The following is a 144,179-nucleotide window of genomic DNA, read 5'->3' as shown; positions in this document are numbered from 1 at the left end:
GAGTAAACAAGGCACAAACAAGTACAGGAGGAGAGAGGACCCACAGTCTACAGGGGATGGGTGAGGATACACTAGGTGAGGGTAGAGCTGGTCATGTGGTGGTTCAGTATACTGGGGATCACTGCAGGTTGTAGGCTTGTCAGTATAATGCAGTCCCCATATAGAATATAATTCTGACCTCATATAGTATAACACAAACCACCATAGCATATAATGCAGCCACCCATAGAATATAATGCAGTCCCCAACAGAATATAATACTGTGTGTTTGTAATAAACATATATATATGCATTACACCGTACATACATAGATACACATACATATACTGTGCATGCAAACACACACATACTGTACATACATACCCTCAGATACACATACATATACTGTACATGCAAACACACACATACTGTACATACATACACACAGATACACATACATATACTGTACATGCAAACACACACATACTGTAAATACATACACACATACATATACCATACATGCATACACACACTTACTGTACATATATACACACAGATATACATACATATACCGTACATACTGTAATACACACAGATACGCATACATTTACCGTACATCCAAACACACACATATACCATACATACACACAAATACACATACCGTCATACATACACATACTGTACATACACACATGCATATACTGAACATACACACACATATACCGTATATACAAACACACACATATACCATACATACACACAGATACACATACATATACCATCATACATACATATACTGTGCACACATATACCGTACATACACAGAGATACACATACATATACCGTACATGCCTACACACATATACCATACAAACATACAGATACACATACTCGTACCGTACATACATATACACACATACCATACATACACACAAATATACCGTATATACATGCACATATACTGTACATACACACACACAGTTATATACACATATAGTATACACATACCTTATATACATATGCATACACATATACTGTACATACATGCACATAAACATACATATATAAATACAAATATATCGCATATACACAGATACACACATATTATACACTCAGACATACACATATACTGTACATGCATACACATAGATACGCGCACACACACTGTACATACACAGATGCACATACATACATCTACAAGCATATACATACACACATACTAATCTTGTATATCAGGTGATCAGATGAGCCCTTTGATGAGGTCAGTTCAGTTGGAGAGGGCTGCAGAACTCACTGTGGGGGATGGGGCACAGAGCAGACAGGACTGATATCAGCCCCCTGGTGCTGCCGTGTTGTCCCGTGTGGTGAGCTCCTCCCCCATCTTTTCACAGTGAGGGAATGCCGCAGCCTGCTGGGAACAGAGCAGTGGAGGGAGCAGAAAGCACACTGTAAGTCCAGCTCTTCCTCCCCTGCTGTCCCTGACTCCCTGTGTGCTGTGCGGCGGGGCCCCTAACTGTAGGTGAGTACTCACCAGTCATCATTGGGACACACCATGCAGGAGAACAATGAGCCAGCAGTCAATGAGCGCTCTCCTCAGTCTGGTGAGGAAAGTATTCATTGGCCAGCATCTCTCCCTGCATGACATGCCCCCTTTTGAACTCCTGCACTCCGTGCGCCGCTCTCTCCCTGGCACTGGGTGTTAGCATGATTACAGAAGGGAGTGAGAGGGGCCCAATGCTACATGATACGGGGCCTGCCTGCAGAGACCACCCTCCACCTCTTGGCCCCAGAGCAGTGGCACCAGCGGTATGTCCACCCCTGGCTGGGAGCCCCTAGGGCAGTGGGGACCCTAGGCAGCTGCCAAGTCTACCTGCCCCTAACGCCAGTCCTGGCTGTGATGAAAGCATAACAATTCTAGCTTTTCTTTATTTTACGAATTATGATTTTATTTCATTTCTTTACATTTTAATTAAGAAAAGGGGCTAATTTAAAGTTTACATTTTGTAATTTCTTCTATTTTTTAAAACATTTTGCATTAACTTCTACTTTATTTTCACGTCCCATTAGAGGACTTGAACCTATGATTTTGATTACTCATACTATATACTGTGATAATTATGTATTTCAGTACACTACAAAGTTAGTAGTCACCTATAAGCTGCAAAATGGCAGCAACAGGAGCTTTCCATAGATCAATTGTAATTTAACTGTCATTGTCAGAAATTCACATTGATTTTTTCCCCTTCTATAACCTTTGACATATATTTATGTCAATGGCCTTGTTTTCTCATACATGATGACTGATCTAATTCTCCATTATGTGCCTTTACCAGCCATGGATGTAGCTGTTAACCTATTAAATCCCGATGTCAAACACTGGCAGCAGGATTTAACATGCACGGAGTGACGTGTGTCATTCATCCTACCTATCGGTGCCCATGTCACATGATCATGTGGCACCAATGGGTTGTCATGACAGCTAGGGTTCTACTGATCACCCCCATGCCTGTCATTATGATCCTCCTTTAAACTTTGGCCCGTGGCCGACATTCATAGGAGATTGTAATTCCTGCTATAAGAAGACAATTAAACACAGAAAAAAAGTTTTTAAAAATATGTAAAAAATAGAAAACACCAAAGTTCAAATCTCCCACCTTTTGCCCTATTAGAAATAAAACAATAAAAAACATATTTGTTATTGCTGCTCTCATAAAAGTCTGATCTATCAACACATAAAATAAATTGCTCCAATCGGCAGACAGTATAGCAAGAAAAAAAATTAAAATGCCAGAATTGAAATAAAAATGCCAGAATTAGATTTTTTTGGCTACCACAACATTGCAATCCAATCCAATAAGAGTTTATCAAAACACTGTATCTACCCTAAAATGGAATCAATAAAAATGTCCACTCAAGGAGCGAAAAATAAGCCTAAACACAACCCCATATCCTGAAAAATGAAAACGCGACAAGTCTCTGAAAATGGCGACATACGCAAAAAAAATGTTCTTGCAAACGTAAGAATTTGTTTTCACCACTTAAATTAAAAAAGTATGCTTGTTTGCTATCTGTATACTTGTACAGATGTGGATAACCATATTGACAGGTCAGTTTTATCCTATGGTGATTATGGTGAAATTTACAACCTCAAAAACTGTTGTGGAATTGCACTTTGTTTGCAATTAAATCGCACTTGAATTCTTTTCTTGCTTTCCAGTGCATCACATGATAAAATGAATAGTGTCATTCTACAGTATATCCTGCAAAAACCAAGCCAACCAAGAAAAATAAAAGATATGGCTCTTGGAATAAGGGGAGGAAAAAAGTAAGGTGCAAAAATGAAAAATCGCAATGTTATAAAGGGCTTAAGCAGTGCTGTTGGAGGCAGGCATTGCTTGCATAATACAGTACCTGCCCTGATTAGAGCAGGCTCAGGTCTGAGTGACATACAGTATGTCAGAGAAAGCCAGAATTGACACCCCGGTCTCTTCACAGATGAGAGCATGTTTGAACTAAGCACATGGAACAGACATGAAGTAGCCTGGAGATGTCATTTTCAATCACAATAAATGACATGATATTCTCCCCTGTATCACAAGTCTGCTGCTTGGGTGTAATATTTGACTTTGCTCTGGCATTCAAGCCACAGATCTAAGAGCTTTCCACCTACTGCCACATCCAGCTCAAAAATATTTCCAGAATCCGCCCTTTCCTCAATCCCCAATTAACAAAAATGTTAGTACATGCCTTAATTATCTCTTGCCTCTTTCACGTCTACCTTCACGATTCCCCTTCATCTGCCCTCTGCCAATCATTTCTCTGGCTTCCAATTGCCTTGTGAATACATTTTAATCTCTATATTGTAATCTCTGACCTTCATGAGCTCTTCTTCTTTCTTTTGCCCTCATATGTTCCCATAACCATCTGTAAGACTTTTAACCAGTGTCCCCTATTCTAGGGAACTCACTTCTTAAGCATAACAGGTTGTCTTTAACAATCAAAGCCTTAAGACCTACCCTGAAAACCCATCTCTCTAAGAAATCCTACAACTTGCAATAACACTATTCCACCTTATTACCAATAGAGCTGTTCCAAACTCCTTATCCTACTGTCTCCATTTGTCTCCATCAAGCATTATAGACTAGTCTGTGAGGTCAGGGTTTTCTCTCCCACTGTATCAGTTATGTCACTGTTTGCTTATGGTAACATAGTAACATAGTAACATAGTTAGTAAGGCCGAAAAAAGACATTTGTCCATCCAGTTCAGCCTATATTCCATCATAATAAATCACCAGATCTACGTCCTTCTACAGAACCTAATAATTGTATGATACAATATTGTTCTGCTCCAGGAAGACATCCAGGCCTCTCTTGAACCCCTCGACTGAGTTCGCCATCACCACCTCCTCAGGCAAGCAATTCCAGATTCTCACTGCCCTAACAGTAAAGAATCCTCTTCTATGTTGGTGGAAAAACCTTCTCTCCTCCAGACGCAAAGAATGCCCCCTTTTGCCCATCACCTTCCTTGGTATAAACAGATCCTCAGCGAGATATTTGTATTGTCCCCTTATAAACTTATACATGGTTATTAGATCGCCCCTCAGTCGTCTTTTTTCTAGACTAAATAATCCTAATTTCGCTAATCTATCTGGGTATTGTAGTTCTCCCATCCCCTTTATTAATTTTGTTGCCCTCCTTTGTACTCTCTCTAGTTCCATTATATCCTTCCTGAGCACCGGTGCCCAAAACTGGACACAGTACTCCATGTGCGGTCTAACTAGGGATTTGTACAGAGGCAGTATAATGCTCTCATCATGTGTATCCAGACCTCTTTTAATGCACCCCATGATCCTGTTTGCCTTGGCAGCTGCTGCCTGGCACTGGCTGCTCCATGTAAGTTTATCATTAACTAGGATCCCCAAGTCCTTCTCCCTGTCAGATTTACCCAGTGGTTTCCCATTCAGTGTGTAATGGTGATATTGGTTCCTTCTTCCCATGTGTATAACCTTACATTTATCATTGTTAAACCTCATCTGCCACCTTTCAGCCCAAGTTTCCAACTTATCCAGATCCATCTGTAGCAGAATACTATCTTCTCTTGTATTAACTGCTTTACATAGTTTTGTATCATCTGCAAACATCGATATTTTACTGTGTAAACCTTCTACCAGATCATTAATGAATATGTTGAAGAGAACAGGTCCCAATACTGACCCCTGCGGTACCCCACTGGTCACAGCGACCCAGTTAGAGACTATACCATTTATAACCACCCTCTGCTTTCTATCACTAAGCCAGTTACTAACCCATTTACACACATTTTCCCCCAGAACAAGCATTCTCATTTTGTGTACCAACCTCTTGTGCGGCACGGTATCAAACGCTTTGGAAAAATCGAGATATACCACGTCCAATGACTCACCGTGGTCCAGCCTATAGCTTACCTCTTCATAAAAACTGATTAGATTGGTTTGACAGGAGCGATTTCTCATAAACCCATGCTGATATGGAGTTAAACAGTTATTCTCATTGAGATAATCCAGAATAACATCCCTCAGAAACCCTTCAAATATTTTACCAACAATAGAGGTTAGACTTACTGGCCTATAATTTCCAGGTTCACTTTTCGAGCCCTTTTTGAATATTGGCACCACATTTGCTATGCGCCAGTCCTGCGGAACAGACCCCGTCGCTATAGAGTCCCTAAAAATAAGAAATAATGGTTTATCTATTACATTACTTAGTTCTCTTAGTACTCGTGGGTGTATGACATCCGGACCCGGAGATTTATCTATTTTAATCTTATTTAGCCGGTTCCGCACCTCTTCTTGGGTTAGATTGGTGACCCTTAATATAGGGTTTTCATTGTTTCTTGGGATTTCACCTAGCATTTCATTTTCCACCGTGAATACCGTGGAGAAGAAGGTGTTTAATATGTTAGCTTTTTCCTCGTCATCTACAACCATTCTTTCCTCACTATTTTTTAAGGGGCCTACATTTTCAGTTTTTATTCTTTTACTATTGATATAGTTGAAGAACAGTTTGGGATTAGTTTTACTCTCCTTAGCAATGTGCTTCTCTGTTTCCTTTTTGGCAGCTTTAATTAGTTTTTTAGATAAAGTATTTTTCTCCCTATAGTTTTTTAGAGCTTCAATGGTGCCATCCTGCTTTAGTAGTGCAAATGCTTTCTTTTTACTGTTAATTGCCTGTCTTACTTCTTTGTTTAGCCACATTGGGTTTTTCCTATTTCTAGTCCTTTTATTCCCACAAGGTATAAACCGCTTACAGTGCCTATTTAGGATGTTTTTAAACATTTCCCATTTATTATCTGTATTCTTATTTCTGAGGATATTGTCCCAGTCTACCAGATTAAGGGCATCTCTAAGCTGGTCAAACTTTGCCTTCCTAAAGTTCAGTGTTTTTGTGACTCCCTGACAAGTCCCCCTAGTGAAAGACAGGTGAAACTCTACAATATTGTGGTCGCTATTTCCTAGATGCCCGACCACCTGCAGATTTGTTTTTCTGTCAGGTCTATTAGATAGTATTAGGTCTAAAAGTGCTGCTCCTCTGGTTGGATTCTGCACCAATTGTGAAAGATAATTTTTCTTGGTTATTAGCAGAAACCTGTTGCCTTTATGGGTTTCACAGGTTTCTGTTTCCCAGTTAATATCCGGGTAGTTAAAGTCCCCCATAACCAGGACCTCATTATGGGTTGCAGCTTCATCTATCTGCTTTAGAAGTAGACTTTCCATGGTTTCTGTTATATTTGGGGGTTTGTAACAGACCCCAATGAGAATTTTGTTACCATTTTCCCTCCATGAATTTCGACCCATATGGACTCGACATCCTCATTTCCTTCGCTAATATCCTCCCTTAAAGTGGACTTTAGACAAGACTTTACATAGAGACAAACCCCTCCTCCTCTCCGATTTTTACGATCCTTTCTAAACAGACTGTAACCCTGTAAGTTAACTGCCCAGTCATAGCTTTCATCTAACCATGTCTCGGTTATTCCCACTATGTCAAAGTTACCTGTAGATATTTCTGCTTCTAGCTCTTCCATCTTGTTTGTCAGGCTTCTGGCGTTTGCGAGCATGCAGTTTAGAGGATTTTGTTTTGTTCCAATCGCCTCGCTGTGGATTGTTTTAGAAATGTTCTTACCTCCCTTCTGAGTATGTTTTCCTGGGTCTTCTTTGTTCAAGTCTAATGTTTTTCTTCCCGTCCCCTCTGGTACTTGTATTTTTTTATGTGTATTATGTATGTAAACTCTCTTCACAAGTACAGCACCCTGGAATAATGTTGATCGTAATGCATTATAAAACTCACTAGCTATTGAACCCGTTCTACGCCCGGGTGGCGAGCATTTATATTGGTATATTGTCTCCATCCTGGTATGTGCTACTCCATCCTGCGTCCCCATCCTGTCATGCGCTGCTCCATCCTGCGTCCCCATCCTGTCATGTGCTGCTCCATCCTGCGTCCCCATCCTGTCATGCGCTGCTCCATCCTGCGTCCCCATCCTGTCATGCGCTGCTCCCATCCTGCATCCCCATCCTGTCATGCGCTGCTCCCATCCTGCATCCCCATCCCGTGATGCGCTGCTCCCATCCTGTGATGCGCTGCTCCCATCCTGCGTCCCCATCCTGTCATGTGCTGCTCCATCCTGCGTCCCCATCCTGTCATGTGCTGCTCCATCATGCGTCCCCATCCTGTCATGCGCTGCTCCATCCTGCGTCCCCATCCTGTCATGCGCTGCTCCATCCTGCGTCCCCATCCTGTCATGCGCTGCTCCCATCCTGCGTCCCCATCCTGTCATGCGCTGCTCCCATCCTGCATCCCCATCCTGTGATGCGCTGCTCCCATCCTGTGATGCGCTGCTCCCATCCTGCGTCCCCATCCTGTCATGTGCTGCTCCATCCTGCGTCCCCATCCTGTCATGTGCTGCTCCATCATGCGTCCCCATCCTGTCATGTGCTGCTCCATCCTGCGTCCCCATCCTTATGTGCTGCTGCATCCTGCATCCCCATCCTTATGTGCTGCTCCATCCTGCGTCCCCATCCTTATGTGCTGCTGCATCCTGCGTCCCCATCCTTATGTGCTGCTCCATCCTGCGTCCCCATCCTTATGTGCTGCTCCATCCTGCGTCCCCATCCTTATGTGCTGCTCCCATCCTGCGTCCCCATCCTTATGTGCTGCTCCATCCTGCGTTCCCATCCTTATGTGCTGCTGCATCCTGCGTCCCCATCCTTATGTGCTGCTGCATCCTGCGTCCCCATCCTTATGTGCTGCTCCATCCTGCGTCCCCATCCTTATGTGCTGCTCCATCCTGCGTCCCCATCCTTATGTGCTGCTCCCATCCTGCGTCCCCATCCTTATGTGCTGCTGCATCCTGCGTCCCCATCCTTATGTGCTGCTCCATCCTGCGTCCCCATCCTTATGTGCTGCTCCATCCTGTGTCCCCATCCTTATGTGCTGCTCCATCCTGCGTCCCCATCCTTATGTGCTGCTGCATCCTGCGTCCCCATCCTTATGTGCTGCTCCCCTCCTGCATCCCCATCCTTATGTGCTGCTGCATCCTGTGTCCCCATCCTTATGGGCTGCTCCATCCTGCGTCCCCATCCTTATGTGCTGCTCCATCCTGCGTCCCCATCCTTATGTGCTGCTCCATCCTGCGTCCCCATCCTTATGTGCTGCTGCATCCTGCGTCCCCATCCTTATGTGCTGCTGCATCCTGCGTCCCCATCCTTATGTGCTGCTGCATCCTGCGTCCCCATCCTTATGTGCTGCTCCATCCTGCGTCCCCATCCTTATGTGCTGCTCCCATCCTGCGTCCCCATCCTTATGTGCTGCTACATCCTGGGTCCCCATCCTTATGTACTGCTCCCATCCTGCGTCCCCATCCTTATGTGCTGCTCCATCCTGCGTCCCCATCCTTATGTGCTGCTCCATCCTGCGTTCCCATCCTTATGTGCTGCTGCATCCTGCGTCCCCATCCTTATGTGCTGCTGCATCCTGCGTCCCCATCCTTATGTGCTGCTCCATCCTGCGTCCCCATCCTTATGTGCTGCTCCATCCTGCGTCCCCATCCTTATGTGCTGCTCCCATCCTGCGTCCCCATCCTTATGTGCTGCTGCATCCTGCGTCCCCATCCTTATGTGCTGCTCCATCCTGCGTCCCCATCCTTATGTGCTGCTCCATCCTGTGTCCCCATCCTTATGTGCTGCTCCATCCTGCGTCCCCATCCTTATGTGCTGCTGCATCCTGCGTCCCCATCCTTATGTGCTGCTCCCCTTCTGCATCCCCATCCTTATGTGCTGCTGCATCCTGTGTCCCCATCCTTATGGGCTGCTCCATCCTGCGTCCCCATCCTTATGTGCTGCTCCATCCTGCGTCCCCATCCTTATGTGCTGCTCCATCCTGCGTCCCCATCCTTATGTGCTGCTGCATCCTGCGTCCCCATCCTTATGTGCTGCTGCATCCTGCGTCCCCATCCTTATGTGCTGCTGCATCCTGCGTCCCCATCCTTATGTGCTGCTCCATCCTGCGTCCCCATCCTTATGTGCTGCTCCCATCCTGCGTCCCCATCCTTATGTGCTGCTACATCCTGGGTCCCCATCCTTATGTACTGCTCCCATCCTGCGTCCCCATCCTTATGTGCTGCTCCATCCTGCGTCCCCATCCTTATGTGCTGCTCCATCCTGCATCCCCATACTGCCTCTGACCCCCTCGGCGCCGAGTGCTGGGGGGCCTGAGCAGGCGGGGACACCGGCGCGCTGTGGGGGTCAGGTGCCGGTATCGCCGCCAGCTCAGGCCCCCCAGCACTTACTATATTTACCTGTCCTGCGTTCCATCGCTGAGCGCCGCCATCTTCCCGGTCTCCTGGCCGTGACTGTTCAGTCAGAGGGCGGCGCCGGCACGCATTAAGCACGTCATCGCGCCCTCTGAACTGAAGGTCACAGGCCGAAGACCGGGAAGATGGCGGCGCTCAGCGATGGAACGGAGGACAGGTGAATATAGGCGATATTCACCCTCCTGGCGGTCCCTGCTTCTCTGTTGGAGATCGGGGTGTGCGTTCAGTGTGAACGCACACCGCGATCTCCCGGGAGCGTCACTCTGTGAGGCCCAGACTGCGCCGGCGCTTGCAGATGAGTGGAAGCATGTGACCAAAAGAAGCAAGAAGACCATGGAGAAATCACCAACCACACAACTGAAGAACCGATATCAAATCTTTGTAGAGGATGAAGATGGCACACCTAAGAATGAAGCAATACCAGCAAGCAAAAAAGAAAAGGGCACACAGCAACAAGTGACAGCAAAAAGTACAGCCAAGAAGCAACGAAGAGTGGTGGTGGTGGGAGACTCACTACTGAGAGGCACCGAAGCAGCCATCTGCAGACCGGACATAACTGCAAGAGAAGTATGCTGCCTTCCAGGTGCGATGATCAAGGATGTGACCGATAGGATACCAAAGCTCTTCAGCTCCAAGGACGTCCACCCATTTCTTCTGATACATGTTGGCACCAATGACACGGCAAGGAAGGACCTACCGACAATCTGCAAGGACTTTGAAGAGTTGGGGAAGAAAGTAAAGGAACTGGATGCACAGGTAGTTTTTTCTTCTATCCTTCCAGTAGACGGGCATGGCACCAGGAGATGGAACAGGATCCTTGATGCAAACAACTGGCTAAGACGATGGTGCAGACAACAAGGATTTGGATTCCTGGACCACGGTGTGAATAACTGGTATGATGGACTCCTCGCCAGAGACGGACTACACCTCAACAAACCTGGGAAACACACATTCGCCAGAAGACTCGCTACACTCATCAGGAGGGCGTTAAACTAGAAGAAGAGGGGACGGGAAGAAAAACATTAGACTCGAACAAAGACGACCCAGGAAAACATACTCAGAAGGGAGGTAAGAACATTTCTAAAACAATCCACAGTGAGGAGATTGGAACAAAACAAAATCCTCTAAACTGCATGCTCGCAAACGCCAGAAGCCTGACAAACAAGATGGAAGAACTAGAAGCAGAAATATCTACAGGTAACTTTGACATAGTGGGAATAACCGAGACATGGTTAGATGAAAGCTATGACTGGGCAGTTAACTTACAGGGTTACAGTCTGTTTAGAAAGGATCGTAAAAATCGGAGAGGAGGAGGGGTTTGTCTCTATGTAAAGTCTTGTCTAAAGTCCACTTTAAGGGAGGATATTAGCGAAGGGAATGAGGATGTCGAGTCCATATGGGTCGAAATTCATGGAGGGAAAAATGGTAACAAAATTCTCATTGGGGTCTGTTACAAACCCCCAAATATAACAGAAACCATGGAAAGTCTACTTCTAAAGCAGATAGATGAAGCTGCAACCCATAATGAGGTCCTGGTTATGGGGGACTTTAACTACCCGGATATTAACTGGGAAACAGAAACCTGTGAAACCCATAAAGGCAACAGGTTTCTGCTAATAACCAAGAAAAATTATCTTTCACAATTGGTGCAGAATCCAACCAGAGGAGCAGCACTTTTAGACCTAATACTATCTAATAGACCTGACAGAATAACAAATCTGCAGGTGGTTGGGCATTTAGGAAATAGCGACCACAACATTGTGCAGTTTCACCTGTCTTTCACTAGGGGGACTTGTCAGGGAGTCACAAAAACATTGAACTTTAGGAAGGCAAAGTTTGAACAGCTTAGAGATGCCCTTAATCTGGTAGACTGGGACAATATCCTCAGAAATGAGAATACAGATAATAAATGGGAAATGTTTAAGAACATCATAAATAGGCAGTGTAAGCGGTTTATACCTTGTGGGAATAAAAGGACTAGAAATAGGAAAAACCCAATGTGGCTAAACAAAGAAGTAAGACAGGCAATTAACAGTAAAAAGAAAGCATTTGCACTACTAAAGCAGGATGGCACCATTGAAGCTCTAAAAAACTATAGGGAGAAAAATACTTTATCTAAAAAACTAATTAAAGCTGCCAAAAAGGAAACAGAGAAGCACATTGCTAAGGAGAGTAAAACTAATCCCAAACTGTTCTTCAACTATATCAATAGTAAAAGAATAAAAACTGAAAATGTAGGCCCCTTAAAAAATAGTGAGGAAAGAATGGTTGTAGATGACGAGGAAAAAGCTAACATATTAAACACCTTCTTCTCCACGGTATTCACGGTGGAAAATGAAATGCTAGGTGAAATCCCAAGAAACAATGAAAACCCTATATTAAGGGTCACCAATCTAACCCAAGAAGAGGTGCGAAACCGGCTAAGTAAGATTAAAATAGATAAATCTCCGGGTCCGGATGGCATACACCCACGAGTACTAAGAGAACTAAGTAATGTAATAGATAAACCATTATTTCTTATTTTTAGTGACTCTATAGCGACAGGGTCTGTTCCGCAGGACTGGCGCATAGCAAATGTGGTGCCAATATTCAAAAAGGGCTCTAAAAGTGAACCTGGAAATTATAGGCCAGTAAGTCTAACCTCTATTGTTGGTAAAATATTTGAAGGGTTTCTGAGGGATGTTATTCTGGATTATCTCAATGAGAATAACTGTTTAACTCCATATCAGCATGGGTTTATGAGAAATCGCTCCTGTCAAACCAATCTAATCAGTTTTTATGAAGAGGTAAGCTATAGACTGGACCACGGTGAGTCATTGGACGTGGTATATCTCGATTTTTCCAAAGCGTTTGATACCGTGCCGCACAAGAGGTTGGTACACAAAATGAGAATGCTTGGTCTGGGGGAAAATGTGTGTAAATGGGTTAGTAACTGGCTTAGTGATAGAAAGCAGAGGGTGGTTATAAATGGTATAGTCTCTAACTGGGTCGCTGTGACCAGTGGGGTACCGCAGGGGTCAGTATTGGGACCTGTTCTCTTCAACATATTCATTAATGATCTGGTAGAAGGTTTACACAGTAAAATATCGATATTTGCAGATGATACAAAACTATGTAAAGCAGTTAATACAAGAGAAGATAGTATTCTGCTACAGATGGATCTGGATAAGTTGGAAACTTGGGCTGAAAGGTGGCAGATGAGGTTTAACAATGATAAATGTAAGGTTATACACATGGGAAGAGGGAATCAATATCACCATTACACACTGAACGGGAAACCACTGGGTAAATCTGACAGGGAGAAGGACTTGGGGATCCTAGTTAATGATAAACTTACCTGGAGCAGCCAGTGCCAGGCAGCAGCTGCCAAGGCAAACAGGATCATGGGGTGCATTAAAAGAGGTCTGGATACACATGATGAGAGCATTATACTGCCTCTGTACAAATCCCTAGTTAGACCGCACATGGAGTACTGTGTCCAGTTTTGGGCACCGGTGCTCAGGAAGGATATAATGGAACTAGAGAGAGTACAAAGGAGGGCAACAAAATTAATAAAGGGGATGGGAGAACTACAATACCCAGATAGATTAGCGAAATTAGGATTATTTAGTCTAGAAAAAAGACGACTGAGGGGCGATCTAATAACCATGTATAAGTATATAAGGGGACAATACAAATATCTCGCTGAGGATCTGTTTATACCAAGGAAGGTGACGGGCACAAGGGGGCATTCTTTGCGTCTGGAGGAGAGAAGGTTTTTCCACCAACATAGAAGAGGATTCTTTACTGTTAGGGCAGTGAGAATCTGGAATTGCTTGCCTGAGGAGGTGGTGATGGTGAACTCAGTCGAGGGGTTCAAGAGAGGCCTGGATGTCTTCCTGGAGCAGAACAATATTGTATCATACAATTATTAGGTTCTGTAGAAGGACGTAGATCTGGGTATTTATTATGATGGAATATAGGCTGAACTGGATGGACAAATGTCTTTTTTCGGCCTTACTAACTATGTATGTTACTATGTATGTATGTTACTATGTATATTATACATATTAGAAAAGATTTTTCAACGTAAGTCTTTCCTTCCTTGAGCTTCATTGATACAAATTCCTGATAAAGAAAATGGTCAGCTTTTTTCATAACTGATAATACAAAGCATGATAAAAGCCATAGCAATACCAGGGTCAGATACAATCTATTAGGGATAAAAAAAGAAGAAGAAACAAATAATGGTTTAAACGCACCCGGGTTTGGAATGCAGCACTAGTCCTTAATTATTCCTGAAACTCTGGTCACAAGTCATTTTTATACATGCATAAAGCCTTTAACATAGAAATGTCCCGCATATGCCCCATGCACATGGCATATGCCAAAAGAATGTCCTAGTATCTATTGGCATATTTTTCACTCTAAAGTAAACTGTAGTCTACTGTGGTTTCGCATACTGACGTACATATATTGTAAATCTTTAAAAGAGGTGTTTTGCATTGCAGAGCCACAAACCTTAGGCTACAGCAAACAATTATTGTACTTGGTGGTTTATTCCATAATTACTTTACCATATTGTATTTCTTAAACTTTGTAGAACTCTCTGAACTTCTACAAATTTTCCTGTTTACATCAAACATCCTCTTCCCGCATTGTAGCCATTGTGTAACCCAGAACATCCTGTGTGGACACTCCAGCATCCAAATCCATGGCTTTGTTCTGAGAACTGTCGGGAGAAGTCTCTCACAAGATTGTTAACGCACTGATCAGCATCATCTTTTATTTCCATGGATGCGTCTGACTCTGACACATCACCATATTGATTCAATGTCCCTTCCTAAAATATCTTTTAGCACTTTCCCTGCTTGAGAACCGTAATAGCAGCTTTTAACACCCCAAGGAGTTTTTATCAGATTAATAAAACACTGTAGGATACATATTTAAAAGTTAAATTCTATATGTGAGTCAGTTCATGAACCATAAAAATACAGCGTGGGGAAAAAAAGTAAAAAGGATGCAACGTTACATCAGAACTGTGTCCACCAATCATAGAATACTAATAAATCCTAATTATACATTACTTATGATATGAGAAGTTACACTAGACTCTTACTGATGGAGCCAATGTTCATACATGTGCTGTAGTGGCATGAGGTTTTTATTCATAGATGATGGGATATAACTTTTTTAGATTCATATTCAGGAAAAAAATACATAGCATATGTTTGGTATCTGTTTTTTTGTAAAATCCATAAAAACACAAAATTCATGGTTCCATTTTGTTTTCCGTCATGTAATGAATTTTCAAAAAATGCATTTTCATTATTTTCCTTTGATCAATCTTGCTACAATTTTGGAAAATTGGAAAAATGTAAGAAATAGGGTAATTGAGCGCTATTGCAGCGATAACTGAAGTAAAATTAGTTAACTAAGCTCCAGATATCTAGCAAGCAAAGCTAGAAATCCAGTAGAGCACATTGATGGCTGTTCTGGGTGTCAGCGACTTTTACAAGCCTATTTTTCATTTTGGGATATTTTTTAACAGTTATGCTTTGTCGGGCTTTACTCAATTATTTTAACAGTGGCCTGATTTTATCATCTGATAAATACAGTGTATCATACATTAAATTCCTTTGGGACAAATTTTACACCAGGATAACAATTGTTGCAATGAGTGACCTGCGGAATGGGTGTCCATTTAATAAGTAAACCATTTTTAATTTATCACCTGCCACTATCCCATATGTACAGTATGTATGTAGTCTTTTACTATGCTTTGATAATATAGAGTTCCCTGCCAATACAACCTTACACAGTCATGAGTTTTATTCAACGACTCGCCATTATATGTTTCTTAGTTGTCAATTTCTGTCTACCTTGTTACTCTAATAAAATGATATCTGGTTCTTCTTGGTGACTACGCTTTATAGTAGTGTTCCTTACAAGATTATGGTATTTGATTCCACCTACTGCCCAACTAGAGAGAAGCGGATGGATTGTGTTATGCTGCAAACTTAAAAATATTTTATCAAAAATTATATAATTGTAGTATTGCTGTAATCGTACAGACTTGAAGAATACTTATTATTTTTACTATAATGCGAATGGCATAAAAAACCTCAAAAAACAATTCCTGAACTGATGTTTTTTGTTCATTCTGCCTCCTAAAAATTGGAATAGAAAGTAATCAAAAAATATTATGCTCAATAATGGTACTAATAAAAATGTCAACTCATCCGCAAGAAAACAAGCCATCACATGACTCTGTCGGCAGAGGTATATAAAAATTATAGCTCTCAAAGTATGGCAATGCAAAAACTTTTTTGGAATTGTAAGAAGTAAGTTTTGGATCTTTTAGAGTGTGACAGCAGCCAAACATAAAAGTACAACATAAAACTTTTATGACTGTAATGGCACCAACTCAAAGAATAAATTACACTAATCACTTATACCGCATACAAAATAAATAGAAGCAATTTTTGACCTGCAGTTGATTTGTTTATTCTGCCGCTCAAAGATTCTAATAAGGTTTATCTGACATTTATCCTGCACTCTACACTGAGTGTTTACACTGGGGTTTCCTTGCAAATCTCTGCAATACAGCAATGTCTGTTTTTTTAAGCTTGCATAAAAGCGGGGTCGGCCACAGTTTTGTTCACCTCTTAAAAGATGGACACCCCTGAACAGAGATCAAATGGAGTCCAGAGTAACTGGATGGGGGTTTCATCTGAATCACAACATTGGGAGATTTACCATATATACTCGAGTATAAGCCGACCCGAGTATAAGCCGACCCCCCTAATTTTGCCACAAAAAACTGGGAAAACTTATTGACTTGAGTATAAGCCTAGGGTGGAAATGCAGCATTTACCGGTGAATTTCAAAAATAAAAATAGATCATTATTTCCACATAGCTGTGCCATATAGTGCTCTGCACCGTTCATATTTCCCCATAGCTGTGCCCCATATAGTGCTCTGCACCGTTCATTTTGTCCCATAGCTGTGCCCCATACTGTGCTCTGCACCGTTCATTTTGTCCCATAGCTGTGCCCCATACAATGCTCTGCACCGTTCATTTTGTCCCATAGCTGTGCCCCATACAGTGCTCTGCACCGTTCATTTTGTCCCATAGATGCTCCACATAATCTGTGCCGCCGCTGCTGCTGCAATAAAAAAAAACAAAAAAACATACTCACCTCTCGTCTCGTCCCGGCGTCTCTGCACTGACTGATCAGGCAGAGGGCGCTGCGCACACTATATGCGTCATCTCGCCCTCTGACCTGAACAGTCAGAGTGCAGACGCTGGGAGGATGGAGGCGCCGGGAAGATGGAGCGGCACCCGGCGGCTGGAACGCGGACAGGTGAATATTACATACTTACCTAGTCCCAGCGATCCTGACGCTCACTCTGCCTGTCACAGCTGATCTTCGGTGCCGCAGGTTCTTTCTCTATCAGCGGTCACCGTTACCGCTGATTAGAGAAATGAATACGCGGCTCCACCCCTATGGGAGGTGGAGCCGCCTATTCATTTCTCTAATGAGCGGTCCCACGTGACCGCTGAAGAGGGGAAGAAGCTGCAGCACAGAAGACCGTGGGACGGCAGGGGGAGCGCCAGGATCGCTGGGACTAGGTAAGTATGCCTCAGCGCCCTCTCCCCCTCACCCGCCGACCCTGCCACCCACCTTGACTCGAGTATAAGCCGAGAGGGGCACTTTCAGCCCAAAAATTTGGGCTGAAAATCTCAGCTTATACTCGAGTATATACGGTAAATGGAAAACCTCATATTAGTATTTATTCAGCGTAGAGTATAAGAAGAAAAGAAGAATATTTAAATTTCTCTGAGACACATATGGTGTCATCATGCTCATTGCACCCTGAGATGAATTCATTAGGGGATGTAGTTTGCAATATTTGGTTGCTCATGTAGGGGTTCTGCTGTTCTGGCATCTGTCAGTGTGCCATGGCATCCTCAATATATTCCAGCAAAATCTGAAAACAAATGTGGTGCTTCTTCACTTCTGAGCTTTGCAATAGGCTCAAAAGTAGTTTTTTACCATATATGGAGTATTGGGACACTCAGGAGAAAATGAGTAACATATTTTACTGTTAATTTTGCCCTACTATTCCTTTTGAAATGTAAAAACTTGGAGTCAAAGCAACATTTTAGTGGAAAAAATTGTATCTTGCCATTGTAAGGGCGTTCGCAACCCGGGGTCCACCGTGCAGGAGACCAACCTGCTGCTAGCAAATGGCGGCACAATATGGCGCTATAAGTGAACTCTGTTACTTCTCAGAGTCGCACAGAAGGGAAAACGCTGTGACCTGTTAGCATCACAGGGGAACACAGCTGCCTAACAGAGCAAAAGCAATCAGTGGTCAGGGAGTAGCAAGCACACAAACACCTCCTCTCCGGTGGAGCTGAAATTCTAATGGCTTTATGTCAGCCCTGAATTCACCATACAAACTCCTCACTGGAGGTGCCGGTATTCTAGTGGCTTATTTCAGCCGGACCCTGACCCTAAGCCGGTATTCTAGTGGCTTATTTCAGCCGGACCCTGACCCCAAGCAGACAAGACCACTGAATAGCAAAAGCTCATGACATAAGCTGATCCTAGCGCATGGCTGTGCATGGCAAACCTTTTATAGCTGCAGCAACTTCAGGACCTTCCTAAAGGACCAATGGGAGCTGCCACAGTACCTGAGCAACTTCAGGACCTTCCTAGAGGACCAATGGGAGTTGCTGCAGTACCGGAGCATGTGACCCCTGACGTCCAATGAGAGGTCTTACCTTAGGCATGCTCAGAAGGGGAAAAGCAGGACCTAGTCCCAGAGATGTCTGCTCGCCGCTGACCAGTACTGGCTACAATGGCTGAGTCTGGAAAGGCAGCAGTAACCATCCGCACTGTGTCAGGCTGAGCCAGATGCTGAGACCGACATCTCCGCTGAGCAGGCTCCACTGTGGCTGGAGAAGAATGGGAGACCGCAGCGGAGATGGTTCGAGATTCCCCCTGTGCAGAGGCGGGAACTCGACCCCTAACAGCCATTTACTCAGCTTAATGTTATATAATTCTGTGAAACACCTGAAAAATAAATATGCTCACCATGCCCTAAAATTAATTCGTTGAAAGCTATAGTTTCCAAAATGGGGTCACTTTTGGGGGTTTGTGCTGTATTATAATGTCAGGGGCTCTTCAAATGTGACATGACATCTGCAATCTATTCCAGCCAAAATTGAGCTCCAGAATTCAGTTGGCGCTCCTTCCCTTCTGTGCTCTGTCATGTGCCCAACCAGTAGTTTTCCACCACATGTGGGGAATTGGTGTACTCAAGAGAAATTACACTATAAATTATATGGTCCATTTTCTCCTGTTACCCTTGTGAACATTTAAAATTAGGGGCAAAACCATCATTTTTTATGGGTTTTTTTTTCTTTCATTTTAATGGCTCAATGTTATAAAATTCTGTGAATCACCTGTAAGATTAACTTGCTCATCACAACTTTAGATAAATTGCTTGAGGAGGAGTAGTTTTTAAAAGGGTGTCACTTGTGCGGCTTTCCACAGTTTAGGCACATCAGAGGCTCAGCAAATGCTACATGGCAACCACTACCTATGCAATCTAATTTTGCATTCCAAAAGTCAAATGATGCTCGTTCCCTTCCAAGCCCTGACGTACCCCAAAACAGTAGTTTTACATGACATATGGGGTATTTGCATCCTCAGGAGAGATTGAACAAAAACTATATGGTTCATTTCCTTCTGTCACCCTTGTAAAAATGCAAAATTTTAGACTAAATTAACATTTTTGTGGGAAAAAGTAACATTTTCATTTTTTCCTTCCACAATGCATTAATTCCTGTGAAGCACATGATGGGTTAATAAACTTCTTGAATGGGATTTTGAGCACCTTGAGGGGTGCACTTTTTAACCACTTTACCCCCAAGGGTGGTTTGCACATTAATGACCGGGCCAATTTTTACAATTCTGACCAGTTTCCTTTTATGAGGTTATAACTCTGGAACGCTTCAACGGATCCCGGTGACCGGTGATTCTGACAATGTTTTCTCGTGACATATTATACTTCATGCTAGTGGCAAAATTTCCTTAATATCACTTGTGTTTATTTGTGAAAAAAATGGAAATTTGGAGAAAATTTAGAAAATTTTGCAATTTTCCAACTTTGAATTTTCATGCCCATAAATCACAGAGATATGTCACACAAAATACTTAATAAATAACATTTATCACATGTTTTCTTTACATCAGCACAATTTTGGAACCATAATTTATTCTTGTTAGAAAGTTATAAAGGTTAAAAATGACCAGCAATTTCTCATTTTTACAACACCATTTTTTTTAGGGACCACATCACATTTGAAGTCATTTTGAGGGGTCTATATGATAGAAAATGCCCAAAAGTGACACCGTTCTAAAAACTGCACCCCTCAAGGTGCTCAAAACCACATTCAAGAAGTTTATTAACCATTCAGGTGCTTCACAGGAATTTTTGGAATGTTTTAAAAAAAAATGAACATTTAACTTTTTTTCACAAAAAATTTACTTCAGATCCAATTTGTTTTATTTTACCAAGGGTAACAGGAGAAATTGGACCACAAAAGTTGTTGCTATTTTTATTACGGTCTTCACTGAGCTCCCTCCCTGCGTGATGCTTCCCTATGCATCTTGTTTGATCGCAGTGTTCAGGGTGTTAATGTGTCGGGAGCGGTCCGTGACCGCTCCTGGCACATAGTGCCAGATCTCAGCTGTGAGTGCGGCTGATCGCGTATGATGTACTATTCCCTCCGTGGGAATTAGGGCCTGGGTCACATGGACGGAAATGTCTGATGGCAGAAAGGGGTTAAAATGGTGTAACATTTTGGTATTTTCTGTTACTTTAAATGTGATTTGGTTCTTTAAAAATTGGTTTTGAAAAAGTTGTTGGAAACATTACTGTATAGCAAACAAGTATCATCCTGAAGAGTTGTAGTTAATCACAGAAATGCAGTATGGTATTTTCCATCAGGGCAATGGTTAATCACAGGTATACCAGAGATGTAAATGCAATCCAGCATCTTCCAGCAGGGAAAATGGTTAACAGCATCAATGTCTACAAACTAGGACAAGTGGCAAGGAAATGGTTGATCACAGGACAACATGATGGGCAACCTGGATATTTACTTGAACAGATGTGTATGCAGATACTATGTATAAACTTGGAAATTTGCTGAGAGATTGGAGTGCATAACACCAAGAAACATGGATTGAACTGGGGATTGCCTGTGTCTTGGAAGCCAGGAGAAGTTGACAAGATGACAGTTACACAGATGATGATGTCAGAAGATGTTGTTTGGCTACCTGATGAACTACTGCACAGGGAGGTGAATCAGGGTATGTGCACACGTTTAGGTTTTTCGCATTTTTTCACGATAAAAATGCGATAAAACTGCATTAGAAACCGCAGACATATGCATCCTATCATTTAGAATGCATTCTGCAATTTTTGTTCACATGATGCGTTTTTTCCTCAAAAAAAAACGCATCACGGTAAAAAAAGCAGCACGTTCATTAAATTTGCGGATTTTCTGCGTTTTTCCCGCTATTCTATGCATCTGGGAAAAAACGCACAAAAAACGCATAAAAAACGCATGGAAAAACGCGGGAAAAAACGCATGCGGATTTCTGGCAGAAATGTGCGGTTTTTGTCAGGAAAATTTCTGCAAGAAATCCTGACGTGTGCACATACCCTCGGGGAGCTAGGCCTGGTGCTTATGTCGTAACAAGTGAGCATACGTTCTTCTAACAGAGGTTTTGCCCTTTACAAATATACTGAGCCACTGAATTCATAGTAAAATCTTTGAAGAATGTATGTAAACTGAAAGGAGTTGAATTACATTGATAAAAATGGTCTTCTTGTATTTTCAGAAACACATCTATTCATCGCATTTGGTTACATGTAGCATGTGAATACTTTTCTGCCCAATGATGACAGAAGTATTCTAGGAGTGACACCTTTATTGGCTACATGTAGCAGAAATTCTGACAATTTCCCAAATAAATTTGCACATGAAAAACTGCAGCAGAATGCAGATGCCATAAGGACATTCAATTTTAATAAAACTTGTCCTCATGCTGTAGAAACGTTTGCAAATAATTAGAGTAGTCACATGTACAGAAAATCAAATCTTTTGAAATTCGAATTCGCTAGCTTTACAAAAAATGTATTTTCGGTGAATCGATTCACTGTGAATCACACACTGCAAAACCTCCACTTTCTCTAAAAAGATGAGTGATTTGAGGTCTCTTAGGACAGTATCCAACCTCTTTCTTTTTCTTTCATTCAGACACAGCCTTAGTAAAGTCAAAGTGATCTCCTCATAGAAATGGATGTTAACCGGTAGTACCCAAAAGCCCATTTAGTTTCACATCTCTTTTGTGTACCAGAGGCTTAAGAATTTCATATGCATCACACCACAATAATAATATTGTGTCAAGCATTCAAATCAGAAGCTAAGCCGCGGATGTCGGGAGATAGGAGAAGGTCCTCAGGGCTCTTGTCCAGCAACCACAGACTGACATAGCTTGTGGACCTGTAAGTCAATTTGCACCAACTCTATCCTGTTTGTGATCAGACTGCTTTTTGCAGAAGTGCATCCTCAAACTGACAGTGCTGCTGTAGAGATAACATCATCCTGTGTGTCTGTGATGAATGATGTTCCATATATTTAATAGCGCTCTTTGCTTGTTCCCCACTAAATATGTTTGCTGGAGGACAAAGAGGGCAATTATGGCTTGTATTTGGTTACACTACTGCCTGGATGACTGGTGTCAGTGGTGGTGGGATGCTTCCACTGGCTGGCACATTGTTATTGCTATTGACACTTTTTCTATAAATTTTCAACAACACTATAATTCACTTTTGAAAATCTTTCCAACACTAATTATTCAACTCTTACAAAAATTGATAGAACAAGAAATACTAGGTAGGAAGGTACACCTATAGAAAGAAAGATGTGGCACCGAGCTGTAGTATAGGGCGGTGAGATGTATTATTGACAAAGTGGACTATCAAAGCAGATGTGCAAAAACAGACTTGCACTGTTAAATGTTTACATTTTTTTTAAATTGTTCTACTGTTTTAAGAAAATTTTACAATTCTAAGAAATGACATGATAATAAATGATAGGTATTGCATGTCCAAAAAGCCAGGGTGTTGTATTAGTAAGGTGAAGTGAGATTATTATTATTATTTATTGTTATAGCGCCATTTATTCCATGGCGCTTTACATGTGAGGAGGGGTATACATAATAAAAACAAGTACAATAATCTTAAACGATACAAGTCATAACTGGTACAGGAGGAATGAGGACCCTGCCCGCGAAGGCTCACAATCTACAAGGGATGGGTGAGAATACAGTAGGGGAGGGTACAGCTGGTCATGCAGCGGTTTGGTCGATCGGTGGTTACTGCAGGTTGTAGGCTTGTCTGTAGAGGTGGGTCTTCAGGTTCTTTTCGAAGGTTTCGATGGTAGGCGAGAGTCTGATGTGTTGTGGTAGGGGGTTCCAGAGTAGGGGTGATACGCGAGAGAAATCTTGTATACGATTGTGAGAAGAGGAGATAAGAGGGGAGTAGAGAAGGAGATCTTGTGAGGATCGGAGGCTGCGGGTAGGTAAGTACCGGGAGACGAGGTCACAGATGTATGGAGGACACAGGTTGTGGATGGCTTTGTACGTCATGGTAAGGGTTTTGTAGTGGAGTCTCTAGGCAATGGGGAGCCAGTGAAGGGATTGACAGAGGGGAGAGGCCGGGGAATAGTGGGGGGACAGGTGGATAGTCGGGCAGCAGAGTTTAGAATAGATTGGAGGGGTGTGAGAGTGTTAGAGGGGAGGCCACAGAGCAGGAGGTTGCAGTAGTCAAGGCGAGAGATGATGAGGGCATGGACTAGGGTTTTTGCAGATTCATGGTTGAGGAGTGAACGGATTCGTGGAATATTTTTGAGTTGAAAGCGGCAGGAAGTGGAAAGGGCTTGGATATGTGGTTTGAAGGAGAGATCAGCATCAAGGATTACCCCGAGGCAGCGAGCTTGTGGGACTGGGGAGAGTGGGCAGCCATTTACTGTAATGGATAGGTTCGTTGGGGGGGTCGCGTGAGATGGGGGAAAGATGATGAATTCTGTTTTGTCCATGTTAAGTTTTAGAAATCTAGTGGAGAAGAAGGATGAAATAGCAGACAGACATTGAGGGATTCTGGTTAGAAGGGAGGTGATATCTGGTCCAGAGATGTAGATCTGTGTGTCGTCAGCGTAGAGGTGATACTGAAAGCCATGAGATTCTATGAGCTGTCCCAGGCCAAAGGTGTAAATGGAGAAGAGCAAGGGCCCAAGAACTGAACCTTGTGGGACTCCGACAGATAAGGGGTGAGGTGAGGAGGTGGTGTGTGAGTGGGAGACGCTGAATGTCCTGTCTGTTAGGTATGATGAGATCCAGGATAGGGCCAAGTCTGCGATGCCAAGGGATGAGAGGGCTTGTAATAAGAGGGAATGGTCCACTGTGTCAAAGGCAGCCGACAGGTCGAGGAGGAGGAGGATAGAGTAGTGTCGCTTGCTCTTGGTGGTTAAGAGGTCATTGGTGACTTTAGTTAGGGCACTTTCGGTGGAATGGTGTGACCGGAAGCCAAATTGTAGGCGGTCAAAGAGGGAGCAAGAAGAGAGATGGGAGGACAGTTCAAGGTAAATGTGTTGTTCCAGTAGTTTGGAGGCATAGGGGAGAAGTGATATAGGGCGATAGCTAGATACAGAGGATGGGTCAAGAGAGGGCTTTTTGAGGATAGGTGTGATGGAGGCATGTTTAAAGCTTGAGGGGAAAACACCAGTTGTTAGTGATAGGTTGAAGAGATGGGTTAGGGTTGGGATGAAGACTGTGGTGAGGTTTGGGATGAGGTGGGATGGGAGTGGCTCAAGTGCACAGGTGGTGAGATGCGATCTTGAGAGTAGAGTGGAGAGTCGATCTTCTGTAATGGTGGAGAAGTTGGTTTTGGAGGTGGAGGGCTGGGAAATCGGGGGGAAGGGCTCTGGTGGTTGTTGACCAAAACTGTCTCTAATGCTATCAATCTTCTGCTTGAAAAATGAGGCAAAGTCTTCAGCGGAGATAAGTGGGGAGGGAGGAGGTGCTGGGGGATGGAGGAGAGAATTGAAGGTGTTGAATAACTGTTTAGGGTTGTGAGAGAGAGAGGATATGAGAGATGAGAAGTACGTTTGTTTAGTTGTGGCGAGTATGGTCTTGAAAGTAGTGAGGGACTGATTGAATGCGATAAAGTGCTCGTTGGAGTGGGATCTTTTCCATCTGCGCTCAGCAGCCCTGGAAGCTCACCTCAGTTCTTTGGTCAGGCTGGTGTGCCAGGGCTGTTGATTTTGCGAGCTTTGGTATGTGTAAGTGGGGCAGCAGATTCCAAAGCTGCAGCTATTGTGGTGTTATATAGAGCAGCAGCGTCATCCGCATTGTGTAAGGAACTTATGCCTGTGAGGGGGAGGAGGGATTCAGAGAATGAATGTAGGTCAAGATGTTTAAGATTTCTGCGAGGGTGTGAAAGTTTGTGGGGTGGGGATTGTAGACATGGAGTGGAGAGAGATGAGAATGTGAGAAAGTTGTGGTCAGAGAGTGGAAGAGGTGAGTTAGAGAGGTTAGATAGAGAGCAGAGGCGGGTGAAGATTAGGTCGAGTGTGTGACCGTCTTTGTGAGTGGCTGCAGAGGACCATTGAGTGAGGCCGAAGGAGGAAGTGAGAGTTAGAAGTTTAGTGGCAGCTGAGAGGGAAGTGTCAATGGGGATGTTGAAGTCGCCCATGATGATAGTGGGAATATCCGCAGAAAGGAAATGAAGTAGCCAGGTGGTGAAGTGGTCAAAGAAGGTGGTGGCTGGCCCTGGGGAAGGACGTAGATCTGGGGATTTATTATGATGGAATATAGGCTGAACTGGATGGACAAATGTCTTTTTTCGGCCTTACTAACTATGTTACTATGTTACTATGTTACTATGTTAAATGACAGCCAGTTGGAGGTTGGTGGGGGAGTAGATGCGCATAGAGTGCACCTCAAAGGAAGGGTGGGTAACAGAGGGTGGCAGTGGGATTGGGGTGAAGGAGCAGTTATCTGACAGGAGAAAACCAACTCCTCCGCCATGCTTGCTGCTGGGGCAGGGTGTGTGGGAAAGGTGGAAGCCACCGTAAGAGAGTGCAGCAGGGGAGACTGTGTCAGAAGGGGTGAGCCAGGTTTTGGTGATGGCGAGGAAGGAAAGTTTGGTAGTAACAAAGAGATCATGGATGTAGGAGAGCTTGTTGCAGACAGAGCGAGCGTTCCACAGAGCTCCTGTTAGTGTGACTGGGGAGGCGGGGGCTGGGCGAATGGGTATAAGGTTAGAGAGGTTACGGAAGTTTGTGATAGAGCGTGGATGGGAGGTAGAAATGATTGTGGGAATATGGTGAGGAGGACCAGGATTTGGAGAGATATCACCAGCAGTAAGAAGGAGCAGAGAAAGTGTTAGCAAGTGGGAGCAGGAGAGGGCATGAGGTGGCTGTCTGTGCTTGGAGACAGAAGATTGTATGTTAAGGAACAGTTCTGTGGAGGAGGTGAGGTGGATGGGGAGGATTGAAGAGGAGATGAACAGTTCCTTACTAGGAGTAGGGGTTAGGGGAGGTAGCAGAAAGTGAAGGATTATAGGGGTGAATGTGAAACCAAACAGAAACATTGTTTACAATGACTGGCCAGTTACCTTAAGTTCTCTTCAGGTTCAATTCAGGTTTTATTTCTACTGTAATCCACACTTTTAAGGATAGACTTCTAAGGGATCACACTGCAGACTGAAGTCCTTGCAGACTTATATATGTACAACTAAGTGCGTTCAGGTGTGAAGCAGAGAGGAGTGGTCTCTGCTCATCTTGGTCAGAGAATTAAAGGTGGACCAGATGCATACAATCAGGCCTGAGTAAACAAGGTCATAAATAACACTGGGGTAAGCTGGGGTTAGCTGAAAAGCATACCATGAGAATGCTAGGAGCAGAGGAAAGTCTGTGTGGAAAGTTGGGTGATGTATTATGTGCACTTCATAGACAGACAAAGCAGGGGAGCAGGCTGGAAAAACATACCATGAGAATGCTAGGAGCAGAGGAAAGTCTGTGTGGAAAGTTGGGTGATGTATTATGTGCACTTCATAGACAGACAAAGCAGGGGAGCAGGCTGGATAAACATACCTGTTGGAAGAATAGAGATGCTTGTCAGAGTGCGATGGTGGCAGGTAGAAGGGCACAGTCTGTATACATCTTTCAGGTTTTAATTCTACTGTAATCCACACTTTTAAGGACACACTTCTAAGGGATCACACTGCAGACTGAAGTCCTTGCAGACTTTTGCTATGCAATATATGTACAACTAAGTGCGTTCAGGTGTGAAGCAGAGAGGAGTGGTCTCTGCTCATCTTGGTCAGAGAATTAAGGGTGGACCAGATGCATACAATCAGGCCTGAGTAAACAAGGTCATAAATAACACTGGGGTAAGCTGGGGTTAGCTGAAAAGCATACCATGAGAATGCTAGGAGCAGAGGAAAGTCTGTGTGGAAAGTTGGGTGATGTATTATGTGCACTTCATAGACAGAAAAAGCAGGGGAGCAGGCTGGATAAACATACCATGAGAATGCTAGGAGCAGAGGAAAGTCTGTGTGGAAAGTTGGGTGATGTATTATGTGCACTTCATAGACAGACAAAGCAGGGGAGCAGGCTGGATAAACATAATCGACCACTAAAATGCTTGAGTGCTCGGTACTCGAGTCAAGCAGGTCAGACTCTCAGACAGGCTAGACTGGAGCAACAAATATAATGGAAGTCAATGGGAAACTTGAGCATTTTTCTAGAAGACCCTACCCAGAGGGCTGGGGGGCAGGAAAATCACTGAAATGGATGCTTAAATTGAATGGCAACAGGATGGTGAAGACACCTATACACATCATTGATTTCCAGGTCGCTGCTGGAAATAATGTTGTCAGAGTAATATGTAACTTTTATGGACACGGTGGCTCAGTGGTTAGCACTGCAGCCTTGCAGCACTGGCGTCCTGGGTTCAAATCCCAACAAGTACAACATCTGCAAGGAGTTTGTATGTTCTCCCTGTGTTTGCATGGGTTTCTTTCGGGCACTCCGGTTTCCTCCCACATAGCAAAGACATACTGATAGGGAATTTAGATTGTGAGCCCCATCAGGGACAGCGATGATAATGTGTGCAAACTATAAAGCGCTGCGGAATATGTTAGAGCTATATAAAAATAAAGATTATTTATTTATCATTTATAAAGACTGACCATAAAACATACAAAACCGAAGATAAAATACATTTTACTGGAAAAAGTGTTGGAAAGCATTCTTTGTACAATGACTTGTATAGAAGGCAAAACTAAAGAGAGAAAAAGAAAACCTGCCTCCTCCACCCCTTAATAGGCAGGCAATCTCTCACTGTATTTGTCCATCGCTTATGTCTATAGCAGATGACCCAGTTGAGGGGGAAATAAAGCTACATCTATCAGTAGTCACCGGTAAAAGTTATTTTGACATTTTACTACCTTAACTGTGCACGTGTTGTGTGTGACATGATCACACACATCCTATTTACATTTATGAAAGAGGAACTCTTAAACTCGCAAAGCCTATGCGGACAAAGCAAGAATCATAGTAACATAGTAACATAGTTATTAAGGTTGAAGGAAGACTTTAAGTCAATCTAGTTCAACCCATAGTAGACCTCTCTCTTGCTAAGGATACCTTGCGGTAGTTCAGGTTTGTTTTTTCTTATAGTACCTAGCATGGTAAGTTGTCTTTTTTGCAAGATCTGGCCTAGTTGATAGGATGTAAAAAAGTTGTCACATGTGACATTTTGTCCTTTTAGTCCATGAGTAAAATCGAGACCAACACGCATACCCTGATTTTTTTCTGGTCTTTCACCAGGGGTTTTTCCTGTATACACTTAAACATTTAGAGCATATGAACTTGCTGTCGCTAAGTGTCCAGATCTTGATGCCGTATTTTGCTGGCTTACTTGGTATATATTGTCTGAATTGGCACCTACCTCGGAATGCCACCAGTTGCTCATCAACAGTTACATTTTCACCACTAATTTTGGTAGAATCTCTACCCATTGATTAGAAACATTTCTAATAGGTGCTAGTTTATCTTTAGCTCTTCTTTCCATTCTATCTGTTTTAGAATCAAACCGGAGTACTGTAGAAATTTCATGAAACCTTTCAAGACACATTGTAGCTCTAAATATGTGGCGACCGGTTTCGCAATTCCACAAACTTCTAGTTGATTCACCATAAGATTTGTATACTCCCGCTAAAAAAAGTAAACCAATATAAGCATTTAGAGCGGTCACATCTAATTTTTTCCATTTATCACCATAAACTACTTGTCACACACATAAAAAAACATAACTTTTGCAGTCAGAAATAATCAGAGACCTGTAGAACAGTATAAAATGCTATTGGGTTATATTGATCCAAACAGTACAAGTGTAAGAATCAGCGTGTAGCAAAAAGTAAACAGAAACAAAAAAAAATATAGAGCTCCACAAATGAGGAGAAGTCAAGAAACCACTAGTTTCAAATCCTCATATAAAAAAATCTACAGGGTCTCAAAAATCATTTCGGGTCATATTGACCCGAACAGTACAGCAGGGTTAATTTGCTTTTTACAGAATTTATTTAATTTTCTGTATTTATTTAATGCCTCATCACTACCTACTTCCTTTAATTCTCTAATTGCTTTATTTTTGTCAGCTCTATTTAGCCATACTGGTTTCCTCCTATTTCTAGTATGTTTATTCCCATACGGTATATACTGTGCACAGGTCCTATCCAGGATGCTAATAATTGTCTCCCATTTTCTTTGTGTATTTTTATGTCTCAGGATATCGTCCCAGTTAATAGCACCAAGTTCATCTCTCATCTGTTGGAAATTTGCCCTCCTAAAGTTTAGTGTCCTTGCAACCCCTCTACTACACATCTTATTAAAGGATACATGAAAACTGATTATTTTGTGATCACTATTCCCCAAGTGACCTCAAGCCTTTATATTTGCTATGCTGTCTGGCCTGTTGGTTAATATTAGGTCTAGCAGTGGCCTCCTTCTTGTTGGGTCCTGATCCAATTGTGAAAGGTAATTGTCACTCATAGTTGTCAAAAACCAATTACCTTTGCTGGAACTACAGGTTTCTTTTCTCCAATCTATTTCAGGGTAGTTGAAGTCCCCCATAATAATGACTTCTCCTTGAGTCGCAGCTTCATCTATTTGCTTTATTTGCTCCGTTGCTTCCATTATTTTTGGAGACTTATAACTAACCCCTATCAGTAATTTATTATTTTTTTCCCCTCCCCTTATCTCCACCCACAGGGACTCTACATTTTCAGTAGATTCACCTACATTATCACGCAGGATAGGTTTGAAGGATGATTTTACATATAGACACACCCCTCCCCCTCGCCTATCCATTCGATCATTTCTAAACAGACTATAGCCCTGCAAGTTAATAGCCCAGTCATGGCTCTCATCCAGCCATGTTTCAGATATCCCCACCATGTCATATTTATGCTACAACACCATTAATTCTAATTTGTCCATTTTGTTGGCGAGGCTTCAGGCATTAGTATACATGCACGTTATGTATATCTCTGTACCGCTATTCTTTCTTAAATTATTAACTGTTCTAACCCCACCCCCATGCCACCGCCACCCCCAACTTCCTAATTTCCTGAAATCGTTTTTAAGGACTTTCCACCTACCTCTAACTTTGTCATTTGTGCCAATGTGCACCATGACCGCTGGGTCCTCACCAGTCACTCCCAGTAATCTGTCAACCCGATTAGTGATGTGTCAGACTCGAGTGCCAGGTAGGCAGCACACCGTTTGACGATCCCTGTCTTTGTGACAGATGTCCCTATCTGTTCCCCTAATAATTGAATCCCCCACTATTAGCACCTGTCACCTGTCTGGCCTGCCCTGCTCTCCTTTTTCCCTCCTTACTATAACAGTCACTCCTCCGGCTTTCAGAGGACATGCCTGGCTGCAGCAGTGATACCCCTGTACTGGCACCCCCCTCATCTGCCAACTTAGCAAACTTATTGGGGTGTTCCAGATCAGGACTAGCCTCCCTGGCACTCTTCCCTCTACTCGGCCTTCTAACTGTCACCCAGCTTGCTGCTCCACTGTCCTGCAGCTCCATCCTACCATCCCCCCTCATCTATCCCATTGAGCGTCTGCTCAGTGAGCAGAAGACTCCTTTCCATATTGTCAATGGATCTCAGTGTTGCCAGCTGCACATTTAGATTCAGAATCTGGGCTTCCAAATGCACAATGTGGTCACATCTCGCACAGCAGTATGCAGCCTCGACTGGCTGATCAAGGCCTGCATACATGTGGCAAGATGTGCACTGGATGGCATTAACAATAGTGGAGCACATTTCCAAATGGGAATTGCACCAGACAGAAAAGTTACCGCCGTTCACACTTACGCTCAGGTCACACTCAGCTTGTTCACACTCACTAAGCTGCAGATTTAAAGAGATTTTTTTTTCTTTTCTCTTTCCCCTCAGCAGCAATCTACCTTGCTGTTCAATGGACTTCCAAAAAGGACTTGAGCCCCAAACAGCTGCCACTTATAAACCTTTGATTATGAGCCCCCACCCTAAATTAACCCCTTGTGAATATAGCTATTTCCAATTCAGCAACTCACACCACTTCACACAGGTATTTGTTAAAGATTTTCCAAATACCTCTTCACTGAATCTCAAGTCACACTTAACACCGTTCACACTTACGCTCAGGTCACGCTCAGCTCGTTCACACTCAGTAAGCTGAAGATTTAGGTTGCGTGCACATGTCCCAGATTTTTTGCATTTTTTCACTATAAAAACGCGATAAAACCGCAAAAAAACCCTCACATTAACCCCTTCAAGTCACGGCCCTTTTTCATTTTTGCGTTTTCGTTTTTCACTTCCCTCTTTCCCTGAGCCATAACTTTTTTATTTTTCTGTCAATATGGTCATGTGAGGGCTTTTTTTTTGCGGGACAAGTTGTACTTTTGAACGACTTCATTAGTTTTACCATGTCTTTTACTAGAAAACGGGAAAAAAATTCCAAGTGCAGTGAAATTGCAAAAAAAGTGCAATCCCACACTTGTTTTTGTTTGGCTTTTTTGCTAGGTTCACTAAATGCTAAAACTAACCTGCCATTATGATTCTCTAGGTCATTACGAGTTCATAGACTCCTAACATGACTAGGTTATTTTTTATCTAAGTGGTGAAAAAAAATTCCAAACTTTGCTAAAAAAAAAAAAAAAAAAAAATAGTGCCATTTTCCGATACCCGTAGCGTCTCCATTTTTCGTGATCTGGGGTCGGGTGAGGGCTTATTTTTTGCGTGCCGAGCTGATGTTTTTAATGATACCATTTTTGCGCAGATACGTTCTTTTGATCGCCCGTTATTGCATTTTAATGCAATGTCGCGGCGACAAAAAAACGTAATTCTGGCATTTCGGATTTTTTTCTCGCTACGCCGTTTAGTGATCAGGTTAATGCTTTTATTTATTTGATAGATCGGGCGATTCTGAACACGGTGATACCAAATACGTGTAGGTTTGTTTTTTTTTATTGTTTTATTTAGGATGGGGTGAAAGAGGGGTGATTTAAACTTTTATATTTTTTATATTTTTTTCATATTTTTAAAAACATTTTTTTTTTACTTGTGCCATGCTTCAATAGCCTCCATGGGAGGCTAGAAGCTGGCATAGCCTGATCGGCTCTGCTACATAGCAGCGATCATCAGATCGCTGCTATGTAGCAGAAATGCAGGTGTGCTGTGAGCGCCGACCACAGGGGGGCGTGTTGTGAATTCTGTGGCAGAGCTCCCTCCTGTGGTCACAAGTGGTACTTCTGCTGATTCTCTCTATGAGCTTCCGTTGGTGGAGGAGAGTGGTACTGCGGCTTCTGAGTTTCCTTCCTCAGGTGATGTGGTGAAGTCGTTAGGTGCTGCTCTATTTAACTCCACCTAGTGCTTTGATCCTGGCCTCCAGTCAATGTTCTAGTATAGGACTTGCTTCCTCCTGGATTGTTCCTGTGGCCTGCTGCTCTGCATAGCTAAGTCCCGCTTTTGTTATTTTTGTTTGCTGTTTTTTCTGTCCAGCTTGCTTGTTTGGTTTTTTCTTGCTTGCTGGTAGCTCTGGGATGCAGAGGGTGTACCTCCATGCCGTTAGTCGGTACGGAGGGTCTTTTTGCCCCCTTTGCGTGGTTATTTGTAGGGTTTTGTGTTGACCGCAAAGTTACCTTTCCTATCCTCGCTCTGTTCAGAAAGTCGGGCCTCACTTTGCTAAATCTATTTCATCTCTACGTTTTTCTTTTCATCTTATCTCACAGTCATTATATGTGGGGGCTGCCTTTTCCTTTGGGGTATTTCTCTGAGGCAAGGTAGGCTTATTTTCTATCTTCAGGCTAGCTAGTTTCTCAGGCTGTGCCGAGTTGCATAGGGAGCGTTAGGCGCAATCCACGGCTGCTTCTAGTGTGGTTGGAGAGGATTAGGGTTTGCGGTCAGCAGAGTTCCCACGTCTCAGAGCTCGTTCTATGTTTTTGGGTTACTGTCAGGTCACTGTATGTGCTCTGACTTCTATGTCCATTGTGGTACTGAATTACCTTATCATAACAGTACTGGAGGCCGAAAGTACTAATGATTCTCAATAGAGGGAAAAAAGAAGTTCTGAGACCATTTTTTTTTCTCTGCACTGTGTTTTGCCTTTTTTTCCTCTAGACATTTGGGTGGTTCAGGACACAGGTGTAGCGATGGACATTAAAGGTCTGTCTTCATGTGTGGATCAGCTCACGGCAAGAGTACAAAATATTCAAGACTTTGTGGTTCAGAATTCTATGTTAGAACCAAGAATTCCTATTCCTGATTTGTTTTTTGGAGATAGAACTAAATGTCTGAGTTTCAAAAATAATTGTAAACTATTTCTGGCTTTGAAACTTCGCTCCTCTGGTGACCCAGTTCAACAAGTTAGGATCGTTATTTCTTTTTTACGTGGTGACCCTCAGGACTGGGCATTTTCTCTTGCGCCAGGAGATCCTGCATTAAGTAATATTGATGCGTTTTTCCTGGCGCTCGGATTGCTGTACGATGAACCTAATTCAGTGGATCAGGCAGAGAAAAATTTGCTGGCTCTGTGTCAGGGTCAGGATGAGATAGAGGTATATTGTCAGAAATTTAGAAAGTGGTCCGTACTCACTCAATGGAATGAAGGTGCGCTCGCAGCTATTTTCAGAAAGGGTCTCTCTGAAGCCCTTAAGGATGTCATGGTGGGATTTCCTATGCCTGCTGGTCTGAATGAGTCTATGTCTTTGGCCATTCAGATCGGTCGACGCTTGCGTGAGCGTAAATCTGTGCACCATTTGGCGGTATTATCTGAGCATAAACTTGAGCCTATGCAGTGCGATAGGACTTTGACCAGAGTTGAACGGCAAGAACACAGACGTCAGAATGGGCTGTGTTTCTACTGTGGTGATTCCACTCATGCTATCTCTGATTGTCCTAAGCGCACTAAGCGGTTCGCTAGGTCTGCCACCATTGGTACGGTACAGTCAAAATTTCTTTTGTCCGTAACCTTGATCTGCTCTTTGTCATCTTATTCTGTCATGGCATTTGTCGATTCAGGCGCTGCCCTGAATTTGATGGACTTGGAGTATGCTAGGCGTTGTGGGTTTTTCTTGGAGCCCTTGCAGTGTCCTATTCCATTGAGAGGAATTGATGCTACGCCTTTGGCCAAGAATAAGCCTCAGTACTGGACCCAGCTGACCATGTGCATGGCTCCTGCACATCAGGAGGTTATTCGCTTTCTGGTGTTGCATTATCTGCATGATGTGGTCGTGTTGGGGTTGCCATGGCTACAAGTCCATAATCCAGTATTAGATTGGAAATCCATGTCTGTGTCCAGCTGGGGTTGTCAGGGGGTACATGGTGATGTCCCATTTCTGTCTATTTCGTCATCCACCCATTCTGAGGTCCCAGAGTTCTTGTCTGATTACCGGGATGTATTTGATGAGCCCAAATCCGATACCCTACCTCCGCCTAGGGATTGTGATTGTGCTATCGATTTGATTCCTGGTAGTAAATTCCCAAAAGGTCGACTGTTTAATTTATCTGTGCCTGAGCACGCCGCTATGCGGAGTTACGTGAAGGAGTCTTGGAGAAGGGGCATATTCGCCCGTCATCGTCGCCATTAAGAGCGGGGTTCTTTTTTGTGGCCAAGAAAGATGGTTCGCTGAGACCTTGTATAGATTACCGCCTTTTAAATAAGATCACGGCTAAATTTCAGTACCCTTTGCCGCTGTTATCTGATTTGTTTGCTCGGATTAAGGGGGCTAGTTGGTTCACCAAGATAGATCTTCGTGGTGCGTATAATCTAGTGCATATTAAGCGAGGCGATGAATGGAAAACTGCATTTAATACGCCCGAGGGCCATTTTGAGTACCTAGTAATGCCATTCGGACTTGCCAATGCTCCATCAGTGTTTCAGTCCTTTATGCATGACATCTTCCGAGAGTACCTGGATAAATTCCTGATTGTATACTTGGATGATATTTTGTCTTCTCGGATGATTGGGAGTCGCATGTGAAGCAGGTCAGAACGGTGTTTCAGGTCCTGCGTGCTAATTCTTTGTTTGTGAAGGGATCAAAGTGTCTCTTTGGTGTTCAGAAGGTTTCATTTTTGGGGTTCATTTTTTCCCCTTCTACTTTCGAAATGGACCCTGTTTAGGTCCAAGCCATCCATGATTGGACTCAGCCGACATCTCTGAAAAGTCTGCAAAAGTTCTTGGGCTTTGCTAATTTTTATCGTCGCTTCATCTGCAATTTTTCTAGTATTGCTAAACCATTGACCGATTTGACCAAGAAGGGTGCTGATGTGGTCAATTGGTCTTCTGCTGCTGTGGAAGCTTTTCAAGAGTTGAAGCGTCGTTTTACTTCTGCCCCTGTGTTGTGTCAACCAGATGTTTCGCTTCCATTCCAGGTCGAGGTTGATGCTTCTGAGATTGGAGCAGGGGCTGTTTTGTCGCAGAGAAGTTCTGGTTGCTCGGTGATGAAACCATGCGCCTTCTTTTCCAGGAAGTTTTCGCCTGCTGAGCGAAATTATGATGTTGGCAATCGAGAGTTGCTGGCCATGAAGTGGGCATTCGAGGAGTGGCGTCATTGGCTTGAAGGAGCTAAGCATCGCATGGTGGTCTTTACTGATCATAAGAACTTGACTTATCTCGAGTCTGCCAAGCGGTTGAATCCTAGACAGGCTCGTTGGTCGCTGTTTTTTGCCCGTTTTGACTTTGTGGTTTCTTACCTTCCGGGCTCTAAAAATGTGAAGGCGGATGCCCTGTCTAGGAGTTTTGTGCCCGACTCTCCGGGTTTATCTGAGCCGGCGGGTATTCTCAAAGAGGGAGTAATTGTGTCTGCCATCTCCCCTGATTTGCGGCAGGTGCTGCAAAAATTTCAGGCTAATAAACCTGATCGTTGCCCAGCGGAGAAACTGTTTGTCCCTGATAGGTGGACGAATAAAGTTATCTCTGAGGTTCATTGTTCGGTGTTGGCTGGTCATCCTGGAATCTTTGGTACCAGAGAGTTAGTGGCTAGATCCTTTTGGTGGCCATCTCTGTCGCGGGATGTGCATTCTTTTGTGCAGTCCTGTGGGATTTGTGCTCGGGCTAAGCCCTGCTGTTCTCGTGCCAGTGGGTTGCTTTTGCCCTTGCTGGTCCCGAAGAGGCCTTGGACACATATCTCTATGGATTTTATTTCTGATCTTCCCGTCTCTCAAAAGATGTCAGTCATTTGGGTGGTTTGTGATCGGTTCTCTAAGATGGTCCATTTGGTACCCTTGTCTAAATTACCTTCCTCCTCTGATTTGGTGCCATTGTTCTTCCAGCATGTGGTTCATTTACATGGCATTCCAGAGAATATCGTTTCTGACAGAGGTTCCCAGTTTGTTTCGAGGTTTTGGCGAGCCTTTTGTGCAAGGATGGGCATTGACTTGTCTTTTTCCTCGGCTTTCCATCCTCAGACTAATGGCCAGACCGAACGAACCAATCAGACCTTGGAAACATATCTGAGATGCTTTGTTTCTGCTGATCAGGATGACTGGGTGTCCTTTTTGCCTTTGGCTGAGTTCGCTCTTAATAATCGGGCCAGCTCGGCTACCTTGGTTTCGCCGTTTTTCTGCAACTCTGGGTTCCATCCTCGTTTCTCTTCAGGGCAGGTTGAGTCTTCGGACTGTCCTGGTGTGGATACTGTGGTGGACAGGTTGCAGCAGATTTGGACTCATGTAGTGGACAATTTGACCTTGTCCCAGGAGAAGGCTCAACGTTTCGCTAATCGCAGACGCTGTGTGGGTCCCCGACTTCGTGTTGGGGATTTGGTTTGGTTGTCTTCTCGTCATATTCCTATGAAGGTTTCCTCTCCTAAGTTTAAACCTTGTTTCATTGGTCCATATAGGATTTCTGAGGTTCTTAATCTTGTGTCTTTTCGTTTGACCCTTCCAGACTCTTTCTCCATCCATAACGTACTCCATAGGTCATTGTTGCTGAGATACGTGGCACCTATGGTTCCATCTGTTGATCCTCCTGCCCCGGTTTTGGTGGAGGGGGAGTTGGAGTATATTGTGGAGAAGATTTTGGATTCTCGTGTTTCAAGACGGAAACTCCAGTATCTGGTTAAGTGGAAGGGTTATGCTCAGGAAGATAATTCCTGGGTCTTTGCCTCTGATGTCCATGCTCCCGATCTTGTTCGTGCCTTTCATATGGCTCATCCTGGTCGTCCTGGGGGCTCTAGTGAGGGTTCGGTGACCCCTCCTCAAGGGGGGGTACTGTTGTGAATTCTGTGGCAGAGCTCCCTCCTGTGGTCACAAGTGGTACTTCTGCTGATTCTCTCTATGAGCTTCCGTTGGTGGAGGAGAGTGGTACTGCGGCTTCTGAGTTTCCTTCCTCAGGTGATGTGGTGAAGTCGTTAGGTGCTGCTCTATTTAACTCCACCTAGTGCTTTGATCCTGGCCTCCAGTCAATGTTCTAGTATAGGACTTGCTTCCTCCTGGATTATTCCTGTGGCCTGCTGCTCTGCATAGCTAAGTCCCGCTTTTGTTATTTTTGTTTGCTGTTTTTTCTGTCCAGATTGCTTGTTTTGTTTTTTCTTGCTTGCTGGTAGCTCTGGGACCCAGAGGGTGTACCTCCGTGCCGTTAGTCGGTACGGAGGGTCTTTTTGCCCCCTTTGCGTGGTTATTTGTAGGGTTTTGTGTTGACCGCAAAGTTACCTTTCCTATCCTCGCTCTGTTCAGAAAGTCGGGCCTCACTTTGCTAAATCTATTTCATCTCTACGTTTGTCTTTTCATCTTATCTCACAGTCATTATATGTGGGGGCTGCCTTTTCCTTTGGGGTATTTCTCTGAGGCAAGGTAGGCTTATTTTCTGTCTTCAAGCTAGCTAGTTTCTCAGGCTGTGCCGAGTTGCATAGGGAGCGTTAGGCGCAATCCACGGCTGCTTCTAGTGTGGTTGGAGAGGATTAGGGATTGCGGTCAGCAGAGTTCCCATGTCTCAGAGCTCGTTCTATGTTTTTGGGTTACTGTCAGGTCACTGTATGTGCTCTGACTTCTATGTCCATTGTGGTACTGAATTACCTTATCATAACAGGGGCGCTCACAGCAGGCCTGCATCAGTAACCATAGAGGTCTCAAGGACCTCTATGGTTACCTTCCTGATGCATCGCCGACCCCCGATCATGTGACGGGGGTCGGCAATGACGTCATATCCGGCCGCCCGGCCAGATGCGGTAGTTAAATGCCGCTGTCTGTGTTTGACAGCGGCATTTAACAGGTTAATAGCGGCGGGTGAATAGCGATTTCACCCGCTGCTATTGCGCGCACATGTCAGCTGTACAAAACAGCTGACATGTCGCGACTTTGATGTGGGCTCACCGCCGGAGCCCACATCAAAGGGGGATTCACGGCATGCACAGTACTAGTACGGCGCATGTCGTGAAGGGGTTAAGCATCCTATTTAAAAGAATGCAATCCGCATTTTGTATGCACATGCTGCGTTTTTTTCCTGAGCGGAATCTCATTCCGGAAAAAAACGCAGCATGTTCATTAATTTGCGGAATTGCGGGGATTCTGCACACATAGGAATGCATTGATCCGCTTACTTCCCGCATGGGGCTATGCCCACTATGCGGGAAGTAAGCGGATCATGTGCGGATGGTGCCCAGGGTGGAGGAGAGGAGACTCTCCTCCATGGACTGGGCACCATATAATTGTTAAAAAAAGAATTAAAATTAACAATCGTGATATACTCACCTTCCGATGGCCCCCGGAATCCTCCCGCCTCTCAGTGGTGCACGCAGCGCCTTCAGTTCCCTGGGATGCTGTGTGCGAAGGACCTGCGATGATGTCGCATTCACGTGACCTTGACGTCATTCCAGGTCCTTCGCACACAGCATCCCAGCTGCCGCGTGCACCGCTGAGGAGAACGGGTGACGTCCGAAGGTGAGAATAACTTTTTTTTTTCATTTTTTTAATTATTTTTAACATTAGATCTTTTTACTATTGGTGCTGCATAGCAGCATTAATTGTAAAAAGTTGGTCACACTTGTCAAACACTATCCTTGTAATATCGGTCGAGAAGAGTGATCAACCATGTGAGGATCTGAAGTTGTGGGTTATAAAAATCACCCAGGTAGGTTAATGATGCAACTATTTTTGATTCCATGCATGTATGTTTGTACAACAAATCCAGGTAAATGGACAAAATACAATGTCCTCAATACACAAGATCCCTTCCTAGGGGCCGATAGTCCTACTGACCAGGTATCAGGCAATACTCACTGTCTTCCAACTTTTGGTTGGCCAACAGATTTTATATCTTGCCAACATAGTCTGTAATCACAGTTCAGGCTCATCTAAGCGACATATATCACAACCGACGTCCATGTATCCAGGATCAACAATCCTTAAGAAAATTTGTTAGTTCCAGATGACAGATCCCTCAAACATAGCAGGAGGATCTTGCCTTGCAATTTTGGGGCACAGAAAGCCTAGTGTGTAATACTGGCCCTGATTTCTTGGCAATTCTCCCTAACAAAAAAAAGTAGTGGGAGATTAAGATTGGCATTTCTGCTAGAGTGCCAGTCCTGTGTGTGCCATCCCTCTCCAATTTTGGGGCACAGAAAGCCTAGTGTGTAATACTGGCCCTGATTTCTTGGCAATTCTCCCTAACAAAAAAAGTAGTGGGAGATTAAGATTGGCATTTCTGCTAGAGTGCCAGTCCTGTGTGTGCCATCTCTCTCCAATTTTGGGGCACAGAAAGCCTAGTGTGTAATACTGGCCCTGATTTCTTGGCAATTCTCCCTAACAAAAAAAGTAGTGGGAGATTAAGATTGACATTTCTGCTAGAGTGCCAGTCCTGTGTGTGCCATCTCTCTCCAATTTTGGGGCACAGAAAGCCTAGTGTCTGGTTTTTTTTTTTGGTTTTTAAATTCTCCCTAACAAAAAAATAGTGGGAGATTAAGATTGGCATTCCTGCTAGAGTGCCAGTTCTGTGTGTGCCATCTCTCTCCAATTTTGGGGCACAGAAAGCCTAGTGTGTAATACTGGCCCTGATTTCTTGGCAATTCTCCCTAACAAAAAAAGTAGTGGGAGATTAAGATTGACATTTCTGCTAGAGTGCCAGTCCTGTGTGTGCCATCTCTCTCCAATTTTGGGGCACAGAAAGCCTAGTGTGTAATACTGGCCCTGATTTCTTGGCAATTCTCCCTAACAAAAAAAAGTAGTGGGAGATTAAGATTGGCATTTCTGCTAGAGTGCCAGTCCTGTGTGTGCCATCTCTCTCCAATTTTGGGGCACAGAAAGCCTAGTGTCTGTTTTTTTTTGGGGGGGAGTTTAAATTCTCCCTGAAAAAAAAATAGTGGGAGATTAATATTGGCATTTGTGCTTCTGTGCCAGTCCTGCGTGTGTGGCATCTCTCTCAAATTGTGGGCCACAGAAAGCCTAGTGTCTGTTTTTTTTATTTTGGTTTTTAAATTCTCCCTGAAAAAAAATAAATAGTGGGAGATTAATATTGGCATTTGTGCTTCTGTGCCAGTCCTGCGTGTGTGGCATCTCTCTCAAATTGTGGGCCACAGAAAGCCTAGTGTCTGTTATCCTTTTTTTTTTCTTTTTTTTTTTAATTCTCCCTAAAAAAAATATAGTGGGAGATTAAGATTGGCATTTCAGCTAGAGTGCCAGTCCTGTGTGCGCCATCTCTCTCCAATTTTGGGGCACAGAAAGCCTAGTGTGTAATACTGGCCCTGATTTCTTGGCAATTCTCCCTAACAAAAGAAAGTAGTGGGAGATTAAGATTGGCATTTCTGCTAGAGTGCCAGTCCTGTGTGTGCTATCTCTCTCCAATTTTGGGGCACAGAAAGCCTAGTGTGTAATACTGGCCCTGATTTCTTGGCAACTCTCCCTAACAAAAAAAGTAGTGGGAGATTAAGATTGGCATTTCTGCTAGAGTGCCAGTCCTGTGTGTGCCATCTCTCTCCAATTTTGGGGCACAGAAAGCCTAGTGTGTAATACTGGCCCTGATTTCTTGGCAATTCTCCCTAACAAAAAAAGTAGTGGGAGATTAAGATTGACATTTCTGCTAGAGTGCCAGTCCTGTGTGTGCCATCTCTCTCCAATTTTGGGGCACAGAAAGCCTAGTGTCTGTTTTTTTTTTTTTGGTTTTTAAATTCTCCCTAACAAAAAAAATAGTGGGAGATTAAGATTGGCATTCCTGCTAGAGTGCCAGTTCTGTGTGTGCCATCTCTCTCCAATTTTGGGGCACAGAAAGCCTAATGTGTAATACTGGCCCTGATTTCTTGGCAATTCTCCCTAACAAAAAAAGTAGTGGGAGATTAAGATTGACATTTCTGCTAGAGTGCCAGTCCTGTGTGTGCCATCTCTCTCCAATTTTGGGGCACAGAAAGCCTAGTGTGTAATACTGGCCCTGATTTCTTGGCAATTCTCCCTAACAAAAAAAAGTAGTGGGAGATTAAGATTGGCATTTCTGCTAGAGTGCCAGTCCTGTGTGTGCCATCTCTCTCCAATTTTGGGGCACAGAAAGCCTAGTGTCTGCTTTTTTTTTTGGGGGGGGGGTTTAAATTCTTCCTGAAAAAAAAAATAGTGGGAGATAAATATTGGCATTTGTGCTTCTGTGCCAGTCCTGCGTGTGTGGCATCTCTCTCAAATTGTGGGCCACAGAAAGTCTAGTGTCTGTTTTTTTTATTTTGGTTTTTAAATTCTCTCTGAAAAAAAAATAAATAGTGGGAGATTAATATTGGCATTTGTGCTTCTGTGCCAGTCCTGCGTGTGTGGCATCTCTCTCAAATTGTGGGCCACAGAAAGCCTAGTGTCTGTTATCCTTTTTTTTTTTTTTTTTTTTTAAATTCTCCCTAAAAAAAATATAGTGGGAGATTAAGATTGGCATTTCAGCTAGAGTGCCAGTCCTGTGTGCGCCATCTCTCTCCAATTTTGAGGCACAGAAAGCCTAGTGTGTAATACTGGCCCTGATTTCTTGGCAATTCTCCCTAACAAAAGAAAGTAGTGGGAGATTAAGATTGGCATTTCTGCTAGAGTGCCAGTCCCGTGTATGCCATCTCTCTCCAATTTTGGGGCACAGAAAGCCTAGTGTCTGTTTCTTTTTTTTGGTTTTTAAATTCTCCCTAACAAAAACAATAGTGGGAGATTAAGATTGGCATTTCTGCTAGAGTGCCAGCCCTGTGTGTGCCATCTCTCTCCAATTTTGGGGCACAGAAAGCCTAGTGTGTAATACTGGCCCTGATTTCTTGGCAATTCTCCCTAACAAAAAAAGTAGTGGGAGATTAAGATTGGCATTTCTGCTAGAGTGCCAGTCCTGTGTGTGCCATCTCTCTCCAATTTTGGGGCACAGAAAGCCTAGTGTGTAATACTGGCCCTGATTTCTTGGCAATTCTCCCTAACCAAAAAAAGTAGTGGGGGATTAAGATTGGCATTTCTGTGTGTGCCATCTCTCTCAAATTGTGGGCCACAGAAAGCCTAGTGTCTGTTTTTTTTTTTTTGGTTTTTAAATTTTCCCTGAAAAAAAAAAATAGTGGGAGATTAATATTGGCCTTTGTGCTTCTGTGCCAGTCGTGTGTGCAATCTCTCTCAAATTGTGGGCCACAGAAAGCCTAGTGTCTGGTTTTTTTTTTTTTTTGGTTTTTAAATTCTCCCTGAAAAAAAAAAATAGTGGGAGATTAATATTGGCATTTGTGCTTGAGTGACAGTCCTGCGTGTATGGCATTTCTCTCATTTTGTGCCACAGAAAACCGAGTGTGTAACATTGTGCCTGATTTTCCTTGCAGTCTCACCCACCTATAAAGGGATATCTAAATCCTACAGAAGTTTGAGTTCACCTTGTAAGTTGTTTAACAGTAACAAATACCGTTACTTTGGTTACGTTTTTAAAACAATGAGGAAGTCTGGTGGAAGAGGTCGTGGCCGTGGGCGTTCATTGCCAGCTGGTAATGATGGTAGTGGTGGTGGAGCATCAGGTGGTCGTGGGAAAAACAATATAGCACCTAAGTCTCGAGCTGTGGAGCCAGGTTCGTCGTTTGGCTACACAAGGCCTCGAACGCTCCCTTTTCTGGGAGTAGGAAAACCGCTTTTAAAGCCGGAGCAGCAAGAGCAAGTTTTGGCTTTCCTTGCTGACTCAGCCTCTAGCTCTTTTGCCTCCTCTTCTGAAACTGGTAAATGTAAAAGCAGCGCGTTGTTAGTGGATGTTCACGGTCAGGGACAAGTCGCTTCCTTGTCCTCTTCAGCCAAAACAACAACAGAGAAGGATGCGTCAGGTGACACAACGGGTTACTCCATGGAGCTCTTTACACATACCGTTCCTGGGTTAGAAAGTGAAACAGTTAACAGGCCATGCCCATTACAAGTTGAATCGGACATGGAGTGCACAGATGCACAGCCACAGCCAGATTACTATGCTGTTCCTTTGACTCAGACCAGAACATTGCCCTCTCAGTGTACTGATCCAGAATTAGACCCTGATGAGACTGTGTTGCCCCGTCACGAACGCTATACCACCGGCTTACACGGTGACACAGACGAAGTTGCACACGAGATAGAAGAGGAGGTCATAGATGACCCAGTTGTTGACCCCGATTGGCAGCCATTGGGGAAACAGGGTGTAGGCGGCAGTAGTTCTGAAGCAGAGGAGGAGGGGCTGCAGCAGGCATCAACATCACAACAGGTTCCATCTGTCGGGCCCGTATCTGGCCCAAAACGTGTGGCAAAGCCAAAACCTGTTGGAGGACAGCTTGGCCATCCGGTTAAAGCTCAGTCTGCAATGCCTGAAAAGGTATCCGATGCTAGAAAGAGTGCAGTCTTGCATTTTTTAAACAACATCCAATTGATCAGCGCAAAGTCATCTGTCAAAAATGTTCAACCACCTTAAGCAGAGGTCAGAATCTGAAAAGTCTAAATACAAGTTGCATGCATAGACATTTAACCACCATGCATTTGCAAGCCTGGACTAACTACCAAACGTCCCTTAAGGTTGTAGCACCCTCGGCCAATGAAGCTAGTCAGCAACGCTACATCCCTTCCGTCACTGTAAGGCCACCATTTTCCGCACCACTTGCAGTATCTATGCAGGTTTCGTTGCAAGGCCAAAGCAGTCAGGGTCAGGGAATCACCAGTTTCGTAGTTGGAAACACTGCATGTAGGGCACCGGCAAGATTACCGTCTCCAACCGTCTCTCAGTCTGCCATGTCCACCGGCACCCCCGCTAGTTCCACGATCTCCAGCTCTCCAGTCCAGCTCACCCTACATGAGACTCTCGTTAGAAAAAGGAAGTACTTAGCTCGCATCCGCGTACACAGGGTTTGAACGCCCACATAGCTAGACTAATCTCGTTAGAGATGATGCCCTACCAGTTAGTTGAAAGCGAAGCTTTCAAAGCCCTGATAGACTACGCTGTACCACGCTACGAGCTACCCAGTCGACACTTCTTTTCGAGAAAAGCCATCCCAGCCCTCCACCAGCATGTTAAACAGCGCATCGTCCATGCACTCAGGCAATCTTTGAGTACAAAGGTGCACCTGACAACAGATGCATGGACCAGTAGGCATGGCCAGGGACGTTACGTGTCCATCACGGCACACTGGGTGAATGTGGTGGATGCAGGGTCCACAGTGGACAGCAATTTTGGGACAGTTCTGCCTAGCCCACGGTTTAGGAAACAGTTTGCTGTAGCCGTTCGCACCCCCTCCTCCTCCTCCTCGTCCTCTTGCAGAAGCGAGAGCTCATCCACAGACCACAGTCGCACAACAACTCCATCCGCAGCTGCCACTGTTGCACACCAGGTGTCCCATTATGGAGCAGCTACTGGCAAGCGTCAGCAGGCTGTATTGGCTATGAAGTATTTGGGTGACAACAGACACACCGCGAAAGTTCTGTCCGAGTTCTTGCAGAAAGAAACGCAGTCGTGGCTGGGCACTGTAGATCTTGAGGCAGGCAACGTAGTGAGTGATAACGGAAGGAATTTCATGGCTGCCATCTCCCTTTCCCAACTGAAACACATTCCTTGCCTGGCTCACACCTTAAACCTGGTGGTGCAGTGCTTCCTGAAAAGTTATCCGGGGTTATCCGACCTGCTCCTCAAAGTGCGCGGACTTTGCTCGCATATCCGCCGTTCACCCGTACACTCCAGTCGTATGCAGACCTATCAGCGGTCTTTGAACCTTCCCCAGCATCGCCTAATCATCGACGTTGCAACAAGGTGGAACTCAACACTGCACATGCTTCAGAGACTGTGCAAACAGAGGCGTGCTGTTATGTTTTTGTGGGAGGATACACATACACGGGCAGGCAGTAGGATGGCAGACATGGAGTTGTCAGGTGTGCAGTGATCGAAGGTACAAGACATGTGTCAAGTCCTTCAGTGTTTTGAGGAATGCACACGGCTGGTTAGTGCAGACAATGCCATAATAAGCATGAGCATCCCCCTAATGCGTCTGCTGATGCAAAGTTTGACACACATAAAGGATCAGGCGTCTGCAGCTGAGGAAGAGGAAAGCCTTGATGACAGTCAGCCATTGTCTGGTCAGGGCAGTGTACAGGACGAGGTAGTGGGCGAACAGGAGGAGGAGGAGGACGAGGAGGATGATGGAGATGAGTATTTTTTTAATGAGGAAGCTTCTCCGGGGCCAATAGCAACTGGTGGCGTTGCAAGGCCGGGTTCAGGTTTTTTTAGGGAGACAAGTGACGTAGATTTGCCTGAAACTGCCCCTCAACCCAGCACGACCGCAGATTTGACAACTGGAACTTTGGCCCACATGGCGGATTATGCCTTATGTATCCTGAAAAGGGACCCACGCATTATTAAAATGATGACCGATGACGATTACTGGTTGGCCTGCCTCCTTGATCCTCGCTATAAAGGCAAATTGCAAAATATTATGCCACATGAGAACCTGGAACAAATATTAGCAACCAAACAATCAACTCTTGTTGACCGTTTGATTCAGGCATTCCCAACACACAGCGATGGTGAGCGTTATCACACGAGCTGCAGGGGGCAGTAGGCCAGAGTTGTTAAAGGTGCACAAATCAGAAGTGGCATTGGACAGAGGGGTTTTCTGACCAGGTTGTGGAGTGATTTTGCTATGACCGCAGACAGGACAGGTACTGCAGCATCAATTCAAAGTGACAGGAGACAACATTTGTCCAGTATGGTTACTAACTATTTTTCATCCCTTATCGACGTTCTCCCTCAACCGTCATTCCCATTTGATTACTGGGCATCCAAATTAGACACCTGGCCAGAATTGGCAGAATATGCATTGCAGGAGCTTGCTTGCCCAGCAGCTAGTGTGCTATCAGAAAGAGTATTCAGTGCTGCAGGTTCAATATTAACCGAAAAAATGACTCGTCTGGCTACCCAAAATGTTGATGATCTAACCTTCATTAAAATGAACCACAACTGGATTTTGAATTCTTTTGCCCCACCTTTCCCGGCTGACACCTAGCTTTCCTATGAAAAGGTCTTGCTTGTGGACTGCTCTGACTGACTTTTCCAATCTCGTAATTTGCAGCAGCTGTTTGTCCAGCATATGACATGTTTACACCTCCCTAAATGGCCAATCTCCCCCCACGGGGCCGTGGTCTCGCCACTTGGCGCAAGCACCCGTGAGAGTGCCGTTTGTCTGAAGAGGTGGGTGTGCACGCTGTTGGTTGACGGCACTGCCACTAGGTCCCTCATAGTACAATAAAGTGTCTCTGGCAGTGGTGGTGCGCACCCAACGTCAGACACACCGTTGTAACATGAGGGGCCCTGGGCCTGTACCGCCGGCCACAAGAGAGTTCCCCCCCCAGCTCAAACAGTGCTCTACCACTTGCAAAATTATCTCTCACAGCTCCACCAATGTTTAGTCTATGTGCTGACATCCTTCAATGCCTGGCACTGACAATACCAATGTGTTGACATGTATGATGCTACTTAAAATAGTAAGGGACAGTGTCCTATATTTACACCAGTAAATACTTTGCGCCAAATTACTAGGTCTGAAACTCAGCAGAGGAGCCCACCCCTGTACCTAAGTATGCCACCCTTTTGTGTTTTGGTTTTGTTGTATTGCGAGACATTAACATCTATTTATTTTTTGTGAGTACTAACTGTCAGACACTCATTACAATCGGCCTCCGCTGACAACACCAATGCTGCCCGTGTACCCCTGGAAGCTATTTTAAAGTGCCTACAGCCCACTTTTGTTATGTTAGGCCTACTAAGCCTGTCTGCGGTCCATTATAGAAATTGTCTTTCACTGACCAGACCACTGCTGCACGTGTACCCCTGGAACCTATTTTAAAGTGCCTACAGCCTACTTTTGTTATGTTAGGCCTACTAAGCCTGTCTGCAGTCCCTCCTTCCACTAGTCCTCCACTGACCAGACCACTGATGCCCGTGTACCCCTGGAAGCTATTTTAAAGTGCCTACAGCCTACTTTTGTTACGTTAGGTCTACTAAGCCTGTCTGCGGTCCCTCCTTCCACTAGTCCTCCACTGACCAGACCACTGCTGCCCGTGTACCCCTGGAACCTATTTTAAAGTGCCTACAGCCCACTTTTGTTATGTTAGGCCTACTAAGCCTGTCTGCGGTCCCTCCTTCCACTAGTCCTCCACTGACCACACCACTGCTGCCCGTGTACCCCTGGCAGCTATTTTAAAGTGCCTACAGCCCACTTTTGTTATGTTAGGCCTACTAAGCCTGTCTGCGGTCCATTATAGAAATTGTCCTTCACTGACCAGACCACTGCTGCCCGTGTACCCCTGGAACCTATTTTATAGTGCCTACAGCCTACTTTTGTTATGTTAGGCCTACTAAGCCTGTCTGCGGTCCCTCCTTCAACTAGTCCTCCACTGATCAGACCACTGCTGCCCGTGTACCCCTGGAAGCTATTTTAAAGTGCCTACAGCCCACTTTTGTTATGTTAGGCCTATTAAGCCTTTCTGCGGTCCATTATAGAAATTGTCCTTCACTGACTAGATCACTGCTGCCCGTGTACCCCTGGAACCTATTTTAAAGTGCCTACAGCCTACTTTTGTTATGTTAGGCCTACTAAGCCTGTCTGCGGTCCCTCCTTCCACTAGTCCTCCACTGACCAGACCACTGCTGCCCGTGTACCCCTGGAAGCTATTTTAAAGTGCCTACAGCCTACTTTTGTTATGTTAGGTCTACTAAGCCAGTCTGCGGTCCCTCCTTCCAATAGTCCTCCACTGACCAGACCAATGCTGTCCATGTACCCCTGGAACCTATTTTAAATTGCATAGAGCATCCTTTTTTTAATTGTAGGCGTACTAAGTCTGTCTGCGGTCCATAATTGAAATTGTCCTCCACTGAACAGACCAATGCTGCCTGTGTACCCCTGTAACCTTTTTTAGACTGCATTGAGCCAATTTTGTATTTAAGGCCTACTACCTGTGTCTGTCTGCGCCACTCAATACAGCTGTCCTCTTCTGAAAAAAGCTGAGCGTCAATAGTCTGGTTTTCAGCCTATAGGAATTTGAAAACTGCATTGGGGCTACTACTTCGGTAGGGCCTACTAACGGTGTCTGCCGCTCCAAGGTGTTCTCCAGGTTGCCTCTCCATAGCTTCAATCTTCATGCTCGTGTTAAGTAGTTGTTGAAACAACACTACATTAGGCCTACAAGTTGGGTCTGGATCGTAGAGACGGTGTCTGCCGCTCCAAGGTGTTCTCCAGGTTGCCACATAATCAAAGCTGCATAGAGCCTATTTTGTTATTTTACGCCTACTAAGTCTTTCTGCGGGCCCTCCTTCTAATTGTCCTCCACTGAGCACACCAATGCAGACCATGTACCCATGTAACCTTTTTTAAACCTGCGTCGAGCCAACTTTGTGGTGTAAGGCCTTCTTGTAGTGTCTGGCTGCGCCACTCAATACAGCTGTCCTCTTTACAAAAAATGACCTACAATTATCTGGTTTTCTGCCTATCTGAATTTTAAAACTGCAGTGGGCCTACTAGTTAGGTTGGGGCCTTCTATCGGTGTCTGCGGCTCCTTGCTGTTCTTCTCCAGTGAACAAAGCTGTGCTGCCTGTTTACTACTGTTGCCAATTATGAACTGCATTTATACTACTTACTGATTTGGGCCTACTCTCTGTGTCAGCCTCTCATTCCAGTTGTCCTCCACTGAACAAAGCAATGCCCCCTGGTTAGTCCTGTTACCAATTTTGAACTGCATTTAGCCCACTTTATTCTTTGGCCCATATCTGTTTCCCCCTCATCCTGCCCATTGCCCAGCCAGTGATAGATGAGTCTGCTGGTACATTGACCCATAACGCAACATTTCCCGTGCACGCTACACTGCAAGATTGTGACCCTGCTGAAAGTCAGGTTCCCCTTCCCGCATACCATACCACCTTACACGGGGACAAAGAGGAAGGTGCAGATGAAGGTGCAGGTTCCTTCATCAGGTGGGGGGAGGAATACTCGTTGGCGACGTCACTGGCACAGGGCCCCTCATAGTATGCAAAAGTGTCGCTGCCGGTGGGAGGCGCCCCCGCCGTGCAAACACACCGCCATACTTTGAGGGGCCCTGTGCCAGTGCCAATGCCGAGTGGGCCCCCCCTGCTTGCTCAGGATCACAGTGTAAGGACTGAGACTGCGTACCAGTTTTTGTCTGTTCTTGCCCTTAGTTCTGTTGGATTCTGGATTCTGCCCTTACCCAAGATGGAGTGGCTGGCTTCATGAGGGCCATCTTGTTTCCTGTCTGATACTCCTTGTTTCCTGTCTGCTGCATATATAAAGGGACTCTGCACACTATACCTTGCTTGTGTATCTTGTATCTCACTTGCTGCCAAGCTCAAGGACTTGCAACCTGCTTGTTCTTCTACTCCTCGGGATACCCCGCTTGCTTCTGGATCTACGTACCACCGGAAAGACTCTGTTACTCTTCACCTGCTCTGCACCCACCTCTGCTACGGTCTGCCCCTCAGCTGGGAGCCAGCCTGGACTCTGAACTCTGGATACTGCATTCCTGGACTTGTACTTGCACCCTCGGTCTGTACTTCTAATATCTGCATATTCTTGAGACTGTTTAATTGCTTATCTGCGGATTACTGCAAACATTTTTTCAAACTGAGTGTTTTTGGTTTTACTATTCTCTTTTGTGTCTTCAGGTTTCTTGGTGGTGTGTGAACATGTTCTTACAGACTTGTTCACTGTGCAAGTAGCCCATGTGTTCCTGTTTCCATAATTGTTCTCTTGTGTCTACAAGACTGGGGAGTTCCACCACTCCTCTTGGGCTATCTGCACAAAAGCTGTTCTACCCTGTATGCACACATGGATTTTTCCTCTCTGAACCCTGTTCACACAGGTAATATACAGATGATCAGGTTTTTAAATACATCAGATAGGGATTGCATACATTAGTTAGGACTGCTCTGATATGGGTATACCGTGAAGATTGGTAGAGCAGCTTAGTATACATTTTTTGCAAAAAACGTATCAACCAAATACCCTGTTATTTACATCTTTTACTAGCACTTGCGGATTACTGCAAACATTTTTTCAAACTGAGTGTTTTTGGTTTTACTATTCTCTTTTGTGTCTTCAGGTTTCTTGGTGGTGTGTGAACATGTTCTTACAGACTTGTTCACTGTGCAAGTAGCCCATGTGTTCCTGTTTCCATAATATATATACAGTATATATCTTGAACTGTGATATACCGTGTTTGTCGTCATTCTGACTCATGTCATCGGTCTCCATAGAACAATAGCATAATCTTATTACAGAATACACAAGCCTCAAAGAAAATGGAGATCATTGGGTCAGATTTTATGGAGTCACGGGTGACAAAGCTGTGCTCATTTGTCACAGGACTGCATGCGGAGCTTCAGGCAATTAAGACACAGCTGGGGCATTGGAGTCTCAAACTAATCATAATGCAAATGTGGCTGATACATCTATCCAGTCTCTAGCCACTCGCCTCTCAAATGTGGAGACTACAGCTGTAGCTGCGGTTCCAGTCCCAGTTCCAAGTCCAGCTCCGGGTCCGGATTTTCCCAAACTCCCACCATTCAGGTAGGAGACATGGTCTGGCTCTCAACAAAGAACTTGAAACTCAGAGTTCCAACATCTAAATTGGGGCAAAAATATGTTGGTCCGTACAAGATCAGTAGCATAGTGAGTTCTGTAGCATGCCGACTCAAGTTGCCTAATTCTTTAAAAATCCATCCTGTCTTTCATGTTTCCCTGCTTAAACTGGTAGTAGCAAATCCTTTCTCCGGGCGCACATCTGCTCCTCCTGATCCAATTCTCATAGATGGGCAGGAGGAATTCATCGTGGAGAAGATCATCGATTCTCGGATTCATAGGGGACGACTTCAGTATCTGGTAAAGTGGCAAGGATATTCATCTGAGGAGAATTCCTGGGAACCACTAGAAAATATTCACGCTTCTCATCTGATCAGACAGTTCCACAGCAGATATCCCAATAAACCAGATATAAGAACGTCCAGAGGACATCTTTAAAGAGGAGAGTAATGTAAGGACTGAGACTGCATACCTGTTTTTGTCTGTTCTTGCCCTTAGTTCTGTTGGATTCTGCCCTTACCCAAGATGGAGTGGCTGGCTTCATGGGGGCCATCTTGTTCCTGTCTGATACTCCTTGTTTCCTGTCTGCTGCATATATAAAGGAACTCTGCACACTATACCTTGCTTGTGTATCTTGTATCTCACTTGCTGCCAAGCTCAAGGACTTGCAACCTGCTTGTTCTTCTACTCCTCGGGATACCCCGCTTGCTTCTGGATCTACGTACCACCGGAAAGACTCTGTTACTCTTCACCTGCTCTGCACCCACCTCTGCTACGGTCTGCCCCTCAGCTGGGAGCCAGCCTGGACTCTGACCTCTGGATACTGCATTGCTGGACTTGTACTTGCACCCTCGGTCTGTACTTCTAATATCTGCATATTCTTGAGACTGTTTAATTGCTTATCTGTAAAGCTGCAGTTTGCATCAATTATCTGAAGTTCATCTTCCTACAATATATATATATATCTTGAACTGTGATATACCGTGTTTGTCGTCATTCTCACTCATGTCATTGGTCTCCATAGAACAATAGCATAATCTTATTACACACAGCACTTGCAAAGTTGAAATACTTACCTCTCCCTGCTCCACTGCCGTGACGTGGTCCAGATTTCCTGGGCCCACTAAATACTTGAACCAGCCCTACCCCGCACAACTTTAGCCAAATGACCCCCAATTTCCAATGCCTTACTATTATTATAAGGTAAATTTAGATTGACAAGCTTCAGTAACAAGAATGTATGTTTTTTGCCATTAAAATGGGCACTGTAGGTGTTTTCCTGGCCTCCACTCACTGCCGACTATGCTCCCCCATTGACTTGCATTGGGTTTCGTGTTTCGGTCGATCCCCGACTTTTCGCGATAATCGGCTGATTCCACTCGACTCGACTTTTGAGATAGTCGGGTTTCGCGAAACCGGACTCGACTCTAAAAAAGTCAAGGTCGCTCAACCCTACTGCTCACTAATGTAGAGTTCCAGCATGTGGTCACGTCGCAAACCTGTCAGTTGAGCTGGCATGTTCAAGCACTGCTGCAGCACTTCCAGACCAGCAGTAGCTGTAGCTAACTTACAGAAATTGGTGCACACGTGGCATACTTTCACAAGTACCTCAGGCAAATCTCGGCAAATTTTATCACACACATCCATGCCTGTATGTAGGTTCAGTGGCGAGAGGCACAGATCTGTCTGTTTTTTTTATACCTTTCAGCAACTCTGTGGCAGTGTGTCTGTTGCTTTCTCACTGAGGCAGAGCTGCAGTGCTTCCAACTTGCAACTGATATAGATAACAATTCGGATATGGAGGATAAGCAGGAGGAGGGCATGCAGGAATTGGTGTAGGAGGTGGAGGAAACCATGATGGAATCCAATCCTCAGCATTGGTAGCAAATGTGCCATCCCAGGGTCTGACCCGGTCCCAGCCTCCACTAGCCACTCAGTTACTCAGAATGCAATCAGGGAAATGTAGCCTCCCTGGCCACAAGCACTTGTCCATGGAGCAAGGGGATTAGCAAGAACATGGCACAAGGGAAAAGAGGCAGTGGTGTCACTTGCAGACACAGATTGTGGACCTAGGCATTTCGCCCAATTAGTTAGGTGTTTTGATGACAAGTGCCTGAGCATGCAGGTGGTGGTCATTCTGACAGTAATCAGTCCACTCCTGATCAGTCCACTGCTGGCATGACACAGGTTAAAAATTAAATGACCATTTGTTTATCGTCCACACTTTCTTTAAAAAAGTGACAGATTGGGGAACCCCTAAGCTTAGACCTTGGAACTTGCCACATCTGGGTGTTCTGAGGAACACTTGCCCTCATTTTTCCTCTGGCCACTCCACTGCCTCTTCCTACCTGTTCCAGTGCTGTGGATCCCTCTCCCTCTGCGCTGCTTGCCTCGCTGTGCATGGCACCTTCCCAGGTTGTGTGTTGTGAATTCTGTTGTCGAACTCCCTCCTGTGGTCGTGAATGGTACTTCGGCGAGTTCTGTCTATGGGCTCCCTCTGGTGGCTATGAGTGAAGCTGCTGCTTCTGAGGTTCCTTACACAGGTGACGTGGTTTATCCTTTGGTTGGCTGCTCTATTTAACTTCTCTCAGATCGTTACTCCATGCCAGCTGTCAATGTTTTTGCATTGGTTCAGTTCCCTCCTGGATCTCTCTGGTGACCTGCCTTCTCCTGCAGAAGCTAAGTCCCTGATAGTCTTTATTTGTTCACTGTTTTCTTGTCCAGCCGGTTTTCATGATTTTGTCTTGCTAGCTGGAAGCTCTGGGATGCAGAGTGGCTCCTCCGCACCGTGAGTCGGTGCGGAGGTCTATTTTGCACACTCTGCGTGGTCTTTTGTAGGTTTTTGTACTGATCGCAAAGATACCTTTCCTATCCTCTGTCTATTTAGTAAGTCTGGCCTCCCTTTGCTGAAACCTGTTTCATCTCTGCATTTGTGACTTCCATCTTTACTCACAGTCAATATATGTGGGGGGCTTCCTTTACCTTTGGGGAATTTCTCTGAGGCAAGGTAGGCTTTATTTTCTATCTCTAGGGCTAGATAGCTCTTAGGCTGTGACGAGGCGCCTAGGTCTGGTCAGGAGCGCTCCACGGCTATTTTTAGTGTGTGTGATAGGATTAGGGCTTGCGGTCAGCAGAGCTCCCACATCCCAGAGCTCGTCCTGTATGAGGTTTAACTATCAGGTCATTCTGGGTGCTCCTAACCACCAGGTCATAACAGTTGTGTCAGTGACTTCATCATCCACCACCTTGTCTTCCACTTCCACACTCTGGTCCTCCTGACTTATTGACTTAACAACATCACTTGTTGGCAACTGTGTGCCATCATCATCTACCTCTTGAGACACTAATTGCCATTCCACACCATCTTCTTCTGACCGTGGCTGCTCAAATATTTGGACATTACTGCAATCTTTCCTGGAAAGCTCCCAGGCTCGAGTTCATATGAGGACATCCAGCAGAGGGCGCATCACCGTGACTGAAGGTCATTGACCTACATTACCTTCATTCCCCGGGGTTTTACAGGCATGAGCACAGCTGCATTATAGCAGAGCTCCTGCCTGTAAAATATTTTAACCCCTTCAGATGGATTTACAGCGTGGGACGTTACAGATCAACGGAAGGTATGTATATTGTTGGTTTATTATTTTTAAATTGTTACAGAACGAGGGTCTTCAGGTGGATTGAGAGAGCAATAAAATATTAAAACAACTTATGTGTTTATTTCATTAAAATACTTTTTAATAATGTGTGTGTGTCTTTTTTAACCCTTTCATACAATTGGATTAATAATGGATAGGTGTCAGAATTGACACCTCTCGATTATTAATCTGGCTTAATGTCAAATTATAATAGCAAGGTGACATTAACCCTTCATTACCCCATATCCCACCGCTACACGGGAATGGGAAGAGAGTGGCCAAGTGCCAGAATAGGCGCATCTTACAGATGTGCTTTTTCTGGGGTGGCTGGGGCAGATGTTTTTAGCCAGAGGGGCCAATAACCATGGACCCTCTCCAGGCTATTAATATCTGCCCTCAGTCACTGGCTTTACTACTCTGGCGGAGAAAATTGCGTGGGAGCCCACACCAATTTTTTCCGCCATTTAACCCTTTAATTTAATAGCTAGAGCACCAAAAGTTTGCACATACACACTACTAACATTAGTAGTGTGTAATATGCAAAAAAAGGGGGATATGACATGGTTTACTGTATGTAAACCATGTCTCATATCATGTCGGGTTTAGGCAGATGAAATGAAAAGCCGGCAATTGAATTACCGGCTTTTCTGCTATATCGCGCTGAAGCAAATATAAAAAAAGAAAATTCCCATTGACTTTGCATTGGGTTTCGTGTTTCGGCCAATCCCCGACCCCGCCTTTTCAATAAGATCGGCCGATTTCACTTGACCCAACTCTTGAGAAAATCGGGTTTCGCGAAACCCGACTTGACCTCAAAAAATGAAAAGTCGCTCAACCCTAGTCATAAGTATTCAGACCCTTTGCTTAGACACTCATATTTAAGTCACATGCTGTCCATTTCCTTGTGATCCTCCTTGAGATGATTCTACTACTTCAATGGAGTCCAGCTGTGTTTCATTAAACAGTGTAAGCAGTTTATAGAGCAAGAGGAACAAAACTGTTAAATTTTATCTATTTGCATGAATTGTAAGGCAAGTAACTTTTCCAGGAATTTAAACTGAATTAATTCAAACATCTCTATTTGCAAGTTTCTTGCAGATATTGGCCAATGAGTTTCTGGGTTAGTCAAATTTTGCAACAATTTTGTAGTGGATTTAGCTTTGTACTACCCTTGATTATGCAACAAAAGTCCAGAATTTTTAAAAAATGTCATCAAAGTTTTAAATAATAAAAAAAAAACACTATCCTCATTTCCCCTGGTGCTTATGTTGCTCCCTTACGTGATCTTTTGCAAGTTTCTGTATCCCCAGCCTCTGGCATGACATCTCATCCTATATGACCACTGAAGCCAATCACAGGCTGCTGAAATCACATGGAACATTGAGTCAAAGAGATTGATGAAGCACCAAAAATGCATTGCTATAGGAAAGCCAGAAGAAGTGGAGAAATAGGCAACCAAATCTTGACAAATATACGCACAAATCACTGCTGCAAATTTCCCTTTGGATTCTTGAAGAATTGTTGCTATGGATGGATTTACCTTGAAATTACAGCTAAGCATCATTCAACTAAATTAACTCAATATAATGCAATATTTCAGTAAATTGTAATTGTTCCGTCTAAACACTTCCAGATTAGAAACATTTTGTGTCCTTATGAAGGGAAGTGCAATGTTTGTACTTAGAATAATCCTTTCTTCTTCTTGGAGGGTGGATATATTTACTAAGTTAGAGCAAAAATATAATTAAAACAAAACACGAAGACATGATTTAGAGGCATATGCTCCACATGGTATTGATATGTGCTAGTTATGTGGTTGTAGTATATTAACTATACTTCATGTAAGAAATGTGTCTCTGTCCACACCATTTCATGCAGGAGCCAGAAGGACTACACAGTTGTTTTTAAATGTAATGAAATTCTTTGATGTATAATTGGTCCAACTAAATATTATTTTTCATAAGAGCTTTAAAAAACTAAATAAAATAGAGATTTTTTTTAAAGTTGGCAATTTTACAATGTGATGATTTTTACAAGTGGATTGAATACATAAAAATGTACAGTATGAAGCCAAGTAGAAAGAGAGAAGGTTTTGGATTTACACTTGGTTTTGTTTTTATTTTGGCAGTATAAATCTATGTTTTATTCTAGCTCTAAGGCCACTCACAAGGTTTTTCTCACAAGCATAAAGCATGTGTATTAATTCCCCAACCACAAGGCTAATGGCTGGAACGAAGAACATCAGAGAGGTTTATAAAGATGTTAGTTTGGGTCATTAGACCAAGGGTTGGATAAGGATTAGCAGCTGCATATAGGAATGAAAATTCACCTGCATTAAGCTTATATAAAACTCACCAAAAACTGTAAATTGTTCATACTATACAGTATGTCATGAAAGCATTTTCACATGAAAGTAACAAAATGTCCATGAGTGTCTTCGCCTAATGGTCTAATATTTCTTTGACTGAATGCCCAACACATCTATCCTGAATATGGAAACAGAGGTCCCGATTTACCAAAACTGGCATTTTACATGCCGTTTTGGAGACTGACACTCCTGATTCTTTAAGAACTTGTTAATGAATCTGTCATGTCTGGAAAGTGGAGTGCGCCTCTTTGTGTACTTCACCACAAATGTTACTCCAGTAGCAGTATGGGTGAAAATGGCTTGAGAACGCCAAAGGTCGCACCATTCTAGTGCAGCCTCCTGTTGTGCAAAAATTTTGAATGATATTAAGTAAGCTAGTAAAATAAATAAACTTTAGGTCTCCTTCACATAGTAAACTTATTTTTGCAGTGCTTTCAAGCTTCGGAAAAAAAACAAGCTATGAATTTATGTATATATTATTTTTGTTTTGTTACTAGTGTTGAGGGAATACATTTGGCACTATTCGTTACTTGCATGAATAGTAAGCTTTTTGGGCTATTTGTTACTCAGCGAGTAATTAGGTATTCGCCTTGGTATATTTGATTAACCAGCACAGCATATTTGGCGCTTTATTTGCAGCCAATGAACATGCTGGACTGTCTTGCCAATCACAGTAATTCCAGCGCCATCTTTGGTGTGGCATTACTGTGATTGTTTGGTCTTACAGCATCATAGGGGATATTTAAAGGCAGCCGGCACCATCTTGGGCACGTTACAGCCAGAAACAGGGTAGGGAGAGCGTAGTGTGAGCGTAGGGAGAGTGATAGGAGCTTACAGAGAGCATTATTTATTCCAAAAAGCTCTTTTAAGCTCTGAAGATTGTGAAGATTAGTTTTTTGTGAGGTGGGGATAGTGTAGGGAGAGATTTAATAGGAGGGAGAGTAAAACGTAAGCAGTCTGCTGTCGGCTTGTCTCATAAAAGCGATGTAAAAAAATCCTAAAAAAATTCTATTGGTTAAAAAAATAGCATATTTTTATCTATCAGTTGTGTGCCTGGTGCAAACCAGGTAGAGATAAGCAAAGGTCACAATTTACCTGAGGCAATCATTTTCATTAGTCTGCTGTTGCAGTGTGTTGGCAAGGCAATATAAAAAAGTCAATTTTCTATTGGTTTAATAAATAGCGTATCTTTATCTAGCAGTTGTGTGAGTTGCGCAATCCAGGTAGAGATGAATTAAGCAAACGTAACAATTTACCAGTGGCAATAATTTTCATCACTCCGCTGTTGCAGTGTGTCAGCAAGGCAATATGAAAAAAATCTTAATTTTCTATTGGTTTAATAAAAAGCATATCTTTATCTAGCAGTTGTGCGACTTGCGCGAAACCTGCAGCGATACGCAAACATGACTATTTATCTGTTATTTACGTCAGTCTGCTGTTGCCGTGTATAATAAAGCTGAGATCTAAAAAAAAATAGGCACACATTGCTAGATACAGTGAATTTCTACATAAGACCTTTGTGAGGGTACTTGTGAAAAATAAAGCCAGTATTTGTTTTTCATAAACAACGCATTCAATATCATCCACCATGTGGATGTGGTGGTGCCCGACAAGTCCATGTGACAGATAGGAAGGTAACTGTATCTTGCTCTAGCTTCCTGTCAAAATTTGGTCAGCGCGCTACACCACCAATAAACCCAGAGAAGTGTGGGTTGTGGGTTGGATGGCAGACAAAGGCAACAGGGTGTCAACGAGCAGCACAACAAAGTCTTCAAAACTGTCCAGTCTCAGTAGCCAAGAGGCTGGGCCTCTGGATCCTCAAACTGGTCCTCCTTACTCCCACCATCAAGAGTCCCAGGAAACATATGACCCCAACGCTGGCCACTCTGAGGAACTGTTTTCGTTCCTTTGAAATTTGCCAGGCCTCTCAACAAGGGTCATGAGGAAGCGGAGTGCAGTGATGCCCAAGCATTGCAGCACCCATGGCCAGAAGAAAGCCACATTGGGGAAAGCCAATTTATGACTGAAGAGGTGGAGGATAATCATGATGCACAGTTGCCATCAAGTCAGCCTCAAATTCCAACTTAGATGGAGAATCAGATTGGGGGATTGAAAGATGATGTGGTTGATGATGAGGTCACTGATCCAATCTGGCACGGTGGCAGGCCTAGTAAGCACAGCAGAGCAGAGAGGGATGGATATGCAGCACAAAAACAGTCAAGAAGAGATAGTGGTTTGATCAGAGGGAGAGCTCAGTCAACTGTTCCACAGAGTCCCCCAACCTGTCGGCTAGAAAACAGGCCAAGGGTACATTGTTCACCTGTATGGCAGTTTATTTCTAAATTTCTTCAGACAAAACAACTGTAATTTGCAGCATCTGCCAAACCAAGCTATGAAGAGGCAAGAACATTGTCAACCTTAGTACCACCAGCATACAGAAGAACATGGCAGCCAAGAACCCCACTAGGTGGGCGGAATGTTTGGTTACAAAATGTGTCTGAGGGTGAAACCACTGCTGCTTCCCCTGTGTTACAGCCTTCCCAATGTGCCTCCTGCTCACAACCTGCAGTTGCACACACACAAAAGTCAGCAACCACATCCGTTTTTTGTCCCAGTGCAGTGTTCAGTTGTCCCTGCCCCAGACATTTGCCAGAAAGCAGAAATATCCAGAACAGGCCCAAAAGCTAAGTACCTACATTGCCAAATTGCTAGCCCTGGGAATGTTGCCGTTTTGACTTGTGGGAACTGAGTCTTTCCGCAACTTCTTGGCAGTGGCAGCCCCACGGTAATCAATTCCCAGCTGCCACTATTTTTTCTAGTGTTCCATTCCTGACTTACATAAGCACATGTTACACAATATCAGCCATTCTCTGGCCAACACAGTCACAGGAAAGGTCCACCTAACCACAGACACGTGGACAATTTCTTGTGGACAGGGATGATACATTTCACAGATGGCACCCTGGGTTAACCTGGTGGAGTCTGGGACAGAGTCAGAGGTAGGGACATCACACATCTTATCCACACCAAGAATAGTGGTCCCAGCTTCCATTAGGGTTTCAGTCTCCTTGTATTCTAGTTCCTGTCTCTCCTACTCCTCCTTCTCATTCTCAGCGGAACTAGCCCCCCATCACTTCCCAGCTGGGAAGTCTGCAGCACTGCCTTTGAGAAGCAGCAGCACACTATTATCACTGTTAAGGTGATAAGGCTCCCAACTCAGCCAAGCTGTTGAAAGGGATAAAAGAATAGAGCGATCAGTGGCTCTACCCGCTGAACTTCTAACCACGGCTGGTTGTGTGAGATAATGGGCGTAACTTGGTGGCGGCTTTAAAGCTGGTACACGTTCCATATATGGCCCAGGTGCTGAACTTGGTTGTACAGAATTTTTTAAAAACATACCTTGACTTGCTGGACATACTTGCCAAGATACACATTTCTGAAATTCATCTCAGGCTTTCACAAGTCTAGCTTTGTTTAAGCAGTACTTTAATTTGTCACGGACTGTTATGTGACCTGCCCACACCCTGGAATTCGACCTTTCATATGTTGGCAAGACTTGGCAAGGCTTAGTGAGCAGCAGAGGGCAGTGTCTATATTCCAGCATCTCAATGCCCGTCAGAGTAACAATCAACCCCCACACATAACAACTGCTGAGTTGGTGTGAATCACTGACATATGTGAGGTTCTTCAAAACTTTGGGTACCGCATCAAGATGTTGAGCGCTGATGGCGCTATTATCAGCATAACCATCCTACTGCTCAGTCTTGTAAAATGTTTGCTGCAGAATCTTAAAGGGGAAACATTGAATGCTGAGCAGGTGACTATGGAGCAAGATTTTACAGTGGCTGATACCACAGAGCCCAGCCTCACACAATATTCTCAGGCCACATTGGGTGATGATGAGGAACAGGAGGAATAGGAGGAGGATGAGGAGAAACAGTAGTTTTTATGATCTATTGTACAGAGAGGACTCCCAAACCCAGCTTCATGCCTGTCCAGCATAGATGGCCTGAAGTGGAGGAGGAGGGAGTTATATGTTGGGAGGAGGAGAGGATCGTTTGTGTTCTTCCGGATGAGGACACTGAACGTTTGACTCTTTGCAGTCTGCCACACATGGTAGAGTTCATGTCCTGATGCCTTTCTCAAGACCGTCGCGTGAAAGACATTTTGCCCACCATGAAATACTGGTTGTGCACTTTTCTTGACACAGGATACAAGGAGAAATTTGCTTTTCTAATGTCAGAGGCAGCCGTGCCATTTTCAGTGCATGCATGCCAGAGGGCCATTGTGGAAGACTTGCTAAAAAGATTACCCTCAGACAATGCTACTGGCAGAGGTACTGGCTCTTTTCACCCACCAGGATTTCAGGGGAGGGCCACGCACACCAAGTGCAACTCGGGGGGAGATGTCCACCAACTGGGCCATTTTCATGAAAACGTCACATCAGCTATGGCCATCTGTGGGTGTAACTATGACGAGGAGAGACAAGTTGACCAAGATGGTGAAGGACTATTTAGGTGACCATATCATCATACTTCCTGTTTATTCAGTGCCATTTAGCTATGGGTTTTCCGAACTGCACACTTGACCCGACCTCTCCTTGTATGCCTTGGAGGTGCTGCCATGCCCTGCCGCAAGTGTGCTGTCTGAGCGGGTTTTTAGTTTGGCTGGTGCACTCATAATGGATAGGCGCTAACCGCTGTCAGCGGAAAATGCAGACAAGCTGACTTTTCTAAAATTGAACAGGGGCTGGATTTTCTCCAACTTCGTTAACCCTATGGATGACAGCAACATTATGTAAATGCAGCCCAAATGTTTTGTTTTGGAAGTTATCTCAACGTCATGCTGGTCTGATACAGACCCCTTGGGTAATTTTTTGAAAACTTTGCACATTGTGCAATGGTGAAACTTGTACTCCCTATCTCAACCTCTTGTAATAACTGCTAAATGTATTGTGAGATCCCCATCAGGACCTGCTATTTCGAAAATCTTACCCACACATCTCTTTATAGAGGGAATTTTGACATAATACCACTGTTAGCATATGCCATATACTGCTCATATATGCAGCACCCCAGTAGGTGGGCAGAACACCTGAGTACAAAATCTGTGTCTGACAGTGAAAGCACTGGCCCTTCCCCTGTTTTGTGTCCTTCTCAATCTGCTCTCCATGAAGGAGGCATTGATGCCTTCTGTCCACAACCTGCAGTTGCATGGACACAACAGTCATCAACCATGTCCAGTTTATTGCCCAAACGCAGCATTCACTTGTTCCTTTGTCAGCATACACATTTGTTAGCAATTTATATTGTCCGGTGCTGGCAAAGACCATAGTTGACTTTTCCAGGCTTCTAAATGAGACTTCTGTCTCTTTAGTAAACTGTCACTTCCCTTACATATTCTAAATTTGAGTCCTTTAAAAAAAAATGGTGGAGCACGTCTAAGAGACCGGGTTAATATGCTCCACAGACCTACTCAGGCCGCAGCCTTACACATATTGGAACATGGTCATTGCCACGCCAAGGTCTTTACCTGAGCTCTGTGGCACTGCCTGTCACCTGAGTAATACACCCCACACACCTTGACACTCTCTGGGACATATCCTGTCATTAATCCATTGTTGCTCAACACCATGCAAACGATACATTCTGCCTGGTTGGGTAGTTTCCAGAAAAACTGCATAGGCTTGTGCAGATTGGTCAATGGCACTCCTGTCTTTTTCCCATGAGGAGGCTGCTTCCAAGTAAAATGAGTCTTGTACATGTTTCTGACATGGGTTTCAGACCAGACAGACTGACCACAATACAGGCTCTCGCTTGCATACACTGTAGTCAGAATTTAATTCTAATGCATTTGGTGTCTGGCAGAATCCAATTTACTGACATTAATCATACAATTCCCCCAACCCCGGTATTATATTCACTTTACAGCAGCTTCACCCACTACAACAGTTGTTCCATTGGTACCCAGTGGCTCAAATGAACTGTGGAAACTACAAAACACAGGTTTCACAGCACCTGCAGGCCCTCTAAAAATTTGAAGCGAGGGCCACATAATGACATGTTGGTGGATGTGGTGGTGGCGGGTGAAGCCCAAAATTTAAATGGGCATGTTTAAATGGCATTGGAAAGGGATGGGGAATATGTGTTCCACTATCTTACTAACTATTTTGCATGTAGGAAGGACCTCCCAAATGTAGGAGTGAGAGCTCTCCGAAATGTACGCCCTTTGGGGACAGCGATGCTAATGTATACAAACTGTAAAGTGCTGCGGAATATGTTAGCGATATATAAAGATAAAGATTATTATTGTTATTAAATGTACGACACAGGGCCACCTGAGGGCCCTTACCCAAACTCAGGTTTCACGGCACCTGCTGGCACTATGCAAATTGAAAGCGAGGGCCACATAATGATATCACAGTAGACTTGGTGGTGGTGGCGGGGGAAGCCCAAAATACAAATGGGCATTTTTGAAGTGGCATTTTTAAGAGATGGGGAATATGTATTCCACTATCTTGCAAACTATTTGGCATGAGGGAGGGATCTCCCAAATGAAGGAGTGAGAGCTCTCCCAAATGTATGATACAGGGCCACCTGAGTACTTCCACCAAACTCAGGTTAAAGTTAAAGGAAAACTAAAGCCGAAATGCTCCGTGTGAATATAAGCTAAATGGGAGGTATAATTTTTTGCATTTCTTATATTTTTATTTTGCGTCATATACACTGTGTGCAGCATTATTAGGCAAGTTGTATTTTGATCACATGATAATTTTTATAGATGTCGTCCTACTCCAAGCTGTTCAGGCTTGAGAGCCAACTACCAATTAAGTAAATCAGGTGATGTGCATCTCTGTAATGAGGAGGGGTGTTGTCTAATGAAATCAAAACCCTATATAAGTTGTGCTTAATTATTAGGCAACTTCCTTTTCTTTGGCAAAATGGGTCAGAAGAGAGATTTGACGGGCTCTGAAAAGTCCAAAATTGTGAGATATCTTGCAGAGGGATGCAGCAGTCTTGAAATTGCCAAACTTTTGAAGCGTGATCACCAAACAATCCAGCGTTTCATGGCAAATGGCCAACAGGGTCGCAAGAAGCGTGTTGGGCAAAAAAGGCGCAAAATAACTGCCCATGAATTGAGGAAAATCAAGCGTGAAGCTTCCAAGATGCCATTTGCCACCTGTTTTGCCATATTTCAGAGCTGCGACGTTGCTGGAGTAACAAAAAGCACAAGGTTTGCGATACTCAGGGACATGGCCAAGGTAAGGAAGGCTGAAAAACTACCACCTTTGAACAAGAAACATAAGATAAAATGTCAAGACTGGGCCAAGAAATAATTTAAGACTGACTTTTCAAAGGTTTTATGGACTGATGAAATAAGAGTGACTCTTGATGGGCCAGATGGATGGGCCAGAGGCTGGATCAGTAAAAGGCAGAGAGCTCCACTCTGACTCAGATGCCAGCAAGGTGGAGGTGGGGTACAGGGGCTGGTATCATCAAAGATGAACCTGTGGGACCTTTTCGGGTTGAGTATGGAGTGAAGCTCAACTTCCAGACCTACTGCCAGTTTCTGGAAGACAACTTCTTCAAGCAGTGGTACAGGAAGAAGTCGGTATCATTCAAGAAAAGCATGTCATGCAGGACAATGCTCCATCACATGCCTCCAACTACTCCACAGCGTGGCTGGCCAGTAAAGGTCTCAAAGAAGAAAAAATAATGACATGGCCCCCTTGTTCACCTGATCTGAACCCCATAGAGAACCTGTGGTCCTTCATAAAATGTGAGATCTACAGGGAGGGAAAACAGTACACCTCTCGGAACAGTGTCTGGGAGGCTGTGGTGGCTGCTGCACGCAATGTTGATCGTAAACAGATCAAGCAACTATATTGATCACTAATTTTTTGGGGTTTTGTTTTTGCATGTCAGAAATGTTTATTTCTAAATTTTGAGGAGTGATATTGGTTTATCTTGTGAAAATAAACAAGTGAGATGGGAATATATTTGGTTTTTATTAAGCTGCCTAATAATTCTGCACAGTAATAGCTACCTGCACAAACAGATATCCTCCTAAGATAGCCAAATCTAATAAAAACACTCCTACTTCCAGAAATATTAAGCTTTGATATTTCTGAGTCTTTTGGGTTGATTGAGAACATAGTTGTTGATCAATAATAAAAATAATCTTCTAAAATACAACTTGCCTAATAATTCTGCACACAGTGTACATGTAATTATGAAGGAAAAATGTTTCTTAGTATTTTTCCCTTTAAAAAAAAATTTGATTTGGTTTGGTAGCTCTTTTTTTAAAATCCGTAAAAGGGCACAATAGTCTGACATTATTCTCAGATACCATATATGAGTCAGAAAGGCATGCAGGCATCTTCTCCATGCTGTTACCATTTCGTTTTAGCTCTTTCCCATCCATTTCCGCTTTTTTCTCAGGCCTCCAGACCTTTTTGTTGGGTCCAGCATAAAAATATTTGGCTTTTCCATTGACTTGCATTGGATTCCTTATTTGGTACGAATACACGGATATTAGAAATTATTTGTGTCAATTTTCCCAAATCCGAATATTTCACAATTTGCTCATCAGTCGTCATCACTATTTGTTACATATTATTTTTTTCCAGGCATTTTTCTAACTCCGGTAGAAAAGCTTCTAGAACAAAATGCCATACAAATGTCATGCTGTATTGTGAAAGATACTTCACTCACTGTAAAACAATACAAAATTATCACAAACCAAACAACTATGTTAATAGAATAATCAGAATTTCATTATTAAATATCTAACTGCAGTATTTTTTGCATAAAAAAAGAAAAGTGACTTGCAGCACAATAACATCATAGCAATGGTCAGATATTTGTTGCTGATGTGTTTTTACTAATGTGAAAAGAAGATAACGTTTTTTTTTCATTGTTATTATTATCATTAATATTATTATTACTATTATTATTATCTATTATCGAAAACAGGTAGAAAGCGCTGTAAAAGATGAACTGCCGAGAACACTCTGCACTCATAATATCCTGGCAAATGTTTGATACATTTCTTGTTTTTGTGGCTTTCTATAGTTAGAAGACTTCTAAAAAGTAACACAAGATTAATAAGGAATTATCCTCTGGCTTCACTAAAAGCTAAAGTATCCAGTTGTGCTGAGACAAAAAAATATTTACATTCTTTAAGCAAGAATTTTTTTAGATTTTGCTCAATTCCTTTTTAATGTCCTATTAGAGCAGCTGATCTAAGCTGGAGGATGGAGGATAGCCATGATACACAGCGGATTGATGCGTAAGCTAGCATTATTCTACTGGCTCTCCATTCAATAACAAATAGATCTAGACATTTTCATTTATCGTTTACCTTAATTTGTATGTATTTTTACTTTAAAAAATGCTTTTTTTCCCATAAATGTATTATATACAGCATCTTCCTCTCCTTCCAGCAACCCAAAGTCTCTATAAGGCTATGTGGACATGTTCAATGTTCGGGATTTTTCACGTTTGTTTCATGTTTTTTCACTATAAAAGTGCATTAAAAACGCATACATATGCATCCTATCATTTAGCATGCATTCTGCAATTTTTGTGCACATGATACGTTTTTTTCCACGAAATCCTGAACGTGTGCACATACCCTTAAAGTGTTTAGAAGCCCTATTCATGTTTATAAACCTGTTCAACAACTATCTGAAAACATTTAAAACAATATACAGCAGAAAGCAAGCTTGCGCACATTCAAAGGCCCTTGTGACATTTTTCGATAATAGTGTATTCACTTCCAGAAGGCTTGAGATACACCATTAGCAGACCAACATGAGGGGAGAGGAGGGAGATGCAGCTGCATTATTTCTCTTACTCTTTTTATAATATGAGATCTTATGATTGTAAAGTGTGAAATCAGATATTGCTCAGTCAGCAGATACCAGGAGAGGAAATGTGCGTTGTCAGAAGGCATAAGGATGCAAAAAAAAAGCAATGGTTAAAAGGAATATGTCACTAAGTTTTCGCCACGTAATCTGAGAGCAGCATAATGTAGAGACAGAGACCCTGATACCAGTGGTGTCAATTACTGGAATGCCTAGTGTAGTTTTGATAAAAACACTGTTTTAACAGCAGGAGATCATCATTAAACCTGCTGGAATGTAGCCACGCATATTCATGATCTCTTTATGGGGTAATAAAGAGCTCATGAATATGCTTATCTACATTGCAGCAGGTTTACTAATCCTCTAACGATGATCTCCTGCTGATAAAACAGTGATTTTATTAAAGCTCCACTAAACAGAAGCCCAGCATCAGGGTTTCCATCCCTTTATCATGCTGCTCTCAGATTAAGTGGAAAAAAAAACATGCTGACAGATTCCCTTTGAAAACATATTTATGGCTGCACTACATCTAAATATCTACAACTTCGCCAGCAGTCTTTGCATTTTCTTGCTGTAACTGTAAGTGCCATAGATTGGTTTTTCTGTATTTGCAGATGCCGGATTGATAGGTTCTGTGTAGTGTTGAGCATTCCGATACCGCAAGTATCGGGTATCGGCCGATACTTGCGGTATCGGAATTCCGATACCGAGATCCGATACTTTTGTGGTATCGGGTATCGGTATCGGATCCATAGTGAGGTGTAAAATAAAGAATTAAAATAAAAAATATTGATATATTCACCTCTCCGGCGGCCCCTGGACATCACCGCGGGTAACCGGCAGGCTTCTTTGTTTAAAATGAGCGCGTTTAGGACCTGAGGAATGACGTCGCGGCTTCTGATTGGTCGCGAGCCGCCCATGTGACCGCCACGCGACCAATCAGAAGCCGCGACGTCGTTCTCAGGCACTAAACTCCTCATTCTAGGAATTTAGGACCTGAGGAATGACGTCGCGGCTTCTGATTGGTCGCGTGGCGGTCACATGGGCGGCTCGCGACCAATCAGAAGCTGCGACGTCATTCCTCAGGTCCTAAACGCGCTCATTTTAAACAAAGAAGCCTGCCGGTTACCCGCGGTGATGTCCAGGGGCCACCGGAGAGGTGAATATATCAATATTTTTTATTTTAATTCTTTATTTTACACATTAATATGGATCCCAGGGCCTGAAGGAGAGTTTCCTCTCCTTCAGACCCTGGGAACCATCAGGATACCTTCCGATACTTGGTGTCCCATTGACTTGTATTGGTATCGGATATCGGTATCGGCGATATCCGATACTTTTCGGGTATCGGCCGATACTATCCGATACCGATACTTTCAAGTATCGGACGGTATTGCTCAACACTAGTTCTGTGTATTGTGTCCGTAACTGTATTCATCCACTCTACTCATACACAAAGGTTTTATAAGGACCACATTCAAAAATTCTATGATTGTGCTGTGTTCCATTATTTGGCATATTGCCACAGTGGCAGAAGTGTTTTGTCTTCACTAGAAGCATGCATCATGGAATAAAGACGTCACTTTTATGACCATGCATTTGTTGGCAAGACGGACAGGGAAAAGGTATTTGTTTTTTCTTAGATTATACAGAACGTGTAGTACTGTAAAAGGAAGAAAAGCGTGTCTGCAATGCATTCTAAGCAGATGAAGCCGAGAAACCACCCCTGCAGACTACAACTAGACTTTAAATCATTATTATTTTATACTATCTTTAGTTACGTCCTAACAACAAGGATAATATTTATAGTGTATGTCTCCTAGGCACAAGCATTTAAAGGGGTTTTCCTCACAAAGCAATTATGGCACATTTACCCCTGGGAACCCAAACTAGTATTTTTTTTATTTTTAATATTCCACCATGGAGAAGACTATTGTACATGTGCACAAAAAAACTCACTATTTTTATTTAGAAAGTCACAGCCTTAGCTTGTCCTGCCTTACTGTAGATACCCCAGAAATGTTTGAAGTTGAAAGAGTCCTTTCGGAGATACAGCATATCTATTGTACATAATCATGTGTGCCATGTATTGAAGTTTTAAGTAGGATAGATGTATAGCAGTAAAATATTTTTATTTCAAATATAAATTGAGGGTGCATTTTATTTATTTCTTACATAAACAGTGCATTCCTATAAGAAATTATAAAAAAATTGAAATTACTGTAACTAAAATAATATATGTTTTTTATTATCAACCTATAGCTATAATTTAAAGTTATATTTTAAGATACACAGGGGCAAACACTGACAACTTAGGGCCCCTGAGCAAGAAATGTATCTGGGCCCTTCTCTTTTTATGGCGACAAAGCTTATGGATTCTATATGCTGTCTTTACTATATACAGTGGGTATGAAAAGTTTTCAGACCTCTTTAAATTTTTCACTCTTTGTTTCATTGCAGCCATTTGGTAAATTCAGAAAAGTTGATTTTTTTCTCATTAATGTACACTCTGCACTCCATCTTGACTGAAAAAAACAGAAATGTAGTAATTTTCACATATTTAATAAAAAAGAAAAACTGAAATTTCACATGGTTGTAAGAATTCAGACCCTTTGCTCAGACACTCATATTTAAGTCACTTGCTGACCATTTCCTTGTGATCTTCCTTGAGATAGTTCTACTCCTTCATTTGAGTCCAGCTGTGTTTAATTAAACTGATAGGACTTGATTTGGAAAGGCACACACCTGTCTATATAAGAGCTCACAGCTCACAGTGTATGTCAGACCAAATGAGAATCATGAGGTCAAAGGAACCGGCCAAGGAGCTCAGAGACAAAATTGTGGCAAGGCACAGATCTGGCCAAGGTTACAACAGAATTGCTGCAGTACTCAAGGTTCCTAAGAGCACAGTGGTCTCCATAATCCCTAAATGGAAGAAGTTTGGGATCACCAGAAGTCTTCCTAGACCTGGCCGTCCAGCCAAACTGAGCAATCGTGGGAGAAGAGCCTTGGTGAGAGAGGTAAAGAAGAACCCCAAGATCACTGTGGTTGAGCTCCAGAGATGCAATAGGGAGGTGGGAAAAAGTTCCACAAAGTCAACTGCAGCCCTCCACCAGCCAGGCCTTTATGGCCGAGTGGTCTGACAAAAGCCCCTCCTCATTGCAAGACATATGAATGCCTGCATAGAGTTTGCTAAAAAACACATGAAGTACTCCCAGACTATGAGAAATAACATTCTATGGTCTGATGAGACGAATATAGACCTTTTTGGTGAAAATTCTAAGCGGTATGTGGGGAGAAAACAAGACACTGCTCATCACCTTCCCAATACACTCCCAACAGTGAAACATGGTGGTGGCAGCATCATGCTATGAGGGTGTTTTTCAGCTGCAGGGACAGGACGACTGGTTGCCTTTGAAGGAAACATGAATGCAACCAAGTACAGAGATATCCTGGATGAAAATCTCTTCCAGAGTGCTCTGGACCTCAGACTTGGCCGAAGGTTCACCTTCCACCAAGACCATCACCCTAAGCACACAGCTAAAATAACAAAGGAGTGGCTTCAGAACAACTTATGACCATGTGATATTTCAATTTTTCTTTTTTAATACATTTGCAAAAATTACTACATTTCAGTTTTTTTTTCAGTAAAGATGGGGTGCAGAGTGTACACTAATGAAAAAAAATGAATTTTTTTAAATTTACCAAACAGGCTGCAATGAAACAGAGAGTGAAAAATTTAGAGGGTACTTTCTGTACCCACTGTATATACTAGATGGTGGCCCGATTTTAACGCATCGTTTATTCTAGAATATGCATGTCCACGTAGTATATTGCTCAGCCACGTAGTATATTGCCCAGTGACGTAGTATATTGCCCAGTCACGTAGTATATTGCCCAGTCACATAGTATATTGCCCAGCCACATAGTATATTGCCCAGTGACGTAGTATATTGCCCAGGCACGTAGTAAATTGCCCAGGCATATAGTATATTGCCCAGTTACGTATTATATTGCCCAGTGACGTAGTATATTGCCTAGTGACGTAGTATATTGCCCAGTCACGTAGTATATTGCCCTGTGACGTAGTATATTGCCCAGTGACGTAGTATACAGCACAGAGCCACATAGTATATTGCACATCGACGTAGTATACAGCACAGAGCCACGTAGTATACAACACAGAGCCACATAGTATATTGGCCAGTCAAATAGTATATTGCCCAGCTACATAGTATATTGCCCAGCCACGTACTGTATGTCACAGGTTAAAAAATAAACATATACTCACCTTCAGAGGGCCCCTTGTATTTCGGTCACATGACCATGACGTCATGGCAGATCCTTCTCGCGCAGGCGCGCAGGGCCTGTGATGACGTTGCGGTCACATGACTGTGACGTTATGGCAGGTCCTTCTCCCATACATGGCACCGGAACCTGCCGCTTGCATGGAGCGGTCACCGGAGCTTCGCGAAAGGTGAGTATATAATGATTTTTTTATTTTTTTTATTATTTTTTAAATTAGATGTTTTTACTATGGACGCTGCATAGGCAGCATCAATAGTAAAAACTTGGTCACACAGGGTTAATAGCGGCGTAATGGAGTGAGTTACCCGCGGCATAAGGCGGTCCGTTACCGCTGGCATTAACCCTGTGTGAGCAGTGACTGCGGGGAATATGGAGCGGGTGCCGGGCGCTGACTGCAGTGGAGGGACTAATTGGACTGTGGCCGTCGCTGATTGGTCGCGGCAGCCATGACAGGCAGCTGGCGAGACCAATCAGCGACTTGTCATGACAGACAGAGGCCGCGACCAATGAATATCCGTGACAGACAGAAGGACAGACAGACAGAAAGATGGAAGTGACCCTTAGACAATTATATAGTAGATATACAGTATATATATGTATACATATATACTATATATACACTGCTCAAAAAAGAGAAAACACACACACCACATCCTAGATATCACTGAATGAAATATTTCAGTTGCAAATCTTTATTCACTACATAGTGAAATGTGTTGAGAACAATAAAACATAAAAATGATCAATGGAAATCAAAATGAATTTCCCATGGAGGTCTGGAGTTGGAATGATACTCACAATCAAAGTGGAAAATCAAATTACAGGCTGATCCAACTTCAGTGGAAATGCATCAAGTCAAGGAAATAATGCTCAGTTGTGTGTGTTGCCTCCATGTGCCTGTATGACCTCCCAACAATGCCTAGGCAAGCTCCTCCTTATGAGACGTCGGATGGTCCCCTGAGGGATCTCCTCCCAGACCTGGACTAAAGCATCCGCCAACTCCTGGACAGTCTGTGGAGCAACATGACGTTGGTGGATGGTGCGAGACATGATGTTCCAGATGTGTTCAATTGGATTCATGTCTGGGGAACGGGAGGGCCGGTCCATAGCTTCAATGCCTATATCTTGCAGGAACTGCTGACACACTCCAGCCTAATGAGGTCTGGCATTGTCCTGCATTAGGAGGAACCCAGGGCCAACTGCACATGCATATGGCCTCACAAGGGGTCTGAGGATCTCATCTCGGTACCTAATGGCTGTCAGGACACCTCTGGAGAGCACATGGAGGGCTGTGCAGCCCTCCAAAGAAAGGCCATCCCACACTATTACTGACCCACTGCCAAACCGGTTATGCTGAAGGATGTTGCAGGCAGCAGATCACTCTCCACGGTGTCTCCAGACCCTTTCAGGTCCGTCACATGTGCTCAGTGTGAACCTGCCTTCATTTGTGAAGAGCACAGGGCGCCAGTGGCAAATTTGCCAATCCTGGTGTTCTGTGGCAAATGCCAATCATCTTCCACGGTGTTGGGCTGTGATCACAATCCCTATCTTTGGACGTCGGGCACTCAGACCATCCTCATGGACTCGGTTTCTGACTGTTTGTACACATCATGCACATTTGTGGCCTGCTTGAGGTCATTTTCCAGAGCTCTAGCAGTGCTCCTCCTGCTTCTCCTTGCACAAAGGTTGAGGTAGTGGTCCTGCTGCTGGGTTGTTGCCCTTCTACGGCCCCCTCCATGTCTCCTGGTGTACTGGCCTATCTCCTGGTAGCGCCTCCAGCCTCTGGACACTAAGCTGACAGACACAGCAAACCTTCTTGCACAGCTCGCATTCATGTGCCATCCTGGATGAGCTGCACTACCTGAGCCACTAGTGTTGATTGTAGAGTCTGTCTCATGCTACCACGAGTGTGAAAGCACAACCAACATTCAAAAGTGACCTAAACATCAGCCAGAAAGCTTTGGTACTGAAATGTGGTCTGTGGTCCCCACCTGCAGAACCACTCCTTTATTGAGTGTGTCTTGATAATTGTCAATAATTTCCATCTGTTGTCTATTCCATTTGCACAACAGCATGTGAAATTGATTGTCAAACAGTGTTGCTTCCTAAGTGGACAGTTTGATTTCACAGAAGTTTGATTTACTTGGAGTTATATTCTGTTGTTTAAGTGTTCCCCTTATTTTTTGAGCAGTGTATATTATGTAGGGGCTAATGCTCTTTGATAGCTGCTAGATACACACAGGCATCAGTTTTTGTGTCAAACAGGTTAAAGTTTATTTTCTAACATAAACTTTCAAAATTATAGTAAACAACTCTTCTTCAGTCATAACATTTAATAGCAAAAAAAATCCTTTCTCAGGGAAGGCACAATAAAGTAGCACAGTCTCACCCACACAGCAGTATGGGCACAGCTTATCCACAGGCACAATCTGTCCACTATTAACAGTGTATTCCTCTCCAGCACTACAGACCACACCTGAACCAACCCAGATGCCTTATATAGGACCTACTGTAACAACTCTGCTGGCATCACAGCATGGCCTCGCATCTCTCACACTATCTTACCCACTGCTCCAGGTCATGATGTGGTTTCTGTTTCATGCCAGCTCCATGTTCTGTGTCTCTGCTCTGTACATGCTTCATGGCTATGTGTATAGGGGGCCGGCGCCTGAACTCTCTGGTTTTTATAGGAATCAGGTGCATCTGTCTAATCAGTTCCTGACCAATTACCAAGAGGTATATAGTGCAGCTCCACCCTGTGGTCTGGACCTGTGCAACTTACTCCTTCAGTCAGTTCTTAGCTGCTGAGGTGCCAGGTCCTGTCTTGGTTACTCTCTCTCTTGTTCTGCCACCCAGGGGGGCGTTGTACCCTGGTCTTGTCCTGTGTAGCCACCCAGTGGGGCTTAGTACCCTGGGCTCTCTCTTGTGTAGCCACCCAGCGGGGTTTCGTACCCTGGCCTATGTCTGCCACCCAGAGGGGCAACATACCCTGGCTTGTGTCTATGTCTCTGTGTCTTGTCTCGTTCCTGACTCTGTCTTAGTCTAGTCCTATTCCACTGTCTCTTTATATCTGTCTTGGTTTGCCTTTTCTGCTCTGTTCGCCACTGTCTGTGGCTCTGCTTCTCTTTGCTCAGTTCTTCCACAGCCTGTGCAATGTGTTAGCTCAGTTTGTTTCTTGCTTCTGAGTTTGCCAGGTCCTGCTCTGAGTTACTCCCTCTCTGGAGGCTTTTCTCTGTGCTATTGCCTTGATCTTGTAGTCCGCCCTCCAGGAGGCAGTATATCCTGGTCCCTGTGTCTTTGTCCCTGTGTCTTGTTCCATTGCCTTGTCTGTACTTTGTCTTTTCTCGGTTTCCTTGTCTGTGGCTTCCTTCCCTGCTGTGTCTTTCCTTGTGTTCTCAGTCTGCTTACACTCCGCTTTCTTGCGGCTCTGCACTCAGACCTTGCTTCGCACTCTCTGGCTTTGCTCTGTGGCTCCGCTCTTTGTGGTTCTATCTGGCTCCGCTCTTTGCGGTTCTATCTGGCTCCGCCTCCTGTGTTTCTGCACTTGGCTCCGTCTCCGCTCTTGGCTCCGCCTCCAGCATCTCTGCTCTTGGCTCTGCCTCCAGCATCTCCGCTCTTGGCTCCGCCTCCAGCATCTCTGCTCTTGGCTCCGCCTCCAGCGTCTCCGCTCTTGGCTCGCCTCCAGCGTCTCCGCTCTTGGCTCCGCCTCCAGCGTCTCCGCTCTTGGCTCCGCCTCCAGTGTCTCCGCTCTTGGCTCCGCCTCCAGCATCTCCGCTCTTGGCTCTGCCTTCTCCTCTTCTCTTTGCTCCACCTTCTACTCGTACTCAGCCTCCTGCGTTTCTGTTCTTGGTTCTAGCTCTTGTGCTTTCGCTCTGCATCCGCTCTTGCGGTCTTTCTCTACTTGTTACTTAGTCCTCCTGTCTGAACAGGTTCCAACCTATTTCACATACCTGCCTGCAGACCGGTCCCTACCGGTTCTTCCTATGTTCCAGCCTACCAGAGAGCCAGCCGTGTCCGCCTGCCCGCCAGTGTCTCTGTTGTACCCGTCTGCCTGCCTGTGTCCCAGCCATGCCCGCCTGTCAGCCAGAGTGCCAGCCGTGCCCACTCCGTTCCTTAGTGGGATCAGCAGCCACAGCCAGACATCACCCTGGAGTGGCACCTGGTAGCTTCCTATTGCACAAGTCTGACCTCACCATCAAAGGCTCCAGCGAACACCTAGGAAGCTACTTAGTTACGCCCCTTCCAGGGAAGTTTGGTCTGTGGTCCAGTGGGGCCACACCCCCGTATGCACACGCCAACCAGTCTAGGCGCGTGCGTGACACCTAAACACTTGATCAAAATTGTTGGCACCAGTCATTTAATGACAGAAAAACCTACAATGGTCACATACCATATAAACTCGAGTATAAGCCCACCTGAGTATAAGCCGACCCCCCTAATTTTGCCACAAAAAAAACTGGGAAAACTTAATGACTCGAGTATAAGCCTAGGGTGGAAAATGCAGCAGCTACTGGTAAATTTCAAAAATAAAAATAGATACCAATAAAAGTAAAATTAATTGAGACATCAGTAGTTTAAGTGTTTTTGAATATCCATATTGAATTAGGAGCCCAATATAATGCTCCATACAGTTCATGATGGCCCCATAAGATGCTCTATACAAAATACGCCCCATATAATGTTCCATACAGTTTATGATGGGCTCCATAAGATGCTCCATATTAAAATATGCCCCATATAGTGCTACACAAATGTTGATTATGACCCCATAAGATGCTCCATACAGACATTTGCCCATACAATTCTGCATAAATGCTGATTATGGCCCCATAAGATGCTCCATAGAGATATTTGCCCCATATAATGCTGCACATGGCCCCACATAATGCTGCACATAGCTCCTTAAGATGCTCCATACAGATATTTGCCCCATATAATGCTGCACATGGCACCATACAGATATTTGCCCCATATAATGCTGCACATGGCCCCATAAGATGCTCCATACAGATATTTGCCCTATATAATGCTGTACATGGCCCCATAAGATGCTCCATACAGATAATTTCCCCATATAACGCTGCACATGGCCCCATACAGATATTTGCCCCATATAATGCTGCACATGGCCACCTAAGATGCTCCATACAGATATTTGCCCGATATAATGCTGCGCATGGCCACATAAGATGTTCCATACAGATATTTGCCCCACATATATACGCTGCACATGGCCCCATAAGATGCTCCATACAGATATTTGCCCCATATGCAGTTGCTGCGATTAAAAAAATTAAAAAATTACATACTCACCTCTCAAGCCCCCGGCACTTGCTATATTCACCTGCTCCACGTTCCACCGACGACCGCTGCTGTGTCTTCCCGTCCTCTGCACCGACGTTCAGGCAGAGGGCGGTACGCACTAATCGCGTCCTCGCGCCCTCTGACATGAGCGTCACTTCAGAGGAAGCAGAAGACGCAGTGGTGCCGATGGTGGAACGGGGAGCAGGTGAATATCGCGCACTGCCCCCGTCATACTCACCTGCTCCTGGCGCGGTGTCCCTGCACGTCTGTTCCCCGGCGCCGGCAGCTTCTTCCTGTAGTGAGCGGTCACATGGTACCGCTCATTACAGTAATGAATATGCGGCTCCACCCTTATGGGAGTGGGGTCCATATTCATTACTGTAATGAGTGGTACCATGTGACCGCTCACTACAGGAAGAAGCTGCCGGTGCTGGGGAAAAGAGGTGCAGGGACACAGCGCCAGGAGCAGGTGAGTATTATTACACAGCTGCCGCTCCCCCTCCCCTGCCGACCCATGGGTATGACTCGAGTTTAAGCTGAGAGGGTTACTTTCAGCCCAATAAAGTGGGCTGAAAATCTCGGCTTATACTCGAGTATATATGGTAAATAACCTGAATCTGACAAAAGTATTAATAAATAAAAGATCAATGAAAATGAACAAATGTAAGTCAGACTTTGCTTTTCAACTATGCTGCCACAGTATTTAAAAAAATAAAACTCATAAAATAGGCCTGGATAGAAATGATGGTACCCCTGAAAATAATGTGACAAAGGGACACATTAAATCACGATGTGTCCACTAACTAGCATCACAGGTGTATACAATCTTGGAATCAGTGAGTGGGCCTGTATATAGGGCTACAATTACTCACTGTTCTGTTTGGTGACATGATGTGTATCACACTCAAAATGGACCAGAGAAGTGAAGGAAAGAGTTGTCTCAGGAGATATTACAGACAAACATGTTAAAGGTAAAAGTTATAAGACCATCTCCAAGCAGCTTGATGTTCCTGTGACTACAGTTGCACATATTTTTCAGAAATGTCATGGTATAGGACATGGTTAATGTTCTGCTATCTCAGGGTTAACTTTTGCTGGCCTCCCTCTGGATCTGGGAGGGGTATTTATATTCACCCCAGACTTGGATCCCCTGTTAGCTTTATTGTTGTTTTGACTGTGTGCCTAACCCTCTGGTTGCGTGAATACTGTATTGCTTGTTTGTCTCTTGTGTATGCCCTGGTCTGTCCGCTCACTCTGTTCTATGTCTCACGGTTTGGTACTTTTGTCTTCTCCGGTTCTGACCTCCTTGCTTTGCTATTGTTACTCTGTTACAGTTTGTCCCTATTGTACTGTCTATTGCCCGTTCTGGTTTACTGATCTCTTGCTACGTCCTGACTATTTGTTCTGCCTAATCCTTTTGTACTGTCGTGCTATCTCATGCCTTGACCCCGGCCTGACTTGGTTTACGTCCCTGTCTATGCCCTTTGGTAACTTTGTCCCGTAGCTACCCTTCTAGGAGTTTTCCTTTAGCTGCTAGCTCTCTGGAGCTTAGACCACGCCCCCAGCGGTCACGTGCTTCAGGTCCTGGTTGTCAGAAGCACGCATCTTCACCGCTGCTGCTCTGCTCCACAGGTATCTTTGAGAACAGTTTGTTTTGTTCAGGACACGCGCACTGGCTCAGTGAGCAAGTGCAGTGTGGTGTTCCTGACAGAAATTTAAGATCCATGGGACTGCAGCCAGCCTCCCTGGATGTGGCCGCAGGAGGAAAATTGATGACAAATCAAAGCGATGGATAATGCGAATGGTAACAGGTGAATTTCAAGCTCAAGGAATATCAGTGTTAGATCGAACCATCAGTCGTTGTATGAGTCAAAGTGGACTTCATGGGAGACGAACAAGGAAGACACCATTGCTGAAAAGAAATCATAAAAAATCCAGACTGGAATTTTCCAAATTACATGTTGTATTCAATGAGAAATTCATAGTTAAAATTCCGTGCTGCCTCTGGGATGAATTTCAAGAGAGTGTAGTCGATTCACAGTAGTTTTATTCAATGCGTCTCATGCCCCCTTCATCAGGAAATACCACCATGTATTGAATACAGTACTTTCTCTGGTCGTTGAAGACCTGTGGCTCTGCAGCAGCCGCTACCTTTATGCTCCTATCTCATCCTAACCAGGTGAGCAAATATGGTGTATATTCTCTCCTGTGTAATGTGGATCGACCCTATTGCGCTCTTTGTCTCCCCATTTTTTTCCAAACTCATGTTGACAAGCCACAAAGCTTCTAGGAGAATGTCCTGTGGACAGATGAGACAAAAATGGAACATTTTGGCAACGCAAATCAGCTCTATGTTCACAGATGGAAAAATGAAGCATATCAAGAAAAGAACACTGTCCCTACTGTGAAATATGGAGGAGGCTCTGTTATGTTCTGGGACTGCTTTTCTGCATCTGGCACAGGGTGTCTAGAATCTGTGCAGGGTACAATGAAATCTCAAGACTATCAAGGGATTCTAGAGAGAAATGTGGTGCCCAGTGTCAGAAATCTTGGTCTCAGTCGCAGGTCATTTGTCTTAGAACAGGATAATGACCAAAAACACACTGCTAAAAACACACAAGAATGGCTAAGAGGAAAACATTGGACTGTTCTGAAGTGGCCTTCTATGAGCCCTTACCTAAATCCTGCTAAGCATCTTTGGAAAGAGTTGAAACATGCCGTCAGGAAAAGGCAACCTTCAAACACGAGTCATCTGTAGCAGTTTGCTCTTGAGGAGTGGGCCAAAATACCTGTCGAGATGTGCAGAAGTCTCATTGACAGCTACAGGAATAGTTTGATTGCAGTGATTGCCTCAAAATATTAAGTTAAGGGTACCATCATTTCTGTCCAGGCCTATTTCATGATTTTTTTTTTAATTCCGTGGAACCATGGTTGAAAAGCAATGTCTGACTTTCGTTTGTTAATTTTCATAGATTTTTTTATTTATTACTTTTGTCAGATTCAAGTTATTTCTGTGACCATTGTGGGTTTTTCTGTTATTAAACGAGGGGTACCAACAATTTTGACCACATGTGTACAAAGCCCAGACTGGAATGTACGGGAACAACCTTTCCTAGCCAACCTCTTTTGATTGTTCCTAATCCCCAGAACCAAAATCCGGTCCATTAAAATTCCCCTTAGGAATTGATTGTCACCGGAGCACTGTTTTTCAGGACTTACACTAATGAGCAAAAATGGTAACAATGTAATGGTAAAATATCTCATCATCCACTACTGCTTAGAACATGACACTACCATCATTTTATAGACAATCATCTTGGCTATCTCATACACAAATTTGACTTGCAACTATTTAGCATATGATTAGCTATGCAGTTTTCTGTCATGTCACTGCATCATTACTGTTTTGCTCCTGGTGGTGGAAATTTTTTCTTCTTCCTGTATACTACAAAACACAACTTATTCTCACATTGTAGCTCAGTGTGTTATTAGGTTGATTCCCAAGTGAAAGGTCAGTAGATTGAATCTAAGAACAGCTATGAAGAAGAATTTGCAAGAAAAAAGAAACCACATTATCCAGCTCATCGATTGCCGTCTCTCGGCCCCCAAAAATTGCCAAACTGCATCATATGAGTGCCATGGGAGAAAATGAAATAAGGTCTATCAATTCTTTCAAAAGCCAAAAGGTAGACATACAAGCAAAATTTCAACAAGTCAGCTTATCACAAGGTCTCTCAGTTCTGGTGCGACGAACATGACAATGCAAGTAGCTTGCATGCTTTGTAACAGTGAGATCACAGAGGTCCATGCTAGCACCATGCAACACAGATTACACAAGTTTTGAATGGTTGCCTGAAAAGAAGGTGAAGAAGCCTCAAATTCAATATTAACCCCTTCACGTAATGCGCTGTACTGGTACTGCGCGTGTAGTGTCTCCCCCTTTGATGTGGGCTCCGGCGCTGAGCCCACATCTTTTCCAGCATATGTCAGCTGACATGTGCCCTTAACAGCCGCAGGTGGATCGCGATCCACCTGCGACTATTAATCTGTTAAATACCACTGTCAAACTCTGACAGCTACATTAACATGTGATTCCGGCAATAGTTCCAGAAATCCGCTCATCAGTGACCCCAGTCACGTGATCGCAGGTCACCCATGGATTGGCATGACAACCATAGGTCTCCCTGGAGACCGCTATCGTTGTCAATGCTGGATTGCTATGAGTGCCGCCCGCCTGATGGTCGGCGCTCATAACAAGTGAGTAATTCTACATGCAAGCGATCTGATCATCGCTTGCATGTAACAGAGTCAATTGGGTTATGGTAGATTCTAGTCGCCCATGGAGATTATTGAAGCATGCAAAAAGTTAAAAAAATGTTTTTTAACATATTAAAAACTATATATAAAAGCTTTAATCACCCTCCTTTTGCCCCATTCAAAATAAAACAAAAAAAAGCAAAGATACATATATTTGGTACATAAAAAAGAATTAACCAGATCACTATACAGCGTAACAAGAAAAAAAGTCAAAACGCCAGAATAACTTTTTTTGGTCGTCACAACATTGCATTAAAATGCAATAATGGGCGATCAAAAGATCGTACCTGCACCAAAATGGTATCATTAAAAACTTCAGCTTAGCATGAAAAAAATAAGCCCTCACCCAACCTGATATGACGAAAAGTGTAGCCGATACAGGTCTCGGAATACGACGCAATTTTTATTTATATTTTTAACAAACTTTGAATTTTTTTTCACCACTTAAATAAAAAAAACCTAGATATGTTTGGTGTCTTTGAACTTGTAATTACACAGAGAATCGTAATGGCAGGTAATATTTGGTGAACGTGGTAAAAAAAAATCCAAGCAACCTTTGTGGAATTGCATTTGTTTACAATTTCATCCCACTTGGAATTGTTTTCCTGTTATTGAGCACAGGATATGGTAAAACCAATGGTGTTATTCAAAAGTACATCTTGTCCTGCAAAAAACAAGCCCTCTCATGGCCATATTGACAGAAAAATCAAAAAGTTATGGCTCTGGGAAGAAGACGCAGGTGGCAGACCTGTGTATACGCACATGCGGCGCATCTTTATAGACTGCAGCAAGTCTCCGCAAGATAAATTACACAGTCTATGTATAGGATGCGGTGATTCCGCATGTGTTCAATGAACACTTGCGGAATCACCCTGCGTACAAAGCCCGGCAATGCTTTGGACGGGGCTGCATCAAAAGCACTAGCAATCTGTACTGTGGAAACATACCCTTAAACTTCCCAAGGGCACAGCTACCTCAATGGTTTTCTGGGGCACTACTTAAATCAGGATTAGAATTGGTGGTTGTCTGTCTTACATATAATTATGTTCTATATGTCTTTTTTACATTTTTACTTTTTTATGTTTTTTATATGTATTTAAACACGTATTTTGTGATTGTGGAGTTCATTTCCTTGTTATTTATTATAGTTATTGTTAATCTCTGATCCACCAATCATTCTACTTCAGCAAGGACTGACCTTTATAAAAGGTCAAGGTAGTCACTTTGTATGTAATATGCCTGATGAAGGAGTCTTATGGACTCTGTAATGTGCTGCATGAATAAAAGACTGTTATCAATACCTCTAGATGTTAACACCCTTGGCAGTGCTCCTGTCCCTACAATAATGTTTTTTACTTATTTTTCAACTTCAATATCGTCATAAGAAGTGTCAGCTCGAGTTTGAAAAAAAGTAAAAAAAATGGACAGTAGAAGATTGGAAACAGGTGATTTGGAGTGATGAGATGAAAGTTCCATACTTGTCCGCATCTGTGTTTTTCTGCTTGTCTGCATTTGCAGTTCCCTTGTTGTCTGCATCTGCGGTTCCCTGCTTATTCGCATCTGCGGTTTCTTCTTTGTCCAGTCTTAACTGGGTCATACCCATTCCTGTATGTAAGTCGTACCTGCACCAAGGTAGCTGCTTAGTCGTGCCCCTCCGGAGTAAGTCTGGTCTGTGGCATGGTGGGTCCACAATCCAAGCTCATGATGAACAGTCTGGGAACGAGCCTAACATCATGACTTCATGCCCTTGGTAGATGTGCATTTTTTTAATGCGTGGTGCCTACAGTGAAACATGATGGTGGCATTGTCCTTATGTGGGGCTGCATGAGCATTGGTAATGTTGGGGAACTACATTTCATTGATGGTATCATGAATTCACAGATGTACTGCTCGATATTAAAAGAGAAGATGCTATCATCACTCTCTTGGTAGATGTGCACTTTTCAAACATGGCAATAATCCAAAACCAACATCTGTTGCATTTGTGAAGAAGAACAGCGTGAAAGTGATTCAGTGGCCAAGTATGTTTCCTGATCTGAACCCAATTGAACACTTATGGGCAATTCTGAACAGACAAGTTGAGCTTCACTCTCCATTCAGCATCCAATGTCTAATAGAAGCCATTCTTGAAGAATGTAAAAACATAGATGTTTCAACAAGTCACCAAATTGCTCATTCCATGCCTAGAAGACTCTGTGGTATTCTTAAAAATCATGGAGTTCATAAAAATTATTAAATGTAGTAGTTTTTCATGTAGAGTGTATTCATTTTTGCATCAACTGATTTCAGTAAAACTAAAGATTTTGTCATGAACGTTATATTATTTATATTACCAACCTTATTTTCATGTTAAACAAATGTTCCTTGTGCCTCAGAGTTCTCCAAATTTTGGAAATTGCACTTGTAATCTCTGAGATGTTGATTAAAATCTTACTTTTTAAAGGGGGAGTATGAATTTATGCTGAGCATTATATATACAGTACAGAGCAAAAGTTTGGACACACCTTCTCATTTAAAGATTGTTCTGTATTTTCATGACTATGAAAATTGTACATTCACACTGAAGGCATCAAAACTATGAATTAACACATGTGGAATTATATACTTTAACAAAAAGTGTGAAACAACTGAAATTATGTCTTATAGTCTAGGTTCTTCAAAGTAGCCACCTTTTGCTTTGATGACTGCTTTGCACACTCTTGGCATTCTCTTGATGAGCTTCAAGAGGTAGTCTGTGTTCTTGTATGATCTTTCGGTTTTGATGCAGTCCATTTCTCTGTTGTGGTTTTATCTGCTGATTTGTCTGGTTCCTAAATCCTGCGTGATTTAAGATTACCCGTTCTGTCTGTGCCTTCGGTACCGTTGTTTGTCTCTCTTGGTTTCTGACACATCGGCCTGTCCCTGACTACTATCCCCACTTCATACCCGGTGGTCCTTAACTCACTTGGTCTCTCTGTAGTCCTGTCGGTCTCCGCCGTGTCCTGCTATCATCTCAGGGTACCCAGCGGCTGGCTCCGCCCCATTCCCTCCTCCCTCTGGTCAATTGCCTCAGGTCCTGTACATTGGCAGTTATGACGCTATGAGCCCCACTTGCCTGTACTCCACGGAAGACTTACTCCCCAGGGGGTATCAGATACGTGGCTGCTGCCATTATAACTGACCACAGCTGTTTCCCCTGGTGGTTGGGGGTATTATGGACCCAATGAGCTCCCTGTCTGAGCAGGTTAAACACCTGACTCAGATGTTCCAAAAGCTTAACATGGAACAACGAGCTTTGTCTCAGTCCCAACAACAGGTACCTAACACTATGCAGGGGGCTCACTCCTCAGGAACACAGGGGGTGGGGGCTCAAGATGTTACTTGAAATTCCCCTGAATCCCTGGTAAAGTTGCCAGACACTTTTACTTGAGATAAAAAGGAGTTTACAGTCTTTAAGGAGGGGTGTAAGCTTTTTTATTCATTAAGACCCCACTCCTCTGGGAATGAAAGGCAGAGGGTAGGAGTCATTATGTCCCTGTTAAGGGGAGCACTGCAGGCTTGGGCATTTTCTCTTCCTTCTATGGCCCCTGAGAGAATGTTGGTGGATGCATTTTTGAGGCTCTGGGGCACATCTACGATGAGCCTGATCGGGTGCGGCTGGCTGAGGACATGGTGATGAGTGTGTGTCAGGGGAAGCACTCGGCCGAGTGGTTTTGCTCAGAATTTAGACGCTGGGCTGCCGAAGTTTCTTAGGATGATGCCACCCTCCGGGGCTTGTTCTGTAGAGGCATGTCTGAATGTCTGAAAGATGCTCTGGCACTTCATCCCCAACCAGATTTCTTGGAGGATGCTATGACGCAGACTGTCCATATGGACAGGAGGCTGTGGACAAGGGGTGTGATGCAATTATAGGCCCGTTGCTCTCCGGTGGAAGTGGAACAGGTCCTACATCTGAGGCCATGGAGCTGGGCTTGGTCACCCTCAAGACTCAGGGAAAATTAATTGTCCGTCAAATTGGAGAAATGTTCATTTTTTGTACAGGAATTGTCTTTTTTGGGTTTAATTGTGTCCTGTGAGGGATTTTGCATGTTTCCCAAGAAGGTGCAGGCTATTGCTGACTGGGTTCACCCCTGGGACCTTATGGTCTCCACAGCGCTTCTCAGGATTTGCGAACTATTATCGTAAATTCATTAGGGGTTTTTCACAGGTGGATAAGCCATTCACCAATCTTAAGGGTGCGGATGTAAAAAATTGGTCTGCGTCCGCCAAGGACTCCTTTTTTAGTAATGAAAAAATGCTTTGTGTTTGCCCCGATCCTGGTGCAGCCAGACCATACAGGCCTTTTATTGTAGAGGTGGACGCTTTGAAAGTGGGGGTAGGGGCGGTGTTGTTCCAGGGACTTACCACTCTGACCAATCTCAAGCCATGCGCTTTCTATTGCAACAAGTTCTCTGTTAGAATCTGTTTTGCTTTTGACCATCCGCCATCTTGTTGTGGTTTTCTGGCTGCTGGTCTTTTCCCCCTGGTGCTGGGTTTCTTAGGTCAGGTGATTGTATCACCCTTTAGTACCCAGCACCTGCCTCCCAGTCCTTGCTGGACAACAGTATTAATCTGCTAGAGTTCTAGCTAGGTGCTTTGATAGCTTTCTGTGTTTGATATTGTGCAGTTCTGGGACTCCCGGTTCTGCTATCCTTAGTTTCTGTTTTCTGTTTCTGCAGCCTTCTCTGTATTTTCTATTAGGAGGTGACCTGTTTTTATACCCAGTCATTAGATCTTTTAGGGACCTCCTTTCCCCTATCTATAGGTCATCGCTTGAGATTAATCTAGGATCATCGGTGGGTCTATTCGCAAGAAATGGGTCACTGTTATGAACTGGTGGTTTAGGAGCAACATGGGACGAGCTCTGAGGGAGGTGGTACCTGTACTGAACGCAGTCCCTAAGCTCAACACAACACTAGAAGTAGCCGTGGGATGCTCCTGTCACTCCCTAGGCACCTCGTCACAGCCTGAGAACTAACTACCCCTAAAGATAGAAACAGGTAAACTATCTTGCCTCAGAGAAAATCCCCAAAGGATAGATAGCCCCCCACAAGTAATGACTGTGAGTGGAGAGGGAAAAGACATACACAGAATGAAACCAGGATGTAGCACAGGAGGCCAGTCTAGCTAGATAGATAGGACAGGATAGAATACTGTGCAGTCAGTATTAAAAACTACAAAAAATCCACACAGAGTTTACAAAAATCTCCACACTTGACTAAAGGTGTGGAGGGTAAATCTGCTTCCCAGAGCTTCCAGCATAACTGAATTAATCCATACTGACAAGCTGGACAAAACATAGAAAGCACAGAACGAATAAGTCCACAACCTGTGGACAGAAAAGAGCAAGCAAAGACTTAACTTTGCTGAACTGGTCAGGATAACAGGGAAATGTGAATCCAACCAGGAACCATTGACAAGTGGCACTGGCTGAAGGGAAGAGCCAGGCATAAATAGCCGAGCAGAAAGACAATCAGTGGAAGCAGCTGCAGACTGCTAAATCCAAGGAGCAGCCATACTATTATTATTATTTATATTATTATTTATTTATATAGCACCATTGATTCCATGGTGCTGTACATGAGAAGGGGTTACATACAAGTTACAAATATCACATACAGTAAACAAACTAACAATGATGGACTGATACAGAGGGGCGAGGACCCTGCCCTTGCGGGCTTACATTCTACAGGATTATGGGGAAGGAGACAGTAGGTTGAGGGTTGCAGGAGCTCCGGTGTTGGTGAGGCGGTAGCTCCAGTGTTGGTGAGGCGGTAGCTCCGGTGTTGGTGAGGCGGTAGCTTCGATAGTGATGAGGCAGCAGTGGTGTCAGTGCAGGCTGTAGGCTTTCCTGAAGAGATGAGTTTTCAGGTTCCGTCTGAAGGATCCGACTGTGGTTGATTGTCGGACATGTTGGGGCAGAGAGTTCCAGAGGATGGGGGATATTCGGGAGAAGTCTTGGAGGCGATTGGATGAGGAGCGAATAAGTGTGGAGGAGAGAAGGAGGTCTTGGGAGGACCGGAGATTACGTGAGGGAAGATATCGAGAGATTAGTTCAGAGATATATGGAGGAGACAGGTTGTGGATGGCTTTGTAGGTCAGTATTAGCAATTTGAACTGGATACGCTGAGGGAATGGGAGCCAGTGAAGAGATTTGCAGAGGGGGGAAGCGGAGGAGTAGCGAGGAGAGAGATGGATTAGTCAGGCAGCAGAGTTAAGGATGGACTGGAGAGGTGCAAGGGTCTTAGCAGGGAGGCCACAGAAAAGGATGTTGCAGTAGTCAAGGCGGGAAATGATGAGGGCGTGCACAAGCATTTTAGTAGATTGGGGGTTGAGGGAAGGACGGATCCTGGAGATATTTTTGAGCTGGAGGCAACAGGAGATGGAAAGAGCCATACCACTTAAAACCACCGGAGGGAGCCCAAGAGCAGAACTCACAAAAGTGCCATTTACAACCACCGGAGGGAGCCCAAGAGCGGAATTCAGAACAGTACCCCCCCCTTGAGGAGGGGTCACCGAACCCTCACCAGAGCCCCCAGGCCGATCAGGACGAGCCAAGTGAAAAGCAGGAACCAAATCGGCGGCATGGACATCGGAGGCAACAACCCAAGAATTATCCTCCTGGCCATAGCCCTTCCACTTGACAAGATACTGAAGCCTCCGCCTCGAAAAACGAGAATCCAAAATTTTCTCAACCTCATATTCCAACTCTCCCTCAACCAACACAGGGGCAGGAGGATCAACCGAGGGAACAATGGGCACCACATATCTCCGCAACAAAGATCTATGGAAAACATTATGAATGGCAAAAGAGGCTGGAAGAGCCAAACGAAAAGACACCGGATTGATAATTTCAGAAATCTTATAAGGACCAATAAACCGAGGCTTAAACTTAGGGGAAGAAACCTTCATAGGAACATGACGAGAAGACAACCAAACCAAATCCCCCACACGAAGCCGGGGACCAACACACCGATGGCGGTTAGCAAAACGTTGAGCCCTTTCCTGAGACAACATCAAATTGTCCACCACATGAATCCAAATCTGCTGCAGCCTGTCCACCACAGAATCCACACCAGGACAATCAGAAGGCTCAACCTGCCCCGAAGAAAAACGAGGATGAAAACCAAAATTACAAAAGAAAGGTGAAACCAAAGTAGCCGAACTAGCCCGATTATTAAGGGCAAACTCGGCCAACGGCAAGAAAGCCACCCAATCATCCTGATCAGCAGACACAAAGCATCTCAAATAGGTCTCCAAGGTCTGATTAGTTCGCTCAGTTTGGCCATTAGTCTGAGGATGAAACGCCAAAGAATAAGACAAATCAATGCCCATCCTAGCACAAAAGGCCCGCCAAAACCTAGAGACAAACTGAGAACCTCTGTCAGACACAATATTCTCCGGAATGCCATGCAAACGAACCACATGCTGAGAAAAAAATGGAACCAAATCTGAGGAGGAAGGCAACTTAGGCAAAGGTACCAGATGGACCATTTTAGAGAACCGGTCACAAACAATCCAGATAACAGACATCCTCTGGGAAACAGGAAGATCCGAAATAAAATCCATGGAAATATGCGTCCAGGGCCTCTCAGGGACCGGCAAAGGCAAAAGCAACCCACTAGCGCGGGAACAGCAAGGCTTGGCCCGGGTGCAAGTCCCACAGGACTGCACAAAAGCACGCACATCGCGCGACAAGGAAGTCCACCAAAAGGACCTAGCAACCAAATCTCTGGTACCAAAAATCCCAGGATGACCAGCCGACACTGAACAATGAACCTCATAAATTACCTTACTTGTCCATCTATCAGGAACAAACAGCTTCCCCACTGGACAGCGGTCAGGCCTATCAGCCTGAAATTCCCGAAGCACCCGCCGCAAATCAGGGGAGATGGCAGAAAGAATCACCCCTTCCTTAAGAATGCCAACCCGCTCAAGGACTCCAGGAGAATCAGGCAAAAAACTCCTAGAGAGGGCATCAGCCTTAACATTCTTAGATCCCGGAAGATACGAGACCACAAAATCAAAACGGGAGAAAAACAGGGACCATCGAGCCTGTCTAGGATTCAGCCGCTTGGCCGACTCGAGGTAAATCAGATTCTTATGATCAGTCAAGACCACAACGTGGTGCTTAGCTCCCTCAAGCCAATGTCGCCACTCCTCAAACGCCCACTTCATAGCCAACAACTCCCGATTGCCGACATCATAATTGCGTTCCACAGGCAAAAACTTTCTGGAAAAAAAAGCACACGGTTTCATCAAAGAACCATCAGAATCCCTCTGAGACAAAACGGCCCCTGCCCCAATCTCAGAAGCATCAACCTCAACCTGAAAAGGAAGAGAAACATCCGGCTGACGCAACACAGGGGCAGAAGTAAATCAGCGTTTAAGCTCCCGAAAGGCCTCAACAGCCGCAGAGGACCAATTCGTCACATCAGCGCCTTTCTTCATCAAATCAGTAAGGGGCTTAACCACACTGGAAAAGTTGGCAATGAAACGGCGATAGAAATTAGCAAAGCCCAAAAATTTTTGAAGGCTCTTCACAGATGTGGGTTGAATCCAGTCATGAATAGCTTGGACCTTAACAGGATCCATTTCCATAGACGAGGGAGAAAAAATAAAACCCAAAAAAGAGACCTTCTGAACTCCGAATAGGCACTTAGACCCCTTCACAAATAAACCATTATTACAAACTATCTGGAATACCATCCTGACCTGCTTCACATGAGACTCCCAATCATCGGAAAAAATCAAAATATCATCCAAATATACAACCATGAATTTATCAAGATAATTGCGGAAAATATCATGCATGAAAGATTGGAACACAGATGGAGCATTAGAGAGCCCGAATGGCATCACGAGGTATTCAAAATGGCCTTCGGGCGTATTAAATGCAGTTTTCCATTCGTCACCCTATTTAATACGAACAAGATTATATGCCCCTCGGAGGTCAATCTTAGTAAACCAACTAGCCCCCTTAATCTGAGCAAACAAATCAGAAAGCAAAGGCAAGGGGTATTGGAATTTGACCGTGATCTTATTAAGAAGACGATAATCTATACAGGGTCTTAAGGAGCCATCCTTCTTAGAAACGAAAAAGAAACCCGCTCCCAATGGTGACGAAGACGGCCGAATATGCCCCTTCTCCAAAGATTCCTTAACATAGCTCCGCATGGCGGCATGCTCTGGCACAGACAGATTGAAAAGTCGGCCCTTAGGGAACTTACAACCTGGAATCAAGTTAATAGCACAATCACAGTCCCTATGTGGAGGAAGGGAACTGGACTTGGGCTCATCAAATACATCCTGGAAATCCGACAAAAACTCAGGGACCTCAGAAGAGGGGGAAGAGGAAATTGACATCAAAGGAACCTCACTATGTACCCCTTGACAACCCCAACTAGTCACAGACATAGTTTTCCAATCCAGCACCGGATTATGTTCCTGTAACCATGGAAAACCCAGTACAACAACATCATGCAGGTTATGCAACACCAGAAAACGTCAATCTTCCTGATGTGCTGGAGCCATGTACATGGTCATCTGCGTCCAGTACTGAGGTTTATCCTTGGCCAATGGTGTAGCATCAATGCCCCTCAAAGGAATAGGGCTCGGCAAAGGCTGCAAGGAAAAACCACAGCGTCTGAATCCACAAATGCCATGACAGAAAAGGACGACAATGAGCAAATCAGGGTCACAGATAAAAGAAATTTAGGCTGTACAGTACTGATGGTAACAGACCTAGCGACCCTCCTAGTACGCTTAAGGCAATTAGAAATAACATGAGCAGAATCCCCACAGTAAAAACACAGCCTATTCTGACGTCTGAATTCCTGCCGTTTCCTGGCTTTGACACAGGGCCAACAGGGTTTTTTCTGCATGATCCACAGAATTAGGTTCGTCATACAATAATCCGAGCGCTTGAAAAAATGCGTCTACATTCAGCAATGCCGGATCCCCTGATTCAAGGGAGAATGCCCAGTCCTGAGGGTCACCACGCAGCAAGGATATGATGATTTTAACTTGCTGAATGGGATCACCAGAAGAACGGGGGTTCAAAGCAAAAAACAATTTGCAGTTATTTTTAAAGTTCAAAAACTTGGATGTGTCCCCAAAAAACAAATCAGGAGTAGGAATTTTAGGCTCCAAAGCTGGAGTCTGGACAACATAATCTTGGATACTCTGTACTCTTGCAGCAAGTTGATCCACACGAGAAAACAAACCCTGAACATCCATGCCAGAGCATAAATCCTGAACCACCCAGAGATCAAGAGGAAAAAGAAGACAAAACAGAGCACAGAAAAAAAAAATGGCTCAGAATATTTTTTTCCTTCTTTTGAGATGCATCTAATTCATTTTTGGCCACTTGTACTGTTATGAACTGGTGGTTTAGGAGCAACATGGGACGAGCTCTGAAGGAAGTGGTACCTGTACTGACCGCAGTCCCTAAGCTCAACACAACACTAAAAGTAGCCGAGGGATGCTCCTGTCACTCCCTAGGCACCTCGTCACAGCCTGAGAACTAACTACCCCTAAAGATAGAAACAGGAAAACTATCTTGCCTCAGAGAAAATCCCCAAAGGATAGATAGCTCCCCCAAGTAATGACTGTGAGTGGAGGGGGAAAAGACATACACAGAATGAAACCAGGATGTAGCACAGGAGGCCAGTCTAGCTAGATAGATAGGACAGGATAGAATACTGTGCGGTCAGTATTAAAAACTACAAAAAATCCACACAGAGTTTACAAAAATCTCCACACCTGACTAAAGGTGTGGAGGGTAAATCTGCTTCCCAGAGCTTCCAGCATAACTGAATTAATCCATACTGACAAGCTGGACAAAACATAGAAAGCACAGAACGAATAAGTCCACAACCTGTGGACAGAAAAGAGCAAGCAAGGACTTAACTTTGCTGAACTGGTCAGGATAACAGGGAAATCCAAGAGAGATGTGAATCCAACCAGGAACCATTGACAAGTGGCACTGGTTGAAGGGAAGAGCCAGGCATAAATAGCCGAGCAGAAAGACAATCAGTGGAAGCAGCTGCAGACTGCTAAATCCAAGGAGCAGCCATACCACTTAACCCCTTTACCCCCAAGGGTGATTTGCACGTTAATGACCGGGCCAATTTTTACAATTCTGACCACTGTCCCTTTATGAGGTTATAACTCTGGAACGCTTCAACGGATCCCAGTGATTCTGACATTGTTTTCTCGTGACATATTGTACTTCATGACAATGGTAAAAATTATTTGATAGTACCTGCGTTTATTTGTGAAAAAAACGGAAATTTGGCGAAAATTATGAAAATTTCACAATTTTCCAACTTTGAATTTTTATGCAATTAAATCACAGAGATATGTCACACAAAATACTTAATAAGTAACATTTCTCACATGTCTACTTTACATCAGCACAATTTTGGAACCAAAATTTTTTTTTGTTAGGGAGTTATAAGGGTTAAAAGTTGACCAGCAATTTCTCATTTCTACAACACCATTTTATTTTAGGGACCACATCTCATTTGAAGTCATTTTGAGGGGTCTATATGATAGAAAATACCCAAGTGTGACACCATTCTAAAAACTACACCCCTCAAGGTGCTCAAAACCATATTCAAGAAGTTTATTAACCCTTCTGGTGCTTCACAGGAATTTTTTGAATGTTTAAATAAAAATGAACATTTAACTTTTTTTCACAAAAAATTTAATTCAGCTCCAATTTGTTTTATTTTACCAAGGGTAACAGGAGAAAATGGACCCCAAACATTGTTGTACAATTTGTCCTGAGTATGCCAATACCCAACATGTGGGGGTAAACCACTGTTTGGGCGCATGGCAGAGCTCGGAAGCGAAGGAGTGCCATTTGACTTTTCAATGCAAAATTGACTGGAATTGAGATGGGACGCCATGTTTCGTTTGGAGAGCCCCTGATGTGGCTAAACATTGAAACCCCCCACAAGTGACACCATTTTGGAAAGTAGACCCCCTAAGGAACTTATCTAGAGGTGTGGTGAGCACTTTGACCCAACAAGTGCTTCACAGAAGTTTATAATGTAGAACCGTAAAAATAAAAAATCATATTTTTTCACAAAAATTATCTTTTCGCCCCCAATTTTTTATTTTCCCAAGGGTAAGAGAAGAAATTGGACCCCAAAAGTTGTTGTACAATTTGTCCTGAGTACGCTGATAGCCCATATGTGGGGGTAAACCACTGTTTGGGCGGATGGGAGAGCTCGGAAGGGAAGGAGCGCCGTTTGACTTTTCAATGCAAAATTGACAGGAATTGAGATGGGACGTCATGTTGCGTTTGAAGAGCCACTGATGTGCCTAAACATTGAAGCCCCCCACAAGTGACACCATTTTGGAAAGTAGACCCCCTAAGGAACTTATCTAGAGGTGTGGTGAGCACTTTGACCCACCAAGTGCTTCACAGAAGTTTATAATGCAGAGCCGTAAAAATAAAACAAAATTTTTTTCCCACAAAAATTATTTTTTTAGCCCCCAGTTTTGTATTTTCCTGAGGGTAACAGGAGAAATTGGACCCCAAAATTTGTTGCCCAATTTGTCCTGAGTGCAATGATACACCGTATGTGGGGGGAACCACTGTTTGGGCACATGGGAGGGCTCAGAAGGGAAGGAGTGCCATTTGAATGCAGACTTAGATGGAATGGTCTGCAGGTGTCACATTGCGTTTGCAGAGCCCCTAATGTACCTAAACAGTAGAAACCCCCCACAAGTGACACCATTTTGGAAAGTAGACCCCCATAGGAACTTATCTAGATGTGTGCTGAGCGCTTTGACCCACCAATGGCTTCACAGAAGTTTATAATGGAGAGCCGTAAAAATAAAACAAAAATTTTTTCCCACAAAAATTATTTTTTAGCCCCCAGTTTTGTATTTTTCCGAGGGTAACAGGAGAAATTCGACCCCACAATTTGTTGTCCAATTTGTCCTGAGTGCGCTGATACCCCATATGTGGGGGGGACCACTGTTTGGGCGCATGGGAGGGCTCGGAAGGGAAGGAGCTCCATTTGGAATGAGGACTTAGATGGAATGGTCTGCAGGTGTCACATTGCATTTGCAGAGCCCCTAATGTACCTAAACAGTAGAAACCTCCCACAAGTGACACCATTTTGGAAACTAGACCCCCTAAGGAACTCATCTAGATGTGTTGTGATAGCTTTGAACCCCCAAGTGTTTCACTACAGTTTGTAACGCAGAGCCGTGAAAATTTAAAAAAAAAATCTTTCCCCCCAAAATTATTTTTTAGCCCCCAGTTTTGTATTTTCCCGAGGGTAAGAGGAGAAATTCGACCCCAAAAGTTGTTGTCCAATTTGTCCTGAGTACGCTGATACCCCGTATGTTGGGGGAAAACAACGTTTGAGCGCATGGCAGAGCTCGGAAGGGAAGGAGCGCCATTTGGAATGCAGACTTAGATGGAATGGTCTGCAGACGTCACATTGCGTTTGCAGAACCCCTAATGTACCTAAACAGTAGAAACCCCCCACAAGTGACCCCATATTGGAAACTAGACCCCCCAGGGAACTAATCTAGATGTGTTGTGAGAACTTTGAACCCCCAAGTGTTTCACTACAGTTTATAACGCAGAGCCGTGAAAATAAAAAATTTTTTTTTTCCCACAAAAAATATGTTTTAGCCCCGAGTTTTGTATTTTCCCAAGGGTAGCAGGAGAAATTGGACCCCAAAAGTTGTTGTCCTATTTGTCCTGAGTACGCTGATACCCCATATGTTGAGGTAAACCCCTGTTTGGGCACACGGGAGAGCTCGGAAGGGAAGAAGCACTGTTTTACTTTTTCAACGCAGAATTGGCTGGAATTGAGATCGGACGCCATGTCGCGTTTGGAGAGCCCCTGATGTGCCTAAACAGTGGAAACCCCCCAATTATAACTGAAACCCTAATCCAAACACATCCCTAACCCTAATCCCAACAGTAACCCTAACCACACCTCTAACCCTGACACACCCCTAACCCTAATCCCAACCCTATTCCCAACCGTAAATGTAATCTAAACCCTAACTGTAACTTTAGCCCCAACCCAAACTGTAGCCCTAGCCCTAACCCTAGCCCTAACCCTAATCCTAACCCTAGCCCTAACCCTAGCTCTAGCCCTAGCCCTAACCCTAGCCCTAACCCTAGCCCTAACCCTAACTCTAACCCTAGCCCTAACCCTAACCCTAGCCCTAACCCTAACCCTAGCCCTAACCCTAGCCCTAACTCTAACCCTAGCCCTAATGGGAAAATGGAAATAAATACATTTTTTTAATTTTTCCCTAATTAAGGGGGTGATGAAGGGGGGTTTGATTTACTTTTATAGCGGGTTTTTTAGCGGATTTTTATGATTGGCAGCCGTCACACACTGAAAGAAAGCTTTTTATTGCAAAAAATATTTTTTGCGTTACCACATTTTGAGAGCTATAATTTTTCTATATTTTGGTCCACAGAGTCATGTGAGGTCTTGTTTTTTGCGGGACGAGTTGATGTTTTTATTGGTAACATTTTCGGGCACGTGACATTTTTTGATCGCTTTTTATTCCGATTTTTGTGAGGCAGAATGACCAAAAACCAGCTATTCATGAATTTCTTTTGGGAGAGGCGTTTATACCGTTCCGCGTTTGGTAAAATTGATGAAGCAGTTTTATTCTTCGGGTCAGTATGATTACAGCGACACCTCATTTATATCATTTTTTTATGTTTTGGCGCTTTTATACGATAAAAACTATTTTATAGAAAAAATAATTATTTTTGCATCGCTTTATTCTCAGGACTATAACTTTTTTATTTTTTTGCTGATGATGCTGTATGGTGGCTCGTTTTTTGCGGGATAAGATGACGTTTTCAGCGGTACCATGGTTAGTTATATCTGTTTTTTCGATCGCGTGTTATTCCACTTTTTGTTCGGCGGTATGATAATAAAGCGTTGTTTTTTGCCTCGTTTTTTTTTTTTTTTCTTACGGTGTTTACTGAAGGGGTTAACTAGTGGGCCAGTTTTATAGGTCGGGCCGTTACGGACGCAGCGATACTAAATATGTGTACTTTTATTGTTTTTTTTTTTATTTAGATAAAGAAATGTATTTATGGGAATAATATTTTTTTTTTTTTTCATTATTTTGGAATATTTTTTTTTATTTTTTTTTACACATTTGAAATTTTTTTTTTTTACTTTTTTACTTTGTCCCAGGGGGGGACATCACAGATCAGTGATCTGACAGTTTGCACAGCACTCTGTCAGATCACTGATCTGACATGCAGCGCTGCAGCCTTCACAGTGCCTGCTCTGAGCAGGCTCTGTGAAGCCACCTCCCTCCCTGCAGGACCCGGATCCGCGGCCATCTTGGATCCGGAGCTGGACTGAGCAGGGAGGGAGGTGAGACCCTCGCAGCAACGCGATCACATCGCGTTGCTGCGGGGGGCTCAGGGAAGCCCGCAGGGAGCCCCCTCCCTGCGCGGTGCTTCCCTGTACCACCGGCACATCGCGATCATCTTTGATCGCGGTGTGCCGGGGGTTAATGTGCCGGGGGCGGTCCGTGACCGCTCCTGGCACATAGTGCCGGATGTCAGCTGCGATAAACAGCTGACACCCGGCCGCGATCGGCGGCGCTCCCCCCGTGAGCGCTGCCGATCGCATATGACGTACTATTGCGTCCTTGGGAAGTAAAGCCCACCCCACATGGACGCAATAGTACGTCTAATGGCAGAAAGGGGTTAAAACCACCGGAGGGAGCCCAAGAGCAGAACTCACAAAAGTGCCACTTACAACCACCGGAGGGAGCCCAAGAGTGGAATTCACAACAGGTCACCCACTCCTTTGTAGGGTATCAGCCTAGTCTCAATGCAGGGTCATTTTCCCCCTTCTGTCCTAGTTCTGTGCTGCAGTTCCATAACACTGTACAGCCAAAAGAAATTACGTAGCGGGTAATAGAGAACTTTGGGTGATCAAGTTGGCATCTGAAGAATGTAGGCACCTTTTGGAGGGGGTTATTCATCCTATCACTGTGATCACGGACCATAAAAATTTGGCATATACTGAGTCTGCTAAAAGACTAACTCCCAGGCTTGCTGGTCACTTTTTTTCTCGATTTCAGTTTTCTATTTCATTTCGTCCTGGGTCCAAGATTGTTAAAGCTGATGCTTTGTCACAAAGTTATGATCCAGTGTCTCCCCCCGAGCGTCGTCCTCCATTCTTCATCCTGGGGTGGTGGTGGTGGGGTCACGTCAGAGTTGGAGTGAGATATTATGGGGGCTCAGTCTCTTGCCCCTGCTTCCAAACCAGAAGGGGAAATTGTTTGTCCCAGAGAAATTTCAGCTTAGTGTCCTTCAGGAGTTTCATTGGTCCAGGTTGAGTGCTCATCCTGGCATTTCAAGGGTTTTTGTGGCCTTCACTGGGTTCGGATATAAAAAAGTATATCTGCATGTTGGGTTTGTGTTCCAAGAGCTCTCACAGCCGGCTGGCTGGGGAACTTGTGCTTTTGCCAGTTCCTGAGAGACCATGGACTTACCTGACCATGGACTTTATTACCAATCTCCCTATTTTCAGGGGTAATACAGTTGTGTGGGTGGCAATGGACAGGTTTTCCAAGCAGGCCCATTTTGTACCCTTAACTGGATTACCCTCAGCGGAGACCTTGCCCAGATTGTTTGTGCAGCATGTGGTCCGTCTGCATGGGGTACCCCTGAATGTGGTGTCTGACAGAGGTGTGCAATTTGTGGCCAAATTTTGGAGGGCATTCTGTAAGAAATTGGGTATTTTGTTATCTTCCTCTTCTGCGTACCACCCTGAAAGTAATGGTCAGACAGAGAGCACCAATCAGTCCCTGGAGCAGATTCTTTTGTGTTTGACCTCTGCTCAACAGGATGACAGGTGTGATGCGTTGCATCTGGCCGAATTCGCCTTTAACAATCGAGTGAATCAGTATACCAGTATGTCTCCTTTTTTCATCAACTATGGATCTAGCTCACATTTTGGAGAATTTTCTGATCTAGATTCTGGTTGTCCTGGAGCGGAGGTTTCTGTGCAGCAGCTAAAAAACCTGTGGGTGGAGGTCTGTCGTAATATCTCCAAGGCTCAGGTGAGGTATACATTTTTTGCTGATAGGAAGAGAGTCTCGGGTCATGCTTGCCTGTACTCTGCAGAAGACTTACTCCCCAGGTGGTGTCAGGTACGCAGCTGCTGATATTCACACTCCATCTCAGAGATATGGGTTAGTCTCAAGATAGAAACATTTATGCATATAAAGCAGGCGCAGTTTTACCTGTATAATATATCTTCAATATATAGGTGATACTGCTATTGTTGTATACATGTTATGTAGGTGATGCTGTGAATTTACACAGCAGTCACAGTATCACCTATAGAATGTATACGCAGCAGTCTATATGCATTATATAAGTGATACTGCTGTATATACATTATATCGATGATACTGCAATCATACACAGCAGTTGCTATAATATATATTCAGACTGCTGTGTATAGTTAACATTTAATATGTATACCTCTAAAATTATGTGTACTTTAAAAACAATTTGGTGCTCATGTTTAAACGTGCACTAGACAAGAAAAATGGCATGATCTCACCCAATTGCTGTCTCTCTTCTTGTTATAGAGTTTTGTGCTTATTGAGAGCACGGCATGGGACGGAGACCAATAGACCTTTTCCAATGGGGGGGGAGAAAAAAATAAATGAATATATATAGGTAGGTGGGGGGGAAGGGTTAGAAGCTATCTTCCCTGTCGTGCCCCGTGTATAAGACTCCCGCCCTGACAAGGGCAGTCCCCAAGTTTGAGCCTACTTAGTGAAGCCCTTTAGTTAGTATAACCACCCTGGATGATATGTCCTCTTTCTCTTCCCAACGCGTTTCCCTCCCCGTTACGGGGGTTCATCAGGGGAATAAAATGTCCAGGTTAAATGTCCAGGTTAATGGAGGTATTCTGCAGTGGCAGACATAACCTCATTCAGCAGCGTCCTCCATGTGAGGATAAGGCAGTCCCTCTCTTGTCCAATCTGGTTATCATTAAATAAGGGAGGGGGAGGCACCTAGATTCCAATCTGTCATCACTTCCTTTCAACTTGTGTCAATCATACACTTGGTTCAAATGTTTCAAACCTATCAAAAAGATCTAATATTGCATTCAGAATAGTTTTTCCAGTACTTTAAGCGATCTATAAATACTCTTTAATTGGTTTCAAGGCCCTTTTTACCATTGAGCGTCCCTCAATAACACCTCTGTGCAATGGTGCATTTGCGCTCATACACTTAGTTCAAATGTTTCAACACCTATAAAAAAAAACTGATATTGTGTTCAGAATAGTGTTAGGAATACTCTTTAATTGGTTTCAAGGCCTTTTTACCATTGAGCGTCCCTCAATAACACCTCTGTGCAATGGTGCATTTGCACTAATATAATTAGTTCAAATGTTTCAACACCTATCACAAAGATCTGATATTGTGTTCAGAATAGTGTTAGGAATACTCTTTAATTGGTTTCAAGGCCCTTTTTAACACTGAGCGTCCCTCAATAACACCTCTGTGCAATGGTGCATTTGCGCTCAAACACTTAGTTCAGATGTTTCAACACCTATCACAAAGATCTGATATTGTGTTCAGAATAGTGTTAGGAATACTCTTTAATTGGTTTCGAGGCCTTTTTACCATTGAGCGTCCCTCAATAACACCTCTGTGCAATGGTGCATTTGCGCTCAAACACTTAGTTCAGATGTTTCAACACCTATCACAAAGATCTGATATTGTGTTCAGAATAGTGTTAGGAATACTCTTTAATTGGTTTCAAGGCCTTTTTACCATTGAACGTCCCTCAATAACACCTCTGTGCAATGGTGCATTTGCGCTAATACACTTAGTTCAAATGTTTCAACACCTATCACAAAGATCTGATATTGTGTTCAGAATAGTTTATCCGGTATTTTAAATGGTTTCAAGGCCCTTTTTACCATTGAGCGTCCCTCAATAACACCTCTGTGCAATGGTGCATTTGCGCTAATACACTTAGTTCAAATGTTTCAACACCTATCAAAAAGATCTGATATTGTGTTCAGATTAGTTTATCCGGTATTTTAAATGGTTTCAAGGCCCTTTTTACCATTGAGCGTCCCTCAATAACAACTCTGTGCAATAGTGCATCTGCGCATGTTCCCTTAAGCCGGCGGCTCCTTAATCCTATCCTGGATATCCCAGGCTATTGCATTATCTTTGCGCTCTTAGGGCGACTTGGTACATGTTCCCATTGTACTTTATCTGTCACCAATGTCCCCCGTTCCTTTTTATGTGCCTAGATATACACATCCGTGTATTAGAGCCACCGCGCATACATACTCTTAGCCTATTCGGCTCCTCTATCACCTGACTTCAGGTCCTGGTCGGTGTTATCTGAATGCGCTTACCGGCGCATGCGCCCCTGAATTAATCAGCTAGTTTATGAGCGCAGTTCCTAGTTCGTCTTCTGCGCCGGCCATCTCTTGCGCCTGCGTTTTATCCTTTACCCTGTAACATTAAGACTCCTCAACAGGGAGAAAGGTACATAATTTGGGATCTATATGCGCTCTACATAGTACTTACTACGCTTTTAATTATTTAAGTAGACTGAGTCCCTACACTAGAGACACAGTAGAAGTCTCGGTACTCTGATTTCCCTACTCTGACATGCAATATCATTTTATAGTCATTTCTATATCATATTCTTGTACCTCCCTTATCCCAAGTATACATATATACATGATCCTTTCACCTTGTAGCGTGGCTGTTCACACATTATCTATCAATGCCCCACATTAATGTTCACTAGTGTCATGGTGAAAGATACCCTTATAAGCTGCCAAATTGCAGCCAGGGTTTGCTTTTAATGGTTAATCATTTAACCTCTTACAAAGGTCATTTACCATGACTCAGTAAACACCCCCTCCCCCCACACACCAAGACACTTAATTTTATTTAGACGCTTATATGTTCACTGAGGATGGAGGAATTACAAAAAACAACTGAAATTCAGCTGTTCATTAAGCCCCGAGGGCCATTGGGTATCCAGTCGATAAATCCACCGACATTCTCTTTGCAAGATTATTTTGTCATAATTTCCACCTCTTATTGGCGGTTTCACTCGGTCTATACCCATAAAGTTAACCATTTTGCTGTCACCGTCATGACAGCTGTTCACATGTTTCACTAATGGTGTATCCCTGTTATTCCTTATGTCCCCCAAATGTTCCCCCACCCTCCGTCTAAATTCTCTGATTGCTTTTCCCACATATGATTTACCACAATTGCATGAGGCCTTATAGATTACCCCTGTTGTTTTACAGTTGATAAATTGTTCAATTGTAAATTTCTCTTTTGTGATGTCATTCTCAAAGTCCTTTCCTGGCCGTATGTGGTTACAAGCCACACATAGTCCACATCTGTAGCAACCCTTTGGTTTTTCTGGTAGCCATGTTGCCCCTCCTTTTGGTTTACTCAGATGACTGTGCACCAGTCTATCCTTAAGCGAACGACCATTCTTATACGTGATTTGGGGTGTCGTTCCTATGACCTTAGCCAGTTGTTGGTCCATTTGGAGAACATTCCAGTGTCTTTTTAAGACCTCTCGTACCGCTGATGCCCCATTATCGAAAGTGGTAATAAAGCGAATGATATTTTGGTTCTCTTCACCTCTAACCTTAGTTTTAAGTAGATTCTCCCTTGGTTGTGCTTGTGCATATTGGAATGACTCCCTTAAGATTCTGTCCGGGTATCCCCTTCTCTGAAACCTCTCTCTCAGGTCATTTGCCCAGTGTTGGAAGTCATTTATCTCTGAGCAATTCCGTTTCATCCTCAGATATTGCCCTTTTGGGATTCCCTTTTTCTGAGCTATGGGATGATGACTATCCCATCTTAAGAGGGAGTTTGTTGATGTGGGTTTGCGGAAAGTCGAGGTTGTTAGTACCCCCTTCTCTATTACCTTGCTGATACGGATATCCAGAAATGGTAATTCGTATGTTTCAATTCCCGACGTAAACCGTAAACCAATTTGATTGGTATTTAGAACTGCCACAAATGATTCAAAGCTCTCCCTGGTGCCACTCCACAAAATAAAAACATCATCTATAAACCTCACCCAGAGATCTACAAACCTGGTAAGGTCACCCAAGGCTTCTGAGAAGACCATCGTGTCCTCCCACCAGCCCAGGAACAAATTAGCATAACTTGGCGCAGCTGGATTGCCCATTGCTGTGCCCCTGAGCTGGTGGTAGGTCTTCCCATCAAATGTGAAGAATTTATTCTCTAGAGAGAACTGAAGGAGTTCCAAAACAAACTGGCTATGTCCCTTAAACTGACATCCTCTGGACCCCAAAAAATATTCTACTCCCTTTAGTCCAAATTCATGAGGTATAGAGGAGTATAGGGTCTCGACATCTATACTTGCCAGTAATGTGTCATTCTCTATCGGTATTCCTTCTAGTCTCTGGAGGAGGTCAGTCGTGTCACGAATATGGGAGGGCAATGCACTCACGAAGGGTTTGAGTATATGATCAACATAGGTACCCAGGTTGCTACAAATGCTTCCTATTCCTGAGACTATTGGTCTTCCCTTCAAAGGGGTATATCCTTTATGTACCTTGGGAAGGCTGTAAAACGTGGCCATAATGGGGTATTGAGGTAACAAGAAAGAGAGCTCATCTTGACTAATTAATTGATTAGCCTTAGCTTTTAATAGTATTTCAGTAAGCGTATCAACACAGCTTGCTGTTGGATTTTCTCTTATTACTCTATATGTTTCAGTATCATTTAGTAGCGAGAGACACATATCCTTGTATTGTTTGACATCCATCACAACAATATTTCCCCCTTTGTCCGGGGGTTCCAATACTATGGAGGAGTCTTTTTCGAGGTCACACAGTGCCCTCATTTGTTCCTTAGAGAGATTGTGTGGTGTATATGTTTTTCCTATTTTCTTGATGTCCCTTGTCACCAAGTTGAGGAATACATCTACAGCTGATACGTCTCCCCCACCGGGGGGGCATTTTGGTACTCGAATTTTTGAAGGGAGTAAAGGGACCCTTTCCCATAGACGCTGGTATTGCTTCATCTAGATTTGCCAGGCATTGTACATCTGCTAGCATATCTGGGGTGATGTTATATTCACGGCATGTTTTTAAATCTTTGTCCTTAAAGAATTTGTGCCATCTAAGCTTTCTCACGAATAGATTAATATCTTTTATGACATCAAATGTCACCATATCTGTTGTAGGCACAAAAGATAATCCCTTACTAAGGACAGTCATTTCTATGTCTGTGATTACCCTCTGTGATAAATTGATGACCTGTAAGTCTACTCTTTGTATGTCGGGTTGTTCCGATTCCTCAGTGGGTATGCCCGATCTAAAAAACCCCCTCATGATGATGAAGGCGTGTACCGTCCAGAGTAACCCCTCTGTCTACCTCTCTGGTGGCCTTTGTTTTTTTGTCTTACGTCTGTATCCGAGTACTCGGTATCTGTTGATGAAATATCTGTCTCTCTCTCCCGTTCCTGTCTCCCTCCCGGATACTGATATACTTTGTTGTCTTTAAAGTCCTGTAGATCCCTACAGAACTGTTTATGTTTCCTCTCCTTTAAATGATACTGAAATTTTTCGATTGTGTTTTGTAAGGCTGTCTCTTTCACACCGAAATCACTCTCTTCCTTGAATTTTTTTGTGATATCTATCTGTTCTTTCAATTTATCATTCAGAACTTCAAAATTATTTTTCTCTTCGTTCACTAGAATCTGCATTAATCTCAATGAGCTCGCCGTTGCCTCTTTTTCCCACTTACTCATCAGTTGTGGGGAGCGGCAACGTTGAGCTGGTAGGAGATTAATGCGTAAGCCCCTTGGTACTATATTGTTTTTTATATAGCTCTCCAGGCTTTGTATTTCCCACCAAGAGGAAATCTGTTCCTTATATATTTTGGTGAGATCGTTAAAGGCCTCCATAGTATTGAAACCCTCGGACAAAGGGGGAAATATTCCGCTCTTTACACTCTACTGAAACTGCCCTCATTAAAGTCTCTAATGACCTACTAACAGCTAAATCTAATGGTCACTACTCCATGCTAATTCTCTTGGATCTCTCTGCAGCATTCGACACTGTGGATCATCAGCTCCTCCTCACTATGCTCCGCTCCATCGGCCTCAAGGACACCGTTCTCTCCTGGTTCTCCTCCTATCTCTCTGACCGATCCTTCACTGTATGTTTTGCTGGTTCCTCCTCCTCTCACCTTCCCCTTACTGTTGGGGTTCCTCAAGGATCAGTCCTAGGCCCCCTACTCTTCTCGTTGTATACTGCCCCTATTGGACAAACAATCAGTAGATTTGGTTTCCAGTACCATCTCTATGCTGACGACACCCAATTATACACTTCTGCTCCCGATATCACACCGACCTTTTTAGAAAACACCAGTGATTGTCTTACCGCTGTCTCTAACATCATGTCCTCCCTCTATCTGAAACTAAACCTGTCAAAAACTGAACTCCTCGTGTTCTCTCCCTCTACTAACCTACCTTTGTCTGACATTGCCATCTCCGTGTGCGGTTCCACCATTACTCCAAAGCAACATGCCCGCTGCCTTGGGGTCATCCTTGATTCTGACCTTTCATTCACCCCCTACATCCGATCACTGGCTCGCTCTTCTTACCTGCATCTCAAAAACATTTCTAGAATTCGCCCTTTTCTTAATTTCGACTCTGCAAAAACTCTGACTGTTTCACTTATTCATTCTCGTCTGGACTATTGTAACTCTCTACTAATCGGTCTCCCTCTTGCAAAACTCTCCCCGCTCCAATCTGTCCTGAATGCTGCAGCCAGGATCATATTCCTCACCAACCGTTACACCGATGCCTCTACCCTGTGCCAGTCATTACACTGGCTACCCATCCACTCCAGAATCCAGTACAAAACTACTACCCTCATCCACAAAGCACTCCATGGCTCAGCACCACCCTACATCTCCTCCCTGGTATCAGTCTACCACCCTACCCGTGCCCTCCGCTCCGCTAATGACCTCAGGTTAGCATCCTCAATAATCAGAACCTCCCACTCCCGTCTCCAAGACTTTACACGTGCTGCGCCGATTCTTTGGAATGCACTACCTAGGTTAATACGATTAATCCCCAATCCCCACAGTTTTAAGCGTGCCCTAAAAACTCATTTGTTCAGACTGGCCTACCGCCTCAATGCATTAACCTAACGATCCCTGTGTGGCCTATTTATAATAAAAAAAAAAAAAAAAGGTTCCTCGCATCATGTTTTCATACACTTTATGCAGTATTAGCCCTCTGTGTCTGTACTGCTACATACTTAGGCAGGTAACTGGTTCATGCAGCTTTACATGAACACCTGAGCCTTACACTATAGCTGGTCCGAATAACTAAAGCAATTGTTACCATCCACCTCTCGTGTCTCCCCTTTTCCCCATAGTTTGTAAGCTTGCGAGCAGGGCCCTCACTCCTCCTGGTATCTGTTTTGAACTGTATTTCTGTTATGCTGTAATGTCTATTGTCTGTACAAGTCCCCTCTATAATTTGTAAAGCGCTGCGGAATATGTTGGCGCTATATAAATAAAATTATTATTATTATTAATATTGTTGTGATGGATGTCAAACAATACAAGGATATGTGTCTCTCGCTACTAAATGATACTGAAACATATAGAGTAATAAGAGAAAATCCAACAGCAAGCTGTGTTGATACGCTTACTGAAATACTATTAAAAGCTAAGGCTAATCAATTAATTAGTCAAGATGAGCTCTCTTTCTTGTTACCTCAATACCCCATTATGGCCACGTTTTACAGCCTTCCCAAGGTACATAAGGGATATACCCCTTTGAAGGGAAGACCAATAGTCTCAGGAATAGGAAGCATTTGTAGCAACCTGGGTACCTATGTTGATCATATACTCAAACCCTTCGTGAGTGCATTGCCCTCCCATATTCGTGACACGACTGACCTCCTCCAGAGACTAGAAGGAATACCGATAGAGAATGACACATTACTGGCAAGTATAGATGTCGAGACCCTATACTCCTCTATACCTCATGAATTTGGACTAAAGGGAGTAGAATATTTTTTGGGGTCCAGAGGATGTCAGTTTAAGGGACATAGCCAGTTTGTTTTGGAACTCCTTCAGTTCTCTCTAGAGAATAAATTCTTCACATTTGATGGGAAGACCTACCACCAGCTCAGGGGCACAGCAATGGGCAATCCAGCTGCGCCAAGTTATGCTAATTTGTTCCTGGGCTGGTGGGAGGACACGATGGTCTTCTCAGAAGCCTTGGGTGACCTTACCAGGTTTGTAGATCTCTGGGTGAGGTTTATAGATGATGTTTTTATTTTGTGGAGTGGCACCAGGGAGAGCTTTGAATCATTTGTGGCAGTTCTAAATACCAATCAAATTGGTTTACGGTTTACGTCGGGAATTGAAACATACGAATTACCATTTCTGGATATCCGTATCAGCAAGGTAATAGAGAAGGGGGTACTAACAACCTCGACTTTCCGCAAACCCACATCAACAAACTCCCTCTTAAGATGGGATAGTCATCATCCCATAGCTCAGAAAAAGGGAATCCCAAAAGGGCAATATCTGAGGATGAAACGGAATTGCTCAGAGATAAATGACTTCCAACACTGGGCAAATGACCTGAGAGAGAGGTTTCAGAGAAGGGGATACCCGGACAGAATCTTAAGGGAGTCATTCCAATATGCACAAGCACAACCAAGGGAGAATCTACTTAAAACTAAGGTTAGAGGTGAAGAGAACCAAAATATCATTCGCTTTATTACCACTTTCGATAATGGGGCATCAGCGGTACGAGAGGTCTTAAAAAGACACTGGAATGTTCTCCAAATGGACCAACAACTGGCTAAGGTCATAGGAACGACACCCCAAATCACGTATAAGAATGGTCGTTCGCTTAAGGATAGACTGGTGCACAGTCATCTGAGTAAACCAAAAGGAGGGGCAACATGGCTACCAGAAAAACCAAAGGGTTGCTACAGATGTGGACTATGTGTGGCTTGTAACCACATACGGCCAGGAAAGGACTTTGAGAATGACATCACAAAAGAGAAATTTACAATTGAACAATTTATCAACTGTAAAACAACAGGGGTAATCTATAAGGCCTCATGCAATTGTGGTAAATCATATGTGGGAAAAGCAATCAGAGAATTTAGACGGAGGGTGGGGGAACATTTGGGGGACATAAGGAATAACAGGGATACACCATTAGTGAAACATGTGAACAGCTGTCATGACGGTGACAGCAAAATGGTTAACTTTATGGGTATAGACCGAGTGAAACCGCCAATAAGAGGTGCAAATTATGACAAAATAATCTTGCAAAGAGAATGTCGGTGGATTTATCGACTGGATACCCAATGGCCCTCGGGGCTTAATGAACAGCTGAATTTCAGTTGTTTTTTGTAATTCCTCCATCCTCAGTGAACATATAAGCGTCTAAATAAAATTAAGTGTCTTGGTGTGTGTGGGGGAGGGGGTGTTTACTGAGTCATGGTAAATGACCTTTGTAAGAGGTTAAATGATTAACCATTAAAAGCAAACCCTGGCTGCAATTTGGCAGCTTATAAGGGTATCTTTCACCATGACACTAGTGAACATTAATGTGGGGCATTGAGAGATAATGTGTGAACAGCCACGCTACAAGGTGAAAGGATCATGTATATATGTATACTTGGGATAAGGGAGGTACAAGAATATGATATAGAAATGACTATAAAATGATATTGCATGTCAGAGTAGGGAAATCAGAGTACCGAGACTTCTACTGTGTCTCTAGTGTAGGGACTCAGTCTACTTAAATAATTAAAAGCGTAGTAAGTACTATGTAGAGCGCATATAGATCCCAAATTATGTACCTTTCTCCCTGTTGAGGAGTCTTAATGTTACAGGGTAAAGGATAAAACGCAGGCGCAAGAGATGGCCGGCGCAGAAGACGAACTAGGAACTGCGCTCATAAACTAGCTGATTAATTCAGGGGCGCATGCGCCGGTAAGCGCATTCAGATAACACCGACCAGGACCTGAAGTCAGGTGATAGAGGAGCCGAATAGGCTAAGAGTATGTATGCGCGGTGGCTCTAATACACGGATGTGTATATCTAGGCACATAAAAAGGAACGGGGGACATTGGTGACAGATAAAGTACAATGGGAACATGTACCAAGTCGCCCTAAGAGCGCAAAGATAATGCAATAGCCTGGGATATCCAGGATAGGATTAAGGAGCCGCCGGCTTAAGGGAACATGCGCAGATGCACTATTGCACAGAGTTGTTATTGAGGGACGCTCAATGGTAAAAAGGGCCTTGAAACCATTTAAAATACCGGATAAACTATTCTGAGCACAATATCAGATCTTTGTGATAGGTGTTGAAACATTTGAACTAAGTGTATTAGCGCAAATGCACCATTGCACAGAGTTGTTATTGAGGGACGCTCAATGGTAAAAAGGGCCTTGAAACCATTTAAAATACCGGATAAACTATTCTGAACACAATATCAGATCTTTGTGATAGGTGTTGAAACATCTGAACTAAGTGTATGAGCGCAAATGCACCATTGCACAGAGGTGTTATTGAGGGACGCTCAGTGTTAAAAAGGGCCTTGAAACCAATTAAAGAGTATTCCTAACACTATTCTGAACACAATATCAGATCTTTTTGATAGGTGTTGAAACATTTGAACTAATTATATTAGTGCAAATGCACCATTCCACAGAGGTGTTATTGAGGGACGCTCAATGGTAAAAAGGCCTCGAAACCAATTAAAGAGTATTCCTAACACTATTCTGAACACAATATCAGTTTTTTTTTTATAGGTGTTGAAACATTTGAACTAAGTGTATGAGCGCAAATGCACCATTGCACAGAGGTGTTATTGAGGGACGCTCAATGGTAAAAAGGGCCTTGAAACCAATTAAAGAGTATTTATAGATCGCTTAAAGTACTGGAAAAACTATTCTGAATGCAATATTAGATCTTTTTGATAGGTTTGAAACATTTGAACTAAGTGTATGATTGACACAAGTTGAAAGGAAGTGATGACAGATTGGAATCTAGGTGCCTCCCCCTCCCTTATTTAATGATAACCAGATTGGACAAGAGAGGGACTGCCTTATCCTCACATGGAGGACGCTGCTGAATGAGGTTATGTCTGCCACTGCAGAATACCTCCATTAACCTGGACATTTAACCTGGACATTTTATTCCCCTGATGAACCCCCGTAACGGGGAGGGAAACGCGTTGGGAAGAGAAAGAGGACATATCATCCAGGGTGGTTATACTAACTAAAGGGCTTCACTAAGTAGGCTCAAACTTGGGGACTGCCCTTGTTAGGGCGGGAGTCTTATACACGGGGCACGACAGGGAAGATAGCTTCTAACCCTTCCCCCCCACCTACCTATATATATTTATTTATTTTTTTCTCCCCCCCCATTGGAAAAGGTCTATTGGTCTCCGTCCCATGCCGTGCTCTCAATAAGCACAAAACTCTATAACAAGAAGAGAGACAGCAATTGGGTGAGATCATGCCATTTTTCTTGTCTAGTGCACGTTTAAACATGAGCACCAAATTGTTTTTAAAGTACACATAATTTTAGAGGTATACATATTAAATGTTAAGTTTTAGAGTCTAGTGGCTGGCTATGCTGGGTTGTTAGTTAAAAGTGGTCAGACGTGATTAGGAACGATACGTTCTGGTTTCTTTCTTTTTTCCTGCTGAATTCACTCATGCTGTGTATAGTTGCATTATCTCCTTCATTAAATATATACTGCCATCAGAGTATCACCTATATATTATATAGACACCAGTCTATACATTATATAGGTAATACTGCTGCATATATGAGTCGCCTGTCAGGGCCGTGGGGTACTCAGTACCGGGTCTGGTCGCAATTAAAGGGGTGGTCACGGTGGCAGCAACCTGGTCCGTGGCCCTGTGGAAATAAGGAAAGTTCGTGACGCCACCTGTGGTATTCGGTCAGGGGTGACCAATGCTGCTTAAAGGGGTCCTCTGGGGTGATGTTATGGCAGCTGGATGGTATAACTTCCCACAGGTGAGGTAGGTCCCCAGGGCTCCGGGGTGTAGATGTAGATGGTGTAATAAGAAACAGAGGACACAAGGTTGCAGTCTCTTTAACTCTTTACTGAAGCTATTCAGGCAGCCACAGTCCAGGGTCCCGGATCACAGGTGCTGGTGGTGGTCCGGCCGGCTTAGAAGCAAGTTTGGATTTCCCCCTTACCAGGTGGGGTTAGAAGCCTTCCCTTAAGCGCTGTGGTGTAGTTCCTTGCTTCCTATAGCTGTCCAACAAGGTCCTCAAGAGGTTTCTGTCCTTTTGTGTAAGTGGGACACTAACCTGTATGAAAGGTGGCTCGAGTCTTTTCACATGGTCTCTATCATGACCTGGGCTCTATACACCACTGTGTCTTCAGGTGTTAGGGCAGGCAAGTGACCTGTAGTTCAGTTGTCCTGCCGGTTTCTGCTGTGAGTCTTCCCCTCACAACCTCGGTTTCCCGGCCACTGGTATCTGCGCTCTGTCAAGAGGTAGCTCAATTGCAGCTATTCTCCCCTGGTCTTTACTTCGCCATTGCCTCTTTTCCCTTTCAGTCTCTTTATCAGTTGCTCTACTCTATCTTTCCTTCCCAGGAGCTGCAGAATCACTCGTCTGCACGGCTCCAGCTTTCCTTCCTCACACGTCACTCTCCTCTCACCAACAACTAACTCTTCCTAACTGCCTAGCAACGGCCTAGCAACTGACTCCTCCTCCTGACCAGAGAGAGCATCTCCCCTGATGTCGGGTATAGAGCTCCCCCTTCTGGCCTGAAGTCAGAATGGTGTTGTATGTGCTGATTACCTGATAAATGGATCCTTCCCTGCTTCCAAGCATGATATCACTCTCCCCGTGAGGAAAGCAATGCCACTGTAACAACCGGTTACCTGGGGTGTTACATATACATTATATAAGTGATACTGAGACCATTGACAACAGTCACAATTTCGCCTACATTACATATATACAGCAGTCGCAGTATCACCTATATAATGTAAATACAGTAGTCTCAATGAGATTCACCAGTCGTGGTGTCTCCTATATGATATATGTGTGATGTATGCTGCATAATATAGTATATAGTATAATGCTGTCTTAATTATAATGTAGAGTTCTGCATATATAATATATAGTGTAGATATGTCTATATAGTGTGGTGCTGTGTATTTAGTATATAGTGTGGGATCCACACTATATACACTATATAGTATATACACCGTTCCACTTTATATTCCTTAGCACAGTATATAGTATATGTTGTGTATACTTCTCTTGTCTTGTATACATGGTGTAAATATAAGTATCTGCTCTAATTATGTTTGTGTGTCTATATGAAAATAAGCAGCACTAATTGTGTAAAAAGTGGAGGACTCTTCTTAGTCCATATGACAACGTTTTGCTTCCATAACAGAACATTTCTCTGTTATGGAACCGAAATGTTGCGACATAAGCTAATAAAGAGTCCACCTTTCTCTTTTTTAATAGATGTGCTGCTGAGATCGTGAGATCCCAATTTGCGCATGAACCGCCTACAGCAGGCATTTTCCCTGAGCTAATCACAGGGAAATCAATGGGAAGGGGACTCTGCTCACTGCCGACATTTTATAAAAGCCTAGGGCCTGCAGCCTTGCACCGCCAGGACACCACCACCTCCCAGCCCGGAGTCCAGCAGCATCACCCCACTCCTATCACCATCGCAGGCCTCCTGCAGAAGGGACCCTGCCTACTGTGACCCCACTCCATCACAGTCGGTAAGCTGCATTCAGATTATAAGATGCACCCCTATTTTCCTCCCAAAAGTGTGTCTTATGATCAAAAATATACAGTAATTTAACAGCTTTTCTCTTCATTTTGTCTCTGTAGTATTACCTTTGCGAGCCCCTGAATTTATTTTATGACCATGCAATAAGGCATATATGGCAATTTTCATAATTTATTTTGAAGCGTATTTCTTTACTGTAAGCGATTTGACACTATGACGTAAACAATTAATTATGAGTTCAGACTAAATAAACTTAAGAACTTTAGCCATTGTTATTCACCAGGATTTGAAACACTTATTAACAAAGCAGATTGAGCATCTTACATCTTCGATTGGGCCCATCTGTTTATTATTGCAGTACTATATAATTGTAGCATAAACTATTGGCTGCTTAATTGAATACTTTTCAGATGGGACATCACACATAATTGGAGCTTCCTCAAAATTCCTATTTTTTTCTTTTTATCTTCAGAATTTCCTTTGAGCTCATCTATCAACTGGAAAGCACAAGATGTTACAGATCTTCATTTATCTGAAGATGTTTGCTATAAATAGAGTATTTAGGTAATTTGAGCTTTGATGTTATGATATTACATGTGTAGATTTGAGTAGAATATAGCATATGAAATAATTTGACACCTTCTACTCCTGGAATTTTGAGATTATAAGAAAAAAATCGCCATATGATCTACTATATAATTGTCTAAGGGTCACTTCCGTCTTTCTGTCTGTCTTTCTGTCTGTCCTTCTTTCTGTCACGGATATTCATTGATTGTGGCCTCTGTCTGTCATGGAATCCAAGTCGCTGATTGGTCTCGCCAGCTGCCTGTCATGGCTGCCGCGACCAATCAGCAACGGCCACAGTCCGATTAGTCCCTCCCTACTCCCCTGCAGTCAGTGCCCGGCGACCGCTCCATACTCCCCGCAGTCACCACTCACACAGGGTTAACACCAGCGGACCGCGTTATGCCGCGGGTAACTCACTCCGTTACCGTCGCTATTAACCCTGTGTGACCAAGTTTTTACTATTGATGCTGCCTATGCAGCGTCAATAGTTAAAGGATCTAATGTTAAACATAATAAAAAAATAAAAAATCATTATATACTCGCCTTCCGCCGCCTTTCCCGCTCCTCGCGACGCTCTAGTAACCTCTCCATCCAAGCGGCAGGTTCCGAGGGCAAGGATGGTATGTGACAAGGACCTGCCATGATGTCTGTTGTGAATTCTGTGGTCGGGCTCCCTCCTGTGGTCATGAATGGTACTTCGGCTGGTTCTGTCCATGGACTTCCTCTGGTGGGTGTTTCTGAGTTTCCTTCCACAGGTGACGAGGTTAATTCGTTAGCTGGCTGCTCTATTTAACTCCACTTGGATCTTTGCTCCATGCCACCTGTCAATGTTCCAGTATTGGTCTAGTTCACTCCTGGATCGTTCTTGTGACCTGTCTTCCCAGCAGAAGCTAAGTTTCCTGCTTGTTTTTCTTTGGTTTGCTATTTTTCTGTCCAGCTTGCTATTTTTATTGTTGTCTTGCTTGCTGGAAGTCCTGGGACGCAGAGGGAGCGCCTCCGCACCGTGAGTCGGTGCGGAGGGTCTTTTTGCGCCCTCTGCGTGGTCTTTTTGTAGGTTTTTGTGCTGACCGCAAAGCATCCTTTCCTATCCTCAGTCTGTTCAGTAAGTCGGGCCTCGCTTTGCTAAATCTATTTCATCTCTGTGTTTGTATTTTCATCTTTACTCACAGTAATTATATGTGGGGGGCTGCCTTTTCCTTTGGGGAATTTCTCTGAGGCAAGGTAGGCTTTATTTTTCTATCTTCAGGGCTAGCTAGTTCCTTAGGCTGTGCCGAGTTGCATAGGGAGCGTTAGGAGCAATCCACGGCTATTTCTAGTGTGCGTTATAGGATTGGGGATTGCGGTCGGCAGAGTTCCCACGTCTCAGAGCTCGTCCTTTTTTATCGGTGACTATCGGGTCATTCCGTGTGCTCTTAACCACCAGGTCCATTATTGTTCTGACCACCAAGTCATAACAGTACAGGTGGCCCAAAGTACTAATGCATCTCAATAGAGGGATAAGAGAAGTTCTGAGACCATTTTTTTTTTCTTTGCAGTGTGTTTTGTCTCTCTTTTCCCCTTTACCTCTGCTTGGTTTAGGACACAGGTGTAAACATGGACATTCAAGGTCTGTCCTCTTGGATGGATAATCTCACTACAAGGGTACAAAACATTCAAGATTTTGTGGTTCAGAATCCGATGTCAGAGCTTAGGATTCCAATTCCTGATTTGTTTTTTGGTGATAGATCTAAGTTCTTGAATTTCAAAAATAATTGTAAATTGTTTCTTGCCTTGAAACCTCGCTCCTCAGGTGACCCTGTTCAACAAGTAAAGATCATTATTTCTTTGTTACGTAGTGACCCTCAAGACTGGGCATTTTCCCTTGCGCCAGGAGATCCGGCATTGCGTGATGTTGATGCGTTTTTCCTGGCGCTTGGATTGCTTTATGACGAACCTAATTCACTGGGTCAGGCAGAGAAAATCTTGCTGGCTCTGTGTCAGGGTCAGGATGAAGCGGAGATATATTGTCAGAAGTTTAGAAAGTGGTCTGTGCTCACTCAGTGGAATGAATGTGCCCTGGCAGCAATCTTCAGAAAGGGTCTCTCTGAAGCCCTTAAGGATGTCATGGTGGGATTTCCCATGCCTGCTGGTCTGAATGAGTCTATGTCTTTGGCCATTCAGATCGATCGACGCTTGCGTGAGCGTAAAGCTGTGCACCATTTGGCGGTACTATCTGAGCATGGGCCTGAGCCTATGCAATGTGATAGGACTTTGACCAGAGCTGAACGGCAAGAACACAGACGTCGGAATGGGCTATGTTTTTACTGTGGTGATTCCACTCATGCTATCTCCGATTGTCCTAAGCGCACTAAGCGGTTCGCTAGATCTGCCACCATTGGTACGGTACAGTCTAAATTTCTATTGTCCGTTACTCTGATTTGCTCTTTGTCATCCTATTCTGTTATGGCATTTGTGGATTCAGGCGCTGCTCTGAATTTGATGGACTTGGAGTATGCTAGGCGCTGTGATTTTTTCTTGGAGCCCTTGCAGTATCCTATTCCATTGAGAGGAATTGATGCTACGCCTTTGGCCAAGAATAAGCCTCAGTACTGGACCCAATTGACCATGTGCATGGCTCCTGCACATCAGGAGGATATCCGCTTTCTGGTGTTGCATAATCTGCATGATGTGGTCGTTTTGGGGTTGCCATGGCTACAGGTTCATAATCCAGTATTGGACTGGAAATCTATGTCTGTGTCCAGCTGGGGTTGCCGGGGGGTACATGGTGATGTTCCATTTTTGTCTATTTCGTCTTCCACTCCTTCTGAAGTTCCAGAGTTTTTGACGGATTATCGGGATGTATTTGATGAGCCCAAAGCCAGTGCCCTACCTCCTCATAGGGATTGCGATTGTGCAATTAATTTGATTCCTGGTAGTAAGTTTCCTAAGGGCCGTCTGTTTAATTTATCTGTGCCAGAACACGCCGCTATGCGGAGTTATATAAAGGAATCCTTGGAGAAAGGCCATATTCGCCCGTCGTCATCACCGTTAGGAGCAGGGTTCTTTTTTGTGGCCAAGAAAGATGGTTCTTTGAGACCTTGTATTGATTACCGCCTTCTTAATAAAATTACAGTCAAATTTCAGTATCCTTTGCCGTTGCTGTCTGATTTGTTTGCTCGTATTAAAGGGGCTAGTTGGTTCACCAAGATAGATCTTCGAGGGGCGTATAATCTTGTGCGTATTAAACAAGGCGATGAATGGAAAACAGCATTTAATACGCCTGAGGGCCATTTTGAGTACCTGGTTATGCCATTCGGGCTTTCCAATGCTCCATCAGTATTTCAGTCCTTTATGCATGACATCTTCCGAGAGTACCTGGATAAATTCCTGATTGTGTATTTGGATGATATTTTGGTCTTTTCGGATGATTGGGAGTCTCATGTGAAGCAGGTCAGAATGGTGTTCCAGGTCCTTCGTGCGAATTCCTTGTTTGTGAAGGGGTCAAAGTGTCTCTTTGGAGTTCAGAAGGTTTCATTTTTGGGGTTCATTTTTTCCCCTTCTACTATCGAGATGGACCCTGTTAAAGTCCAGGCCATTTACGATTGAACTCAGCCGACATCTGTGAAGAGCCTGCAAAAGTTCCTGGGCTTTGCTAATTTTTATCGGCGCTTCATCGCTAATTTTTCTAGTGTTGCTAAACCGTTGACTGATTTGACCAAGAAGGGTGCTGATGTGGTCAATTGGTCTTCTGCAGCTGTAGAGGCTTTTCAGGAGTTGAAACATCGTTTTTCTTCTGCCCCTGTGTTGTGCCAGCCAGATGTTTCGCTCCCGTTTCAGGTTGAGGTTGATGTTTCTGAGATTGGAGCAGGGGCTGTTTTGTCGCAAAGAAGTTCTGATGGCTCGGTGATGAAGCCATGTGCTTTCTTTTCTAGAAAGTTTTCACCTGCTGAGCGTAATTATGATGTTGGTAATCGAGAGTTGTTGGCCATGAAGTGGGCATTCGAGGAGTGGCGTCATTGGCTTGAAGGAGCCAAGCATCGCGTGGTGGTCTTGACAGATCACAAGAATTTGACTTATCTTGAGTCTGCCAAACGGTTGAATCCGAGACAGGCTCAATGGTCATTATTTTTCTCCCGTTTTGATTTTGTGGTTTCGTACCTTCCGGGCTCTAAGAATGTGAAGGCTGATGCCCTGTCAAGGAGTTTTGTGCCTGACTCTCCGGGTGTTCCTGAGCCGGCGGGTATTCTTAAAGAGGGGGTAATTTTGTCTGCCATCTCCCCTGATTTGCGGTGGGTGCTGCAAAAATTTCAAGCTGATAGACCTGACCGTTGCCCAGAGGAGAAACTGTTTTTCCCTGATAGATGGACTAGTAGAGTTATCTCTGAGATTCATTGTTCAGTGTTGGCTGGGCATCCTAGAATCTTTGGTACAAGAGATTTGGTGGTTAGATCCTTTTGGTGGCCGTCTTTGTCACGGGATGTGCGTTCTTTTGTGCAGTCCTGTGGGACTTGTGCTCGGGCTAAGCCCTGCTGTTCTCGTGCCAGTGGGATGCTTTTGCCCTTGCCGGTCCCGAAGAGGCCCTGGACGCATATTTCTATGGATTTTATTTCGGATCTCCCCGTCTTTCAAAAGATGTCGGTCATTTGGGTGGTTTGTGATCGCTTTTCTAAGATGGTCCATTTGGTACCTTTGTCTAAATTGCCTTCCTCCTCTGATTTGGTGCCATTATTTTTCCAGCATGTGGTTCGTTTACATGGTATTCTGGAGAACATCGTTTCTGACAGAGGTTCCCAGTTTGTTTCGAGGTTTTGGCGTTCCTTTTGTGCCAGGATGGGCATTGATTTGTCTTTTTCCTCGGCTTTCCATCCTCAGACAAATGGCCAAACCGAACAAACTAATCAAACTTTGGAAACATATCTGTGATGCTTTGTTTCTGCTGATCAGGATGATTGGGTGTCCTTTTTGCCGTTGGCTGAGTTCGCCCTTAATAATCGGGCCAGCTCGGTTACTTTGGTTTCACCGTTTTTCTGCAATTCTGGTTTCCATCCTCGTTTCTCTTCAGGGCAGGTTGAGTCTTCGGACTGTCCTGGTGTAGATACTGTGGTGGATAGGTTGCAGCAGATTTGGACTCATGTGGTGGACAATTTGACATTTTCCCAGGAGAAGGCTCAACGTTTTGCTAACCGCCGACGCTGTGTGGGTCCCCGACTTCGTGTTGGGGATTTGGTTTGGTTGTCGTCTCGTTATGTTCCTATGAAGGTTTCCTCTCCTAAGTTTAAGCCTCGTTTCATTGGTCCGTATAAAATTTCTGAGGTTATCAATCCTGTGTCATTTCGTTTGGCCCTTCCTGCTTCTTTTGCCATCCATAATGTGCTCCATAGGTCGTTATTGCGGAGATACGTGGCGCCAGTGATTCCATCCGTTGATCCTCCTGCCCCAGTGTTGGTTGAGGGGGAGTTGGAGTATGTGGTGGAGAAGATTTTGGATTCTCGTGTTTCGAGACGGAAACTCCAGTACCTGGTCAAGTGGAAGGGTTATGGTCAGGAAGATAATTCCTGGGTTTTTGCCTCTGATGTTCAAGCTGCCGATCTGGTTTGTGCCTTTCATTTGGCTCATCCTGGTCGGCCTGGGGGCTCTGGTGAGGGTTCAGTGACCCCTCCTCAAGGGGGGGGGTACTGTTGTGAATTCTGTGGTCGGGCTCCCTCCTGTGGTCATGAATGGTACTTCGGCTGGTTCTGTCCATGGACTTCCTCTGGTGGGTGTTTCTGAGTTTCCTTCCACAGGTGACGAGGTTAATTCGTTGGCTGGCTGCTCTATTTAACTCCACTTGGATCTTTGCTCTATGCCACCTGTCAATGTTCCAGTATTGGTCTAGTTCACTCCTGGATCGTTCTTGTGACCTGTCTTCCCAGCAGAAGCTAAGTTTCCTGCTTGTTTTTCTTTGGTTTGCTATTTTTCTGTCCAGCTTGCTATTTTTATTGTTGTCTTGCTTGCTGGAAGCCCTGGGACGCAGAGGGAGCGCCTCCGCACCGTGAGTCGGTGCGGAGGGTCTTTTTGCACCCTCTGCGTGGTCTTTTTGTAGGTTTTTGTGCTGACCGCAAAGCATCCTTTCCTATCCTCAGTCTGTTCAGTAAGTCGGGCCTCGCTTTGCTAAATCTATTTCATCTCTGTGTTTGTATTTTCATCTTTACTCACAGTCATTATATGTGGGGGCTGCCTTTTCCTTTGGGGAATTTCTCTGAGGCAAGGTAGGCTTTATTTTTCTATCTTCAGGGCTAGCTACTTCCTTAGGCTGTGCCGAGTTGCATAGGGAGCGTTAGGAGCAATCCACGGCTATTTCTAGTGTGCGTTATAGGATTGGGGATTGCGGTCGGCAGAGTTCACACGTCTCAGAGCTCGTCCTTTTTTATCGGTGACTATCGGGTCATTCCGTGTGCTCTTAACCACCAGGTCCATTATTGTCCTGACCACCAGGTCATAACAGATGTCACGGTCGTGTGACCGCGACCTCATCACAGGTCCTGTGTGCCTGCGTGAGAAGGACCTGCCGTGACGTCACGGTCATGTGCCCGCGACGTCATCACAGGTCCTGTAGTACCCACCCTGGGACCGGAAGCTGCCGAGTGCACTGCACACAGGTGACATGACTACAAGGGCTCCCTCGGAAGGTGAGTATATGTTTATTTTTTATTTTTTAACCTGTGACATACGTGGCTGGGCAATATACTACATAGCTGGGCAATATACTACGTGACTGGCCAATATACTACGTGACTGGGCAATATACTACGTGGCTGGGCAATATACTACGTGGCTCTGTGCTGTATACTACTTCACTGGGCAATATACTACGTAACTGTGTAATATACTTCGTGGCTGGGCAATATTCTACGTGGCTCTGTGCTGTATACTACATCACTGGGCAATATACTACGTAACTGGGTAATATACTACGTGGCTGGGCAATATACTATGTGGCTGGGCAATATACTACGTGGCTGGGCAATATACTACATGACTGGGCAATATACTACGTGGCTGGGCAATATACTACGTGGCTGGGCAATATACTACGTGACTGGGCAATATACGTCGTGACTGGGCAATATACTACGTGGCTGGGCAATATACTACATCACTGGGCAATATAGTATGTCACTGGGCAATGTACTACGTGGCTGGGCAATATACTGCGTGGCTGGGCAATATACTACGTGGCTCTGTGCTGTATACTACGTACCTGGGCAATATACTATGTAACTGGGCAATATACTATGTGACTGGGCAATATACTACGTGACTGGGCAATATACTACAAACTGGGCAATATACTACGTAGCTGGGCAATATAGTAGGTGACTGGGCAATATACTACGTGGCTGGGCAATATACTACGTGGCTGGGTAATATTCTACGTGGGCTGTGTAATATACTACGTGGACATGCATATTCTAGAATACCCGATGCGTTAGAATCGGGCCACCATCTAGTGTAGAATATTCTTCAGTTTGCCCAGCTGGAGTCTAGAACCTGCTAAAATCAGAATTATTTTTTGCGTATGTTTATACATTTGGAAAAACTCACAACGTAAAAGTTTAACACAAACTGAACATCATAAAAATGGTAATTTAAGGAAAAGAAAGTTTCATCTTTTATTTTGCATATTGTGTGGTTGTAAATCCAAAATGTCATTGGATTATTGAATTGTGTGTGCATTATGAAATAAAATAACTGTTCTTATAAAACCTTGAAATGAAACATTGAACATATAAATTATAGTTAACAAAGGTCCCTGCATTCTGATTTAGTGTCTTTGGCTGCCTTCTATAAACCTCCTGAGAAATTAGGTCAGTCTTAAAAACAGCTTTGTCACACACAGGCTTCTAAACAACAGTAACATTACAAGGCATTCTTGGATTTAATACTACGGAGAGGTGCTACAAAATAGAAGTTGTCCAAATTTAGTATACCAGTTCTTTATCATATGCAGGACCAACACTCGCAAGACTATTATGTATTGTTAGAATTTAGTATATTTTCATGAAAATTATATATACAATGAACGTTTTTATAAAAAGGTGTTAGGTATACATAGTGATTAGTTATGAGCGAATATACTTGTTACTCTAGATTTCTTGAGCACGCTCGGGGGTCCTCAGAGTATTTTTTAGTGCTCGGAGATTTGGTTTTTCTTGCTACAGCTGAATGATTTACATCTGTTAGCCAGCATAAGTACATGTGGGGGTTGCCTGGTTGCTAGGGAATCCCCACATGTAATTATGCTGGCTAACAGATATAAATCATTCAGCTGCGGCAATAAAAACTAAATCTCCAAGCACTAAAAAATACTCAGAGGACACCTGAGCATGCTCGAGAAATCTCGAGTAACGAGTATATTCGCTCATCACTAATAGTTATCTTTTAGCATAGCAATATGATCTAAAGTTGAATTCTTACCTTTCCAATTGTGGTTCAAATAAAATATGCAGAACAATCAGTAGTCGGTAGCTGTCATCTTAATCTTCCTGCAATTAATAGTAAACTACAGTTTAGTTTTACAATTTATATTACATGGTGGCCTAAAATACTCAAGAATAGGACCACCTCAAAGACTCCCATAGAAGAGAAAATTGAAGTTCTCGGATTCCCAATGTTCAAGTCAAGTTGACCAGTGACAGCGGCATCATGGGCAAGAATAAATGAAGATGTCTCAACAACACAGCTTTTCTTTTTTACTTAATGGGTGTTACAGAAACAGTTAATTCCTTGTGTTAATTAAATTGTTTGTTTCTCAATGAAACAATCTGTTCTTTATGTTCATAAAGCTCATAAATTAATTACAGACTATGTACAAATATAAAAGATCAAATGTCTACTGAAATGTTCACTTGGTAAAAGAGATGGAAATTGCTCTGATACCATCACCTGATTCTAGGGGCAACAATACTGCTATTGTGCAAATTATTAATATTCTTACTGTATATATGAAGTATTATTAATTTGTGCTACTGTTAAATGTGCATCATTTTTGGATATTATAGGAAAAAAGAGGAGGAGGAAGGGTTAATATGTCAAGTAACAGGGCTAAGGCAAGATTGATAATAAACCTGTAGAGCGAAGTACATTAACAGTTAGATCAAGCAGAGGGTTACCTTGTGTTGTTGTGAGGGAGTCAGTGCCTCCTTAGGGTTCTGTGTAAGATCATCAGTGTTGGTTATTTGGGTAAACTTTTAGGTTTGGAGAAATAGCAGGCGGACAGCAGTGCTGCAAGTTGTTGAAGCTGTAGAAGATTGGAGCACTGTCCTGACCGGAGACAAGCTTCATACACAGAGTTCGGTGGTACTTGTGTGTAAACATTGGGTACTTGTAGGACCCGTCTTTGGTCACGTGGCATTCACGATCATGTAATGATGATGCTGTCAAGTACGTGTGAATAAAAGGACCAAAATCCAACACGTTTTGGAAATCTGTCAGTTTCCTTCTTCAGGGATGGTCCTTAACACATCTATGTGAGTGTCAGTCATTCAAAGGCAAAAAGTTCAATCTCATTGTTTACACCTTTTGGCCACAATGTGTCAAGTTGGAAGATCCAACGACTCACAGCCCTTGACATCTGTTTAATAAAATCACCATTGTGCCAGTGTTTCTGTATGATTTTTATGCCTATTACATCAACACCATGCAGTAACTCCGCCATGTTGTTCTGCAAAGTGTTTCGAAAGGGGGTGGTCATCAAACTTTTTCCTAATTTTGCACAGATGTTCAATGATTCTTTTACTCATGGGGCATTTTGTTCGTCCCACAGACGGTTTGTTGCAAGGGCATTTTTATAGCACAGATAACCCCTTGGGACGTGCAAGTAATTAAATCTGAGATTTGAAATTCGGTGTCCCATTTAGTGATCACAGATATTGTTATTGATTCTTAACGTTTTGCACATCTTGCATTTTCTGCATGGAAAAAACCTTTTAGGTCTTGTGTGAAGTACTCTACTTATTTTTTCTGTGCATGGGACTCTTGCGACGTCAGAGCACTTATGTTCCCCAAATTGCTGGCTTTTTGAAAGATAAATCTAGGATGGTTTGATAATTTATCATCAGTGGTTTTGTCATCTTTTAAAATAACCCAGTGTTTGACGATTTTTTTCAAAATATGTACAGTGTGTACAAAATGTATTCAGACCCCTTTAAATTTTCCACTCTTTGTTTCATTGCAGCCATTTGGTAAATTCAAAAAAAGTTCATTTATTCTCATTAATGTACACTATGCACTCCATCTTGACTGGAAAAAAAATGTAGACATTTTTGCAAATGTAATAAAAAAGAAAAACTAAAATATCACATGGCTATAAGTATTCAGACCCTTTCTTCTAAAGTACACGTGTTTTGGCTTTTTTTTGTGGGGGGGGGGGAAGGTGATTTTAGCTAAAGCTTATATGCTTTTAAATATCTGACCATCACTAAAAATGTAAGACATATACACAGTCACATAAATGCAGACATATACAATGTATTTATTTATATAGCGCACATGTGTGCATTTGTGTATACATTTATGCACATACAGAAACAAGATGGCAAGATCTTTGGCAGCAAGCTCCATAATGAAGATGGGACTCCATGTCTCCATTACAAAATAGCAGTAGGGGGAGGCATTTTTGTGTCAACAAAGAGTGGCAAGGGTAGAGGGGGCAGGGATAGTGATGAGGTGTGGGGCAAACAGGAAATATAAGCTTTTACTGGAGTGGAGGACAGGAGAGAATATTTAGAATAGAGCCATACGGTAATACAGGAAGCTCCAGTACTCAATTCAGGTCAGCACTGTGTTCCTCTGGAGCCTCCCCTCCGCCTTATCTGACACAACAGTGCATTATGGGCAGCACGGTGGCTCAGTGGTTAGCACTGCAGCCTTGCAGCGCTGGAGTCCTTGGTTCTAATCCCACCTTGGACAACATCTGCAAGGAGTTTGTATGTTCTCTCCGTGTTTGCGTGGGTTTCCTCCGGGTTCTCCGGTTTCCTCCCACATTCCAAAGACATACTGATAGGGAATTTAGATTGTGAGCCCCATTGGGGACAGCAATGATAATGTGTGCAAACTGTAAAGCGCTGCGGAATATGTTAGCGCTATATAAAAATAAAGATTATTATTATAAAATAAAGATTATTATTATTAGGAAGAGGACACCTTCACTTCTTCTATTAGCACTTTCTTCACTGATACCTTCAGCAGTGATTACACAGTTCTCCTGGCCGCATGTTCCAGCAGCCTGAGACTCTACAGCAGGTCCTGCTGGTGGCCGGGGCTTACTACTGTAAGGCTAAAGAAGTCCTAGTAGTAAGTGAGTGCAGTGCCAGGGGTTCAGCACGAACCTCCCTCTCTCCCTCATACCCAGAGATTCCTGGGTAGGGATAAAGAGAAGAGATCCACCCGGCACAGTTCTCTTATGCTGCAGTCTGAACCTCTGATCCCCACCCGACCTTATACCAGGCAATATTGGAACCGACGGGATGAGGAAGATCACCCATGCTCAGCTTTTCTCCCCTCTTCTTAAAGCTTAAATCGGGCATGCAGCATATGTGCTGCATGCTGAGAGGAGAGAAACTGTTAGAGTTAGAGGCCCACCGGAGTATCCACCGCTTTCCCAGTGTGCCGATCCGAGCCTGACTGCCGGGAACATTAATTAACCAGCTGGGTAAATGACCATAGAAATGTAGCTGTTAGGGTCAGTCGGTTTATTGTAAGTGCACATTTTTACCTGCCCTACTTCAATATATATTGAGGTCAAGAACATGTATTTCTTCAGAGCTAGTTGTGGAAGTAAAGTGTAAGAAAAACTCATTTTTATTAATATCAGCTAAAAATTGCTATAGTGCTTCTGGACTACTGGACCAAATAAAAACAATATCATCAATAAAACGGTATGATAGGACAAGATTCGGGCACAGCTCCATACCCGGGTAGATGTGGAGGTCTTCCCAACTCCCCAAATAGAGGTTAGCATAGCTGGGTGTGAATCTGATCGCCATGGCAGTACCCCACTGCTGGGTGTAGTAGTCCGCATCACATTTAAAGTAATTGTATGTTAAAATGAAAAGCATACTGTTAGGCATTGGGATTCTCCTGCTGTACGAGATAGATCCCAAGCCTTTTCTGCCTCTGTGGTGTCCCATTCAGGTCCAGCCACTCAGATTGCTGCTCAGCATAGACATCATTCCCAGTGTCTTGCTCAGGCTCCTGGTATGTGCTTGGTTACTGCTGCTCTCCAACCAAACCTATAGTAACCAGTGTTGCGCAGGTGCAGTCTTGTGCTTTGGAGCTTAAGTTCAGAAATCACCTTACTGAGCATGACCGTGATATAGCAGCTCCGGATTGGTCTGTGGGCGATGCCATGGCTGGCTGAGCATGAGTGTTTGGGGTGGAGCCTAATGTTTAAAAGGCTCTCAGAGGTGCACGCCAATGAGCTAGTATCAATTTATGTACGGCTCCGTAAATGAATCTCTACCACTCTGCAAGCGTTGTGTGTCTGTCTAGCTTGGGACTGTACATGTGGCAGGCAGCTAGCATCAGTGGGGACAATTAGCCGTCGGCTTAGCATCTGGTTCCTACAGGTATGTGGTTAGCACAGCAGAGTTCCAGAGCAAGCACAACCCTAGTCAGGGTATTAAGCTCAGAGCATCTGTTCCGTTTCTGTGTGCGAGTGACACAGCTTAGTGACAAAGCTTCCCTTTAGTTAATGTTCTGTTCCTCTCTGTGGAGTAACAGAGGTTGGAACTCAGCGTCCGTTCTGTCATTGTTTACAAGCAGCAGTTTCCATCTCTGCCCGGTGGACCCCAGGTTGCGATTGCGGTTTATTATTTTTTTTATTTAGTGCAATCCGCTAACCCTAACACATACATTCCTTAAAAAAATACACTTGATTAGTGGAGAAACTGTGTGATTCTATAAAAAAATATCTTGCTGCATCACATCCTTTATCATGTTGAATGACGGTGTATAATGATGTGATATCTAACGTATAGTGTTGAGCATTCCGATACTTGCGGTATCGGAATTCCGATACCGAGATCCGATACTTTTGTGGTATCGGGTATCGGTATCGGATCAATAGGGATGTGTAAAATAAAGAATTAAAATAAAAAATATTGATATGCTCACCTCTCCGGCGGCCCCTGGACATCACGCTGGTAACCGGCCGGCTTCTTTGTTTAAAATGAGCGCCTTCAGGACCTGCGAATGACGTCGCGGCTTCTGATTGGTCGCGTGCCGCCCATGTGACCGGCACGCGACCAATCAGAAGCCGCGACGTCATTTTCATTCACAAAACTCCTTATTCTAGGAATTAAGGACCTGCGAATGACGTCGCGGCTTCTGATTGGTCGCGTGCCGGTCACATGGGTGGCACGCGACCAATCAGAAGCCGCGATGTCATTCGCAGGTCCTGAAGGCGCTCATTTTAAACAAAGAAGCCTGCCGGTTACCAGCGTGATGTCCAGGGGCCGCCGGAGAGGTGAGCATATCAATATTTTTTATTTTAATTCTTTATTTTACACATCCCTATGGATCCCAGGGCCTGAAGGAGAGTTTCCTCTCCTTCAGACCCTGGGAACCATGAGAATACCTTCCGATACTTGATGTCCCATTGACTTGTATTGGTATCGGATATCGGTATCGGCGATATCCGATATTTTTCGGGTATCGGCCGATACTATCCGATACCGATACTTTCAAGTATCGGACGGTATCGCTCAACACTACTAACGTACAGTACCTAAAATATAATGATTTTGCCATTGCATGTTATTTCATAATTGTAGAACATGGTTGCTATCTTTGAGATAAACGGGAAGTTGTGATATTAAATCTTGCAGGTAGCAGTCTATACAGCAAGACAACTTAGAGGTAAGGCATTTAATACCGGAGATTATTGGACAGCCTGGTGGATTTGTGTGATCTTTGTGAATTTTAGATAGATGAAAACCTATTGCTGTTCTGGGGTGTGGATTGTTAATAAATTTGTACCTTTGTTTATTTAAAAGACTGTCTTTCAATCCTTTAATAATTAGATTTTTAATTTAATTAATGAATATTAATAAAGGGTCAATATCCATCTTTTTATACGTTTCAATATCACCTAGTAGACGCAGCGCCTCTTTGTTGTATTAAGCATAGGACATACCCACAATCCCACCACCTTTGTCGCTGGGACATATTATGATATCGTGGTTATCCTGTAATTGTTGCATGGCTCTACTTTCCTTATAAGTGAGAGTATATCTAATATTTGAGCACTTTTTTATCACTGACCTTTTTTAAGTCGTCAATGACGTTTTTCTGAAAGGAGTCAAAAGCTTCAGAATGTTCTTTTAATGGGTGAAAATTGGACTTGCTGCGTAAATTAGTATGAATATATTGTTCATCTTGAGTGTGTTTTACTTCTTGTCTATCATCAATGGAGCTTTTTAGCTAAAATGCTTTTTGATCACAAGTTTCATCATAAATTGTTTTATGCCAATGAAGTATTAAAACTTATTACATTTTGCAGCAGGAGCATACTTTAGGCCCTTACGTAATAACATTTGCTCATTCTGTTTTAGAGTGTATTTGCTCAAATCAAAAATAGATTGACTCTCATCATATTTCTTGAGGTTATTTTTTCTTTTTGGTTAATTCCCCCTCCTCTCTCTACAGCCCCTAAGGCGTTTCTTCTGGGGCTTAACTGAAAAAAAGATGAGTTTATTTTCATTATATGGGTTTGGGGATGATTAAGGGAAAGGTTTTTTTGGTGATGTTTCCCTCGTTTTTCATCATTGCTGGCTACTGGCGCATCCGGGGTGGCTGGCGGAGATTCAGCTATCATTTCTAATACTTCAAATCTATTTTGGGTAAAAGTAGGGGTAGGGATGTTGCTTGTTGCTTTACAAGCTGTATTTAAATTAGTTAAATCATTAGACTGGGAAGTGCTACTAGATAGGGCATTAGGAAAACGATTGATGACCACCCCTTTCAAAACACCGTGCATAAGCATATGGGGGTTTACTGCATGGTGTTGATGTAATAGGCATTCAAATCATCCAGAAACACTGGCGTGATGGTAATTTTGTTAAACAGATGTCAAGGGCTGAGAGTCGTTGGTTCTTCCAACTTGACACATTGAGGCCAAGAGGTATAAACAATGAGATTTAACTTTTTCCTTTGGATGAATGACACTTTCTATCTATGATTGACACCGCATCATCATCACACAATCATGAGTGCCATGTGACCGAGACGTCATGCAGGTCCTGCAAGTACCTAATGCTCATACACGGGTATCGCCAGGCTCTGTGTATGAGCACTTCTCACCAGATGGGACAGCGCTCCAACCTTCTACAACTTCTACAACTTGCAGGTGAGAGAAGTCAAGGCACAAAATCAGAAGACATAGAATGGTCAAAAAACAGGGCACAGTCAGACAACAGGAATTCAACAAGCAAAGCAGGAGTAGATAGCACGAGGATAAAACCAGTAAATAGCTTTAAATGGCTGTGAGATTCAGAGTTTCAGGGGTTTAAATAGATGTCAGCCCCACCCACAGAGGGGAATTATCCCTGACTCAGCAACACCAACAGACTCAGGACTTAAAAAGGACCACCAAGCTGCTGACCCCTCAACAGAGGCATGGCACCTCCGAACTACCAGAGTGGAAAGAGAAGGGACAGGCACTGGTCTGGTTATTAAAATGATGTCCTAGTGTTCAAAAAGTCTTGAAAGATATCTAGGATTTGAAATGGAACCAAAATAAGGTTCTTCCTCATAAATACTGAAGAAGAGGAAATAATTTCTATCCACCTGCAGCATTGTCATTTGAAAGCTTGCTCATAATGTACTGCTGATACCCACATATCAAAAACAGACACACGCAGGCTTCAGTATTCTGGCATTATACAATTTTTAGTTTTACTTCCAACAGTTATGGCTCCCAATTGAGAATCTAAACAAGCTGCAGATGTGTTCATTCTAACATTGTTATTATTTACTCGGCAGAGCAACATCCAAGCTGTCCCAGTCATAGAGCTGAGGGATTTGGGTGAGATAAAGCATGAACAGACCCATCATTGCTGAATATGTTATGGAAACTTTCACATTTGCACATGGGGATGAAGCAGCATATTTTTATAGTCCTACCTCCCACTGTGTGATGATGCTGGATGAAAAAATCTTAGATACAAAGCTGAACTTCACATGCCCTTTAGCCAACACAGCAAAATTTGTTGAAATGACACTCATTAGCTTCATAATGTCTCAATTCAAAGGTTCATAACATGTTAGGAAAAGGATTTCAGTACCTGAGGATTCATGCGCAAAACATGGCCCATTATGGAACCTGTACAGCCGGGATGTACAACCTATTCGACCTCCCCATTATACCTGTCTATCTCCCTATTCTACCTGTTATATTGAACAATTTTGAAAGCCATAATAAAATGTAATTGGTATTTAAAAAAACCCTTGACGACCTATGACATATGTGTACATCATAGGTCGTGTCCTGGCATTTCATGCAGGATTCGGCGCTGAGCCTGCATCTTTTGTGGCATATGACGGCTGCAGAAGACCCCGAACTTGTGAATGCAGATCTCCAATGAACGCCGTCCCGTGGCTGGCATTCATAGGAGATGATGATTTATGCTACTTATTGCAGAGCTTAAGCCCTACTATATGTAGCAGAAGCTGAGGATCGTAATGTAAAGACTCCTAAGAGGACTATTGAAACCAGTAAAGAAGAAGAAAAAAAAAGTTTCTAACAATATAAAAAAACATAAACGTGTATAAAAAAATTATAAACATTCAATTAACCGCTCTTTTGCAGCATTCAAAATAAAATAATAATAAATTAAAATACACATATTTGGTATTGCCGTGTTCAGAAAAGCCTGATATATCAAAATATAAAAACAATTACTCTGATTGGCAAACGGGGTAATGAGAAAAAAGAATCAAAAACACCAATATTACGCTCTTTTGGTTACCGCAACATTGAAATACAATGCAGTAAAAAGCGATCAAAACATCATATCTACCCCAAAATTATAAGAATAGAATGTCAGCTCAGCACACAAAAAATAAGCCCTCACTCAGCCACAGATCCCGAAAAATGGAGACGCTACGGGTCTCGTAAAATAGCAACTTTTTTTTTAAACTCTTAAATAAAAAAAGCTTTACATGTTTGGCATCTGCAAACTCATAATGACCTGGAGAATCATAATGGCAGGTCAATTTTAGTATTTAGCGAACATGGCAAAAAAATAAAAAAATTATGGATTAGCAGGTTTTTTTTTGCAATTTCTCCGCACTTGGATTTTTTCCCCATTTTCCAGTACACTATAAGGTAACATCTATGGTGACATTCAAAAGAGCAATTCGTCTCCCAAAAGACAAGCCCCATATTGACAAAAATAATGTATGGCTATGGGAAGAAGGGGAGCAAAAATAAAAACTCAAAAAACGGAAAATCCCAAGGTCAAGAAGGGGTTAAATCCGAAACCTTTTTGGTATATAAAGAATAGTAATGGTGGGAATGCCATTTCTAAAACTTTGGGATTTTGGGCGCCCTCATTCAGTAAGGAAGAGACAATTCATGCATGTCTCTTTCTCTGTTGCTTTTATATAAGTTGAAAATGTTAAAATAATACGTAATTACTTAATTTCTATAGCACCAACATATTCTGCAACACTTTGCAATTTGGAAGGGACAGGGGAGGACATACCGCAAGTACAGCTGCACCAGGGCCCGGAAGTGGAGGGGGGCCCCTGCAGGGCAGCTAACAATGAGGTCAATGTGGCCTGTTTCTCTGGCCCCATGGGGTTCCAGACCAGATTGCCCTCATGTGTGGCGGGCAGGGAGCAATAACTGCAGATCCACTGCCTACAGGAGAAGATGGCAGCGGAGCGGAGCTGCAGGGATCCATCTTCCGCTTCCTGTCTTACACAGCTGTGCAGCTGGATGACATCAGCATTCCGCTCACGCCTGTGTCAGAGAGAAAGCTTTCAGCAACAATGATGCGGCAGCTGCGGGTGAACATGTGGAGAGGTGAGCGGTGGTGTGTGTGTGTGTGTGAATGTGTGTATGTGTATATGGAGGTGGTGGGGAGGGCAATAATGAAGGTGGTGGGGAAGAAAAATGATGAGGTGGAGAAGAGGGCAAGGATGGAGGTGCTAGGGGAGAACAATGATGGAGGTGGTGGGAAGAACAATGATTTAAGTGGTGGAGAAGGCAATGATGGAGGTGGTTGGGGAGAACAATGATGGATGTGGTGGGGGAGAACAATGATGGAGGTGATGGGGAGAACAATGATGGTGGTGGTGGAGAGGGCAATGATGGGGTGGTGAAGAGGGCAGTGATGGAGGTGGTGGTGGTTGAGAACTATGCTTGGGGTGGTGAGAGGGTAATGATGGAGGTGTGGAAGAGGGCAATGATGGGTGTGGTTGGGGAGAACACTGATGGTGTTGGTGGAGAGGGCAATGATGCAGTCTGGGGAGAAGACAATGATGGGGTGCGGGTGGGGACAATGAGGGATGTGGGGGATTGGGATGGAAGGAAGGGGGACTTATACTGGACTTACAAACAGGGGAATGAGGATGTTAGATATGGATGTAAAATTAATTGAGTGGTGGAGGAGGGTGCTAATCCCCTGATAGCGTCCTCCCCATCTCAATATTTATTGTGATTTTATCGAGGACTTAAAATTTATTGGGGAGTGGGAGAGGAGGCGATAAGGTGCATAGGACCCTTTATAATGAACTGAAAGGTGGGAGAAGACGCTGTCAGGTACAGGGCCAGTTTTAGACAAAAATGGGCACTGGGCAAAAGTTTAAAGTGGGGCCCCAATTGTTGCATTTATATGTGCTGAGTTAAGGCCATTAAACAATATTGAAGTCGTACAGCACTTGTTTCCCAGCCTCATTACTCCAGCTGAGGAAGAATGATAGGTACAAATAGTTCTCCATACAGTATAATGCAGGTCCCATATAGTACATATAGTATAATGCACTGACCATGGTACTTGATAGAGTATAATGTAGCCCCCCTCACAGAGTATAATGCAGCCCCCCTCAGAGTATAATGCAGCCCCCACGGAGTATAATACAGCCCTGTCATAGAGTATAAGGCAGCCCCCTCGTAAAGTATAATGCAGCACCATTCACAGTATAATGTAGACCTCTCATAGAGTATAATGTAGCCCCCTCATAGACCATAGTGCAACCCCTCATAGAGCATAATGCAGACCCCTCACAGAGCATAATGCAGTCCCCTCAGAGTATAATGCAGCTCCCCTCAGATTATAATGCAGCCCCTTCAGAGCACAATGCAGCCCCCTCAAAGTATAATGCAGCTCCTCACAGTATAATGTAGCCCGCTCATAGTGTATAATGCAGCCCCCTCATAGAGTATAATGCAGCCCCACACAGTATAATGTGGCCCCCTCATAGAGCATAATGCAGCCCTATCATAGAGCATAATGCAGCCCCATCAGAGTATAATGCTGCCCCCTCAGAGTATAATGCAGCTCCTTCCGAGTATAAAGCAGCCCCCCCCACACACACACAGTATAATGCAGCCCCACACGCACAGTCTAATGCAGCCCCACATACACCAACACCCACACCCACACAATACTTACCTCTCCTCCTTGTTCCCTCACTGCTCTGGTTTCTGTAGGGCGTCTCATCAGCTCCACTGCTGGCACATGCTGCGTCAGAGGCAAAGAGGGAGTGATGGGAGAGAGTATCATCTGACACTCTCACCTCCATCTGTGATGCCGATAAACTGAATGCAATATACAGTATTTAGCTTTGTTGCCATAAAAGAAGGGGGCATTTCTTGCACAGGGGCCCAAAGCTGTCAGTGTCCGCCCCTGAGAGGGGTCGTGTACAGACAATAAAGACAGTTTAAGGAAACCCGTAATTCAAGATATACCAAGAGTGATGGTCCTGCTCACAGCTTATAATCTGTAAGTGAATAAGGATGACACAAAAAGTAAAAAGTGCTTCTATTGTATGATTTAGTCATCATTTTAATTATTATAAGTACGAAAATTCAAGTAAAGTTGCATGAACCAATTATCAGCCAGGATCTGCACAGATGCAAAGTGTCACTGAGTGCATGAAAGGTGTTGGAAGAGATGATAGAAGGGGTAGAAGGGACCAGATTCTGAGGAAAATGTATGTGCAAATTGCTTCTTCAGAGAAAAAAAGGACTTGAACTCTATAGCGCCACCGAAGAAAAAGTAGGAATGGAAAACCGAGAACAGTTAGTTTAGTAAGTTAATAGGTCTGTCTACACTTGAATTCATGCTCATGCAAGGTCATCTTTTTACCTCTCTGCTCATTTCTGTTGTGCCACATAAAAGTCAAAGGCCTTCATTTAGCCAATATATGAGGATCCAAGAGATGCCTACAAAGAACATCATTAATATTTATTCATGCAAGATCTCTCTTATGCAACACCTTTTTACCTTACATGGAAAATACAGCGAAAAGACTCCGAAAAGCTTATCTTAATGATGGGAACAAAATGACATTAATGGATCACATGTGGCTCATGTGTAACAGCGGTGGGAGCTAATGGATTACTCCCTGACATCAAGGGTTAAATGTATTTTTTTGCATTTGTATGTGGTAAAGGAATAATTGCCCCTAGGGCTGCAGTTAGCTTTGACAGGGTTAACTGAAGTGACCAGCCCTGCTGGTGGAGGGAACTGAGTGTTAGTGACAGATGCAAGAAGTCACAAGTTATTCAATGCTAGGGCAGTAGTGAGTATGCAGTAGGACGTTTGGCTGCTAGGGACATCTTTAGCTTAATATTTGGGGCAGTGGGTTGCCACAAATACCCTTCCGTGTGATTCCATCTAATGGCCAAGGGCAACCTTGAGATGGACGTTGGGGGCCAGGGGCACACTCTGCTTTTGAAGCTACAGGAAATGATGGACTCAGACCACATAGTACGGAAGGTATTGCAATCCAGATATACTGCTAGATGTGAGGAAGATCTCCGAGGACTAGGAAAGCCAGAGAGGGGGATATTCCACCTTTCCCAAGAACTAGGGCTAAAGTTGTATCTGATACCTGTGGGAAAGATGACAATCCATTGGTCCTTATCCTTTGTACCTGTAAATAGTGTAAATAACACTTTTTTGACTTCCATTCTCAATTTAAAAGTTTGGTTTTTATAAACCTTGTGTGCCCTGGATTGATTGCTGCCCTGGTTCCAGAAGACATATTACTGGAGTCAGAAGAGGCCTACAGACCAGAAGTAAGTGGAAAGCACCACATACACAGTAGCACGCCAGAACTGGGACACACCTTGTCTGTAGGATGCCAGAGCAAGTGGGGATTGAAGCTCACCCATGACTACCTCGCTTGGGCATCTTACACATGCACTACAGATTGAGGTCTCCTGCACAAACAGGCATGCATGGAAACCATATGGCTACTGGATACAGAGCAATAGAGGCTCTATATATCTAGATATTCTCCTCTAGAAGCATCCAACAGAGTATGAGAGGCACATGAGGGAACAGCACGGACTATATGTAGCTCTATGGCAAGCCAATTGTTGATCAGTTAAAAAGAGAGACTCTATACAGCTTCATGTATTTCTACGAGGCTGTCACACTTGGGTCGGGAAACCAGAGGCTAGTTCGTGCATTGCGATCAAAGATCAGATTGAGATCCATGGAAGTCAGCATGAGCCATCACAGAAAAAAAAAACTACATATCTCATACGAAAAAAGCTTCATGCTAAACACTGCATCATTACAAAATAGGGATTTTCTTTGATGTACAGGACCATCAAAAAAGGTGTATAAAAACAAACATATACAGTATACAGGTGGAAAACCTCACAGACAAAAAAGAGAGGGCCCCGGTTTTGGTTGTATAGAACACAGTTCATATTGCACAGAAATATCAGAGCAGTCAATTCATTACATATAATGAATTAACTGAAGCATAGAGTATAGCACAAAGAAAATACTAACCGATGGAGTGACATTTGAATATACTAATAGATATGAAGTACCAACCCAGCAAACGTTGTGAACCCCATTATGCACTATATAGGAATTCCGCTTTTTCCTTCAGTAATATTACTACAAGTCTATAAAATTCTGCACCTAGCCATGCAGTCTGCCATTACAAACATTTGTGAAAGGCTCGTAATAAAGAACTCTATAAATTCAAGCGTGGTACTGTAATACGATGCCACCTGTGGAACAGGGAATTTCTTCACTGCTAGCTATTACATGATTAACTGTGAGTGGTATGAAAATAGGAAGAGTTTAGGAATCACAGAAACTCATCTACGAAGTGGCCAACTACATAATATAAAGTAGGGTCAGCTAGTGATGAGGTGAATTAAAGTCACTAACAATGCTGACTCCTTCACGGCTATATTCCAAACATCCTTTAGCACGTCAAAATGTCCCATGAAGTGGTGTAAACAGTGAAATGAGGAAGAGCTACTAGAACTCTTGTGCCATCTATTGGAAGCAGCAATCCTGAAAAACAATATTGACCCTTTAACGATCCTTGTCACATGACTTAAGATAAAAGCCAATCCAGAATCTCAATTTACAAACACAGTGTTTCGAGGTACTGACCCTCATCAGTGCAAAGTGTGTGATCTGATTTGGCTATTTGATAGGCGTCTGATATGTATCCAAGGGGTAATGTTTCTCATTGTGGAGAGTGACATCCAAAGCCTGGGGAGTAAAGAATATCACTTTTCTATCTGGCCATCTAATGGATGAGTATGGGTTTGGTGAATACTAGGAGAATCTTACCAATATTTCCAATTTGCCAACTGTAAAGCTTGGTGCAGGAGGTATAATGCTATCAGGTTTTTAAGGAGCTGGCCTTGGTCCCTTAGCTCCAATGAACAGCTGCTTGAATTTGGTGTAGAAAATCTTGACTGCCTATGCACAGCACTGACCTCAGCCCCATTGAACACCTTTGGAATGAAATAGAACAGAGATTACAAAGTAGGCCCTGACATTCAACATCACTGACCTCACGAATGCTTTTCTGGATGAATGAGCAAAAATTCCCAGGACACACTCTAATACCATGTAGAAAACCTTTTCAGAAGAGTGGAAGCTTTATAAGTGCAAAAGGGAGAACAAACCTATAGTAATGCCTAAGGATAATAATTGGAAGTCATAAACATCTCCTGTAGGTCTTATATCTAGTGATGAGCGAGTGTACGCGTTGATCGGGTGTTCCCGAGCACGCTTGGGTGGTCTCCGAGTATTTGTGACTGCTCGGAGATTTATTTTTTGTTGATGCAGCTGCATGATTTACTGCTGCTAGCCAGCCTGATTACATGTGGGGGTTGACTGGTTGCTAGGGAATCCCCACATGCATTCAAGCTGTCTATCAGCTGTAAATCATGCAGCTATGACAACAAAAACTAAATCTCTGAGCAGTTACAAATACTCGGAGATCACCCGAGCGTGCTCGGGAAAACCTGAGCAACGAGTATACTCGCTCATCACAATTTATATCCCAATCCTTTTGTTCATTTAGTGTATGTTTCACATCAGTTTCTTCTGCCAGCAGAACATGCGAAGGAGCATAAGTCGGTGACTTTCTGCATAACAAAACAGATGTAATGTTAACTTAGCACGCTGTCTACAAATGCTATTTATTTCTATTTCAACTGTAATAAATCAATTGAGCTGTGTTATATACTTATTATGCAATAGGCCAATAGGCATGTCATAAGTTGATCTTCCCACCTAAGAGAGTATCCTGGCTTTCTTAGCAGCCATGGACTTCATCACAAAATACTTTATCAATGAGTAATGTATCACAAGTTTTATCTCTACTAGTCACACATAAGCTGCCAGAGTAATAGTACTACAATACAATTAAAAGGTTTTCCTGGGAAATGGACAAATAATTACATTTTTCTCTAGATTTTCATGTTATTTTGAGCCCCTGAAACACTTTTTTACTCAATTAGGAACTACATGATGTGAAGTAACTTGCATTGGTCAGAATTCATCAGAAAGAAACATGAATACCGTGCTGTATTAACTTGCCAAGTTCATGATTTGTTTCACGCAAAGTCTTGTTATTACAAATAGCACCACCTACAACAGATCGCTTCAACAGATGCGCTAGACTTTCTCTTCCTGTAATCCATTTGGATAAAATGGCAAGTCAGACCAAAATGTTGACCCCACTTTCAGTTCCTAATCTTTAATCATGGTATATGTAGAACAGAAGCACAGTGAAGGCAGGTTCAACACGAAAACTTGAACTTTATATTAGAGTGATTCATCAGAAAATATTCAACTTTAAGCTATGAAGGATAGACATGATCCCAATGTAAATCCTTAGTAATGAACTTCAGCCTCTGCGTAGTCAGAACTATGAAGAATTCATAACTACTTTGAATCATGTAGAGTTTCTAAGCTGACACATTTTTCTATTCATACCTATGTTGATGTATCACTGTGCTGTTACTGTACATTGCCCTTTCTGTGCTGTCAGAATATGCTGTTACATTTCTATGTGCTTTTCTACAAATTGTACATTGTAACTCCTATTATACGTGTGTTCTTGTATTTTATGTATTCTAGATACTATTTTTGGAAGGATTAGACATTGTTCACACATGTTCACATTGTTTTATTTCCTCCATTCATCAATAATGGGTATTACATAGAGATGAGTGAGCCTTTTGATTTGTTTCAGCGAACGTCCCGATGTTCGCTGAAAATGTTCATCGAACTTACTTGAACCTCATTGAATTCAATGGGAGGCAAAACTAAATGCATAGACAACACTTTAAGTGGGGCCAAAAGGCTTCCCAAACAGCTCAAATTAGGGTCAGACAACCAGAAAAGTGGCATCAATTGACCCAGAGTACAAATAGTATAATTGTGCAGCATGGATGCATGGAACAGGGCTTGCGCGAGCATTTCTACATGAAACACTGATCAGTAACAGGTGGATGAGTGACAAGTCTAGGCCTGGAGGTCTGAGAGACCTGCCAAATTCAGGCAACACACATGAAGGAGACCCAACTTGGATTCCAAACATTTCCAAAAATTAAGGGCAGGCATCAGGAAAAGTGGCATCAATTAACCCACAGTAGAAATTTGATAATAGCACAGCAGCTGTCATCCATGGGCCATGCATGAGGTATCAGTTTCTGGGCCAGCATTTAGAGCTTTGCATCTAAGTTTGAATTAAGACAAGGTGGGTGAGGGAACGGTGTAAGCCTGCTTTGTTGTGAGCTTTAATACCTCATGCAAGAGCTCAAACTGCTTTTCTGCTCAGCAAGCCCCAGGTGGCAAAAATATCAGCTTCGTCGACTACTATTGTTAGAAACATTTAAAGAGAACCTGTCACCTGAATTTGGCGGGACCAGTTTTGGGTCATATGGGCGGAGTTTTCAGGTGTTTGATTCACCCTTTCCTTACCCGCTGGCTGCATGCTGGCTGCAATATTGGATTGAAGTTCATTCTTTGTCCTCCGTAGTACACACCTGCGAAAGGTAATCTTGCATTGAGCAGGCGTGTACTATGGAGGACAGAGAATGAACTTCAATCCAATATTTCGGCCAGCGTGCAGCCAGCGGGTAAGGAAAGGGTGAATCAAACACCTGAAAACTCCGCCCATATGACCCAAAACTGGTCCCGCCAAATTCAGGTGACAGGTTCCCTTTAAGGATAGTAACACAGTTGACTGAAAGTAAGTGTAGGCCTGCCGACCTGGAAGCCCTACTGCTACAGGCAACACACATTAAGTAGACCCAACTTGGAGTCTAATCATTTCTGAAAAGAATTGCCACTTACTTTCGTGAGTAACAGATCAAGAAGATAGAGATGATCAATCCACAGTTTCCATATCGACTAGCATGGATTTAGTCCTACTTGCAATGTTAATATCAAGTGAAAATTGTAAGTTCATAAAATTTCCTTGTGCTCCAGAATCTAACATGGTGAGCATTGTATTTTGTTGGTTCCCAGTTATGACCTGAATGAGAACGACAAAATGAGATGATCGTGATTGTTATTTATCTTTATTCTACATTACCGTATCTGGGCATTCAAAAAGGTCTAAATCGCTTGCAGTTTTGGCATTTGTGATGACTATAGTTCTTTGTTAGGACAGTTAATGGCAAAATGTCCAGAGCCTCCACAATAGAGGCATACATTTTCTGTATGTCACCTCTCCTTCTCTACTGCAGAGAGAGGATTTCTGATTACATTAATTTGCATAGGGTCAGGCACACTTTCGATTTCCTGTTGTTTTTTAATGCTGATTGAGTAAAGGAGTAGTTAGAGTGGTTTGTAAATACTCGCAGTCTTTCGTTCCTTTATTCAGTGAGTCTCTGATCAATTCGGATGCATAATTGAATAAAGTCTTCTAAATTGTCAAGGGTGTTGACTCTTGCAAGTTCATCCTTAATTAGCTCTGATTATTCTCATTGAAATTGACTCCTCTGGGCAGCTAAATTCCATGTGGTGTCTGCCACCCAATGTCAAGGGTGGCACTCTGTAGCTGAATATATCTTAGAAGTCAGAGGTATATTCAGCTACAGAACGCCACCCTTGATGCAGGTTATGCAACTTGGTTTCAGCTGTAGCACAACAATTCGAGTAATCAAACACTTGATCCATAGCTGTGATGAAGGAAGCTAAGTCATTCCGGAGGTCAGAATTCTTTTCCACATAAGGCCCATTCAAGAGCCTCATTAGTCAGGAGAAGGTTGCATCTTGAAATAGATACAACATTGATTAAGGAAGCCATGGTAATCATAATGATCCCCATTGAACTTTGCAGGCAGTGGCATGCTTGTGGCTGATTCTGGGCCAGAGTTGCGCAACTCCAGATGTTGCCTCTATAACTCATTAATTTCCATTGTTGACCCTACACCTGAGTTTGCAACTTAGAAAATTCTTCTTGGCATGTAACACCAAAATTCTGAAGTTCAGCAACTTGTTGCCTCTGGGTATCTGCAACAGACTCCATTTTGTTTGCAAGATGATTTTGTTATGGATTGAACTGAGTTGGCAGGTAGCGTATTCAGGATTAGCCAGAAGTCAGCACACAGGATTGGCATTATAGTTAAAGGACCAGCAGGTTGAATAGTCAGGAATAGCCAAAGATGGGTACATGGTAGCAGCAGTATAGTTGGGAGGATAAACAGCCAATGTGAAGACGCTTGACTAAAGGCTGCGAGCTCAATAATCTCGCAAGGGAGGACAGTGCACTGCCAGGTTTTAGTAGCCCCCTAGCCCTGGTATATCAAACTACAGTCACGTGACACCTAGTATTGTTAAGACGTTTTCTTTAAGGTAATATATACTTAAACTAACATTACCTAGTAAGTATGGAATGTTTTGTGAGGCTATAGTTATTATTTTTGGGTAAAATTACCAGAATATGTTTAAGTTAAGAGCTGCCATTCAGTCATGGGTGTGTTTTGATTAAAATATTGAGATTTTTCATTAAGAATTTTCCAAAATAATGTCTTTTTTTTCAAAATGTTTAGGGATGATACATATTGGATACCTAAGACTAGTGTCATAGTGTCAAGGTGTTAAGATGAATGTATGAAGATGTAAGCTACCAATTCTTTTTTTGGAAAACATCTAGATTCTTCATAATTCTTAATTCCTGTTTACCAAAAGACTGAGGCAAATTAAACAGATAAAGAATGAGTCTAAACTGACCATAGAATCAGTGACAAAGTAAAATCTATTTTTTTTCAACATAAACATTAAATAACTTTTATTCTGAAGAGGGAACACTGATAATTGCATATAATTAATGAAGCATATTATTAATTAAGCTGTTTTCTGGGCATTATCGTGCATCAAAAACAGCAAGCAAACAGGAAATCTGCTCCAACAAAGGATGCCAATAACTGGTGGGTATGCAGCATTCTAATATTGTAATGTATTTCATTTCAAGTTTATCTATGTCACAGGGTTTGGAATTTTGTGGAATTGCAAAAACTATTACAAATATAAAACACAATAAAAGTGTAATTTCATGGGCTATTCTCTAGCAAGAGTGAGATAAAAATGTTTTCTATGTAATTTAACATCCCTTTTTCTTATTTTTTTTTGGCTGTAAGTGGAAACTAAAAAGATGATAAAATATTTCTAATTTTATTTAATAAATTTGATGAGACAAATTGAAATAACTGACAGTTTCAATCATTTGAATAATGTTGTTTGAAATCCATACACATGCCACTGAAATACAATTGTGTGAAAAAGTGTTTGCCCCTACCTGATTTCCTATTCTTTTGCATGTTTGTCACACTTGTTTGCATGTTTGTCACAAATGTTTCATATCACCAAACATATTTAAATATTAGACAAAGATAACACAAAATTCAGTTTTCAAACCAAGGTCTTTACTATTAACCTATTTTCAACCTAAGATGTATCCATATGTCCCTGTGACCTGGGTCTAGTTGACCTGGGACACATGGATATGTTCTGGCAATTTTGCACGCACACGAGATGTACGCGTGCGATCGCCGCTGGGTGTTACCTGATTCTGACAGCTGACTCCCGACACTAAGTGCCAGAAGCAGTCCCGCATCACTTCCGGCACTTTAACCCCTTAAATATGGTGATTAAATGTGATCGCAGCATTTCAGGAGCAGGCAGAGGGAAGCTCAGTGAATGATCAGCAACTTTCTTTGTCAGAGCTGACAGTTTGCATACCATGCTGCTTAATCCCCATGCTACACAAGCCACCAGTCTGCAAAAATAAAAATCCTGTAGTGGGAAAAAGTAAAAAAAAAGTTTTAAAAGTTAGAAAAAAATATTTTAAAACAATAAAAAATAATAATAAAAAAATCTAAATATATTTTACCCATAAATTAATATTTTAATGAAAAATTAACATAAACAATAAAAACTATCATACCACCTAACAAAAAGTAGAATAAAAGGAGATCAAAAAGACAAATATAAATAAACATAGTACTGCTGAACATGTCATCTAGTCCCCCCAAAAATAAGCCATCATGCAGCTCCATCAGTGGAAAAATAAAAAAAGTTATAGCTCTCATAAAAAAGCAAAGCAAAAATATTAATTTCTTCTATAAAATAGTTTTTATTGTGTAAAAGCACCCAAACATAAAAAATATGTAACTGTGGTATTTCCGCAATAGTACTGACCCAAAGAATAAAACTGCCTTATCAACTTTATCACAAGCAGAACTAAATAAAAAGAAATCCCAAAAGTTCCTGAATTGCTGGTTTTTGTTCATTTTGCCTCTCAAAAATTGGAATAAAAAGCGATCAAAAAATGTCACACGTCTGAAAATTGTACCAATTAAAACGTCAACTAGTCCCGCAAAAAACAAGCCCTCATATAATTGTTGGCCGAAATATGGAAAAATTATAGCTCTCAATATAAGGTTGCCGTCACACTAGCAGTATTTGGTCAGTATTTTACATCAGTATTTGTAAGCCAAAACCAGGAGTGGAACAAATAGAGGAAAAGTATAATAGAAACATATGCACCACTTCTGCATTTATCACCCACTCCTGGTTTTGGCTTACAAATACTGAGGTAAAATACTGACCAAATACTGCTAGTGTGACGGCAGCCTTAGGGGATGCAAAAATTAGTTTTTGCAATAAAAAAGTTCTTTTAGTGTTTGACAGCAGCCAAACATAAAAACCCGATATAAATCTGGTATCACTCTAATCACACCGACCCGTAGAATAAATTCATCTAATCTCTTATACCACATCAGGAACTATGTAAACAAAAAATAAAACCAATTTTTCACCCGTTTTGTTCATTTTGCCTCCTAAAGATAGCAGTTAGGCTTTTGGCACACGCTTATCCTGTGCTCTGCGCTAAGCTCTTACACCGGTGTTTCCGTGTAATTACCTGAAATATGTGATTCAGAAGAAACCTCCGGCGGAAGATTCCCTATAATGAGGCAGATGGAGTTACTGTGGACACCATAGGACCTGTGATCCAGCGGTGTCCATCTTTTTAGGATTGCATTAAAGTGAGGTCGGCCACAGTTTTGTGCACTTCTGAAAAGAAGGACACCGCTGAGTAGAGGCCAGATGAAGTCCAGAGTAACTCTGATGCCTCATTATAGTGATTGGATCCCTCAGGGGTTATAGCTGCCACGTCACTTGAAGATTTATATGGAAACCCTAAAGTAAGTGCTCAGCGTATAGAGCCCTGGATAAATGTGATCCCAAGCATTATGCAAAATATTCTTAACAAAGGCATCAAATCAATCCACAAACAAAGCAAGCCCCACTCAAGTCTGTCATCTGTTAATGGAAAAATAGGGGGCTTCCACATTACTGGTAGTACAAAGGCTTTGGAAAAGCAAAATGGCTCCTCGCCCCTCAAAAGAAATTCAGCAAGTGAACAAAATAAGATTTAGATTGATCTACTCGGGTATGGAGCAAAAAAGAAGCAATGCCCAACACAGTTCTATAAAATGTGCCCTGCTGTCTTTGTCGGTGGACCTCAGTAATGGCCCAAAAAAAGATGAAAGGTCAATTTCACAGCCACACATGACAGTAGCTATCTAAACTATCTGACTAAAAAACAAACGCCTACCTAACTACAGTAGCTAAAATCTAGCAACAAACAGTTCCAGCATCAGGAGCAGCCTCTCTGCGTTGTTACAGTGTCAAAATGGCGCTAAAACAAGATGTCCACTATTTTGCATGCAGCAGCCACCACAGCCTCCCAGACACTGTTCCGAGAGGTGTACTGTTTTCCCTCCCTGTAGATCGCACATTTTTTGAGGGACCACAGGTTCTCTATGGGGTATGGGGTTCAGATCAGGTGAAGAAGGGGGCCATGTCATTATTTTTTCTTCTTTGAGACCTTTACTGGCCAACCATGCTGAGGAGTAGTTGGAGGCATGTGATGGAGCATTGTCCTGGATGACAATCATGTTTTTCTTGAGCGATACCGACTTCTTCCTGTACCACTGCTTGAAGAAGTTGTTTTCCAGAAGCTAGGAAAAGGGTTTTGGTATGCACTCAGCCTAATACAAGGCGAGGTGCTGGTGTAATGGACCCGTGGCCCAAATAGTAGTATAAATAGTAATTCACTGCACTCTCCTATGAATAAGTGATGAAGGTATAGTGTCAATTTATTAAATAAGGACTGGGAGCATAACAGAATATTACAGCATAAGCGATACAACATTTCGGCTCAGCCAGAGCCTTTGTCACGTATTCGCTTATTTCAGCAAGAGAATAGTGTGCAGTAAGGGAAAAGTCCCAGTTATAAGATGCAGATTCTTAGGTAATGCAGTGAATATGCTCATGGATTACTTCCATCCGTTAACATGGACCTGCGGCGTTCGGGTATGGAGCGGCGCTCCCGCGCTGTGCTCTGGTGTCAGACT

At 43.4% G+C, this 144,179-nt stretch overlaps 1 long non-coding RNA gene across 1 annotated transcript; it reads right to left on the bottom strand.

Moving 5' to 3' along the window:
* Positions 1-66,070: 66,070 nt before the first annotated feature.
* Positions 66,071-121,420, bottom strand: LOC138680677 (uncharacterized). Its single transcript, XR_011321726.1, has 3 exons — positions 121,364-121,420; positions 121,217-121,284; positions 66,071-66,226 (listed from the first exon to the last, which is right to left on the bottom strand). It is a non-coding gene; the product is annotated as an uncharacterized lncRNA (long non-coding RNA).
* Positions 121,421-144,179: the final 22,759 nt, after the last annotated feature.

The sequence above is a fragment of the Ranitomeya imitator genome, chromosome 5 (assembly GCF_032444005.1).
Source record: "Ranitomeya imitator isolate aRanImi1 chromosome 5, aRanImi1.pri, whole genome shotgun sequence".
Classification (NCBI taxonomy): Eukaryota; Metazoa; Chordata; class Amphibia; order Anura; family Dendrobatidae; genus Ranitomeya; species Ranitomeya imitator.
This window is presented reverse-complemented; position numbering and strand designations above follow the sequence as displayed.